This window comes from Mustela lutreola, chromosome 2, assembly GCF_030435805.1.
Source record: "Mustela lutreola isolate mMusLut2 chromosome 2, mMusLut2.pri, whole genome shotgun sequence".
Taxonomy (NCBI): domain Eukaryota; kingdom Metazoa; phylum Chordata; class Mammalia; order Carnivora; family Mustelidae; genus Mustela; species Mustela lutreola.
This window is the reverse complement of record NC_081291.1, coordinates 40,138,877-40,282,602: the sequence shown is the minus strand read 5'-3', so window position 1 is coordinate 40,282,602 and position 143,726 is coordinate 40,138,877. Positions and strand designations below refer to the sequence as shown.

General features: G+C 46.4%; 1 long non-coding RNA gene and 1 other non-coding gene across 4 annotated transcripts; one reads left to right on the top strand and one right to left on the bottom strand.

Moving 5' to 3' along the window:
* Positions 1-14,534: 14,534 nt before the first annotated feature.
* On the bottom strand, positions 14,535-14,642 carry LOC131826126 (U6 spliceosomal RNA). Its single transcript, XR_009351421.1, has one exon. It is a non-coding gene; the product is annotated as a U6 spliceosomal RNA (small nuclear RNA).
* Positions 14,643-24,075: 9,433 nt separating this feature from the next.
* LOC131825788 (uncharacterized) lies at positions 24,076-140,444 on the top strand. Of its 3 annotated transcripts, none has more exons than XR_009351305.1 (6): positions 24,076-24,198; positions 29,342-29,510; positions 70,371-70,502; positions 80,680-80,734; positions 129,171-129,312; positions 140,287-140,444. It is a non-coding gene; the product is annotated as an uncharacterized LOC131825788 (long non-coding RNA). The 3 variants fall into 3 exon arrangements; XR_009351304.1 differs by having other exon boundaries at positions 29,342-29,547; XR_009351306.1 differs by lacking the exons at positions 24,076-24,198; positions 29,342-29,510; positions 70,371-70,502 and adding an exon at positions 79,651-79,739.
* Positions 140,445-143,726: the final 3,282 nt, after the last annotated feature.

The following is a 143,726-nucleotide window of genomic DNA, read 5'->3' as shown; positions in this document are numbered from 1 at the left end:
AGAACAGAGAGGCAGAAGAAGAAAGAGAGACCAAAGGAGTGAGAGAGAGCAGTAGAGAGCTCTGTTGGCAAGCTAAGTACAACGAGGATGTCGTCTGTAGGAAACTATTTACAGAGACGAGTAATGTATGTGAAATATGAAACAAAGAAAGAGAAAGTGAACCAGGGAGAATGTGAAGAAGAAAGGAGCAGAAGATAACAGAAGTACAGGAAGAGGGCACATGAATTCAGCAGGATCTGACCTAAGGACAGCCAAAGCCCGGAAATGGAGTAAATAACAGAATTGATAGGCATACATACCATTTTTCTGTTTCTATGTCTGCGGCAGACATCACTAATCGATCACAGCATTCTTTCAAATGATCTGAAACCCAGCTTCAGCATCCTCACTCAGAGAGCCACTCATCCACTGCAGTCGCTGTTTGCGTTGAAACCTCTTCCTGCCTGGGTTGTAAGCTCTTGCCTCACATTTAGGGGGAAAGCTTAGATTCAAAGAGCAGACCGAGGCACAGAAGACACAAGAGCGGTAGTAGGTAAGAGGTGTTAGAACTGGTGGGTTCCTGACGGAAGGATAGAAGAATGGGCTCTTCACATTCCCAGAGACTGAAGCTCTGTCTCCAACCCTGCTCCACTTGCCAGACAACCCATTTCTCTGGCAGGCAAGTAGAGAGAGAAAGGGGCCACACTGAAACCAGATCCTCAGAGGCGCATATATGAAATCTGTGAAGATTGAACATAGGGAGAAAAATATTTGTTTTAGTCATTTTTGGCAGTGCTTGGAAAACAGTAGGTGCTCAATAAAAAATTATTGGAAGAATTGAACAAGGAATGCTCAGCGGTGGCAAATACAGGGAAAGAACTATCCGTTCACCACTGTGGGGAGTGGTGTACCTTTTCTGGAGGATGCAGTGGTCCTACATAAATCCCTAAAAATGTGTAGAACTTTTGACCTAGAAATTCTATTTCTAGGAGTTTATCCAAAGGAAATAGACCATGGAAATGCATAATATTTCAAGAATGTTCATTTCAGTGTTGTTTTTAATATTGCAAAAATAATGAAAGTAACCAACATGTCCAACAGCAGGGTATCAGTTAAATGAACAGCAGTATATTCAGGAAATGGAAAACTGCACAGAGATTTCATGGGATCTTGTCTAGGGATGACATGTGACTGTATTTATGATATAGCACCAGTAAGTACAGCAACTTACCAGAAAGCAAGTACTTTAGGAAAAAAAGAATTAAATATATTTATATGCACTAAACAGTCCTAGAAGTACATTGGCCAGAATGTTGAAAAATGTTTTTCTGTAGGTCCTTAGATAATAGGTGTGGATATTTTTTCCCTTCTACTATTCTATATTACAATTTCTTCTAGAATAAACAAATTACTCTTACAATAATTCACATGTTTAAGAGTGATGGGCAGGGACATATATACCTGGTCGTTTTACACCTAGATATACACCTGTCCACATAGTGTATGTGACTCCTTAGATGTTTGAACTCTTTGGGCTACTTAATAACAATACGGAAATATCTAATGTTTGATAAAGATTTGATAAAGATGAACAGTAAATAGATAAGTACCAGGTATTATATTAAGCTGTTTTCATATTTGCCTCTTGTAACTTCATAGCAGCCCCAGGAGGGTGGTTCTGCTTTTCTCTCCCTTTCTAGACCTGATTTAACTGAGGATGAACCTGAGTTACCCAGCCCTGAGGGGTGGGGCAGGACGTGAAGGCAGACAGGATGTCTCTAGAACCCCCACGTTCAACCTCCTTGCTACACTGCTTCCAGTAAAACAAAATCTCAGCCAGAAATTTTTGGAATTCTATGATCAAACCAAGGGGTATTAAGAAATCCCATTAACAATAATTTTGAGAGCCCTAAATTAAACTAGATTCACATTTTTGTGTATATGTGTGAGCTCATGTCAGGACCAAAAAAAAATGAGGGAATTAAAGTGTCTTGAAAAGATTCCTTTTTGTAATTAAGCCTTCCTTGCCTGCTTTCTGTTACCCACGCTGACATATTATAGCAATAAACAGCGTCTGAGCGTCACGGAGGCTCCTGTGTTGTGTCAGTGTGTGAAGGATGAGAGATCTCACCCAGGCAGCTCCCTGGATTTGTCAGCAGTTTTCTGGGTCGCACATGCACATCCTTAAAGTGGCCAACGGTGCTAGAGATCCATCTGGATACATGCATTTTTTGTCTCTGGATGGCATCTGTAGTTCTGGAACCTTCCTGAAGCAGCTCGGAGGGATTGGGTTTGAAGGGTGGACAGATGGAGGAAAGTCCTCTCTGCCATCGGAGCTGATCTCTGTGATGACTTCGTCTCCCCTTGAACAAACCAGAGCGGCCATGGAGGGAAGGCCACTCTGTTAACGCCCCGTTCAGGGCAGCCTCTTCTGGAAACCGGGGTTTCTTCAGTCAGAAGTGAAGGGTCAAGGGCTATATTTAGGAACTGGGAAATGTACGGCTGCAGGCTTGCCAGAGGGGAGCATTCATGTGCCCAGAAGAAAGAAAGTGTGAAGAAGGGAAAAAAGGGGTTCTTCAAATCCTGGCTTTCACCTTCATGAGCCTTGTGACCTTGGACAAGACACTTCTTTGACCTTCAGTTTCTTCATCTATAGAATGAAGGAAATGCTTGTATCATAACTTCCCTTCCTGTGGCTTCTTCTGTACTTACCTCTTCCCTGCCTTCCTTCCTCCTCCTCCTTCCTCTCCTCCCCCTCTGCCTCTTCTCCTCCTCTTTGTTCCTCCTCTTCCACCCCCCTCTTTCTTCTCTCCCCTCCCTTCTTCTTCTCCTCTTCCGTCTTCTTTTTCCTCCCCTTCCCCCCCTCCTTCTTCTTCTCCTCCTCCTTCCTCTTTTTCTCTCTTTTAGGAAGTGAGTAAAATGCCACACACAAAGGAAACGGCCAACAATAACCAGTAAAACAGCATATGCTCATGGATATGGCTCAGGGCTCTGGAACCCAACAAAGACAAAAATATGGTAGAAGAAACTCTATGATATTCCTCCCCCTGAGAGGTCACATCTTTGTCCCTGCCCTGCGTCTGACTAGGCTCTCTGACAGGCTTGAAGCAATGCTGTGCCCGCTGTGGGCTCAGGCAGCTTCCATGTGGAGCCCAGAGCTGCCCTGTTAGAGCACTGTTACCCTGAGATGGCTTTGCAGGTGGCAGCACACCTCTTCCCTCCGGTGACAGTCCTCACTGAGCCGCCCAGCCTCCCTCCCTGCCAAGGCACTAGTGCGAGATAAACCATCTCAGAACCCAGCTAGATACCCAAAGTGACCCCAGTCCACACTGCATGGAGCAATGCCCTGCCCGCATGGTGGTTGTTTTAAGCTGTTACATTTTGGGGGTAATTTGTTACACAGAAGCGGATAGCTGGAGCATCGGGGTTCACGTCCCTCCTTCATCATTTGATAACCAGCAGTTTGATCTTCAGCTATCACCTCCCCAAGCTTCCATGCCCTCGACTTCAAATGCGGACAGGAACATCCCTGCCCTGTAGGAGCTTAGCCAATGTTCACTGAGGCAACTCTGGCAAGGGGCTTGGGGCAGGGTCTAGGATTTAGTAAACACTCACAAATGCTTTCTCTGGTACTGTTCCCTTCCCAGACATTGCCAGCGGGACAACACAGCAGTGGCCAAGGGAAAGAGCTCAGCCTACGTGCATTTGAGGGCAGTGGTCCTGGGCAGCTGTCTATTTTTCCCAATAAATAGAACTGTCAAAATCATACTTAATCCTGTTCTCAGGAAGGTATTTAAAATTGGAACTGTCATTTATTTGGTCTCCTCTGAGAGAGTTGCCCTAATGAACCCACGTCATTTGCTAGGGAATGAAGAGACCCTTCTCATATCCTTAGCTCACAGAACTCAGCCCCCTCCCCCACCCCGATGTGTTAGTGCCCATGCTGTCGGGGCCCGTGCTGTGCTGTCGGCACAGTTGCCTTCTTGGTTTTCTTTCTATCTTTCCTCCAGGGACTGTTCTTGGAGGGAAACTGTTGCTGCTGACTTCTGGCTATAGGTGAGGACCTAGGATGTTTGTCTGGCTCTGTGACCTGGGACCCTATCCCCGAGACTGTGCCTGAGTCCTCCTGAGGCAACTCACAACCTGCCTTGGCCTCCTTTTACTACTGACTAAATCTCTAGGAAGGTGTTCTGTCAGGCTGTTTTGCTGGGTAGTTTCAGAGAAGGCAGGGCCTGAGGGAGAGGCAGCAGCAGAATACTGTTGGAAAAAGACCACAAGGGCGCCAGGGCGGCTCAGTCAGTTAAGTGTCTGCCTTTGGCTCAGGTCATGACCTCAGGGTCCTGGGATCCAGCTGAGCCTTTCGTTGGGCTCCCTGTTCAGTGGAGAGCCTGTGTCTCCTTCTCCCTCTGTCCCTGCTTGTACTCGGGCTCACACTCTCCCTTTCTCATAAAAATAAAGAAATAAAATCTTTTTAAAAACTTCTTAAAAAAAATCCACCACTAGCATTTTGGGGTCATTCCTTAATTCAACAGCTATCCCTTCAGCACCCTCCAAGTGCCCAGCTCTAGGCTAGGCATGGTTCTAGACATGTTTGGGTCTGATGCTCTGCCCCTGTCCCTAAAAGTTATCTGACATCCACCCAGCAGAATGTCTAGAACAAAAACGAGAGCCAATCCCCGGTCTCACTGAGGCAGTAAAGTACATTGAACATCCCTACTCGGCGGTGGGAGTGTCAATGGGTCTAGACACTTTGGAAAGCAGAAATGGATACGTGCCCATGCCCATGCACCAGAAGATACACTCCGGAATGTTCCTAGCCGCACCATTTGTAAGAGCTGCCAGCTGGCAACCAGCCAGAGGCTCAGTTCCACAACAGAGAGCCACTCCAGAGTACTATGCTGTGACTAGCCTGAACACACTGGAAACACATGCAGCAACCTGGGCGAATCCTGCAGGTGCAGTGTTGCGGGGCACAAGTTATGGACAGAGCAGTAAGTCCCGCAGGATCCCATTTATGAGCATTTAAGAACAGGCAAAACTAGTTTATGGTGTGAGTCTGAGCCATGGTTGCCTTTGGGGGTTAGTGAGTGGCAGGGACAGGACAGGAGCTCCCGGGGCGCTGATCAGGATGGTCTGTGTCTTGAGATCTGTGGTTGAGCTGTTGGTCCCATGGATGTGTTCATCTGGCGAAATCAATCCAGCGGGTAATGTGTACCTTTATAATGTATGCTTTTTAAAATGTAGACTTTTATAAAAGGTTAGGAACACAATAGCCAACGTTGATCAAACTGTTTTGCCTCTTAATCTCGGTTTCCTTATCTATAAAATATGGATAACACAGCCTTCATCTTAGCTCTACAGAGACTTCATGAAGGTGAAAAGGATAGGAATTACCTAAAAATGAACAATGGCTGTCATTATTGTTATTTTTGTTACTAGCAATCTCTTTATCTTCGATCTCTCTGAATGCCTGTGGTTTTTGTTGTTGTTGTTTTTTGTTGTTTATTGTTTGTTTGTTTTCACAATCTGGGGAAAAATGTCATTGTTCTTCAGCAGAGGAAGAAATTTTTAAAAAACAGCTTTAAACAAGGTCTTTCTGTGGGTTGAAGTTGTTTCATGATAGGTGTCAAGTCCCTGCAGAAAATGAAAAATAGCTCCCTCTTTTGAAAATGCTCATTTTCTTTCTGTGTTCTTCAAATCCCCTTTCCTAAATGTTCTCTGAGGGTAAAACTTTTGGGAGAGAAAGTCATACCACCTGGAAGAAATTTCCTCCCTGCCTTTTCTCCACACTTTTAGAAAACGTGACCCAGAGCAGATTCTCCAATTCCTCAGGAACCAAGAACATGTCGTAATAAAGTTCATCCCTCTCAGCCAGAATTTTCCCTCACTTTCACAGGACCGTGTGTCTTGAAAGGGTTTAGCAATGGAGACCATGCTTACCATGTCCTAAACGCGATCTTCAGCCCCTGGAGAAATGCCCCATGCTTCATTGCTGGGAGCAAGTCTAAAGCTTTTACACCCGTGGATATTACATTTCATCAACTTAGAAAGTGTAATCCTGGAATTAGCCTTTGGCGGCTGAAAAACAGAGCAGCTGGTCCCAGCTGAGGGAGGAAGAAGGCCATGGAAGGAGGCCTGGGCTGCAGCGCCGGGAGACCCGAGGAAGCATCAAGGCTTGACCACAATCCTTGCTCTGTTCCAGATGCCCCGAGAGAGAGAGCCAACCTGGGAGCGGGGGTGGCCTGCAGGGTCCAGGGTAGAGATGCCTGAATATTCCGCTTCTACACTTGGGCAGATGTGACTCCAGTGTCCAGGCAAGGTTAATGTGGCTTGGTCACAGACTGAGAGAGGGTGGAGGCTTTCCTGCCCCCACGGGACACCGGTCATCCAGCTCTTCCTTACAGAGATGAGACTCCAGAGGCCTCACCCTTGTGGCCTCAGGGAATAGCTTTGACAGTTCCAGGCCCTCCCTACCAAAGGCGAGACCGATTAGCTCAGAGAGTGCCTAACTGTGTTTGTGAGGGCCAAGAGAAACCAGAATTCTCCCATCTTGTGGGTGGTATGGCATTTCTGGAGGCCAATGCGATAGTACGAATTAAGTCTTTAAAAAGTGTAGCCCTGGGGCGCCTGGGTGGCTTAGTGCGCTAAGCCGCTGCCTTTGGCTCGGGTCATGATCTCAGGGTCCTGGGATCGAGTCCCGCATCGGGCTCTCTGCTCATCGGGGAGCCTGCTTCCTCCTCTCTCTCTCTCTCTGCCTGCCTCTCCGTCTGCTTGTGATTTCTCTCTGTCAAATAAATAAATAAAATCTTAAAAAAAAAAAAAAAAAAAGTGTAGCCCTTCCGGCCTTAGGAATTTACCCTAAGTTTTTGAATAACGTATAGCAATATTTAGTGACATTTCTGTTCACTAAATATTTTGTAAGTGCCTGGGAAGTGACTGAGCCCTACCAGATGCCAGGCCCCCTGCTGGGACTTCACACATTTCCTCAGACCCTGCTCAGGGTCCCCATTGTACAGACAGAAGACTGAGGCCTTTGGCAGTTAATGAGCTAATGAGGGGGATGTGAAGCCCGTGGAGCGGACTTGGGAGGATAAACTCTGTGCCATTTGGTCTCTGAGATTCAGCCCTGCAGGGGAGGCTGACACAGCCCCCCTCCCTGTGGTCATTGTCACTGAGAGAAAAGCACAGGACCCCACAGAGACGGGCAGCTGGAATCTTCCTATAGCCGTTGATCATCAGCCTGCAAGAAAGGAAATAACCTGAACGTCTGACGATTAGGGCTTGGCTAGATCACATTATGGTTATACTTTGGAACACTGAGTAGCATTAAAATGAATGTTGCAGGGCGATGTTTATTCACATGGCAAGATGCTCCTGTCACATTATTAAAGAGAAAATGGTGATTATGGTAAAAGGGGCAAAAAAGCCCTGTGTGTGTGTGTGTGTGTGTGTGTGTGTGTGTGTGTGTAGGCATAGGAACAACACATTACTAGATTTTCTCTGGGTTTGGAGATTATTTATAGTTTTGTGTGTGTTTTTTTTTTTTTTCTTTCCATCCCCGATCTTTCTGATTTGGGGGGTGGGTAATGAGCATGTTTTACACATCGAATTGGAATACCAAGCTATTTCCATCTGAGGGCCAGATAGCTGCAGCATCTTCGGACACACACATGGCGTGGTGGCACACAAGTGTTTTATTCCTTATTTACCAAATGGAAAGGAGTGGCCTGCAGGTGAGGAAGGCTGGTCCACGTGTTGGTAGATCTCTGGTCCTCTAGCTGTGGCCTGTGGATCTCCTGCTTCAGAATCACTTAGGGCTGCTTGTCTGTCCCCCAGGGCTTCCTGGACTCCACTGTGATATTAATAATAGGTCTCATTGATTGAACACGTATCATGTGCTGGCCACTGTTCTAGGTGCTTGCTTCATACTCACTAACTCATTTCATCCTCACAAACCCTATGGTATGTACACAATTATATCCACTTCCCTGATGAGAAGGCTGAGGCACAGAATTAATGGGTGTGGTCTCAGTTACAAAGCTGCTGGTGGCAGAAGGGACACCAGGCCCTGTTCTTGTCCCCAGGCCCCAACTCAAAGTTACTACCCTAGGAGTGTGGGACTTCAGGAATCTGGATTTTTAATAAGCTACCAAAGGATATGGGTACACACTAAAGTGTGTAACACTGCTCTGAAGTATCTTTTTATGTTAAAGATTTATTTATTTATTTGGGAGAGAGAGAGAATGAGAGTGGGTGGGGCAGAGGGAGAGGGAGGGAATCTTTTTTTTTTTTTTTACATTTTTATTTTTTTTTATTTATTTTTTTTTTGAAATTTTAATATAATTTTTTATTTTTTATAAACATATATTTTTATCCCCAGGGGTACAGGTCTGTGAATCACCAGGTTTACACACTTCACAGCACTCACCAAAGCACATACCCTCCCCAATGTCCATAATACCACCCCCTTCTCCCAAACCCCCTCCCCCCAACAACCCTCAGTTTGTTTTGTGAGATTAAGAGTCACTTATGGTTTGTCTCCCTCCCATCCCATCTTGTTTCATTTATTCTTCTCCTACCCACTTAAGCCCCCGTGTTGCATCACCACTTCCTCATATCAGGGAGATCATATGATAGTTGTCTTTCTCCGCCTGACTTATTTCGCTAAGCATGATACACTCTAGTTCCATCCATGTTGTCGCAAATGGCAAGATTTCATTTCTTTTGATGGCTGCATAGTATTCCATTGTGTATATATACCACATCTTCTTGATCCATTCATCTGTTGATGGACATCTAGGTTCTTTCCATAGTTTGGCTATTGTGGACATTGCTGCTATAAACATTCGAGTACACGTGCCCCTTTGGATCACTACGTTTGTATCTTTAGGGTAAATGCCCAATAGTGCAATTGCTGGGTCATAGGGCAGTTCTATTTTCAACATTTTGAGGAACCTCCATGCTGTTTTCCAGAGAGGTTGCACCAGCTTGCATTTCCACCAACAGTGTAGGAGGGTTCCCCTTTCTCCGCATCCTCGCCAGCATCTGTCATTTCCTGACTTGTTGATTTTAGCCATTCTGACTGGTGTGAGGTGATATCGCATTGTGGTTTTGATTTGTATTTCCCTGATGCCGAGTGATATGGAGCACTTTTTCATGTGTCTGTTGGCCATCTGGATGTCTTCTTTGCAGAAATGTCTGCTCATGTCCTCTGCCCATTTCTTGATTGGATTATTTGTTCTTTGGGTGTTGAGTTTGCTAAGTTCTTTATAGATTCTGGACACTAGTCCTTTATCTGATATGTCGTTTGCAAATATCTTCTCCCATTCTGTCAGTTGTCTTTTGATTTTGTGAACTGTTTCCTTTGCTGTGCAAAAGCTTTTGATCTTGATGAAATCCCAATAGTTCATTTTTGCCCTTGCTTCCCTTGCCTTTGGCGTTGTTCCTAGGAAGATGTTGCTGCAGCTGAGGTCAAAGAGGTTGCTGCCTGTGTTCTCCTCAAGGATTTTGATGGATTCCTTTCTCACATTGAGGTCCTTCATCCATTTTGAGTCTATTTTTGTGTGTGGTGTAAGGAAATGGTCCAATTTCATTTTTCTGCATGTGGCTGTCCAATTTTCCCAGCACCATTTATTGAAGAGGCTGTCTTTTTTCCATTGGACATTCTTTCCTGCTTTGTCGAAGATTAGTTGACCATAGAGTTGAGGGTCTATTTCTGGGCTCTCTATTCTGTTCCATTGATCTATGGGTCTGTTTTTGTGCCAGTACCATGCTGCCTTGATGATGACAGCTTTGTAATAGAGCTTGAAGTCCGGGATTGTGATGCCACCAACGTTGGCTTTCTTTTTCAATATCCCTTTAGCTATTCGAGGTCTTTTCTGGTTCCATATAAATTTTAGAATTATTTGTTCCATTTCTTTGAAAAAGATGGATGGTACTTTGATAGGAATTGCATTAAATGTGTAGATTGCTTTAGGTAGCATAGACATTTTCACAATATTTATTCTTCCAATCCAGGAGCATGGAACATTTTTCCATTTCTTTGTGTCTTCCTCAATTTCTTTCATGAGTACTTTATAGTTTTCTGAGTATAGATTCTGTGTCTCTTTGGTTAGGTTTATTCCTAGGTATCTTATGGTTTTGGGTGCAATTGTAAATGGGATTGACTCCTTAATTTCCCTTTCTTCTGTCTTGCTGTTGGTGTAGAGAAATGCAACTGATTTCTGTGCATTGATTTTATATCCTGACACTTTACTGAATTCCTGTATAAGTTCTAGCAGTTTTGGAGTGGAGTCTTTTGGGTTTTCCACATATAGTATCATATCATCTGCGAAGAGTGATAATTTGACTTCTTCTTTGCCGATTTGGATGCCTTTAATTTCCTTTTGTTGTCTGATTGCTGAGGCTAGGACCTCTAGTACGATGTTGAATAGCAGTGGTGATAATGGACATCCCTGCCGTGTTCCTGACCTTAGTGGAAAAGCTTTCAGTTTTTCTCCATTGAGAATGATATTTGCGGTGGGTTTTTCATAGATGGCTTTGATGATATTGAGGTATGTGCCCTCTATCCCTACACTTTGAAGAGTTTTGATCAGGAAGGGATGCTGTACTTTGTCAAATGCTTTTTCAGCATCTATTGAGAGTATCATATGGTTCTTGTTCTTACTTTTATTGATGTGTTGTATCACATTGACTGATTTGCGGATGTTGAACCAACCTTGCAGCCCTGGAATAAATCCCACTTGGTCGTGGTGAATAATCTTTTTAATGTACTGTTGAATCCTATTGGCTAGTATTTTGTTGAGTATTTTCGCATCTGTGTTCATCAAGGATATCGGTCTATAGCTCTCTTTTTTGGTGGGATCCTTGTCTGGTTTTGGGATCAAGGTGATGCTGGCCTCATAAAATGAGTTTGGAAGTTTTCCTTCCATTTCTATTTTTTGGAACAGTTTTAGGAGAATAGGAATTAGTTCTTCTTTAAATGTTTGGTAGAATTCCCCCGGGAAGCCGTCTGGCCCTGGGCTTTTGTTTGTTTGGAGATTTTTAATGACTGTTTCAATCTCCTTACTGGTTATGGGTCTGTTCAGGCTTTCTATTTCTTCCTGGTTCAGTTGTTGTAGTTTATATGTTTCTAGGAATGCATTCATTTCTTCCAGATTGTCAAATTTATTGCCGTAGAGTTGCTCATAGTATGTTCTTATAATAGTTTGTATTTCTTTGGTGTTAGTTGTGATCTCTCCTCTTTCATTCATGATTTTATTTATTTGGGTCCTTTCTCTTTTCTTTTTGATAAGTCTGGCCAGGGGTTTATCAATTTTATTAATTCTTTCAAAGAACCAGCTCCTACTTTCGTTGATTTGTTCTATTGTTTTTTTGGTTTCTATTTCATTGATTTCTGCTCTGATCTTTATGATTTCTCTTCTCCTGCTAGGCTTAGGGTTTCTTTCTTGTTCTTTCTCCAGCTCCTTTAGGTGTAGGGTTAGATTGTGTACCTGAGACCTTTCTTGTTTCTTGAGAAAGGCTTGTACCGCTATATATTTTCCTCTCAGGACTGCCTTTGTTGTGTCCCACAGGTTTTGAACCGTTGTATTTTCATTATCATTTGTTTCCATGATTTTTTTCAATTCTTCTTTAATTTCCCGGTTGACCCATTCATTCTTTAGAAGGATACTGTTTAGTCTCCATGTATTTTGGTTCTTTTCAAACTTCCTTTTGTGGTTGAGTTCTAGCTTTAGAGCATTGTGGTCTGAAAATATGCAGGGAATGATCCCAATCTTTTGATACCGGTTGAGTCCTGATTTAGGACCCAGGATGTGATCTATTCTGGAGAATGTTCCATGTGCACTAGAAAAGAATGTGTATTTTGTTGCTTTGGGATGAAATGTTCTGAATATATCTGTAATGTCCATCTGGTCCAGTGTGTCGTTTAAGGCCTTTATTTCCTTGCTGATCTTTTGCTTGGATGATCTGTCCATTTCAGTGAGGGGAGTGTTAAAGTCCCCTACTATTATTGTATTATTGTTGATGTGTTTCTTTGATTTTGTTATTAATTGGTTTATATAGTTGGCTGCTCCCACGTTGGGGGCATAGATATTTAAAATTGTTAAATCTTCTTGTTGGACAGAACCTTTGAGTATGATATAGTGTCCTTCCTCATCTCTTATTATAGTCTTTGGCTTAAAATCTAATTGATCTGATATAAGGATTGCTACTCCTGCTTTCTTCTGATGTCCATTAGCATGGTAAATTCTTTTCCACCCCCTCACTTTAAATCTGGAGGTGTCTTCGGGTTTAAAATGAGTTTCTTGGAGGCAACATATGGATGGGTTTTGTTTTTTTATCCATTCTGATACCCTGTGTCTTTTGACAGGGGCATTTAGCCCATTAACATTCAGGGTAACTATTGAGAGATATGAATTTAGTGCCATTGTTTTGCCTGTAAGGTGACTGTTACTGTATATGGTCTCTGTTCCTTTCTGATCTACCACTTGTAGGCTCTCTCTTTGCTTAGAGGACCCCTTTCAAGATTTCCTGTAGAGCTGGTTTGGTGTTTGCAAATTCTTTCAGTTGTTGTTTGTCCTGAAAGCTTTTAATCTCTCCTTCTATTTTCAATGATAGCCTAGCTGGATATAGTATTCTGGGCTGCATGTTTTTCTCATTTAGTGCTCTGAAAATATCATGCCAGCTCTTTCTGGCCTGCCAGGTCTCTGTGGATAAGTCAGCTGCCAATCTAATATTTTTACCATTGTATGTTACAGACTTCTTTTCCCTGGCTGCTTTCAGGATTTTCTCTTTGTCACTGAGACTTGTAAATTTTACTATTAGGTGACGGGGTGTGGGCCTATTCTTATTGATTTTGAGGGGTGTTCTCTGAACCTCCTGAATTTTGATGCTCGTTCCCTTTGCCATATTGGGGAAATTCTCCCCAATAATTCTCTCTAGTATACCTTCTGCTCCCCTCTCTCTTTCTTCTTCTTCTGGAATCCCAATTATTCTAATGTTGTTTCGTCTTATGGTGTCACTTATCTCTCGAATTCTCCCCTCGTGGTCCAGTATCTGTTTGACCCTCTTTTGCTCAGCTTCTTTATTCTCTGTCATTTGGTCTTCTATATCACTAATTCTTTCTTCTGCCTCATTTATCCTAGCAGTGAGAGCCTCCATTTTTGATTGCACCTCATTAATAGCTTTTTTAATTTCAACTTGGTTAGATTTTAGTTCCTTTATATCTCCAGAAAGGGCTTTTATATCTCTCGAGAGGGTTTCTCTAATATCTTCCATGCCTTTTTCGAGCCCGGCTAGAACCTTGAGAATTGTCATTCTGAAATCTAGATCTGACATATTACCAATGTCTGAATTGATTAGGTCCCTAGCCTTCGGTACTGCCTCTTGTTCTTTTTTTTGTGTTGAATTTTTCCGTCTTGTCATTTTGTCCAGAGAAGAGTATATGAGGGGGCAAGTAAAATACTAAAAGGGTGGCAACAACCCCAGGAAAATATGCTTTAACCAAATTAGAAGAGATCCCAAATCGTGAGGGGGGAGAAAGGGGATAAAAAGAGGTTCAAAAAGGATGAAAGAAAAAAAGAAAAAAAAAAAAAAAGAAAAAAGAAAGAAAAAAAAAAGAAAAAAGAAAGAAAAAAAAAAGAAAAGAATTAAAAAAAAAAAAAGAAAACACCTGAAGGCGAGAAAAAAAAAAACAAAAAATGAAAAAGAAAAAAATTAAATTAACTGCAAGACTAAAAAAAATCACAGGGCAAAAGCCATGAGTTCCGTGCTTTGCTTTCTCCTCCGCTAGAATTCTGCTGCTCTCCTTGGTATTGAAACCGCACTCTTTGGTAGGTGAACTTGGTCTCGGCTGGATTTCTTGTTGATCTTCTGGGGGAGGGGCCTGTTGTAGTGATTCTCAAGTGTCTTTGCCCCAGGCGGAATTGCACCGCCTTTACCTGGGGCCGGGGTGAGTAATCCGCTTGGGTTTGCTTTCAGGAGCTTTTGTTCCCTGAGCGCTTTCCGTAGAGTTCCGGAGGACGGGAATACAAATGGCGGCCTCCTGGTCTCCGGCCCGGAGGAGCCAAGAGCCCAGGGCCGCACTCCTCAGTGCGCGCTCAGAGAACCGCGCCCAGTTACTCCCGTCTGCCTGACCTCCGGCCGCGCTCCGAGCTCACCGAGCCTGCGACCGGTTCAAGGTCACCCCGAGCTGCGAGCTTACTGTCGGCTCTGTCTCTGTAGCCGGCTTTCCCGTTCCAATACCCGCAAGCTCTGCGACACTCAGACACCCCCGATCCTTCTGTGACCCTGCGGGACCTGAGGCCACGCTGACCCCGTGTGGGCTTTGCCCCGGGTAGCCTCTGGAGCGATGTCCCTCAGCGGAACAGACTTTTAAAAGTCCTGATTTTGTGCGCGGTTGCTCCGCCGCTTGCCGGGAGCCGGCCCCTCCCCCCGGGGTCTATCTTCCCGTCGCTTTGGATTCACTTCTCCGCCGGTCCTACCTTTCAGAAAGTGGTTGTTTTCTGTTTCCAGAATTGCTGTTCTTCTTCTCTTCGATCTGCCGATGGATTTTCAAAAATATGGAACGCTTCACGAATTTGCGTGTCATCCTTGCGCAGGGGCCATGCTAATCTTCTCTGTATCGTTCCAATTTTTAGTATATGTGCTGCCGAAGCGAGCACAGAGGGAGGGAATCTTAAGCAGACTCCCTGATGAGTACTGAGCGCAAAGCCCAACTCGGGCCTCGACCTCACCATCCTGAGATCACAGCCTGAGCTGAAACCAGGAGTGGGGCGATTAACCACCTGCACCACCCAGGCACCCCACTCTAAAGAGTCTTTTACCTCAGAACCACCTGCATTGTTTAGGATTAAGAAACAGCTGATCCATTTACCCTATGTCAGCTGTGAAAGGACTTTCTCTCCTTGAAGCCATTAGAACAAAAATGCCAGTCACAGGTTCTTGGCTATGGGAGAGTCATCAAACATGAAAGGTAGAGGAGCTTTAACAACCACCCCACTTCCTCTCTTCCAAACACATCCTTATTTAGAATTCCACCTCTTAAATGTTGAGGAGCTAGACTGCCCTCCCTGGAGTTAGGATGTGGAGGGGGCTGGTAGGCAGGGCCCACCTGGATGCCCTCCCTCTCTATGGGGACTCTGACATAACCTTGGAAACGCCATCTGGAAAGCCAGGGATGGCTGGAGAGTGGAGGCCAAGATTGCCCGTGGGCCCTCAGACTTGGTTTCCTGACTCCTACTTTCAAAGACCAACCTAGTGTGGCTCTTTGAGGTTGTCCTGATATGTTAAAATACCCACTGGCTCAAACGGTGGCTGTAAAACGTGGCAGAGTGGCTGTGTTCTAGTATCAGCCCTAAGCCCAATAACACAGTTCCAGAGGCCCCACTCACATCCTGTGAATGGAGCTGGCCTTTGGACGTGGTTCGCATATATTACAAAGTGGCTGGTGAAGCACCAAGGATCTGCCCAAGGCTCCTCCATTTTGGAATCAAGGTGAAGTTGCTCCCAAAGGAACAAATCAGCTTCAAGCAGTGGAAATGATCACCCCGAAAGGCAAGTCTCCCCAACCTGAGGTGGCGAACCACAGCAATGGCCCTTCCGCTTTGCCACATTCACCCGGTGCCTGCGATGGCAGCTGCAGCGCTGGACGCAAGATCAGGGCACAGGCAGTGGGGTCAGCACACAGAGAGCGTGAGGAGAGTCAGTGCCTTTGCTTGGGGCTGGAGAACGGGCCCGAGGGCTACTGTTGAGAAAAGGTGTGCCACCGCAGGTCAGGACTTGATGGAACGTGCCTGTTGACATTTTCGCTGACTGGATCACCTCTGGGTCTCCCCTGAGCCCTCTGAGGTCATTCGCTCAGGCAGACGTTATTAAAATTTGTCAGATTTTATTATTCTCATTTCATAGGTTAGGGAGCTGAGACTCAGAGCCTTGTTTGTGACCACACAGCTAAGAAGAAACAGTACCACTGGGACATTTGAACCTAGAGGTTTTCTTCCTTCTGAGTCAGTGAATGATGCCGGAGAACAAACATTTCTGGGCTGGATCAGAAGACAGCAAAGAGTGGCTTTTTCTCCCTGAGGAGGTGTTAGTTCTACATTTCCTGGAAGGTTTCCCCGACATACAGCATCTCCCCGCTGCACTGATGATCTGTACCAGGCTGAGAATTCTCTATATCCCTCCCCTACCTCAAGACCTGACTCAGCTGCTCCAATTTACACAGGGAGTAAAGGAATTAAAAAGAAAACCCTCTTAAACACGAAAGAAGTCAGTGTTTCTCCAGAACTAAAGGCTTTTACAGGAGTACAGGGGGAAAAAAAAAAGCAAACAACAACAACCAAAAAACCAAAAGACCCTGATTGTTCTTGGCAGCTTTTGAACAAATTAGTGAACTGAAAGAATGGCTGAAAGAGTGAGGGGTGTGTCAGAGGAAAGGAAATCTGCGAGCTCCCCGAGCGAGTGCCCTCTGCCTCTCTGTCTGGGAAGTCGAGGGGTAGTGGAGGAGTCCACTTGGAAAACATAGCCATTTCCTTTCCCATCTCAGTTGGAACCACACCACCCCAGGGGGGCTCCTTTGACTCTAGACCAGACTGGTCCCTCCATCTCATGTGGTCTGCCAGTCCTCTGCACCTGACCTTTTTAACCCAGATTTTACTTGTAATTTTTGTTCAGCACCTGCCTCCCCCATTTGACTTTGAACTCCATGAGGGCAGAGGGTGGGTCTTCCTTGTTCACCACTTTTATCACTTGAGAATCTTTTGGTTGCAGAGGACAGAAGACCCAACCCGTGGGTGCCTGGATGGCTCAGTGGGTAAGCCTCTACCTTGGGCTCAGGTCATGATCTCAGGGTCCTGGGATCAAAGCCCACATTGGGCTCTCTGCTCAGTGGGGAGCCTTCTTCCCCTCTGCCTCTCTGCCTACTTGTGATCTCTCTCTGTCAAATAAATTAATAAAATCTTAAAAAAAAAAAAGTAGAAGAAGAAGACCCAACCTAACCTGGATTAAGCAAAAGATGACATTTTTTTTTTTTCTGCCCAAGTTTAGAGCTGGCTTTGGGAAAGCCTGGATTCACAGATTCTGCCATATTTGATCTCTCAACCTCTCTATTCCACTTCATTTTCCTCTTTAGGATAGTTTTATTTTCAGGCTCCTCATGATGCTAAGACAGCTGTCACAACTCTGGCCTAGGATGTTTTCAGGAGTAAGCACCCCTTCCTGGTAACCAAAGCAGTATTCTTAGGATTAACTCGGATAGGCTTGGCTTGAGTAATATGCCCGCCTGTGAACCAGTCACTGTCGTCCAGAGAGCTTCGTATTGACTGGCTAGCATCACACACACAGCTCATCGTCCACCCCAAAGCCATTCCTTCTTCTTCCTTGCTAACAGAAACTCATCAGTTATCAAGCAGGTGGGAAAGATGCTCAGGAAAAATGACTCCTCCTCAATCCAGATAACCATTTACAGTAATCCTGTCTTCTTGGCAGTGATTGGTTTAGAAGTGTGCACTGATCCACTTCTGGCAAATAGGACATGATGCCAAGTTGGAGGCTTCCAGGAGAAATCTTCCTTCCTCTGACAAGTCACATCTGTAGGGGATGAGTTTCTTTCCCACCTGTTTTGCCTTTGGATATTGTTGAGAGCAGGTGGGAAGTTCGGGGCTGCTACAGCCATTTTGCAACCATGAGGTGAGATATTGCTGTGATGTACTGGGGATGGCAGAGTGGAAAATGTTGCTCTTGGCTTCTGTGATGTTTCCTTTCTACTGGCCTGCACCTGTGACTTCTTCTGAAGGACTGTCCACAGGCTCTTGGAGCCGCTTTGCCTGCACATGTAGAGCACCAGATTCCCTTAGATTTTGGTTCCTAGGGGAGTAACCCATACCAAGAACAGATGCACAGGTGTGAAAGCCCAGCTCCTTGGGTTTGACCTGGAACAAATTCTGAGGTGTACTTTTCACTCCAGAGTTCCCTGCAGGATCAAGCCAAGCCTTGGACTTGTTTGACATCAACCTCACTTGGCATCTTCTTCTTCCCTGTCCCACCCTCCCTCATCTCCCCACCAGATGCCCCCTGGGAGCGGTTCCTTAATCAATCGCTTGCACACAAATCGTTAGCTCCTTCTGGGGGACCTGTAGTATCTCCGGGGCTTGCACATCCCAGCTGCTCTGTAAATATTTGTTGCCTGAGTGAATGAATACATGAATGGATGAACAAGCTGGGGAAATCGCAGGCAGGTGGAATCCGAACAGGTTATTATACTAATTACAGGCTGTCTACTTTTTTTTCCCTTTGCTCTGTGAAACAGGTTGGCCCCTTGGGGAATTTCCCCAACGCTTTTGAAGCAGACAGGGTGTCTTCTAAACCATCTCGTGTGCTTCCTAATTGGGCAGTCCATTAGAAGGTGAGGTCATCTCCCCCAGGGAAGGAGGAGAGGCCTTATCACTCAGGACGAGGGGCCTGGGGCGGGGACAAACCCTGCCCCAACATCTGCAGTGTCTGTCTGTTACGGGAGCGGCTGGAGGGAATGACCATTCTGGAATGAATCAACTAAACCTTTGACCTGAACTCCAGTTTAATTCACTCTTTCCCCTCCATTAGCTAGTGTAAGGGATGAGGGAGGCAGAAGGGGAGGGATAACATATTTTATTTTTATGGCATTTTTATTCCAAATGACCTGCTGGGTCATACCCACTCTTCTTTCATGAATTATACATGAGAGGACTTCTTTTGTTTTTCTAATGGCTTGAGTTGAGTTCACCCTCTAGAAAGATTTTTAAACAAAATCAGGGATTTCAATTAAAGAGTTCACCTCTTGCCGTATCAGTTGACATGGTTTTGATTGGGTCATCCCATAAATGCATCTCCGTTAGTAGAGTTTTCAAGCTTCCTAGGGTGTTAGAAATCCTCCGGCGCCATCCTCTGACTTTATACATGGAAAGACCAAGAGCCCAGAGATGGAAAATGACATGCCCAAGATCACACAGCCAGTGAGAGTCAATAGCTATTAAAAGATAGAAATGGTGGTGTATTTTACCCTCTTTTTATTTCTAGCTCAGTATTCTTTACTGCAAGTAATATAGTTGCCATGGCTGCAGAAAAAATTGCTCTGAAACCTAGTGGCATAAAGCAATCCCTCACTATGCTCCTAGTCTGTGGATTGGGAATTTGATAGAACACAATGAGGATGGCTTCTTTCTGCTCCGTGGTGTCTAGGCACTCAGCTGGAAGCGCCAAAGGCTTGAGACTGTGTTCATCTAAAGTCTTGAGTTCATTCACATGAGCAGAGGTTCTTGCTGTCTGTTGGCTGAGACCTGCTGCTGGCTGGAATGTCCATGTGGGGTCTCTCCATGTGGTCTGGGCTTCTTAACAAGCATGGCGGGCTGGGTTCCAAAGGAAGAGTTGAGAGAGGAAGATGAGGGAATGGGGAGAGAGATCCATAGATTGATGAATTAGTGGAAATTGTATCACTTGTTATAGACTGAAAGTCACACTGTATTACTCGCCCAAAGTTCTGTTGGCCAAAGCTTTTACGAAGTCCAGCTGGTTTGAAGAGGAAGGATGGTAGACCCCATATTTCAATGGAGGAGTGTCAGTTACATCGTGAGAGAACATACTGAATTGTGTATATATATTCGTGCGTCCACCTTTGGAGAATTCACTCTGCTACAAGGGGCTTAGACCTAGTTCCCATTAAGTTTTGCTGAATTGTTTATTTAGTTTCTATCTTTTCTGCCAGATTATAATTTCCTAAAGGGCAAGATATGTGTCTGTCTTGTTTGCTAATAGGCCTTAGTGTCCAGCACAGCTGCAGCTGACTCAGGGTAAGAACTTAGCACATTTTTGTTTGGAAAATACGTGTCAAAAAGAAAGTATTTTTTGGCTAAAAATAGACTCATAGATTTCCTTTATACTTTTGTGACCTTTCCTTGTCATTGAGAACTTGAATACTAGGGACACCTGGGTGGCTTAGTCAGATTGGTGTCTGGCTTCAGCTTGGGTCATCCTGGGATCGAGCCCTGCATCGGGCTGCCTGCTGCGTGGGGAGCCTGCTTCTCCCTATCCCTCTGCCCGCTTCTCCCCATGGTTGTGCTCGCTCTCTCTCTCTCTCTGTCAAATGGATAAAGAAAATCTTAAAAAAAAAAAAAAAAGACCTTGAATACCTCCATCATCTTCTCTAGAGAGTTGATTGATTGATTGATTCATTCATTCATTCATGGTTGACACATGGAAGAGGCATTTAACCAAGTCTTGGAGAGGGCAGAGAAATTGTGCTGGGGGGAGTGATGGTTGTAAGAGGAGAACTAGAGGATGAACAAAAGGAAGCTGAGTGAAGAGGCAGGAGGAAGGGCACTCCAGGCAGAGGGAACAGTCTATGCGAATTGGAGACAATCATTCGGTGTGGCAGGTGTGTAGAGTTTGAGGAAATAATGGCTAGAGGTGAGTGAAGCTAGAGGGGCAAGCAGGGCCTGGGTTGTAACCAAGCCTTCAGGGCCACCCCAAGGAGTCTGACTAATCCATTAAAATCAGTAGGAAGCAGCCCAACAAAATTTGTGCTTAGAAGGGCATGTCTGCACAATGGGTGATGGATTGGAGTGGAACGAGGTGGGAGGCTCGCTGGGGCATGGTTGGCAGAAATCCAGACATGAGATGATGGGGGTCAGAGCTATAGTGGGGATGGTGAGAAATAGGGGTGTTTCTAAGGAGGCCCAAATGATGAAATGGATGTGAGAGAGAGGCTGGGCCAATTCTTGGTCTCTGGGTTAGTCAAGTGTGTTGGCTGGCAGTACTGGGCCCCAAGCCAAGAAACCCTAGGGAAGAAGTAGCTTGGGGTGGGGAGGGCACTGTGAGGAGTTCAGTATTTGGGGCATGATGAGTCCAAGACTCCAGGGTGATTGCCTGAGTGAAGGTTCCAGGAGGCACTTGAATTCACAAAACCAAAACTCAGCAGAGTGGTCTGAGCTCTGTATCTGGCCTGGGGACTGAGGGAGAGATGTAAACCGAAGCCAGCGGAATTGCATGGGCTCTCAGTGGGAGAATGAGCACAACAGAGGGGCAGAGAGCCATGGAGAAAGCAGTTTTCAAAGAGGGAGGCAGTCAGTGGTACCCAGTGATCTGAGAAATGACAGAAGGAAAGGAGCAACATTGTCCACAGGACTGAACAAAAGAAAAGTCATTGGCAGCCCTCACAAGGACAGCTCCCCTGAGAGAGACAGGAAGAAGCCAGATGACAGAGTCGAGGGATAAAGAGGTGAATGTGATGAATTCAAAGCATGAATGAATAGCGTTCTAGTGAAGTCTTGACTTGCCTCCTTCCAGGTCTGGTAATTCTGGAAACACTGGAATAGATTTGTCCAATAAACTCCCCAAGAGCAGCCAGGAGGGACCTTTCCCACTCTGCTCTCTCTGTCCCAGAAAATAACCTATGTGTGGGCTATCTTCTGCATCCCTCCCTAGCAACCAGCATTTGTATTTAAATTCTTGGGGGAGGGGCGTTCTCATTTTTCAGCCATCAACACAGTTCTGTGGTCACATCTGTTGTTTTTGTCTGCACAAGAGCCATTTATCAGCATTTGGCTAATAGCATCCCAGTCTGGGGCGGGCTGAACCCTTTTTGTTGGTTCCACCGGTGGCACCTGTCCCAAGCCCAATCAATAAGACTCAGGACTGAGGATTTTTGGAAACTATTGGGAAGGAGAGGCACTCTTTAGGCAGGGGTGGCTTTCACATAGAGATAGCCTGCCTGCACCTAGGAAACCAAATCAGGGACAGGGAGAAAAACAGTTCTAATGACAATTCTTGAACTCCTGGATCCAGCCTTGCCTGAAGACACTTAATCCTTGGATTTTTCAGTTACCTGAGCCAGCAAATTCTCTCCCTCCTTTCTTCCTCCCTCTCTCCCTCCCTCTCTTCCTTTCTCTAGCTCCCCCTTTCTCTCTTTCTTTTTCTTTCTTTCTTTCTTTCTTTCTTTCTTTCTTTCTCTCTTTCTCTCTTTCTCTCTTTCTCTCTTTCTTTCTCTCTTGTCAGAAAGGCTGTATGAATTCCAGTACTGAATGAGCCATCCCAAGAGGAGCAACTGCCAAGACATGGGGCCTCAGGGTGGGATTGGTGGAGGAAGTTTACTTGATTTTCTCAGGCATTTCACTGGACATTTCACTCACCAAGATGCCCCCACCTTAGGAATCCTCCCCTCCTTTTCACTGTCAGCCCGCTCATTGTTTCAACTTGTATTCTTACCTTTTTGCACACCCATCCTTGCTCAAAAACAGTACCTGGGGTGCACAGATGCTGTGCCAAAGGCAGGCCCTCTCTCACCGCCCAGAGGCAACACACGTGCTTATTATCGTTCATAGGAGAAGCTCTCAGAGCCCACGCTGGGAGACGGGGCGTTTGCAGGGATCCCCGGTGTCCAGTGTCTGTGCCTCCAGTGACTTGCTGACAGCCAGTGCCCGATTCCAGATCCTCCTCCCTCTGGCCCCACCACCCCGCTGTGCGCAACAACCACTCCACCGGTACAAACTCGTGTTCATTTGTTCAGAACATGAATTAGTCATGCTAGCGCGATTCCTGGCCGCTGGACCAGGTTTTGCTGTGTTAGCAATAAACATCCCTTCATCCGGTCACCACCACCTGAAGGGAAAACAGAGGTCCAGAAGTCTCAGAGGCAACGAGGGGACTCCATGGGTCACCCACGGCGAGAGGAAGTGACACATTCTTTGTTTTTCCTCCTCCCTCCCCATATCAGCTGTGATCTCGGTTTCCTTATTTTTTTTTCTTTTTTGCTTCTGAGTAAGCTTCCTACCTAAAGGCTTCAGTTGCGTGGATCACGTTTTCTGTCCAGCCTCCAGTTAGAGGGCTCGCTGTTGGCATGGGCCCGTAGCATGGCATCTCCTGGAGGGCGGGGCTTGCGTGTCACAGCTCAGCGCTTGCCAGAACCACCGGGCATCATTTCCCAGCCCTGCTCATTTGGAATTCTCAGGCTTAGGTGGGTTTCCCGCTCCTCCCTCCTTTCTTGCCTCCCTCTGACTCACTCTACTTACCTCCTCCGGCTCCGTCTCTTTGCCCTCCTGCTTCCTCTCCCTTTCTCCTTCTCCCGCCCACCTCCTCTTACGGCTTTCTCTCTTCCTCCCTCCACCCTCCTTCTCTCTTTCCTTCTTTCCATCCTTCTTGTTCCTTTTCATCCCCTTGCCCCCTCCCCCGACAGCGTTCACCCTGGGGCTTCAGTGAAATGTGAACGAAGGGAATAACACTGAGAAGCAGCCAGGCTCAGCCAATAAATCCTCTAATGCTTGTAATAGTTTCATGTTCTTCGCGTTCATCCTAGTTTAAGAGTTTAATCAACATCTTGGAAATACTCGTGATTTACTCCGTGAGCTCTAATTTGAGGCATGGCGAGTCCCTCCCTGTCTTCCGCCCTCCCTCCTCCTCCTCTTTCTTCCTTCCTCTCTCCCTCCCTCCCTCCCTTCCTTCCTTTCTACCACTTATTTAATGATTATTTTTTGAGGGTCTATCCACATCAAGCCCTGGGCTAAGAGCTGTTTATAGTAAATAGAAAAAAAGGACATTATCCCTGCTCTGATGTGTTTACAGTCTAGTGTGAGAGGCAGATTTTCACCATAGATCACAAATGAATGTATTCTCATAGTTTCAGTGAAAGTTCTGAATTTCCATGGGGATCCAAGTGGATGGAGTGACCCTGATCATGGAGGTGTGGAAGCTTCCTTGAGGAGCTGATTGGAAGGATGAATTCTCTGGGCAGAGATAAAGGAATACAAATGCCGGTAAAGAGAACGGAATATACAAATGTCCTGGGGTGAGAGGAAGCAAGTGAGAGAAAACATTCTATGTCACTTTCACAAAATTTGACAAGAGTTAGTGTGGCTGGGACAGAGAGTGGAATAAATGAGCCAGGGGTCAGCAGTGGTCAGATGTTCACAGCTCTTATCTGAGGTGAGAGTTTGGGTCTTAGCTCCAAAAGCAAGGTGCTGTTATTGAAGAGTTCCATCTGGAGGCAGAGATGTCATAATGGCTTTGGCTGCTGGTGTAGTCAAGCTCGGGACAGATTCTTTGGGTGAGCCTTCTCTAGTCTTAGGTGATCTCAGTAAGCGGGGAAGAAGCAGGTTAGGCCAGACACAACATTAGTGTCCCGGGGCTTGGACTGGAGTCGAATAACTGGTCTGCCTTCCCCAAAGGGAGATTATTCTGCCTGCAGACCTCCTGGTGAGTCACAGGACCCTATCCGATGAGGAAGGTGGAAGGAACACAGCTAAGAACTTTGGACCTGGAGTCAGCCAGATCTGGCTTTGCTGTTTATCAGCTATGAGACCCTGGACAGGTTTACATCTTTATGGAGACTGTTTCCTCTTCTGTAAAACAAGGGTAATAATAGTAATAAATGTGTTGGTTTTGTCTGCCTATCATCCCTTTTTCATGTTAATTAGGAAATTAACATTGCATGTGGTTCTGGTGGCACTGGTAATCACTGTGCCCCATTTACCCTTTGGATACATGATCCATACCCAACCAATCAGGGTGCCCTATCTCCCTGTCCCCAGGCATTGGTCTAAGGGTGTAGCCCAAGTAGGGCCTATCAGAGACCTACCAGGGGATCTGATCTGGGGCTGTTGGGAACAGAGGGTCTCTCTTGGTTTTAGATTATAAGCTATAAGATGAGGTGCCTGGGTGGCTCATTTGGGTAAGCATCCAACTCTAGGTTTGGGCTCAGGTATGATTTCAGGGTTGTGAGATCAAGCCCCACATCCGAGTTCTGCACTGGGTGTGGAGCCTGCTTAAGATTCCCTCTCTCTCTCCCCCTCTCTCTCCAGCCCTGCCTCTCTCTATTTATAAAAACCCCTCCAAATAAAATAAAATAAAATAAAATAAAATAAAATAATGAGCTATAAGAGCATAGGCTTGTCCACTTTTCCTGGAAAGAAAATCAGGGAAATGAGTAGGGGAGGGAGAGGAAGAGAGAGAGAGAGAATAAGTGAGGGAAGAGAATGAGAGAGAGAGAAAGGAAGGACTTTCACACTCTGGATGCCACAGCTCATGAAGCCTGGACACCCTTTGCACTTCCCAGTTAATGAGCCCATCAGTGCCCATTCTGGCTTAAGCCAGTTTGAGTTGGGTTTTGTCATTCACAGTGGATGTGTTATGACCAAGGCGCCGTGTCACTGCGTTTTCGTGAGTGTTAATTTAGCTAAAGAACCTAAAGCAAAACTAAAGGGCCTAGCATGCAGAGTGCTCAGTCATCACTAGCCAGGGGTTTTGTTTGGATAATAATTCATAGCTATAAGATACATAACTAGAGTGTATCCTGCTTCTCCCTCTGGCGTGTGGTTTCATACTGCCCCACAAAATGCTATGTGCCGCTTTAGCAACCCTATGTGAAAGCCTCAGATAATGACCTGAGTTCCTCTTCCCGACCTCCCCTTCTCCCCCAAAATTGCTGACTCCTTTGTGCCTTGGGCTTTCTTAAAGTGACAGTGGCAGCAACAAGAGAACACAATGACCTGGAAGATGTGACTGTGTTTAGACCATTCCCCTTCTACTTCAGACCAGCTGGTTTCCAGTCATCTTTATAATGAAGTGTATTAGTTACCTATCGCTGTGTGATCAACCCAAACTTCCTGGCTAAAAGCAAGCAGAGATTTATTATCTACTGGCTTCTGGGGATGAGGGATGCAGGAACAGCTTTGCTGGGTGCTTCTGCTCATGAAGCAGAAGTGAGAACACTGGCCCCAGGCTGCCGTCATCTGAAGGCTTGAGTGGGGCTAGAGGAGCCTCTTACAAGATGGCATACTCACATGGCTGTTGGAGGAAGACTTTAGCTCCTGGCTACATGAACCTCTGCACAGAGTTGCTTGAGTGTCCTTATGATACAGTCCCCAGCTTCCCCTAGAGTGGGTGGCCCAAGAAGGAGGAAGATGGAAGCAACATTCATTTGACCTCATCTTTGAAACCATGAACATCATTTCTGCAACATTCTGTTGATTATACAGTTCAGCTGTATGCAGTGTGGGAGAGGGCACACGAAGTTGTGAATACTGGAAGGCTGGGGTCATTGGGGGCCATCTCGAAGGCTCTGGTGGTATTTTTAAGTGTCACTAATGTTTCTTCTTAGCCTCATGGGAATTGTCTTCCTCAAGGAGGCCTTTGGATGCACAAGATAACATGGTATCTTCAAGGCACCAAAAACACTCCTTCCAATAACCTGTGTTTGAAAGAGCTTTTTTTTTTTTTTTTTTTTCAGAGCTTGCAAAGAGCTCCTTAAACTAGTGAAATGACTAAACTAATTTGCTGGTCTGTAATTTCCTGGCACGTCTGGAGATTTCCTAATAAATACTGGCTTCAGGTTGGCTATCTGCCAGTGTTATGGCCTTCCCCTGAGTGACAAACAAGGATGTGTAAAGCATCTTGGAGGGTTGGGAAGTTTGGTGCATTGCAGGGATAGAGCACAGGATCCAGAGGCCGGATATTGGGGTCTGAGAGTCAGCGCTGCCCCTTACTCACCATAATACCTGCCAGCTCTACCAATGCCTATCATACTTCAAGCAAAACACTTTCCTTTCTATGCCTCAGTTTCTCCTTCTGGGAAACGTGGTGATGTTTCTCTGTGAGTCACGTGACTATTACAAGGTTTGAATGAGCTGATATAGCATTTCTAAGAGGGAGGTCCCTGGGACACTAGCACCATGGGGCAAAGGGGTTCGGTGCTGAAGTGAGTATGGAAAACTGTGTAAAGTCCAACTGTTTTCCATTTTTCACAACTGCAGGTAGGGACAGCCCCATGGCTGTTGCCCAAGCAGCCACACTGGGCCGCTTGTTAAGAAGGACCTTACGCTTAGGGTTTCATGTCTTGAAATTCTTAATAATTTTGTGTTTGAAGATGTGTTTTGTAAGTGAAATTTGATGGGACAAGAGAGCATGTGCCCGCGGCTTGGTGTCTCAGCTCACAAGAGTGTCTCTCTCCTGCCTTCTTACGGTGAGCTTTTGGTTGCCGGCTTCTCTGCCCTGCCCAGAAACTGTGTCCCCAGGGTACCCAGGTCATGGGGCTCAGGAGAGCAACTGGCTTGCATTGGCAGAGTCCTGGGAGGGAAGCCCTATTCTGCTGCTACCCTCCCTGTCCCAGGGGGACTGGGCCCATGGGAAGGGAGGGTTAGAGTCAGTGCCTGCCCTACGGCATCACAGGGCTGGGCAAGGAGGCGGCTCTCTCAGGGCTGGGCTGGCAGAACCCCGGCACAGTTAGCAGGCCTCTCAGTGGGGGCCTGTCACCGATTTCTGACCTAGGTACCAAGGAGGTTGTAATTCCTCAGGGCTCACCCATCTGCTCTGTGTTGGAGCACCATGGGAAGAGGAGATCCACCCCCCGCCCCCACCAGCCAGGGCTGTGCATTCTCACTTTGCTTTGGGTCCTGCACATTCTGTAGCTGGTCCTGCCTGCAGAACTTGTCAGATCTTTAAGTAGAAGGGAGAATAAATTGTGGTGGGTCAGAGTGCTGACTTTTGAGCTAGACTGTCTGGGTTTGAGTTCTGGTCCCACTCCTTACCAGTATTGTCACCTCATTTTCCTACCCTTTCTGTGTCTCTGTTTCCTCGTCTCTGACACAACGATCATGTTGTTCCTACCTCACAGGTGGCTGTAAGAATTAAATAAGGATGACTAGCCCCCACCATGTAGTGGGTGTTAGCGGATGTATTTGATGCTAGCTTCTCAGGAAGGACCACAGTGCTCCTGGGGCAGGAGTGCCGTCCCTAACATGCTGTAGTCCTGACTGTAGACAGCCAACCCCGTGAACACTTGCTGAATGAACGCATCTCCAAGGGGAGGCTTCCTGCAGAGACACCCGCCCTGTCCCCCTTTTATTCCAGAGAATCAGGAGCGACCAGCAGTCCAGCCTCCAAGGCCATAGAGACACAGCCTCTCGTCCCTCCTCATCCCCGGGTCTCCCGGCGCTGGGGACAGAGCATAGGGACACTCCAGAGACTCTCGCCGGCCTCCTCTCAGGGCCCATCTATCCTGCTGGGAATAGCTTTCCTAGACCCCCCACAGGGCACGCGATAACTCACTCCGCCTCCCTAGCCTCTCCGTCCTTAATTGGACCAATCTGTCTGCCTGACACCCCGCTCTGGTTCGCTTTCTTCCCAAAGCTGTCTCTTGTCAGTTGACAGATTCTCCACTGTCTTGAGCACATATTTCAATGTGTGCTCTTTCGGTGATTTCCCAAGCAGGTTTCTGCTCTTTTTAAAGCTACTTAATTTTATAATTTCCAAATGATGTTCCTCACCTGCCACGATTCTTCTCCACCCCCACTCCTTGGCTTATTTCCCATGACTTGCATTTTCTCAGCCCTAAAACCTTGCAGGTGTGTGTATGTGTGTGTGTGGGGGGAACCCTTGAAGGAAGCCTGATTTTTTTTTTTTTTTTTGTCCAGCTAGAGGGAGGATGACCGTCTTAGTTGGGGTCCCTCCAAAAACTGGTCCTGAGATGAAGGCATGGTTGCAATAGTTTATTTGGGAAGTGATCCAGGAAGCAGGAAGGAGGGGGAATGCGATAGGGAAGGGAGAAGAGAATATGCTTTATTTTCTCGTGACCTACTGGGTACCGCACAGGGGAACTGTAGACGAGGAATGTTCCTTTGCATCGTCCCACAAGAGGGAGGGGAGACTGGCTGCACCCCTCCCAGCCCCCATTGGAGGGTTATCTCTGGAAAAATGTACTTCCCTGAACTTCTTTCTGTGCCTGTGACCTCAACTCCTGGGGTTGGGATTGTCTCTTGAAGTGTGGACTCCTTCATTCCTCCATCTTCCTTGGAAGGCCCTGATCGCCGTGATCAGGGCAGACTCCAGCCAGCTGCTGCCCTCGCAGGGGGATGGCTGGGACCCGGGTAGGGAAGGCCGTTCAGCCAGGCAGTTCTACCAGTGTTTCCATCTCTGGGGATCTCCATTGAATTTGGGGATCTGGCTCTGGAGAGGAAAGTGTTGATGTTTTCAGAGGAGATGAAGGAACCTCTCTCCCCATGAGTCCCAGGGCACCTGACAGCATTTGGGTGGGGGCCAAATTGCAAAATTGATGAAAGGTCCAGTACTCCATGTCCTGCCGAGTCTGAAGATGATGAAGCATAAACATGAATTTGACAATTTTTCTTCAACTGATCTGACTTCTTCCCATGTCCCTTAATGATACCCTGGATGGATCCCATAGGCCTCTGCTCTCTTTGGAAAGGTCCAGCTTAAATTTCTAGTCTCCTTTCCTCCCTGCTGCCCTGCCCTGGTTTGGCTCAGCCTGAGGGTGTCTGAAGGGGAGAGAGAGCTTGGTCTGCCCAAAGGATCCCTTCACCTCCTCCCCCTCCTCTCTCATCAGGCAACTCGGGAGCATCGCTGACACGGTGGCCGGCCCTGCGACAGCCTTCACCCAGAAGACTCTGTGAAAGATACTCCCTGGGGTCTGTGTGCTGGGACAGGGAAAAGGGACTGGAGAAAAGAAACACATTTGTCTTCTCTCAGCCAACACTGGTTCGCCTGCCTGCACGGTGAGCTCCAAATGACTCCATTTGAGACTTTTTTGAGGTGCGTTTGTGTGTTTGTGGGCAGAGTGGGATATGGGGAGCCTCTCATCAATGCGCCGTTCACCAGCATCAGAAAACCACTCTTGGGCGCCTGGGTGGCTCAGTGGGTTAAGCCATTGCCTTCAGCTCAGGTCATGATCTCAGAGTCCTGGGATCGAGCCCCACATTGGGCTCTCTGCTCAGCAGGGAGCCTGCTTCCCTCTCTCTCTCTCTGCCTGCCTCTCTGCCTACTTGTGATCTCTCTCTGTCAAATAAATAAATAAAATCTTTAAAAAGAAAAAAAAAGAAAACCACTCTCGCTTGACCTTCTCCTACTTTCCCTTCAGCAGGAACCCCTCTTCCATCCCTAGCCACTGGCTTCTGGGGTCTTGCTTTGGGCCTCCTTCCTGGTTGAGACTCAAGCCTGTGGGGTCCTCTTCACAGGAGATTCCCTGGCTCATCCCCTTTAGTGGTGGGAGGGTTGGCTGCACCCTTTCTCTGTCTCATTGTCTCTAGTTCTCTCCTGGCCCTACTTGAATAGGTCTGAAATTCCTTCTGTTCATGGCAGTCCAACCAGGAAGTGAGGCCCCCAGCTCCCCTTGCAAGTACCCTCTTAGTCTCTATAAGCTACTCGCCTGGAACGTTCCTCCCTTGACGTGATGGAGACACACTCCCTCCACCCCACCTCCAGAAGTCACAGTCCAGCTTGGATTTCCTATGTCTGTTTGTACTAGGTAGAGAGAAGCCTGGATGCACTCCTGGGCTTGCTCTTTCTGGCTCTGCCTGGGAAAGAGGTTCTTACCTTAGGCGAGAAAAAGCCTTATTTTTTATATTTACTAATCTAGAAATGGAAGTCAGCATTTCTTTCTGTTCAAAATTATATTGGTCATGCCTCTGACTTAGTGATACATTGAAATCAGTGATCTTTCCATATCACATTACAGGTGTCATAGAGATCTGAAAATGACATTTTGTGTTCATTTCTATTTAAAAATTACAGTAGTAATTAGATCTGCTGCTGGATCTTGTTTTTTAATGTGTTAATAAAGTAGCACCAGTATCACTATATCACAGATTTGTTCAATATTTTGATAGCCATATAACTGGTTTTCTCCATAATCCTATGTATTTTATTTTGTGCATTTAAAAACCAGTATTCTGCAAAGGGACCATCATTTCCATGGATGCCAACACAGGAAAGGCCAAAGGCCCTGCTCTGGAATATGTGTTCTTTGTGCCTAATGTCTAGCTCTGGGGCTTTGAATGTTAGAACTCACATATCCTTCTAGATAATTTTCTACCCTGGCTTTCTTTTCTTTCTTTTTTTCTTTTTCTTTTTTTTTTTTTTTAAAGATTTTATTTGTTTATTGGACAGAGAGAGCTCACAAGTAGACAGAGAGGCAGGCAGAGAGGAATGGGGGGAGAAGCAGGCTCCATGCTGAGCAGAGAGCCTGATGTGGGGCTCGATCCCAGGACCCTGGGACCACGACCTGAGCTGAAAGCAGATGCTTTAACCCACTGAGCCACCCAGGCACGCCTCCTGCCCCGGCTTTCTTTTCAACCAGGATCCTGTTGTCCCTAGTCCGAGCCAATAAGAGCTAACAGATTTTAAGTGCTTCTCTGTGCAGGGATATTCCAAAACCCTCTACGTGCATTAGTTCCTTTAATTCCCATCGTTTAAGGAGGAACAGAGAGGTTCAGTGACTTGCCCAAGGTCACACAGCTAGTAAGTAATAGAACTGGGATATGAACCTGGACAGTCTGACTCTAGAACCCACATTCTTAAACCTCTAGATTGTAAACTAGGTAAGAGACAGCTAGTTTTCCAAAAAGCCCATGTTCCTGGCTTTAAATAGTATGGGCCCTCTAGTTCACTGCAGGGTGGCCAAAAAACCTTTTCAGCTCCCCAGCTGAGAAATGAGCATTGAATCACAGCGCCCTCTGGCTTACATAGCAATTCTGATTGCTCTCTCTAGGGTCAAGCTTGTCCACAGAAATTTAAAACAAAACATTGATTAGGCACCCACAGGAAGGCAAGCCCTCTGTTGGGCACTGGGGGATAAAGAGAGAATACCTATAGCTTCCACCTCCCAGGAATTCCTGCAAAGTCAGGAGAGACATACCCAGAAGTTGTGTTGGAATAAAGAGAGCTGAGCTCTGGTGGACGGTGTGTGGACACAGAGCCCCTTGGATGTTATGGGGGAAGGGATTTTCACAGGATTGGGGAAGAGGTTTCAGCTGTCTTCTGGCCCCCTACCCTGATGCCATGTTGGGCCCTCTTTGCCTGGCCCAAGTGCCACAGTTTCCTTTGGCCCTTCCTCCAAACCGTGGTCCTTACAATTCTGGGTCTCCCTGCCTCTTCCCTCAGTATGCTCCCACGTGGCTGCTTAGTTCATCTCAGGGCCTCATTCAAAGTCAGTGGCTAATGACTCCTGAATTTTAACAAGAGTTCTCAGTGCTGTAAACCAGGGATCACAAACATGAACGGCTGAGGGTCGGGCAGATAACGTCAGTGAACTAAGCAGGCCAGTATTTGCATGTAAGGAATATTCTTTACTCTCACAAAAATAGACACTCACCTATGTTTTTCTGAAACACACTGTCTTCCAGAACTATCTTTCCTTTTCTTTTCACTTTTAATAAAGCTCAAATACAGTTAGACATTTCTTTGCCAGAAGAAAAATGATAGTGCATGTTGATAAAGGCTTACTATTGCGTGGAAGACTAAAGGAGCTGGTGACTTCGGCTGCCCCAGATGCAGATTCTGAGAGGAGGAGCTGAGTGCAGGTAGTTTATTGTGAAAGTGATCCTGGGAAATGTTGGGCGGGACCTGGGAACCAGGACAGGGAAGGGAAAGCAGCCTGCTGATAAAAGCTGCATAATGGAGTGAGTTCCACTCTGGACAGCTGGGATGCAAACTCTGGAGGCCAGTGTAACAGGTGTCATCCAGGTATCCGACCTGAGGAATAGGGAGCTGTGATATTTACATATCAATTCCCATCCATTGTTGCTTGGGGCCTTCTGGGGGTGGTAGTGCTTTCACTTTCTAGCCTCTTGGGCTAGGCAGGCTCCAGGAGATCAGAGAAAGGGACAGGCAAAGGGACAAAGGTTCTAGGTCTTGGAAGTCAGGTCATTGGCCCCCAACCTGGCAAGACCCAAGGGCACAACAATGTCTGTGACAGGCATGGACCATGATGAACCGAAGCAGGCTGGCAGCTGGATTTTTCCAAGCAAGAATGTGGCCCAGGGTTGCCAGACCTTCCGATTTCTCAGGAAAAGCTGAATGTTTAGATGTTTAGGCGGAACTTCTCAATTTTAGAAATGTGGACAACAGATCTAAAATTTAAAAAAATACACTATGGGATCAACCAAAGCATACTTGTGGCTGAATCTGGTTTACCAGTGGCCAGATTATGAAGTCTGGTCTGTCCTAGAGGTACATCAGATCTTGGCTCCTGTCGGTTCTTGCTCAAGGCAAGCTGTGAAGATGAATTCTGAGAAGGTAAGGTAGATATATTAGGGGGTAGATTGATATAGTAAGAGACTCCTCCCCACCCCCACTTCCCCCCGTAGGGGGTTTGGAACCAGACAGAAGTGTGTTTCTTTCTCATGCAACAGTCTGGAGGTAGGTGGGTGGTCCAGGTCAGCTGTGTTGCATGTCAGGGACCCAGGTTCCTTCTATCTTGTTGCTCAGCATGTTATCTTCATCTTTGTGGTCAAAAGCCAGTGACCCAGCTCCTTATTCACATTCCAGCTAGAACAGAAGGGAAAAGAGAAGCTCAGTCAGTCTTGGTAAGTGCACAGTTCACTTCCTCTCTTATCCCATTGGTGAGAACTTCGCCACATGGTCATATGGAAGGGATGCTCAGAAATGTTGTCTCTCTCTGTCTTTCTCTCTCATTGGCCATATGTTCAGTTTCAACTTGGCGTGTTTGTGAGAATTTGTGTTATCATAGAATTAGGGAAGGGCTGATATTAGGGAACAGGGAGAAGCCTCTGCCACAATGAGGGAAGGGTCTGGAAAAGAGGATGGGTTTCAAGCCTGAGGTAGGAGCTCCCTGAGAGAAATTTTTTCTCTACAAGAATGAGAAAAGTCTGGCTTTCCTCATGAGCTCTCTTTGTTTTGCCTTGGTCAGTCATGAAACCTTAGTAGAAGAAACCTCTCTGAAACCTTAATAGAAAATTAGCCCTACAAGGAAAAAGTCTATTATAATATAAAAGAAGCAAACATAATCAGCCCCTACCAGATACAAGGGGCTTTCACATATGTGATCTCAAGTAACCTTCACAACTATCCTATGAAATCAGTATTATTATTCCCCCATTTTGCGGATGACAAACTGAGGACCAGAGAAGCAGGTTGACATTCAGGCTCTCTAATGAGGGTCAGAGCAGGGGCGCTGGCCAATCAGAGCCGCCGTACAGGTTTGTCCCCGCCAAGAAGTGAAGGGCCTTGGCCAGGATTTGAAATGAAGCCCGTATGACTGCAAAGCTCACATTCTTTTCTCTGCAATCTGATTTCCTTGCACCAGCTGCTTCCCCAGAGACAGCAACAGCAAATCTACTGGGTTGTTGAGAGGGTAAACAAACCGTGATGAATGAATCTCCTCTCCTAATATGAATGTCTTATTGTTGTTATTCTTCATGCCCCGACAGAGTATTTACAGTCTCTGCTGTTGTGTGGCTTCTATCTGGTGGATTAAGGAAACTCAGAACTCCGGGCCCTAGCAGAAAGTTACAACCAGGATTTGAGTTAATGAAAAGTTGAAGGCTCAGCAAGTGGCACTTGGCTCCACTATTAACCTGGACAAGGCCATGAACTCTCCTGTCATTAACTGGCTTCTTCCATGACATCCTGTTGCCAGGAAAATACCCTGGCATGTATGGGTGTACCCCACATTAAACAAGCCCACCTACGACAACAGACCTGGTGAAAAGAAAAGTGGGAGATCATCATTTAATTAACTACAAGAGACTTGGTTTTGCAGAATGGGATTTCTGTATAGCTATTTTCCAAATAAATACCGAAAATTTGATTCCGGAAGAAAGGGAACATACAAAAATGCATTCGTTCCCTCCTGGTCTGAGAATGTTCTGGAACAGATTAGATTTTGAGAACTTTGTAATGATCTATCAGAGGGAACTTGTGAAATCTGGATTAGGCTGAGGGTGATTTGTGGTGGGTACATTCTGGGAACCTGACATGCCCTGTCTCTCCTCTGAGTATGTAGTTGCTCAACCCCACTGGAAGAAAGGGGGGGGTGTCTAAGCAGCCATGTCTATACCATGTGACTGCCACACCCACCCCTTACCTCTAGTTGGATCCTGGGTAAAGTGAACCAGTATTAATCCATAGACTCAAGCCAGCTTCTGCCCTTTAAACATGTGAACTAGAGACACACAACTCCAGTTAGCTAGTAAGAGATTGTGCAGAGCTGGGTTGAGGGACTCTAAAGCCATGAGCAGTTTCTTAAGAAGGCAGGACGAGAGCACACCAGCCTGTAAAGGCAAAGGGGGAAGAAGCTGACACCCAAGCAGTGGCAGGGCCTGGCTTCCTTCGTTTCTTGTTGTTGGGTTTCTGTCCACAGGACTGCCTATTGCAGTTTTAGCATGAGCATTCAAAGTTCCCACTCAGCAGGGATTCCCAGCTTATCCACCTTGGTCGGGGTGAGACCGATTTTTATGCCCCTGTCTGCTTTCAATGGATGTGGAGGGCTCTGGGGCCCTCTCTGTCCTGGGAGGCTTTTGTCCTGGCCATTGGTTGGGGAAAGGGTGTTGTCCCTGGGACAGATCCTTGCAAACTGGATGATTCATAGGGTTTGGTGGTCTTTGTCAGGTAAGAGAAATGCCTTGATGTCAACTCAAGGAACTCCCAGCTCTTTGGAGCAAAGCTGATGGAGGCTGTGATCTTCATCTTCCCATGGTGCTGCCGTGAGAATAAGGGGTTTCACTTTGCTTTGTTTCCTCCTGGAGTAAGCAACTCAGTTTGGATTTGAGGGGTGGAGGGAGGGAATGAAGTCCTCAGGATGCAGCAGGGAAATCTGTTGCGTACAGAGAAGAGTTGGGTGAACCCACAGTTAATGCCTCGAATGTTATCCCACCCCCTAAGCGTGGGTGGATTTCTGTTACTGGCGACCAAAGGTGGCATGCAGCATACCAGCATAGTAGTCTGTGCTTTGCTTGTCCCTCTCTTCCCTCCTGAATTTCTACGGGAAGCAGAAGCCCTATCTGGCTACCCAGGAACCTTGGGAACATCCTATCCAGATTTACCACCCGGCTCAGTCAAAATCCATCCTGCCTTGGGCGTTAGCAGTTGTCCTTTGTATATTCATAGGTCTTTATAGACACAACTAACTTGCACTTCAATATTGTGAAAGTTTCTTATCAAGGGGGTTGGCTGTCCCCCTGACCGCTTTATCTGCTCCCTTCCTCCTTTTAATCTCTTGGTTGAACAGCTTCTCTCTACCAATCCTTTACCCTTCAGTTAATAGTATTCCTTGTGTGTTTTTGTCCATACTTCCCACATGCCCGCCACTGTGGTAGATGATTTAGAGATACCCTGCTGTTTAACTGTCACAAACCCCTATGGGGTAGCTAGTAACGACCATCCCCATTTTATGGATGGTGAAATTGAGAGGCTAGGTCACTGTTGTGCTGACAAGGCCGGAGAGTTTTACACCCTGCCTGGTTGTCACTCCGGCTTCCCTGCAGTGACAGTGAAATTTCCTCCCATCATTCGCGGTGGCTGAGGGGGAGAAGGCCCAGGTGTCCTGCCTGGCAGCAAGGCCCCCAGAACTTGGCTTTTCTCTTTCCTCCTTCCCAGCCAGCACAGCTGCCAACCTGGAACTTAGCCCTTTCCAAGAAAGCCCAGGAGAGAAGCCAAATGTTGACTCACCTGCCAGACACGGGGACATTGCAGCCAAGATGCCTCAGGCCCTGTGCAGGAGGATTGGCAGGGCAAGCCCATGGTGGGGCTCTGGGACACGGCTCTGTGGGGCCCTCCAAAGAGCCAGGCCTTCTTTCCCGAGGGCTTCAAGTTCCAGAGGCTAAAGAGATCCAGATGGGCTCATCCCCTCCCCGTCCTGCTCTATCCTGCGGCCTTGGAAGTTTCTGGAGGAGACTGTCTCCTCATTTCCATTTGGATGGCAGGCAAGATTCTAGAAAAGCCCCCATGATCTTCTTCCCCCACCCCCACTGGTGTGCACTCCTCACAGGATCCCTGGGACTGTAACGGACCGCACCACCATGATTAGACGGTGGCGCACAATACAGTTGGCCTAGAGAAAAGGAGATGATCCTGGCGGTCTGATCCTGGCTCTCTGGTGAGAGCCCTTTAAAGGCAGAGTTTTCTCTGGCTCAGAAGAGCACGTGAGAGGTTCCAGGCTGGAGGGTTTGACCCTCCCTGTCTGGCTTGAAGATGGAGGGAATCCGGTGGCAAGGAATGCCGGCAGCTTCTAGAAGTTAAGAGTGGCCATCAGCCCACATTCAGCAAAGAGCCAGGGACTTCAGGCCCATGATGGCAAGGAGTTGAATTCTCCCAACGACGAACATGAGCTTGCAGGTGGATTCTTCCTCAGAGCCTCAGACAAAGGCTCAGTCCTGTGGGCACCCTGACTTCAGCTTTCCGACAGGCTGAGCAGCAAACCCAGCGAGTGCCCCTGGACCGTGACCTACAGAACTGTCCGCTGATGGGGTTGTTCCAAGCTGCTCAGTTTGTGGTAATTTGTTATACAGCAATAGAAAACCAGTACACCTGGGATCCTTAACAGGCTTCTCAAACCCCACAGGTCTACCCATTCCCACCTGCTCTTCTCCATCTTCCTCATCTGGTTGACAACAACTGGCTTCTTCTTGGCTCAGGCTCCAAATCTTAAAGTCTGTTTCGACTCCTCTCTTCTCGGAGACCCTGTGTGGATCCATCAGCAAATTCTTTCAACTCTCTTTGTATGAAGGCTCCAGCCTTGGACCGTGCCTCACCACTCCCAGTGTGCTGTCTTAACTCAGCCCTGGCGGCTCCCAGATTTATTATAGCTGCTGGCAGGGAGGGTGCCCCTGGGCTGTGCCTGGCTCCCCTCCCACTCAGCGTCAGGGCCCCACCCCTGCGGCACCTGTATTCAAACAGACAGTAAGAGGAGGGCAGCAGAAGAGGAGGCTTCCATGCTGAGGCCTACCAGGAAAAGGCCAGGGGTGGGATTCAAACTCTGGCCACCCTTGGCCTTGGGAGCTGTCAGGGCCGGCTGCCCTGCACATTTCTGGGTAGAACACAGTTATCACCCCAGAGGAGTTCCCAAGCCTGCTTCAGAACCAATTATGCTCGGAAGTCATGCTGTGGAGTATTTCCCAGGGATTGGGATTTTATTTATTGTTCAATATTTTGAGCCAAGAATGAAAAATTATTGTTGATGATGACTGAAGAATTCCCAGGAGGCCTGGAAGAACTTACAGGCAACCAGTCTCCTGGAGTGGTTAAGATTTATAGCTGTCAAGTGAGCCAGAGTGTAAGTCCGGCTCATCCTTTCTAGTTGGGTTTCCTGGGGCCTCAATTTCCTCAGTGATGATTACATGAGATCAGTTTTCTCTCTGGTCAAACATTTAGCACAGTACCTGGCATACAGTGAGTTCTTATTCAGTGGTGGTTATTAGGCTGATCTGTTGTCCATGATTTATTTCTAAAGCCGAAGCATAGATAATATGTTACCTGTGCTCGAGTGTGCACGCACATGCATGTATATATATGTGTGTCCATGTGCGTGTTAGCTTCCATTCACACTGTAGGGGCAGTTAGCTAACATTTGAAAGATCACAGTCCCACACTCCAGAGGAAGTTACCTTAAGTGCTCCAATTATTTGTCTTAGCTCTGCACCCACGGGTGTGTTAATTAGCATAATGGATTTCTAAAATGGTCTTTCATTGATGAAAATAATGGTATGCTGGAAAGGTAGATGGCTGGAAATGTTCCACGGTGCGTCTGCTCTGCCTGAGCTTTGCAAATGAATCTAGCAAGACCAGTTGCTTGTTCTCTTGGAAAAGTACCGAGTTCAGATGTCCAACCAGTCCAGTGTCTGGATGTTAAAAGGTTGATTTTATCACATGCCTGAGTAGGTTAGCTAAATGCTGCACTGACAGTATTGTCACATCTGCCTCAAATGAACTTTTCATGTAGGAGGCTGTTGAAGTGTCTCAAAGGACAGCTCCCTGAGATGTCCCCAGGCTCACAGAATGGCTCAAAGGGCTGTGTATGTGTCTGCTTGTTAATCACTGTTCCCTTTTTGGTGGAATTTGGGCTGAGATGGGCTCTGCTTGCTTCACCCCATTTAATTAGGAAGTCGGGAGGAAATCTGTAGCCTCTGTGGACTTCTGACTAGTGGAGGATGGGGACATCACCATCAAACACCTCTAACTTGAACAGCCAAATTGCTTAGGATGGTTTGCAAAGATTGCTCTCAAAATAAGTAAGAGAATTATAATGGAATCAAGGAACACTGGTTTCCTGTAGCTTAGGAAAGACATGTTATAACAAGAAGTTGGAGAATTGTGAGAATAAACCTCTGTATAGATTGTCCTGGGGGTAGAATTCTGGTACTGTTTTAGACGCAGGTAAAACTTAAGAGAGGGTATGTGTGTGTGTATGTGTGTGTGTGTGTGTGCCTGCGCACATGCATGCATGTGTAGACCAATGGAGGAGCAGGTAGAGGATAGGAGATGAGGAAGTTGAGTGGGGAATTCTGGTGCCATTTTCCTCCCAGGACAAGGAAGAAAAAGCTGTGGAACTTTCTAGAAGTGGCTTAGCTGATTGAGATGAGCTAGCATTTGGGCCTCAGACCAGGATTGCAATGCTGCCTCTCTTCCTTTCTAAATGATCTTGGGCAAGAAGCTTCTTAACCCCACTGAATCTGCTTCCTCATTGACAAAACGGATAGAAGTATACTTTGGGTTGGTTGTACTTAAGGTAAATGGACTTGAAACCTCTTAGCAAAATGTTAGGCACAGAGTGAGCTTTTGATAAATGTTGCTTCCCTGGATGGTTAGAGAATCAGGGGTCGTGCATACAGAGAAGAGGTTATAGCAGCAAACAGGCATACAAGTTTCCTAGAACACACAACCTAGCTGTGATGATGAACTTCATGGAGGCATCCCATGAGAATCCCTTGGTGTGTCTTAAAAATGCAGGTCCTAAGTATGGTTCAGGAGATACGAGGAGATCTGTGGGTGGGGCCAGGAGCCCTATTCTTTTGAGCGGGGAGAGGCAGAGGGAGAGGGAGAGAATCCCTAGCACGCTCCACACTCAGCACAGAGCCCAGCCCCGGGCTTGATCTACCAACCCAGAGACCATGAGTGGAAATTGAGAGTTGGTGTTTAACCCACTGAACCACCCAGGTGCCCCAGGAACCCAATTTTTTAAAAAAGATTTTATTTCTTTATTTGAGATAGAGAGCATGTGCAGTGGGGAGGGACAGAAGGAGAGGAAGAGAGAAGCAGACGCCCCACTGAGCAGAGAGCCTGATAGGGGGCTCCATCCCACGACCCTGAGACCATGACCTGAGCCAAAGCAGATGCTTAACTTGACTGAGCCACCCAGGTGCCCCCCCACCCCCAGGAACCCAATTTTATGAAGCTTCCTGGGTGACTCTGATGGGCAGCCAGGTGGGGAAATACACACTTAACCATTAATTCTCTACTATAACCTCAGGTTTGGCAAAGTTTCAGTCTCCTTTCAAAGGCTCCTTGGCCATGTGTCTGACTTGACTGCACCTGCATTTGTGGGAGGCCTTGCCTACTTCACAGCTTGAACCATTCTATTGCAATGGGACAGGAGAAGTTACCCCTTGTTTTGCTTATTTTATAGGTAGTGCTCATGTATCATTATCAGAAACTTCAAAGACTTTGCTGAGCATGGAATTGACAGGCCATAACTTGCATTATTTAGTCTTCACTGGCTAAACCCTCTAACCCGGAATAAGGCCCTGCTCTTCAGATCAGTGTCTAAGAATAATGAAAATCTAGTCCAATGCTCCCCTTGTCTGCCTGTGACTTTGGAATCGTATTTTCTACTTTCCTCCCCTCCTTAAAACCATGTGTTGTGCCTCCATTTGCCTAAAAAATAATTCCTACGCACTGTGGAAAATGGAGGTAATATAGCATTGGCACAGGATAAAACGTGAAAAGATCCTGGGGATCCAGTCCCTGGAAGATGAATCCCCATGGATATCTTTGGTGTACATCCTTCCAGTCTTTTCTAAATGTATATGAATACAGGTGTTATTTTCCCCCCCACAAACTCAAGGTCGCCTGTGTGTGCTGTTTTTTGATCTGCCTTTCTCATATTATAACATGTTTTTTTTAAAAAAATTATTATTATTGTTTAAATTTTAGAGAGAGAAAGAGAGCTAGTGGGGAAAGGGACAGAGGGAGAGAATCTTCAAGCAGATTCTCGCTGACAGAATCCCACTGAGCACAGAGCCCAATGCAGGGTTCCGATCTCATGACCCTCGAGATCCACCTGAGCTGAAACCAAAAGTCGGATGCTTGAATGACTGAGCCACCCGGGCGCCCCTTATGTTATAACATGTTTTAAAGTAAAAAGCTAGTGATATTTTGTCATGCCATTAAATAATCCCCTACGATAGTGGTTTTCACTGTCTGGGGTCCAACAAAAACCTCAGGGTTCTTAGGAAGTGCTTAGTGGTTACATGAGGTGGGGGAGGTGTTGGGGGACCAGAGGGAGCAACTGAGCAGGGCTCTAGCACCAGAGCCCTGTGTTAGTCCCCACAGCTCCACTTGTGTCTGGTTGTAACTGGAGGAGCCTTATAGGATTGCATCACAAAAAGATCTGGGGGCTTAAAAAATGTGAAAACCACTGCCCTAAGTCATCATAAAACACTCTTTAAAAATCTGGGTTTTTTTCCTTCTTTGAAAAAACTTAAATGAAAATGACTCCTTAAAAATAAGACAGGGGCACCTGGGTGGCTCAGTGGGTTAAGCCACTGCCTTCAGCTCGGGTCATGATCTCAGGGTCCTGGGATCGAACCCCACATCGGGCTCTCTGCTCAGCGAGGCGCCTGCTTCCCCCTGCCTCTCTGCCTACTTGTGATCTCTCTCTCTCTCTGTCAAATAAATAAATTAAATTAAACAAAATTCTAAGGCAAACATTTGCTAATTATTTTTTAAAAAGCAAGTTTTTATTATGTATTTTTAAAAATGTAGACAAATGATATGTGTTCTTTGTAAAAACACCAAATACAGGTTTGGTGAAAAACCCAATGTCAAAAATCCCCCCCACCCCCATATCTAAGGAACTCAGCACTGCCCAGCCCTGGAGGGCTCTATTCACAAAGAACACCCAGATAAGAGGCACACCATTCCAGACTCTTCTGTCTGTATGGATTGCTTTGGGTTCAGGTACTCCCAAAGCCAGCCCTGGGACTAGGATTTGAGTGCAAATGGTTTTTGGTGGGGCGGGGGTGGGGGTGGGGGGTTGGTTAACATATCCAACTGTCCTGGTTTATCTGGGACTAGGGGGGGTTCCCAGGATGAAAGAACTGGTCACCCTATAGTGGGAGGTAATGCCAGCAAGCATGGATGGACGATGGAGGAAACGGGATGGGCCAGGAAGAGCAGCTGGTAATGAATAGGTTAGCTCTGTGGACAGCTGGGGCTCCGGCCTGTTTGGGACCTCTGGGGAGTACAGCCCTCAGAGTTATCGCACCTGGGGGGCTTTTCTCCACTGATATGTGTCCCTCACTGGTTGATCCTGGGGGTGCACTCTGACTCCAGGCCTGCCCACCTCCCATAGCCCTGCAAAGAGCTGAAGACACAGAAGCAGGAATGCCTGGAAATGGGCAGAGCTTCTGTTATGAGGCGATTTCCATATATATATATATATATATATATATATATATATATATATATATTTTTTTTTTTTTAAGATTTCATTTATTCATTTGACAGAGAGGGAAAGATCATAAGTAGGCAGAGAGGCAGGCAGGGGGTGGGAGGGTGGGGGAAGCAGGCTCCCTGCTGAGCAGAGAGCCTGATGTGGGGCTCAATCCCAGAACCCTGGGATCATGACCTGAGCCAAAGGCAGAGGCTTAACTCACTGAGCCATCCAGGTGCCCCTCCATGCATATATTTAAAGATTTTATTTATTTATTTGACAGAGAGAAATCACAAGTAGATGGAGAGGCAGGCAGAGAGAGAGAGGGAAGCAGGCTCCCTGCTGAGCAGAGAGCCTGATGTGGGGCTCGATCCCAGAACCCTGGGATCATGACCTGAGCAGAAGGCAGCGGCTTAACCCACTGAGCCACCCAGGTGCCCCATCCATGCATATATTTAAAAAAAATAATAATAATAGGATCACTTCATTCTTGATTTACTGGCCCCTTGATTTATATAAGGGGTCTAAAGAAAAACCATTATAGGCCACACACCTAACAATGCAGTCACTTCGAGGGACCAGGCTTGGAACTACCCTTAGGTGAGTATTACAAGGCTTAACATGGAACTAACCAGCATTGAAACCAGATGAAATATAATAATAATAATAATAATAATACCTCAGATGAGTTCTCTGCTGGATTCTGCTGAACCACTGGAAGAAACTAACAAGGAAAATCTGGAGAATCTAATTCTTCCAGAGCTGTGGTGTGCCCAACTCCCCCAGGAGTGCGTTAGTCCCCAGTACTGACAGGGGCTAGATGAGGCCTTGCGGGTGCTCCTGACCTGCCCCCGCCCCGGGGGGCGGCCTAGCAGCACACTGTTAGGTGCATGCTGCCACAGGCAGCGTTTGCCCCCTCCCTCCATGCTCAGCAGCTTCTAGATTGCTCTGTCTGAACAAGGGAGCAAGGAATAAGTGTTCCTTTTGTAACCGTGTCTCCATGGTTATTCGACACGTGATCGCCTTTTTGGAGTTCTTGGCAAAACCGGCTGTGGGTTTGGCTATGACGTTCCTGTCTGTGAAGAAGAGGGAGGGAGGGAATTATTCATCCGGACAGGCTCAGGCTGTTTCCTAAAACAATTTGCAAGGTGCAAATACCATACCATCCCTGATGTATCAAACTGGATGCTGCTAGGAAAAAAAAAAAAAAAAAAATTGAACACTGATTGGCTTTTTGATGATATTAAGGAATCATTACTTTTTCCCAAAGTTGCAATAACAGTCCTATGTTACCCATTTTGAGAAATGCAGTGATATGTACAGATGAAATGATAGGATCACTGAGGCTTGCTCGGCCGTGAGTTGAGAAACACGAGTGCCTGGGCATTGGTGGTCCTGTTGGGTCCACTTTCATATATGTTTGAAGTTTTCCATAATGCAAAAAAGATTTTTTTAGCAGATTTTATTACAGGGGCAATATGTTTACATGTTAGACATATGGCTAAGAGATATACATGGCAGAACTCCATTCTAATCTATTTCCACGCCTCTGTGGAATGGAAAACCCAAGTGTCACAATTATGAACGAATTTGTGAGTATACACAATTTTGTTAGAAGGCAGAGGGTGGTAGCTGAGAGCTGGTTCTGCTTCGTTTTTATTTTTTCCAAAGATAATGACAAAGATCCTACGCATGGGTGTGACTGCAAGATAAACTGTGTCAGTTGTTGTACGGGAGTGATAGGCCAGAGAATTCTACCCTATAGACAGTGAAGGTGGTGGTAGTGAGGGGCGTGGGGGGTGGTGAGACGTGGCGGGGGGAGGCGGTGGAAATTGTGGGGTGAGGACAGGACAGCTCAGAGGATCTTAAACAGAACTGTCCACCTATGACTGGGCAGCATGGACTTTTGAGATGTTAAACTACACCCCACCCCCCAAACTCCCCAATCTGTGAAGCCAGACCATTCAGTTTTATTGTCTCAGGAAAGAAAGGACCTACAGAATCCAGGGAATGAAAGGGTTAAAGTTTCAGCATGTTGAATTTTACTGTCCAGGGATAAAGTTATCTTAAAGTTACTGTGCAGGGATAAGACAAAGATCGCTCAGTGAGAGTCACTGTTTTCTTCCCTCCTACCTCAATGACAGTTAACTTCAGTCGCGCGTTTGCGATGTGTCAGCCACTATTCTAAGCATCCTACAAATGTCTTCTTTTCTAATCCTCTAACATTCCTGTGAGACCATTAACTTGACAGTTAGGGAAACTGAGGCACAAAGCAGAGTCACATAACTAATCTGACTCCAGAGGTTGGTTGCTAGCCATTCCCTGGACAGATGAAGGAAGACCCCAGGATTCCATGCCCAACTTAGTGTGGACATCAGTTAGGTAGAGACGGCCCATGGGGGAGTTTAGGTAGAAAGAAGCTGAGAGAGACTCAGGGTACCAGGGAGAGCAGGGAAAGAGGTATTTAAGCCTCGAGGAGGTTGTAACCACACCTGCCTCTCATGCCTTGGTTCTCCTGAGGGCCTCCAGCCCTGGTGGTCAGCTGGGGCAGAGTAGAGAAATTCCTAAAAAGAGGGCTCTTGTTTCTGCCACCTCCAGGATGGGGGGCCTGACAAAGAAATTAATTTTAGTGGTCAAAAAAAAAAAAAAAGGAAAAATAGTCTTTCGATGGCAGCCTACAATTTCACATGCATCACTGTGCTCTGGTTTCCGCTATTGTGATTAAGTAAGGCATCCTGAAGGAAGCAGGGTTAAAATAGGAGATTTCCAAGTCACACTACCCTAGGTTTGAGCCTTAACTCTGTCATTTGGTTGCTATGTGGCCGTGGTGTGAGCCTCAATTTCTCAACAACAGAACAGAGATGAGAGCAATAATGGCTCTGACCATGCCCACCCGACAGGGTGGTGTGAGGACGAGGCTCAGGTCAGTACCTGACATAGGGCCACTCCTCACTACTGTGTAACCTATGTTTTCAAGTGTCTCCATTCAATGGCGGGAGAGATGAGAAATGACTTTATTGTTTCTAATCATTGCCCCTAACCCGGCTACCTGACATTTTCTGACAGGAAACACATCCTTAGAAGTTCAGCTGAATTCTATAATTTACCGGTTCCTTTACTAAAACCATCACTTTAGTTTTTTTGGGCACTGTCCTGTACATTTTAAAACATCAATCTCCTTTTGGATTGAATGCCTTTTTCCTGATCTGGCCCTGGGTCAGGCTTGAACTGTGATTCTGAGGGTCTGGAGGGAAAGGGAGGATGTTTACCTTTGCCCTCACCACCCCCACCCTGATTGGCTTGTATAGGGGGAGGGGCAGCAGGAAGGAGAGGAAGCACCGTCTATGCCTCTTCCCTGGACCTGGTGAACTTACAGACTTCTCCCCAGTTGCCCAGTGCTGCCATTCCCCCAGCTCTGTGGGCTTTGTCCAGTGGGCCTGGCAAGGAACCTATTTCCCAGTCTCCCCTACATGCTGTTGGTCCCTTCCTGGATCTGGCCACAGCTTCTAGCTGACCCCACCATCATACTCTGCATGGGGACCTCTTGTTCTCCATGGTAAAGAATCCTTTCTCCTCTGTCTTCCTTGGCAAACTTCAGGGCCTCTGGGGGGTGTATGATATCCAACCTCTGTACTTCTCAAGAACTAGGGACTTAGAGCAGCATGTTCCTGACCCCCTTCTTTTCTGGTGGTTTCCGCTATGCCATCTTACTCCAATTCTATCATCCTCTTTCTGGTCACACAAAGGAATGCCAGCAGACCCGCCAGTTAGCAAATGGAATTCTAATCTCTTTTGCCTGCAGATACCTGCAGTCACCAGGAGATCTTCTCTCTGGACCTCCCTTTCCTGGCTCTGGAGGTGGGAACACAACTCTTCACTAAGGAGAAGAAAAGAAAAGGAAAGGGCCTCTCTTCAAAAATCCTGTACTGTCCCAAAAAATGACTTCCTCTCTCCACGGCAGTGGTAGTGGTAATGGTGGTGGCATTGACAGAGGTGACGAAGGTGATGGTGATGGAGGTTCTAAAGGTAGTGATGGAGGTGTTGGAGGTGATAAAGATGATGGTGGAGGTGATGGTGATGAAGGTGATGAAGGTCATGATAGAGATGATGAAGGTGATGGTGATAGAAGTGATGAGGTTGGTGATGGAGGTTATGAAGATGGTGATGGAGGTGTTAGAGGTGATGAATGTTATGGTGGAGGTGTTGGTGGAGGTGATGGGGATGGAGGTGATGAAGGTGATATTGGAGGTGATGGTGATGAAGGTGATGTAGATGGAGGTGATGAAGGTGGCAATGAAGGTGGTGATGAAGGTGTTGAAGGTGATAAAGATGATGGTGAAAGTGATGGAGGAGATGGGGTTGGAGTTGATGAAGATGATGTTGGAGGTGATGGTGATGAAGATGATATTGGAGGTGATGGTGATGAAGGTGATGGAGATGGAGGTGATGAAAGTGGCGACAAAGGTGGTGATGAAAGTGTTGGAGGTGATGAAGGTGATGGTGAAAGTGATGGAGGTGATGGGGATGGAGGTGATGAAGGGGGTGATTAAGGTGGTGGTGTTGGAGGTGATGATGATAGAAGTGATGGAGGTGATGGTGGAGCTGACAATAGTAGAGGTAATGGTGGTGGTGGTGGAGATTTTCCTGAGAATTACTCCAAGGACAGCTCTGAGGTGGCTGTTCATTTTGACTCTCAAAGATCAGATCTCAGCACTTAGAAGATGGGCATTAATATCCTTTGTCCTTAGCAGACATTTCAGAACAACAGGAAAAATTCCACTAACCATGAATACGATCTTGTTACATGACAGGTAGTGCTACCAATAAAAATAGTTCTTTCTCAATCATTTTTAAAGTGGTACTGGAAATATGGTCTCAGCCTCTTCTTGTGTTGGATGAGACGTCTGTTTTTGTGGTATGGGCTGTGGTCCCAAAGGAAACACACGTTAATGACCAGAAAGAGGCTGAACCAACACCCGTGGCCTCCTTAACTCCACAGTCTGGTCAACAGGGTGAAGCAGGGTGGAGGTGGTTAGCTGGATGAGGAGGGAATTCCAACTCCTGGTGCCTTATGATAGGTTACTTTCTTTCTCTACAATTGGGACCACCTATAAGCCAGGGTTTCTACACATTGGTACTATTGACATTTAGAGCCAGATGATTCTGTGTTGTGGAGTGTGTCCTGTGTACTGTAGGATGGTTAGCAGTTTCCCTGACCTCTACTCACTGGAGGCCAGTAGCACTTCCCAGTTGTAAGCCCAGATGTCTCTAGATAGTGGAGAGGAATCACCCACTCCTGGTCGAGCACCATTGCCATAGACCCAACTAAAGCCAAGGCTGATCTTTTTTCCAGGAGAGTCTGGATACTGATGTAGCAGGTACACTATTTTTGAACCATGTATTAAAGATGCACATAAAATCTAACTTACTTTGTATTTTTGTTCCACATTCTTTTTTTTTTGTTTTTTTTTTTTTTTGTTCCACATTCTTGTAACTCATTTCTGTATACTCCATTTTGAGCCTTCATTCTTCTTGATGACATCTGTGGGAAAATTCCCTCTTTTCAAGTTTAAAGTCAGTCAATTTAGAATTCTTGTATTCTCTTTCCATCCCTGGGTTGACCAAAGAAGATTTAAGGGGTTAAATATTATCATGGCACTGGTTAGGGAAGTGTGAGGACAAATTGCTATTCTTATGAAATGTATAATCCTTCTGGATGTTTCCTTCCTGGGATACCAGTGACTTAATGGGTCACCAGAAAACTTCATGGAACCAACAATCATCTCTCTCCTTATCTGCTTTGACTTCATTTGATTCCCTCTTGTCCTTAACAACAGTATTCCCCTGGTCTCTATGACCCTTACAGACTCTGGGTTTTCTTCCCACCTCACTGGCTTGTCCTTTGCCTCTGGAATCCCCTCCCTCCTCATTGCTAAATGTCAGCGCCCCTGGAAGCACACTTGGAGAACTGTGTACCATCAGCCGAGTTCTTCAAACCAAAGATCGCAGAGTTATTCCCAGCCAGCCAGTCCCACCACGCTCCATCTAGCACCATGTCCTTTTGACTCTATCGCCAAAGCATGACATGAATCAGTTCACTGAATTTCCACTGCTACCACCTGGGTTCAGTCTGCCTGCATTCCCACAGTAGCCACCTACCTGATGTCTCCTCACTTCTTCTCTTACTCTCTCGATCCCAAGATTCACCAACCACACAATGGTCAGGATAGGCTTTAAAAATATGTAAATCATCAGATCATGATATGCCCCTTAAGCCTTCCAGTGGCTCCCGATCACATGAGTGACATCCCACCTGCTCACCCTGACTCACGGGTCCCCCCCAGATCTAACTTTTGGTGAGAACGCTGTCCAGCTTCACACTCTAACCACTGCCCTTTGCTCTACTTAACTCCAGCCACACTGGCTTCTTTAATGATCTGTTTCTGCCCAATAAAGCATCCTGAAGTATGGGGACTTGCAAAAGCACCCATGGGTTTCTCATGGTTTTGTGGCTTAGCTGGGGGTTCATCTGGGAGGCCCATCCCTGTCCTACTGAAACATCATTTGCGGTTGCTTATGTAGCTGCATTTGGCTGGGAGCTCTGCTGGGGCTGCAGACCTTCTCTCACAGGACTGGCTACTTAGCTGGGGGCCAGCCTCGTGCCTATTTCTCTCTGCATGGTCTCTCTGGCAATGTAGCTGTGTCCCTTTACATGTTGGGTCAGAGGTCCAGGAGGTGAAAGAGGAAATTGCCAGAATCTTGGGCTCAGAACCAGAACACTGTCTCTACACCACATTCTTCTGGTCAAAGTGAGTCACAAGGTGCCCAGAGATAAGGGGGGAGGAAAATAAAGGACTTGTGGAGGCAGCTGTGGGGGTCCTATTAATTCTTTGGGGTCTCTGCACCCATTTTTCCTCTTGGCACTGAGTGTCCTTAAATTCAGGAGAGTGGGCGCCTTCTTCCTGTTCAAATCTCAGCTCATAGGCACTCTTGTAAGGGTTGCCCTTGCAATGAAAGATGCCACCAGTCACTCTCATAGTACACTTTGAACACTGCACAACCTTATGTCTCTTACTCTATCAGTTTATTTATTCGCTTTTCAATAGACTCTGCCCTGGACTTTTTGGGAGCCTGGCTGTTTGGGTTTCCCTTGAGCTTTAGCCTTGCAACAGTTGGTGCAGATGAGGCAAAGGCCCCCCGTCGATACGTGTCGAATAAGTGAATGCCAGAGGCCTCGTCATCCTGCAGGCGTGAAGAACCCATCTTTCTGAATGACCCGGACTTGGATTCTTCCCCTTCCTTGCTGTGTGACTGTGGGAGAAGTTACCTAACTTTTCTGGGCTTCAGTGTCTAATACAGTGAGCATTAAGGGAACCCCTCCTTCTCCTCATGGGAATTGTTGGGATAAATGAGAATGATCAAATTTATCAAGGGACCTGGAAGTCCTCATTATTTTAGTGGAAAATCTTATTGAGTCCCTTCTCTTTACTTCCTGTCCCTAAGCTCCAAAACCAGGAGAGAAAAATTCCAAGTAACTCTAGAAGGTAGGAATCACATTACGTTGTGATCCTTAAAATGCTTTCACGTGGCTGCCTGCTGGCTCCAGGCAAGAGGAGGGCCTTATCTCGCTTCCAGTGGTGCAGGGCAGCCCAGCGAAGGTCAGGGAAGAACCAGAAGGTTCTTCTGCTTTTCCAAGGAGCTCTGTGCTCCTGCTGCAAGGGCCCCCAGACCACTGAGGAGTTGTTTTCAGATCCTCATTCTACCACAGGCTGCACTTGACCCTGGCTTCCTTATTTTTATTAAACTGTTCGGCCCATCTCAATTAGAACCTTTGGAAACCACTGTACTCAATTTACCACCTAATTACTCTTACCTTGTTTGTTTAATGAAGCTTACCTAATGATTCTGGTGATTTTTATGAAATGTTAGGTGGAGGTTTTACTTTTCACTTTATATTTGTGATTTTTATATTAATGTTTTATAACCTTGGGCTCTTAATCATAAAGTCATAAGGAGCTTAATTGATTTGAAACTAACCATGCCCTGAAGTGTGTACATGTCAAATTGATTCAGATTGATCCAGTGAGTTTAAATAAAGCTTAGGCCAGAGAACATGATGACACCTGATAGAAATTTTCCTGAAGTGCTTAACTTGGGTAACTCAATTACGCTGCCATCTCAACACAGTAAATTATTGGAGAGATACCTTTTTTTTTTTTTGCGTTTATCACAGACTGAGAAGATAGGACAGTTAAAAAAAAAAAGCCTAGGAAAAGTTAGACAAGTGTAAAATGTTCTATTCATAGTTCTCCCTTCTGGAAAGCTGTGGGGAACTCACATTTTGAGGGCATGATGATCTGAAATACACGTATGTATGTTTGTATGTGTGTGTGTGTATATATACATATATATATGTATGTGTGTGTGTATATATATATATATATATATATATATATATATATATATATATGTATATATATATATATATATTTGCATGTTTTGTTTTAAAGCCTGACAGTCAACATCACCATCTAAAGTTGAAAATGGTTAGAAATTTAGAAATTGAGGACTGATACTAGAAGCCTCGGAAAAACACAAAAGTCATTTGGGATGGAAAAATAAAAAATTTCCCTAAGAGATGATCGATACCAGCACTTTTCTATAGAAAACTTACAGTGAGCCAATGAAGTCACAGGAGAAATCCTCAGTTATCCAGAACAGGGTGAGTTCTATTTTGCGTCGCTGCCCAAGACAGACAGGTCAATCTAGTCCTAAGTGGCCCTAATTGGCACCGCTTCCCTCTAGAGCCTGCGTTCTTTTACCTGCCTCCCAGCAGCCCTTGCAAAGGTGTGAAACGCTTTTTGGGCTTTGGAAAATATCAGTCATAATTTCCCAGTGGATCCTATAAAGCAAGGGAAACTGATTGCTGGGTACAGAGCGATGAGCTTGACTCCCGGAGAGATGCAGTTCCCAGGGCTCAGGGCTCCCAGAGGTCCCAGCGGTGAACCATCACACCGAATTTTTCTGTATCTGATCTCTCCAAAACTATTTTTCTTTGCAAGCAGTTCCAATGGTTCCTGACTTGCTTTTATATCTACCCTTCTACTTCTTGCAAAGTCTATCATTTTGCTTTACTCTCTCTTTTCAAGAGTTTTTGGCAAAATGCTTCTTCGACTTGACCATCCATAGACAGGCTTGTGAGCCCTAGGCTCACCTCAGTGGAGACACTGCGGGGCTGCTGTTCCAGACCATGCTTCCCGCTGTGTGCCCTTCGGGGGCAGGATCCCTGTCTGCTCTAGTCACCTCCGTGTGCCCGTGTGCCCAGGGGTGAGCCTAGCATTTGATACCATTTGCTCAGTACAAACTTATTATTTTTTCTACAAAGTGCACAACCTTAGGAGGTATCTTAAAAGGTCTTCACTCCACAATCACCATCCCTCATCAAGACAGTGAACATTTCTAGCCAGCCCAGAAGACTTCCTCATGCCCTTTCTCTCATAGTCCCAACCCTACTCATTCTGGAAGTAACCACTGTTCTTTTATCACTGAACATGGATTTCCCTTGTTCTGTCAGGAAAATGCATCTGTCAGAACTTTGACTGTGGGCATTGACCTACAGCCAATTCTGCTGGGCTCTGAAATATCTCACCTCCTCTGTGGGAGAACACACTTCTTGCTGGCTGCTCCTTCCTCTGATTGGGTATGGTAGAAACAGTTGGGCATGGTGGTTTCTGGGAGATGGGGAAATCCTCTGACCGGCAGTTTGGGCTCAAAGACTCCCCACCAGCCTGGCTGAGTTTCCTTAGAACCACATGGTCCCTTCCTCACCCTCTTCCTTCCTTCTTTCTTCTCCCTTACAAGGAGCAGACCTTCATCACAGTCTAATGGTTCCCAACCTTTCCCAGGACCTCCCTATTTTCTCTCAGGAATGTTTGCCTTAATCATCTCTTGGACATTTACCCTTGGCATCTCCTTGGAGGACTCAGACTAACACAACTGTTTATTCTCTTCTGTAGACTTCTTTTGCCCATCATTGGGGGTCTGATTTTTCATGTGGTTGTGTGTGGTAACAATTCATTCTTCTTCTTTACTGCTAAGTAGTTTTCCATTGCATGAGGATGCCAGCAAATCAGGTCTTCTCGCCTGCTTGGGCATTTGGGTTGTTCCCTGCTTCTGGCTATTATGGGTAAAGCTGTTATGGACATACTTGGAGTGATCCTCTGGTGGGTATGTGCCTTCATTCCTCTTGGATATGTACTTAGCTGTGGGATAGCTGGGGTGTAGAGTAGCAGTATTTAGTTTCAGGAGATATTCAAAATAATTTTCCAAAGTGGTTCTACCATTTTACTTTCCCATGCTTATAAAGTATTTACTGAATGAATGAACTCAGACCAGAAGGGTCTTATTTATTTATTTATTTATTTTCAGAAGGGTGTTTTTGGAACATGACTTTATCTTAGCTGCCCACACACGCAAGGCTCTCCATGATGCCCCATTGTTATGGATAATGTCCAAAGTCTAAACTTACAATCTGTAAAAGGCCCAGCATGTGTAGTAGCCCTTGTGTGATTCCCCAGAGTCATTCTCACCACAGCCAGCACTCAGTCCTCAGCATTCAACACCCAGCACCAACAACATATACTTCATTTACATTGAACCTCTCATCTTCAAATATGCTATCGTCTTCCTCTCCTCCAAGTTTTTGCACACACTAGACCCTCCACCTTGAACACTTCATCATTTTTGGAATTATTTTTCTACTTTGTCTAGTAGATGAGTTAGAAATGGTTTTAATTGTAAGCAGTGAAAAAAATTAGACTTAGAGGGTTTCAAATAGTGGCTCATATTTGGGTCACATAAGAGGAAACGTGGAGGTAGGCAGTCCCTAGCATGCTGCAGCAGCCTGATGATGGCAGGGCTGGCTCTATGCCATTTACTTTCCCTTTATCTCCACCCTGTTGCCTCATGGTCATAAGGTGGCTACTGCAGCTCCAGGCATTACACCCACATTCAAGGCAGGAAGAATGGGAAAGGGCTAAACCAGCCTTTTCTGTCTCACTCATGAGAAAACTAAAACTTCTTTTCCCCAGAAGAACCTCCAGCAGACCTCTGTTAGAGATGCATTGGCTGAATTTGTCATGTAGACCCTTCTGGCTTCAAGGGAGGCCAGGAAGCTTCTAGCTCTTCAAGCCTCCATTGTGGAGGACAGGAGGAAGAAGGATTTGAAAATGAATACTGAATGAACCTTTCCATGGGGTGTTCCTCATGAAGCCAACTCTGACTCACCCTCCTAGTCTCAGCCTTTCTGTCCCTTCCTCTTGGAAGCCTTCCTTGATCCCCTACCTTTTTAGGACTAATTTAGATGTTTCACCATCATACTGATCCCTCAAGTTTTCTCCAGTCTTGAATTTCTTTGCTAAACCTCACCTTGATGTATGTGTCAAATCAAGTCTTTCAAACAAACAAACAAACAAATAACAACAACAACAAAAAACCATGAAATGAGGTAAAGCTTGATAAAATATATACATGGATCCCACCTGTATCTTCTCCTCAGCCAAAGTTTTATCTGTTTTGTTATCCAGTCTCTGCAACCACAAAGCCCACGTGGCTTTACACCCACCAGTTGAATTCCCAGCAAAATGTTGGTAAACTCGTACCCAACATTTGTGCCTGTTCAATACCCACCAATCAAGACTGGATACTTCCAGCCTTTCTGTTTAATTGCCATTTGAAAGCTATAAAATTCCCTCTTTAGGGGCAACCTAGTTTAGCTGGTAAGTCCTTAGACTCTGGACTCAGAAGACTGGGATTCAAATCCTGACTCTGCATTACCAAATCCATGGCTCTGGGCAAGTCCCTGAATCCCCTGGGGCCTCTGTTGCCTCATCTGTAAAATGAGGATAATAACAGTACTGACTTCCCAGGGTGGTTGTGGGGAGGAAATGAGTTGGTTCTGGAAACCCTGGCACAGGACAAGGGCTCAGTCTGCATCGGCTCCCTTATTCCCTCTGAGCCATCTTTCTGTCTGCTGATCCCACCTGCCCCTCTCTCCTCTCTTCTTCTTGAAACTCAAGTTAGTGAAATGCCTAATGCAATCACTGCCTAAATCAGTGACTATTACATTTCCTTGGAGAAATTTGCAGTCAGGTGGGAGACCTCCAACAGGCAGCAGAGGAACTAGAACACAGCAGCTGACATGAATCGCAGGCTTGCGCTGTGCCCTGCATCGATGACCACGTGGCTTGCTCCCACCAGCTCACTGCCTTTTTCCTCAGACGAGGAATCTTCATGTTGGAGTGGTTCATCCATTCAAGTGTCCCAGCAGAGGAGCAAGGGCAGGTGTGTCTCATCGTCTAAAGCCAAAGTGCCTGACCATCACGCCCGGCTGAATTTGTGACGCAGAATGGGCTGGCCAGCTCCAGAGGGCACCAAGTGTCCTGGAGGTCAGAGGTGGGAGAAGTCCCAAGCAATCTGGGAGTTTCCCAAAGGACTCCATGGATACAGGAGCCATAGCGTGGAGGGTGGGGTAGATTTTTGCCAGGTTGCCAGGAGAAAGGGTAGGAAGAGCAAGAGAGGCTTTTTTAGATAAATGGAACAACGAAAGCAAGGGCACAAATTGCAAAAGTGCAGGGTATTTGGAGGGAAATGACGGTCAGGGATGCAGGCTCTGGCATGGGCAGACCCTAGATTCCAGTCCCAGCTCTGCCGATTACGTGGGAGCTGTGTGACCTCAGGTCCATTGCTTCCCCTCTCTGCCCTGTCTCCTCTCTTTGTAAAATGACAACAAGAGTAGCGCGTCTCTAGATGTGGCCAGAGAGGAGGAAGTCAGAAGAATGCTGTGTAAATGCTCCACCAGTGCGTTGCCCAGCATGGTGGTCAGCAGCATTACCTGCTTTCAGGAGATTAGGAGAAGAACAGAGGAAACTGCTTTTGAGGTTTCTCAACGATTAAAGTAAAAATGTTGGAAAGCGCTTGCCCCTCTTGATTTGCTCTCCCAGCAAATGACAGTGTGAATCATGCTGTGTGCCGGCTCTTAGCCTGGCTTCTGCAACTTGCCCAGATCAGCAAAATGCAGATAGAAATACAACCATTAAAAAAAGAAAAGAAAAGAAAAAAAGGAACGACACTCATCTAAGTACCTGATTACAAATATTTGGCTTCAACAGCTATTTCTGACTCTTGCCTCAGGGAAAGACTGAGAGGTTGGTTTCTGGGAGAAATTATACAAACTTCGTGTCCAGCCACTACTCTTTCCTGGTCACTGACAAGACCCTAACATCAGCTCCATTGTGGGGCCAGGGGAGGGGCGTGGATATCAGAAGAAAAGAAACAGGAGTATTGAAAAAAAAAACTTTTATATTTCCTTCTCTTCCAAGTCAGCTGGCATGTGGTCAACAAACCGCTTTGAAGGACATCTCAGACCATCCTTCATGAACCAGCTCTGTGTTCAGAAAAATCGATGCTGAATTTCCCAGCCATCCCTACCCTTACCCTGCTCCTGGCCCCCATCCTCCCCTAGGAGATCTAAGGAGAATTTAATCCATATGGTTTTGATTCCCTCACTCATCAAAATGCAGTTTTCCAAGAGCCATTTGATCTCCAAGATGTTATGTGAGTGTCTTTTTGTATTTTATTTTTTCCCTGAGAAAAGAAAAGGCGACAGTTTGCCAAAAGAAAATGAACTCCAAACCCCGGGGGTCTGAACTAGGTTCAAGCATTAGTTCCAGGGAAGCCAAAGGGGGTTGTTGCTTAGTCAGAGGGCTCGAATACTCTCTTCAGAAGCCAGGTGAATCCAGGGAAAGTGAGGAGACTTCTTTTGATTTCTTTTCCCATGTGTGTGTGTGTGTGTGTGTGTGTGTGCGCGTGCTAAGGGGTTTATGAGAATTTTCTAATTGGGTCTTTATAATCACGCTTTGCAGGATTATAAGAGGGATGTTCCCTTTCTCCCTCTTTCCTCCCGTCCCCTCTTCTTTCCTTCCTTCTTTTATCTATCAAATATTTATTGAACACTTTTTATGTGTCAGGCTCTATTCTAGGGTCTGGAGACACATCTGTGATTAAGACAATTATATCCCTGCATTCGTGGTGCATACATTCTAGTTTACGCGCAGTAAACTAGGTAGTATCAGCGTCATGAAGAAAATCAAACTCAGGTGAGAAAATGACACCAGTGCTGTCATTCCCTTCCCTTCCCTTAAGGGAAGGCTTCACTGAGCTGAGAGCTGAGGGACACCGGGGATCAAGCTGCAAGATACAGAGGGAAGAACAAGAGTTTAGTTCCAAAGTGTGAACCCGTTTGCACCCCTAGGGAGCAGACTGAGGGCCAGCATGCGGGAGTCATGAAATGCTCGGGCAGAGACTGGGGGTGAGAGGGAGATGGGCCAGGCACTGAAGGCTTCCTGGGCCATGGTGGAAGCCTCTGGAGCTTGCGCAGCAGAAGCCAGGCCTTATTCTGTGTTATACCATCACCCTGGGTTCTGGATGAAGAAGACATTGGGAGGGCCAAGACAGGGCTAAGGAAGCAAGGAAGCTACGGCAGATCTCACGGTGTGTGTCTCCCTCCCCTCCCAAATGCAGGTGCCAACAGAAAACTGTTTGCACCTGGGCTCCACTGCTCACTAAAGTCACCTCAGCAACTGGATCCCAAGGGCACTTGTCATAGTTAATGGTGGCTCAGACCAAAGTGACAGCAGGGAGAGATGTGCTTGGATTCTGGAAATCTTTCACTGGTAGGCTTGCTGATGGATTGCACGTGGAGGAAAGGGAGGAGTCAGAGACAGCAAGGAGGTTAAGGCTTGAGCCACCTAGACAGCTCAGGGGGTAATCATCCCCAATTTACAGGTGAGAATATGGAGGCCCCGATAGTTGAATCACCTGACAGATTCCATTGTAAGGGGCAGAGTTAAGACTGAAGCCCTGGGCTTTCTGTCTTTTCAAGTTCTTCTCTCAGTTGCCCTTTCACAACTCAAGGTTATGCCCTTGGGCAGTGCTGGGCATTTGTGTTCAAGGGAGTGAACCCAGCACATATTTTTCCAGACATTGCTGTGGCTTCCTAGCCCTTCTGGGTGTGCTTTTCCCTAACTGACGGTGTTACTTCCTCATGAGAATCCATAAACTATGCCTGTTGTATTATGTCAAACTTCTTCTATTTTAAAACAAGCATAATATACATATGATTGCTTCTCCCTTTACTAATTTAATTTTATTTTCAACAATTTGTTTGTGTCTGCTGTATAACAATAGGAGTTTGCTAAATGCTATTGTGGACTAAATGTCCACATGAGTGCTGGTACTTGTATTTGATGGTCAAGAGCTATAGAAGCCTTTCATCTATTCATTTACCCATCCATCCATCCATCCATCCATCCATCCATCCAAACATCCATCCAACCATCCATCCATCTAACATTTCGGAATGCCATTCCACATGTTAAACAGTATGTTAGGGACTCAAAATGAACAAAACAAGTATCTGCTCTCAGCTTCTGATCTGGTTAGGTGTAAGTGCGTGTACATGTGTAAATGTACAATATGAGGGACTGTTGTGTAAATAAATAGCCTTGAAACATGAAAAAACCCTTTAATGGAGATAATGCATGTACAAAGTACTGTGAGTCCACAGAGGATGAGAATTTTATTCATGGGGTAGCTGGGGGAGTGGGGATTTCATTAGAGATGGGTGGCTTCATGGAGAAGGTGACATTCCAACTCAAACTGAAGACATGGAAAGGCATTCTCCAGGAATTGAGGGACAATCTGAAGGTGATTGTGTTGAGAGGCATGCATTCTACATTTGCACCCCTTCCCCAAGTTAGAAGGAAGGCTGGGGTGGGAGGAGACTGCTGGGGGAGGTGGAGGGAGCAGGTTACATACATGTCCCAAAATGCCTATGTTAATCTTTCTGGCGATGGTATTGATGACTATGGTGGACAGAGGCTGTTCTTCCCTGTGTCCTAACCCCCTTCTTTGAGCAGCAGTCCTGATATTTCTGTGGGTCTTTTCTTTTATCCAGCCTCTGTCCACATGTTGTAGGAGGGGCCAACCCACCCTGGCTGATTGGAACACTACATTCCCTTGGTCATAGTGATCATAGGATCCTTGGCATGCCAGTCAGGGCCCATGAGACTCGATTCTAGAATATTCAGTAGAATTACTGAAGTGGAATTCTGCTTTTCTGCTGGATTTGCTGTGGGAAGGGTGTCATCCAGGTGGTTGCTGATAGTCACTTTGCAGTCAAATGGAGCTTAAAATGGGGCCCACAAGGAGTAGAGTCAAGATAGAGGGAAGCTGGTTCCTTGTGACATCCTCTGGGCCCTGAATCAATTAATACCTGAAGCCAGCCTTAGAATAGGTCATGAGCCAATAGATTTCCTTTTTAACTTCAGCCACTTTGAGTTGCATTTCTTCTAGTTTGTTCCAACAGAATTCCAACTAATACAGTGGCCAACAATACTTGAAAAGTCATGGTTTCAGGGAAGGCTTTTGTTTTTTCCCACCGAAAAAGTTTTGGGTTACAGAGAAGGGATGAAAAAAGGAATGTGGGGCATGATGGCCAGGAGTGCAATTGGGAAAGTACAATATGGTGACCTCTGATTTTAGATTATCTGTGCTCTTCTCCCTAATTTTAAACCACTTCAGTGTCTCCAAATGGAAAAACTTACTGCAGGAGTACATTTCATTGGAAAGAGTTTCATAAATTCAGCACAGATTTCTGTTGTTGATGGTGAAGACTTCCTTTTTTTAAAATATAACTACAGTATAACATCAATACCAGGAAACTGACATTGGTGCAATGGGTATGTACACTTCTAAGCCATTTTCTCATGTGCAGATTCCAGTAAAACTGTTCCATCAGAGATCGTTCTGCTACCATATACTACCTTTTTAGTCACATATTCCCTCCTCCCTGCTATCCCTTCCTGGCAAACCATTAATCTATCTTCATCTCTACAATTTCATCATTTCAAGAATGTTATATATCAATGGAAGTATATTTTATATAACCTTTTGAAACTGCCTCTATTCACTTAACACAGTGCCCTTGAGATCCATCCAAATTGTTTAATGTGTCAGTAGTTTGTTCTGTTTTGTTGCTGAGTAGAATTCCAAGGTATGGATATCACACAATTTGTTTCACTGCTCACCTATTAGCAGAGATTTTAATTGTTTCCAGTTTTGGTTATTAGGAATAAAGCTGCTATAATTATGAATGGAACTTCTACAGGCTTTTCTGTGGACATAAATTTTTATTTCTCTTGAGATCAGCCACAAAGAGCATAATTGTTGGATTGTGTGGTAGTTACACACTCAATTTTAGAAGAAACCACCAAACATTTCAAGAGTGTCTCTGCTATTTTATATTCCCAACAGCACTGTATGCAAGTTCTGGTTTCTTTACAACCTTGTCAACAACTGGTGTCATTCTATTTTTATTTTAGCCATCCTGATAGGTGTGTAGTGATGTCTTACTGTGGTCTTAATTTTCATTTCCCTAATGGCTACTTATATTGAACATCCTTTCATGTGTTTATTTGACATCCATATATCCTCTCCAGTGAAATTTCTCTTCATGTCCTTGGCCCATTTTTTAATTGGCTTATTTATTCTTTTATTGTTGATTTTTGAAAATTCTTTAATATATTCTAGATAGAAGTTTTTTTTTTTGTTTAAAATGTGGCTTATATTTCCCTCTAGTCTGTGGTTTGTTTTTTTCATCCTCTTCACAATGTCTTTCCCAAACCAAAAGTTTTGAAATTTGTGAAGCCCAGTTCATTGATTTTTCTTTTATGAATTGTGCTTTTTTTTTTTTTTCTTAATTTGAGAGAGATTTATTGAGAGAGATCACAAGCAGGCAGAGAGGCAGGCAGAGAAGCAGTCTCTCCGCTGAGCAGAGAGCCCGACGCGGGGCTCGATCCCAGGACTCTGAGTTCATGACCTGAGCCGAAGGCAGCGGCTTAACCCGCTGAGCCACCCAGGTGCCCCTGAATTGTGCTTTTTATCTCAAGTTTAAGAACTCTTCTCTAAGCCTTAAGTCCTGAAGATTTTCTCCTGTGTTTTTTCCTAATAGTTTCAGAGTTTTACTTGATCATTTATGAGTTCATGAAAGGTGTGAGATACAGGTTATAGGTCAAGGTCTTTTTTTTTTTTTTTTTCCGCCTATTGGTATGCAATTACCCCAGCTCCATTTGTAAAGACTTCTTTCTCCAGTGAATTGCTCTAGTACCTCTGTGAAAAATCAGTTAGCCATACCTGTGTCGGTCTATTTCTGAATTCTGTTTTATTCCATTGATCTATGGGTATGTCCCTCCAATGAAGCACATAGTATTGATTACTGTAACTATATAATGAGTCATACAACCAAGTGATTCCTCCCACTGTATTCTTTTTCCAAATTGATGTAGCTTTCTAGTTTCTTTGCCTTTCCATATCAATTTTAAAATAAGCTTGCTCTTGTCTTTAAAAAGTCTTGCTGAGATTTTGATAGAGGTTGCATTAACCCTGTGTATCCTTTTGGAGAGAATTGATATTTTTGCTCTGTTGAGTCATCCCATCCATGAACATGGTATGTCTCTCCATTTATGTAAATGTTCTTTGATTTCTTTCTTCAGTGTTTCATAGTTTTCACACACAAGTTCTATGCATGGGGATGCCTAGGTGGCTCAGTGAGGTAAGCATCTGCCTTTGGCTCAGGTTATGATCTCAAAGTCCTGAGATCAAGTCCCACTTCGGGCTCTCTGCTCAACAGGGAGTCTGCTTCTCTCTTTGCCTTACCCAGCTTGTACTCTCAATCTTTCTCTCTCGCAAATAAATAAATAAAATCTTTTTTTAAAAAAAGTTTTGTATCTTTGGTTAGATCTATACGTATTCCTTTTTTTTTTTTAGTGATTACAAATTATATTGTATTTTTTATTTTGGTTTACATGTGCTCATTGCTGGTATATAGAAATATAATTGATTTTGTATGTTTATCTTTTATCCTGCAAAGTTGCTGAACTCATTTATTAGTTGTAGGAGGTTTTTCTAGATTCCTTAAGATTTTCTATGTAGCCCATCATGTCTTCTGAAAATAGGGACAATTTTATTTCTTCCTTTTTGATCTGTAAGTGGGGACTTCTTATACTTTTCTGAGTCAAAAGCAATGCTTTAAAATCACTGAATTAAAGACTATTTTGATTTCAGAGGATCTTAGAGGTTATCTGATTTAATTAGCCTCATTAAGCCTCTGCTTCTTCAAAGTAAAATAGAAATAATCATGGTATGCATCTCATAAGGGTGTGGGCTATTAGGTTCTGATGTAGAGTTGTGTACATTTAATAGAAATACCTTATTTTGAGTAGCTTCAGTAATAGGAGTTTTCTGTCTCATTCTAGGGAATCCAAGTTGTACATCTTTATAAAATTACATGTTTTAACTACATAAATGGTTTCAATATCTCCCTCTCTCTTTCTCGGTCTCAGTTTCCTCTTCTGTAAAATGGAGGTATTGATAATGTCTACCTCATAAGGTGGTTGTGGAAGATGAAAAGAATAAGGCCATGGCCCCCCTAGATTCACTCTCCACCTTTTTCCATTCTGCTGTGTCTGAGAGGCTGACCTGAATGGTCATGGGTGACACTGCTTTCGAGTTTCTGAAAGGTTTCAGCCCATGAAAAACATGAAGTTGGAGCAGGAGAGGACAGAGATCAGGTTCATTTCTGTAGGGTCATTGTGAGCTGGCTTTATCCTGCCATTAAAGGCCCTGGCCTTTGGCTGTTTGCCCTCTCTATGGGATCTGGTAACTGCTCTGTGTCTTTATGGCTTTAGGCTTGGGGGTGGGGGTGACAGCCACATTGTTACTGACATCCAGGTGCTGCACTCTCTCTGTGGTTGCTCTACATCTTGTCCACAGCTTTGCAAATGGCCTCTCTATTGAGCTCTCAAAATTCCCATTTTGAATGTGCACTCTGTTTTTGTTGGCCCTGACTGACTCACTGTAAGGCAAGACCTATAACAGAGCCTGGCACAAGGCAAGTACTCCTTAAGGTCTCCTCCTATTGCTTTGGTCATCTATGAAGCAAAGAGGGAAACACAAGATGGATGTGTGGTTTGACCATTGATTTCATTATTTGAGTTCTTCTTTCTTTAATCAGATGATGTGGTTTTACTCTCATGAATTAGTAGTGGCTTTGATGAATGGTGGGCCCTCCCATCTATCTAAGTGCTACTAGGAAGAATGACTTATGGATACAATCTCGAATCCCCAGTCATCACACTGAACTTTTATTTACCCAGGATCCTGACTTCCTTTTATCATAACCTCAGGATTCTTAGCTATAATCCAATAAGTTTCCTATTCATGCTAATCTAATTTAAGCAAAACAAGTATAATTAAAGCTTCTGCTAGGAATCATGTGTGTTATGAACTTATGTCCATATGTGTTATGAATGATGTCCAAGGGATTAATAAGCCCCAATGTGATGGTATTGGACATGAGGTCTTTAGAAGATCATTAGTTTTAGATGATGCCATGAGAGTGGGGCCCTCATGAGAGGATTGGTGTCCTTTTAAGAAGAGGAGCAGAGACCAGAACTCTCTCCTTTTCTCTACCATGTGAAGCCACAGCAAGAAGTTAGCCATCTGCAAGCAGGAAGAAGACTTTTTCCAGAAATCAAATTGCTCAGTACCTTGAACTTGGAATTTTCAGGCACCGGCACCATAAAAAAATTAATGCTGTTGTATAAATCACCCAGTCTAGTATTTTGTTATAGCAACCTGAGCTAACCAAGACGATATAAATATTTCTTAAGTGTATAATGACAGTGTGAACTCTTCACTGTGAACTCTTCTGAGTTCACTGTGGGTGAGACACTGGGCTCACCGCTCTACACGAATGGTTTCATTCAATTCCCATTATAACACTCATAGCTACTTGTATTAGAGATTGCCTTCAGTTTCTTAGTAAGAGACCAGAAATAACAGTTATTTTAAAAGACACAATTTTTCTCTCACACACAAAAAGCCTGTAATTTGGCAGCCATAGGCTTAATAGTAGTTACATGATCATCAGAGTCTCAAGCTGCTTCTGTTTTTCTCCACGGGTTTCATCTTCAAGATTGCCTCATGATCCAGTATGGTTGCTGTATCTCCTGCCATTATGTCTATATTCCTGACATAGAAAAAAATGAAGAAATTCAACAGATTTTTTTTAAGTGCCAGCTTACTGTATAAACATGCTTTGCAGCCAGTGCCTTCCCAGAAATTCCACCCCTTTGTATCTCATGGTCCAGAGATTACTCTCCTGGCCACACCTAGCTACAAGGGAAGCTGGTCAACATAGTCTTTAAGCTGGGTTCACTGTGGCCCTCAGTAATTCCAAGACTCTGTTATTAAGAAAGAAGGGAAGAATGACATAAGGTAGGCATTCTCTGCTATGGTACTGCTTTTGTCTTCATTTTACCAATGAGGAAACAGGTTTGAGAGTCAGGCATCTTGCCCAAGATCACACCAATGTCAGACTGAGCCAATAGCCAGAGGTCTGCCTGAATCCAGTGCCCACATTCATCGCCTCTACATGCTGATGGTAAAGTTTGCCTAAGAAGAAAGGCAGGAGCCAAAGGAGGCAGCCCTGTGTGTACTCAGAAGTCTCCGCTGCCACTGCGTGGATACCTGCTGAATGGGTCCAGAGTTATGAACGATTCTGGCTGATGTCCAAAACTGACTCACAGAAGGTTTTCCAGAGGGAGCCCTTATGTAAATGGAGAACCGTCTTAACTTGTTTGCCTGTCTCTCCTTCCTGGTAGACAGCAGGTTTTGAGGGGGGTTATCTCATTCAGTTGTATGTCTAGTAGCCAAAACCGTCCCCTGTACCCCTCGGGGACCCAATAAGCATTTACAGAATAAACGAAGGGAGTGAGGGAGCGAGCTAATGAAACTGTATGTGGCTAACAATCTTGAAAGCACGTCAACTTGTTTTTTTCTTTATGGTATTTACCACCAGCTGATCAACTCTGTCGAAACCACCCTGTAAGAGGTAAAATCTCCCAGAGAAAACTGCCCATTGTGAACTGTGAGTCCCAAGAGTGTTGATCTGTGAGAATTAACATGTGTGGCCCCCATGAGACCTTTTTTTCTTTTTCCTGGCAGACTTCTGAATATCCTTTTTTTCCTGATTGACCTATAAAGTGCCCTAAGAAATTATGCTAATGCTGGTATCTCTCCAGCCACACCCTACTGAGGATTGAATCTATTTTTCAAAGACAAAACTGAGTTTTAATTTAGTGTCCCCGTGACATTTTCCCTTTTAAGCACATGAAGGATGCTCTGCAAAGGGAGAGGTCTTGGGAGATCTTTCACGGATGGCTACACTTCATGCCTGGGTGGCAAAACCCTCAGCACGCCAGCTTTCAATTAGAAGTAAATAAATGGAGACAGCTTTGCAGTGTGCCCGACAGCCTGAAAGATCAACCTGGGGCCTTGGGCTTGGAACTCTCCCACTGTGGCTGAAAATTTTCATTTACTTTTTTTTTTTTTTTTTTTGGCATTTTCTGAGCAACTTTAATGTGCTAGATTTAACCTTTAAGACTTTCTCTCCTTCTCTCTGCCACTTATTCCCCCGCCCCAGGCTTTGAGAATGCCATGAGCCTGGAGGCACCTTTGGGGAACAGGAACATTCTCTTTTCCACACAGGTGAATTCTGAACAGAATTCTCTAGATGGAAGTTTAGCCCTGCTGGGGCCAAGTAATGGAGTGGTTTTTGGTTTTTGTTTTTTTGTTTTTCCTCTCCGTGATTATAATTCTGTTTGAAGTTAGGGCAGTTGGGGACATTCATCTCCTCAGCCTACCACATCCAAAGGCACAGGTAGACTGGTGCAGCTAGGGCATGCTCTGGGGAGGGACTCCTTACTATGCCATTTCACTATGTTTTGAGACCTGAGAGGAAGGTCATGGTATCATTTTGACATTTTTCTATAGGGAACTGTATCAGTTAGTTGTTCTTGCCCAACAAACCACTCCAAAATTTAGGAGCTTAAAACAAGACCATTTATTTAGCTCACAGATTTGTAAGTCAGCATTTCGGGCTTACCTCAACTGCTTGGTCCCCTGGGCTGGGGTGGGCTTGGCTGCTCTCAGGTGGGAATGGTCAGCTGGTCAGCTGGCTTGATTGGGATGACTATGATGGCTTTGGCTGGGTTGACTGAGGCCAATGCGCTCTTTCTTCCAGCAGGCCAGTCTGAACTTGCTTGCACGGTAGTAGGACTCCAAGAATGAGTACAGGAGAGTATAAAGTCTCTTGAGGCCTGGACTTAGATGACATTACTTCTACAGCATTCCACTGCTGAAAGCAAGTCTAGCTCCAATGCTAGGAGTGGAGAAATGGACTCCACCTCTTGATGGAAAGCGCTACAAAGAGTTTTGGCCACTTTCGCAATCTATAGCAGGAAGTGATTTTCAAAACGTGCTTTTCAAGTTGTCAGCCTTCCGTAGAAGAGCCGCAGGAGCCAACGGAAGGTCAAGACTCAAGTTTGGGCTGTTCCTCCCAACTTCAACCAGAGTAACTCACTTTTATCTGCAGGTTATATTGGATGTCCAAGTAACATTTCACTTGAACAAAAGCTGTCATGGTGAAAAGACATTTAAATACCAGGTAGTTAGAAGTAACTGTCAGGATCTCTGCTGTATCCCCGTGCCCTCTATGACTCATAGAATTGTACTTCCTGCTTTCTGATGAAAGAGAAGTTGTGCCAAGAAGGAGGGAGAGTCTGGACTTGGCCATTCACTCATCATTCTTCTCACCTCCAATCCCATACAATCTCAGTTTGAAGAGTAGGTGGAAGACAGTAATGCGTAAGAGTCTAGAGCCTGAAGCCAGACTTTCAGGGTTCAGCTTCCTTAGTTGCACTATAGCCTTAAGAAAATTACTTACCTCTCCAATTTCTTCATTTGTTAAATGGGAATGAGAATCACCACATGTGCTTCCCAAGATCTTTGTATGCATTGAATCAGATAACATAATTGGTACAGCATAAAATTTACTCAATACATGTTTACTATTGTTATTGTGATGATGATGATGATGATGATGATGATGATGATGTAGTCTCCGAATTTCCTTAAAGTTCCAGTAGGCTATGCATCTGTGAGATTCTGGTTGGCAGTGTTTCTTTTTACTTTGAGAACCCAGTTCCCCATTGCTAAGTGATCTAGTTTGGGATTTTTTTTTTTTTTCCTAGGGAGGCATTAAACAAAACAAAACAAATCTCTGCTTACTGACCTGCTACCTAATGGTAAAACTTAGCTGTTGAGGATTTGTTCCCTTGGCCTAATAAATTAGGTGTTCTTACTCATTAATACTCAGTATGACTTGGTTGATTAGATCTTTATCTTCTGTGACTATGAGGCTGAATCTAGGCACTGAGAAAAGGTGCACTTTGATGGAAAGTTTTGAAGAGGAGGGAGATATAATATATATGTGTGAGAAGTAGGGGATGGGTGGGACTGGCCACTTGAGGAGGGGAGGGGGAATCAAGGAGCAAGGAGGTTGGTGCCTGGATGAAGGAAGAGACCCATTAGGTAGGTGGGAGAAGGGCCAAGAGGCACCGGGCCTGCTTTCCTGCTATGTCTGGAGTTCAGGGTCTTTGTGTCTGGAGCTCACAGAAGGGTAACGCATCCCCCAACCTCACCTCACCCATCATGATCCTCAGATGATTCGAGCCCCCCCACCCCAGACTGTACAGGAATATTCAAAACCACCATGGCCACCATCCAACAGGAAGGCACTCAATGGCCCCAGATGGTGGGATTTTCCCACACTCCCATGGGGCATGTAACTTTGTAATTTTCTCAGGGAGAAGAGTCTGTCCCACGGTGACACTGAGCAGGCTGCCCGTCAGGCTGGCCCTGCCCGATAAGATCTGTCACAATCACTCAGCTTCCACTCAATTAGGCCTTGGTGAGACATACTCCAGCTTGCCATGCCAGGCCCTGGACTGCAGTCCTGATGGAAAAGGTAGGGCAAGACGGACACCAGACTGACTCTTTGGAGGCCACACCTAGACTAGGGGGTGCACAGAGTGGTAGTGCCCCATCTTGAGATGACGCAGGTAGCCAGGAGAACAGCTTGGACTCAGGAGTTGTGTGACTGTCAAACCCAGCAATTTTCTGGCTTTCTCAGGTAACAGAGAGAGGTGGCGCTGCCTGGAAGCCAACTACCTGAATGGAAATATCCCACCCTTCCTCAAGCTGTGTTTCTGTACCACACATAAACTGGGAAACTGTGCTGACCTTACTGGAGGGAGCTTTTTGTTTTTCAGGAGGATTTGCCTTAGAATTCTTTTATCTGGCAAATTCTCCTCTAACTTTTAGGAGCTGCGCTTTTTCCTTCCCCGGGAGTGTCCATCATTTTTGTTCAGCAAGTAACCTGTTTGCATTCTGGAAAAATCTGAGAAAGAGCAGACAAGTAAGAGTTTTGTTTGGTGTGAAAAATTACTTGTAAATAATCACTTTTAAATTCTCTCTCTCTTTCTCCATGGCTTTCTGTTGAAAGCATAGCCTGTCATTTGTTTATATAATCCCCTTTTGTTGGGCTTCTAGGAGTGTGGTTTTGTAGGCCTCTAGCACCTGCAAAAATGCCTATGGGATTAAGCTTCAGTTGCCTCCCGTGGTTGCTGACGGATAACTCACCCTTTGTTAACTGCCTGTCCTGCCTGTCTCATATCTCCACATCCTTGCTCATTTCCCCTTCAGCTCCCAATAAACCACTTGCACTTAAATCCTCGTCTTGGAGCTGCTTCTCAGAGAACCCACACCAATGAAGTGATTCACTCCCTTCGGGTTTGTAACATGCCTCCCTTTGCCAGTGTTTGACTTGCATACCACTTTTCAGGAACAAGTCTCTTGTCTGACGTGGGGTAACCAGAGGTCAGGCTCTGTGGATTCTCTGAGGCTAGTTTGGCTGTGGCTTCTGGCTTTGGCAACTCAACCTTTGGCCCCCATGTTTCTCATTCTTTTGCTGCCCAATTTTCTTGAGACTTCCGCCAAGGCCCACTTGTCACTGATGCGTAATCCTTGTTTTTTCTCTTGTTACTTTGTCCTGAGTTAATCCTCTCTTAACAAGTCTGCGATCTCCTCTCTAGGCTTCTCTTATCAATAAATCTTAGCAGCCTCTGCCCCTCAGCCTTCGTCTGGAAGCAGGAGGCCCTGTCTGAACTCTGACCATAGCCAAAGAGTTTGGGGATTCTCTTTACCCTGCTCCAAGAGCTCTACCTTTTCTTTTAAGCCTCCCTGGGAAGAATGTTTTGTTATTGGGCTGTCCCCTGAGGTGCTACCCCATCTAAGCAGAGAGCTTAGGGCTTCTTCTCCACCACCCCTTAACCCCCCAACCCCACCGCAAAGCATTGTTCATAATCTTAACTTTGATCAAGGGATGGATGTTTTCCCTTCCATCTCCCCATACTTGCCATTTTGATGGTCCAAAGTCTCAGAACACTGCCAGGGTGCAAAGTAGAATGTACTCACTTACACAAGAGCTTGCCATGTCTTTTTTTTTTAAGATTTTATTTCTTTATTTGTCAGAGAGAGTGAGCACAGGCAGACAGAGTGGCAGGCAGAGGCAGAGGGAGAAGCAGGCTCCCCGCCAAGCAAGGAGCCCAATGTGGGACTCGATCCCAGGATGCTGGATCATGACCTGAGCCAAAGGCAGCCGCTTAACCAACTGCCATGTCTTGATGCTATCTTTGTTGAAGTTTACTTATAATCTAGGGAACTTAATCCAAAGACAGAATGTAAAAAGCGGGAATTTCAGGCACTGTGGTAGGAAGTTTTGAGTGATATTCCAAATAACAACATTCGCATTTCATTAGGGCAGTGCCTTGATCTGGCATAAAAATTATATTCCCGTCTTTCCGTCTCTCCTACCACTCCCTCCCTCCCTCCTTGTTTTGCTACCTTTTGTCAAGAAGCGTGCTATGGTTGACTCTACCAGTTACTAGCTCTGTGATTTTGGACAAATATTCTTGATGTCTATTTTCCCACCTGTAAAATGGAGATTATTCTGATCCTGCTTTACGGCGTTTTTGTGAGGATTAAAGGAGCCCATACTTATAAAGCATTTAGGACATTACCTGGCACAGAGCAGCCCTTCAAAACCCATTTGCTCTTTTTATCAATATACTCGTAAAATAAGTAAAGCGCCCACTTCCTGGCAGGTCCTGAGGCAACAGGGTGAGTAAGTAAGACCCAAAGAGTCTAGTGAGGAAAAAAAGTTTAGAACACATTTATTCAACTTGCCCTCAGGAAACCACAACTTTATGTTCTTCTTTTTCTTTACTACAAATTCTTTAGAAAAATTTGGCCTGTTTAGCCATCCTTCAGGAGTCTACTCATGACCGAGTGCAGGCAAGGATGTCACCTCAATTCCAGAGTGGTGTAAGGAGGGAGAGCAGGGGCAGCTTTCTGGTAACTAAGGATTTTGGCACTGGTTTTAATGGCTCCCAAGATCTACTGGGAACAAAACAGGATTAGGATGTGCAAAAAAGGGAGGTGTTAGAACGGACTGGATGTCCATGAAAAGGGTTTGAATAGGACTGGGTAGATAAGAGATGGAGCTCTGGTCCCATACTCAGTGCTCTGTGAGCCTGCTCTCCTCTCCAGCCAACTGCTCCCCTTCTCTGGAGCAAGTGTAGCCGGTTGGTTATAAGCATGAACTCCGGAGCCTGACTATTAAGTCACATCTCAGCTTTATCCCTTACTATGTCAGACTATATCTTCCAAAAATGGCAGCAACCCCCACTCCCCGCCAATGCCTCGGGCTCTTCCCACAATGTGACTGTCACTTTTACTGAGAAGGGTGGTTCTACTCCCTCTCCTTGGACACAGACAGAGACTTGTGACTGCCCTGACCAAAGTAGTAGGCAGAGGGAATGCTGTGTGACTTCTAAGGATAAATCATAAGAAGGGTCTAAGTTCCACCTGGTAATCTCTCTCTCTCTAGGGACACTTGCCCTTGGAACCCAGCCACCATGTTATAAGGAGGTTGAGGACATGTGCAGAGGCTGCATCCGGACATTCCATCTGACAACTCTCACCAGGCTCCAGGCAGCCGCTAGCATTAATTGCCAGACACGTACGTGAACAAGCCTTTAAATTATTCCAGGCCACGGCGTTCTACGCTTACGTCTGAGGTCCCAGACAGCATGGAGCAGAGACACCTATCCCTACCAGGCCCTGTTTGTACTCCCAACCCACAGAAACTGTAAGAAATAATACACATTTATTGTTGCGTTAAGCCGCAGGTTTGGGGACAATTTGTCATGCAGCAGTAGACAGCGAACATACCATGTGACCTCCAGGAAGGTAAATGATTTTTCTATGCCTTAGTTTCCTCATTTATAAAATGGGGTTAATAACAATATCCAGTGTGCTGGTCAATCAGCTCTCCTCCCCTCCACATCCCCCTCATCAAAGCCATAATTTTTAGCATTTGCTGATTTCTGTGGGATAAATACTCCCACAGTGGTCAATTGCAAGCGATCAATGGTTTAAACACCAGATGGTGAAATTCATAAATATTTAACAATTGGCTCTAGTGAACCAGTGCAAGTCACCTCTAGCACATTACCAAAATATCTACCTCCTAGCAGTAAATGATTTATTATCGGTAAATAATTTAGACATAGCACAGAGTAAGTGCTACATGCCTGCTATTAAAACTCCTGCTCTTATTTTTGTCATTATTACATATACCCCAGTTGATGCGCCATTATCTGCAGCATTGTTCCAACCTACAGACGGCTTCCCCAGTACTGGCTGGCCAGGCCCCTCTGACAGAACCAAGAGAGCTCTGTCTGAGCATGTGCCAGGTTAACCCCGAGTCAAAGAGGAGCCCTCGGCATAAAGTGGGTGATACGGTGGTGAAGAGCTAGTGTGCAAAGCTTTCATGCCCGTACTTGTTAGGGGGCGCCTGACCTGGGCAGATGGGAAAGTCCCGACTAGGGTGGTGGTCAGTGATTCCTCATCACACACAGCACAGTACAGTTTGGTAGATGATCAGAAGAGCTACACCTGGGGGGCTATGGGAGCCCATGGAGGGAGCTTCTGTCCATGCCTTAGGGGGCATTAGGAGAGGTCTCGAGAAGGTTGAATGGGGATTTCCCATGAGAAAGAGAAAAAAGAAAGGGTCTTCCAGGTGGAAGGGCTAGCTCAGATGAAAGCCTGGTAGAAAGAAAACATCATTTCTGGGGAGATGTGCAAATCTGAGTGTGGCAAGAAGAGTAGAGGGATAAGTCCAAGGGCATTCTCTGGATGTGCAAGTCTGAGTGTGGCAAGAGTGCAGTCTGATAAGTTGAAGGGCATTCTCTAGATGTGCAAGTCAGGGTGGCAAGAGAGTAGAGTGACAAGTCCAAGGGTATTCTGTGGAACTAGTGGTCTGCAGTCTTCAAAATGACACTACTATGAAAGAAAAAGAAAGGCTCAAACAGTTTCTGATGAAAACAGACTATACAACAATGACAGCTAAATGCAACCCATGAGCCCAAACCAGCCCTGAGTGGGGAGAAGCAGGAACGCTACAACAGACTATTCAGACAATTGGTGAAATTTGAATGGGGGCTGTACATGAAATAATAGTGTTTCATTGATATTAGATAAAATCCCATTTTCTCTTAATTGGCGCTGAAGTGTTAGGAGTAATGGCACTTGGTGTCTACAATGAAAAAAAATGGCAAAATATTAACCATGGAACCTAGGAAAACAGGGTAAAGGAGTGTCTTCTATTCTTGCAATTCTTTTGTAGGGTTAAAATGATCTCAAAATAAAAAGATTCTCTAAATGAGTGGGAAAAAAGAAAGTATTGGCTCAGAGGGAGGGGAAAGAGAGGTCTGGAGGTTGGGCTGCTCATTTTATTAGAAAGGGCACTGAGGCATGGACAGGCTAAATGGCTGGTTGAGGTTCAGCGAACAATTAGCATGGACTTTGTACCCCGAGCCCTTATTTCTGAGACCCAAGTGTTGGCTCTTTCTAGTAAACTGGAGGATCCCAGAGGGGAAGTGTGTGTGTTAATATATGGCCTCTGATGTGGAGAAGACCTCAGGGGTGTAGTTTCTGCTTGCCGTGCAGGAGTTATCTACGTAGCTGCTATTATTTCAGGTTATCATTAATGTGAGTTGTGACCTGAATTCCCCATATACTGCCCTGAAATTTGCCCCATATGTTTGTAAAGGTTGATTATATCTATGGGACCTTTTTCTAATGTGAGCAGAAGCTATAAAGTTTCAATTGTCGCAGCTTGTTGGGATCAAGTGTCTTTTCTTGTGTGCCATAAAAAGGCTTGCCTCTGATATCTGACGTCAGACAAACACGCATGAGCAATCTATTGATTTTGGATGATGTGGAAGGCCATCATCTCTTAGATAGGAAATTAGGAGCAAATCTCTCCTTCCCTTTTTCAAAAGAGAACAACTCAGTACAGAATAATGGAATCCTGGCTAGCTATGCGCCTAGAACTAAAGAGAAGTCCTCACTCTCCCTTGCTTTTTGGTGGAAGTAAAAACTGGTACAGCCACTTTGGACAACTATTTGACAGCAACTAATAAAGCCTACTGTATGCTGAATAAAGCAATTCAATGCTTGTGCATTTATCTCAGAGAATATGAGTGCATGTGTCCACCTGAACACATGTACAAAAATGGTCACAGCATCTTTAATAATAGTAAAAAACAAAAAACAATCATATGTTCATTAACCCTAGGACACACAAACTGGTATCTAGTACTGAGCAATCACAAGGAACGAAATGTTGAGATAACACAATAACCTCAGCCACAAAAGAAAACATTCTGCATCATTCTATTTATTTGAAGTGCAAAGTTAGGTGAAGTGAATTTAGGAGGATAGTCTTCAGAAGAGTGAATATTAAGGAAGGTGTTGATTGGAAAGGGAGCTGTCTAGGGTCCTGGAAATGTTGGCTATCTTCATCTGGGTGGTGGTTACATAACTAAGATTTGAGCACTTTGCTGCATGTAAATTATATATTATTAGAAAAATAATTGAAAAGAAAAACAAAGGGAGTTTCTTTCTACGTTATCTTTTTTTTTTCTTTCTACGTTATCTTGAGAGGATACAGAAAGAGCCATCCCAATAACAATGGCTGATAGTAGTAACCTGGGGTTTGTTGTATTTTCAGGCCCCATTTGGAGATAGCTGGTCACATCTGCTTTTGCTAACATGTGCTGGGTAACAGGCACTACCCAGTCGAGGCTCAGCTGATGCTGGTATGCCAAAACAATGGTCTCAGGACTGCTACCTTCTGCAGGTCAGAGGTTGAGACCACTCAAACTCCAATGTGAAAGAATCACCTGGTCATGTTCAAAGGCAAATTCTGATCCATGACGTACATGGAGCCTGAGAATTGGCATTTCCAGTAAGTTCTCAGGTGATGTTGATACTGTCAGACCAATTTTTGAGCTTCAAGGCTTCGGAGGCAGACAGACCAGCAAAAGAAATTGGTTCTGCCACTTACAAGCCTTTGATCTCTGCTCAATTCCTCCATCTCTCTGAAGATCTCTTAATTTCTTGTGTACATTTGAGGAGGGGGGAAGGGAGGGATAGGTGAGACAACAATCTCCCAGAAGGGGAGTGGATTCGAAGGGGTAAGATGCAAAAAGTGCTTAGCACAGTGCCTGGCCTATAGTAAACACTGCTGATTAACAGCTCCTGTTGTATTTGTTATTGTTAGCAAAGAAGAAGATTGGGCCATGATTTGGAGAAAGGTGAGTGAGTATGGTTTCTAAGGGCAGGAGCTAGCTAGCATTTCCCTAATAGCCTGTTGAAGGGAGACATTTTTTTTTCCTCACTTCTCTTCTCTCCTAATTCATCCCATAATCCTTCCCTTGGTCTCCACTATCAAGATAGACTTTCTCTTCACTCTTCTTCCCACACCAGTCTACCCCAGATCCAGTAAAGACGGAAGAACTTAAGCCGAACTGAAGCTTGAAACCAGGCAGGTTGTCAAATTATTGGATTGTGCCAGAAGGTGATTTTTTGAGGAAATATCCTCCCCACATAGCTCTTCCTATAGGGGCAGGATTGTTCCCCAGGAGGTGAAGTCCGCAGCCGGGTATCCATGCGTGCCCACACTCAACTAGCATCTTCAGAATCTGCCCATGTTTCTTGGTGCACAGGGGCCCCTCTGGAGGAAGACATATGTTCCTCAGTTTGCGGGGCTGCCAGTTGGTGTCTTTTTCAGGAACTGAACTAATTTGTTGTCAAAGAAGGAAAAAAGGAAATGCTTGGTTCTGTGTTGTCTGGACAGCAACTGGACTGGACTGGGGCTGGATTTCAGGGGAGCCGTCTTCAGTTGGGAGCTGAGAGCACCATTTGATTGGAGCCTGGAGAAGACTGGAGGCAGGCGGAGCTCCAGATCACAGCACTGTTCATGGATGAATCTGTGTTCCATGAGAGCCAGCGACTAAACCAGGCACCAAAGGCTCAAAACCAACCAACCAGAGGTACTCATAGTGGAGTGGAGAAACAAAAAAAGAAAGCATGCATAGTGCCACGACACAGGTGCTGAGCTAGGGGGCATACGTGGATCCCAGGGAGCACAGAGAAGGGGGGAGACAGGAAAGTGGTAGCCAGTTTTCAAGATGGCTTCCTAGTGACCCTCATGGATCAGCAAACACACCCTTGCATAGGCCTTCTGTGTATTAAATTTGGGCTTCCCGGTGTAAGCACTAAAAGTTAGTGGAAGTGACCCTGTGTGACTTCTGAGGCTTGGACATAAAAAACCTAACTTCTGCCTTGTTCTCATGAACACATACTCTGGGAGAGACCAGCTATCATGTAAGAAGTCTGAGTATGCTGAGACCATGTGCTATGAGGGATCCCAACCAACCCTGTGAAGGCCTCACAAGAAAACAGAAAGATACCCACCAAGCAGCCGTCTCAGCCAAGCAATGGGAAGGTGCATGAAGGAGCCATCTTGGGTGCTCAGCACAGCTGAACCTTCAGAGAGCCCCAGCCCTGGTCATCTGGCTGCCACCGGATAAAGGACCCCAATCGAGACCACTCGGCTGAGCTCGGGTAACCCACAGCACCTTGTGTAACCATGAACAATAATACTAAATTGTTGCCTTGAACTGCTAAGTTTGAGAGTGGTTTATTATGCAACCACGGATTTCTGGAAGAGAAGAGTATCTGGTAGAAAGGGCACCTGAGAGCAGGGCGTTGAAAAGCAGATGGCTAGCTGGGGAGGAGGACCATCCCACAGAGAGGTGTGTCTGGAAAACCAGAATGGAAAAACGGAATGGTCTACTGAGGAATTAGGAGCAGCTAAATATCAACAGAGAACGAGAGAGAGCTGGGGGCTGAGCTGTGAGGGGTGGGTGGGGGCTGGACTCAGAGATCCAGGGCAAGGGCTTCTAAATGCTACCCCACATGCTTTGCAGGAAGTTTTGAGAGGTGGAGATGTGAACATCCTATAGAAATCTCTCCACGGCTGCTGCTCTTATCCTTGGCAGCTGTGGCAAAAACCACTCCAAAAGCTGGGTGAAAGTGAGCACTCATTGGCCCCATTGGCTCACAGAAAGAGGGGAAAGGGTTAAGCTCTGTTCACAGCTCTGCAGCCGCTGTTGCCAAGTCTGAGAAATGTGATGCGCCCAGGAAGTCCTAGATTCTATTTTAGCAGCAGCTGGGAACCACTCTCCTTGGATTGGTGATGCATCCACAAAGTACCTACCCACAGAGTTGGGAAATGTGTGAATTAATTTAACACCAAGCCGGGTTTTCCCTGAGGTCCAGGCTGTCTCTCACGTATGTCCACTTCCACCTCCCCCTCCAGCTAGAAAGAGAAGAGCCAAAGGGAGGACAGTCCCCACAGCTGCTTTTTCCCCTCTGCCGTCACATCTGCTGTGAAATGGGACCAGTAATGTCTACCTCACCGTTGGTTGGGAGAATGAAACGAAATAGCATGAGTCAGGTAGGCAGCCCAGGACCTATCTACAGGATACACTCCGGAAAGGCAGGCTCTTGTGAATGTCGTCCTTGTCGTGGTCTGCTGGTTTCACCCCGAGCCTGCTCTTGGGGTAGCAGATACAGAATAAATAAGCTGTCATTGGCTGACATGGCTAACGGACCAGGTCACTCCTTGCCCTCGTGTGCAGATAGCCTCTCGGTCTCTGGCAGCCACTAATCGTAATGAATAGCTAATATTTCTTGAGATCTCACTATGCTACAAATGAGTTTTTCCTTTTAATCCTCATAAAAATCCTGCACTCTGGGAGCATTTTACATTCATAGAAGTTGAGGTGGAGTGAGGGTAGCTTGCCCAAAGCTTCGCGACTAGGAAGGACCCAGGCTGGAGTCCGAACACTCCAGGGGCTGCTGTCTAACCAGAGCCTTGCACTGCCTCCCAAAGGGACCTGTCCGAAAAGGGAGCCCTGAGACGTGTACCACCTCTCGTTGTTCTCAGAAACTGAAATAAGCTGAGTTTGGTCTTTGCGTAGGCATAGCCCTTTCAACTAGCATGTCCGGTGCCTCTGTCTTCTCCTCCCAAGTCCTGGTGTAAAAGGAACAAAGAAAGAATCCTTTTAATCCTGGTTCCCTGAAATTACTGGAGGGAAGATCCTCAGAAATTTCCATTGCTTTTTTGAGGAATGATGTGGTGCTTGTGCTAGACAATTAGCCCAGTGACGGGACTCTATTTATGTAGTGGGTGCAAGGTCGACCTCTCCATTAGGCCCCGTAGATGCAGTACCTAGGGCCTCGAAACTGTTAGGGGCCCGTGATAATGCTGCAACTTTCATGTTTTTTTTTTTTTTTTTTTTTGTGCAAAAATAGAACAGAATAATAAATAATATTAAATATATAATAATGAATCCAGCTCAGATTTTATTCATCTTTATACCAATGCAGTTATAAAGTACAACTTTTAGCATTTTTAATTAATTAATTAATTTTTTAAAGATTTTTTTTTATTTGACAGAAAGAGAACAAGCAGGGAAAACAGCATAGGGAGAGGGAGAAGCAGCCTCCCCCGCACCCCTCCGCCAAGTAGGGAACCCGATGCAGGGCCTGATCCCAAGACCCTGGGATCACAACCTGAGCCAAAGTCAGATGCTTAACCAACTGAGCCACCCAGGTGCCCCTTAGCATTTTTTTAAATGGAGGAATGGCCCCCAGGCCCCCATCCCTGAATGGGTGAGGGTTATGTGTAAATGCACAGAATCTGGTATAGGATAGAGCTTAGACAGGGTTCCTTTCCTCCCATCTATGCTTTAGGAAGTAGAAGTGCAGAGGGGACATGTGACACCACGCATACATAGGGGCTCAATCTATGCCCACATACTCCTTCCCCATCCTCTCCACCCTGGAAAGGGGCAGTGCAGTGCATGTACCATAGGCCCCTCTCCTGTGTGCCATGGCTGATTGGTCCAGAGGTCACTCTTGACCAAGGACAGCCAATAGGAGCTGCTTAGGGGGGAGGAAATGCTGTCCAAGAGGTGCTACCATGAGCAGTGGCTGAGCCAAAAGATTTGAAGCAGGAATATAAGGAAGGAATCAACAGGTAGACAGAGGAGAACCTAGAGAAGACACAGAGAAATGGAGATGGAGTCAATAAGTAGTGGAAATGGTGATAAGGAATAAGGATTCATCAACTCACACTGTGGGTAGGGCTCGGTGATCTGGTTCCCAGATGAACTTCAAACACAAAACCCACCTGCCTTCACTGAGCACCTCCCATTTTCCAGGCACCAGGCTAAATGCAATGATATATATATATATATATATATATATATATATATATATATATATATCATTGCATTTAGCCTTCCAATAACCCTATAGATTCTGTTTTATCTTTATCCTATCTCCCAAATGTGGAAAGGAAGCTTAATCCATTTGCTCAAGCTCAGGCAACTTGTAAGTGAAGAACCAGATCTCAAATCCAAACTGCTGGACTTCAGAATCCACAGTTGAACCAATAAACCATCCTGCTTGGCCAAATCTCAAAGTCCATTCCAATGACCGTGAAGCTCAACAATTTACCTTTCCTGGGTTCTCTTAGGATCCCAGGCCCCCACTGTGCTGTGTCTTTGCAATCCACTGCCCAGCACCCATGACTTGACATAGTCATGTTGTCTTCAAAAGACAACAGCACAGGGGAAGGTCAAGAGGGAGAAAGCTGGTGGGGTGAATAATAGGGACTAGATAGGAAAAGAGAAGCCAGGGAGAAGCAGCGTGTTGGTGAAGAGAAATAGCCCGTTTGCCAGATCGTGGTGAGAATGAGCTTCAGTGGGTTAGAAAATGCCGGACCAGGAAGAGACTGCAGGGCCCTCAAGATCGAAGAGGTTGTTTCCCCCCCAGAGTCAGTGTCTTAAATGGGAAGAAAAGTGTACAGAGTGGTGTTTAAGCAACTTCATCTGGTCGCTTAATGAGGATGAATTTGTTACAGAAGGGATGAGGCAAGAGACCATTTTTACAACAGGAATGAAATAGAACCTTTGAACTTGGGTAGTAGCACGGGGAATGGGGAAGAAGGGGCTCTGAAAAGAAAGACTGCCCCGGAGGATTTAGATGTAGGCAGAGTGGGAAGCAGAAGGCGGAGTCTTCTGTGGTTAGGTCCAGACTAGTGCCCTCAACGTTTGGAAGCACCAGATAACAAAGGCCGAGATTCCTAGCTGTCCGCACCGTCTCTAGGATAAAAACGCAAGGTTTCAAGCCGGGTTGAAGGAGGTTGCGCGGGAGACACGCAGCATTCTTCATCCTCCCTAGCACGGTGACGTGGCAATGGGCCTCTCACAGAAACGGGCCTGTTCTAGTGCCGAGACACGCCAGCCATCGGCGGAGAGCAGCCACCTCAGCCATCGGAAGAGAGGCGATGGCAGATTCCGACTGCAATGGCTGGGCCACCAGTCCACTGTCCTCGTCCCAGCAGAGCTGAGGAGGGCCTTTTCATAGGTGCTACATGCTTTTCCTTCGTTTTTTGTTGTTGTTGTCGTTTTTTGTTTTGTTTTTGTTTCTTTCATTTTGCTGCTTCTGTGCAGGCTTCCTGACCGGAAGAGGGCTGCCATAGTTCCTGTATCACACCTCACCCCACAAGCCAATGGGAAAGAGCATTTGCCATTTCCCAGCAGGCCTAGCAGAACCCTTATTGTGTATCATTGGGTCTAACTGTGTCACGTGCCCGCCTCTGACCCAATCACTATTACCAGGGAAATATGCCTTGCTGATTGGCTGAGGCCCAGGCCACAAGCTCCATTTTGGAAGGAGGAATGACCGTCTAGGCAGGCTCTTTGGTCGGTCTCCAGGCAGCAATGGAAAAGCGGAGAACCAGCGTGGGAGAGACGACCACGAAACGTTCTCGGTAATAGCGTTTAACGTCTTCGCACTTATTTCATCCTAGAACCCCGTTTTCAGAAAGCATTTTGCAGAGTTACGTCTGCAGAGCGCGAAGTGAGAAATGCTGCATCTAAGAAATCTAGGGAGTGTATTATATCTGCGTCGTTACATCTTCTGGATATTCTTCGGAAATGGGTCATTTGAGTGAGGGATGTGAGCAAAGAGAAAAAGAATCTCCAGACTAAATGAGGTCACACGGTTGGTTGAAACATTCAGTTGTCCTTTCTTGATAGAGTCTCTTCTCTTAGAGATTGTATTACAAAACAGATGCCAGATTTGCCAGATGTTACGTGTTTTTAGGAGAAAGGCCAATTTGACCCCATACATCTCCTCCACGGTGTCCTTAATCACTTTTCCATTGCATCCTGAAGCCTCCAAAGTAGGAATCAATTAGAGGTCTTCATTCTGCTCTTATCACAGATGACACCTATGGGAAAAAAGGGTCATGCCCTTCCCCTCCCTGTTTCCTCCAGGGAGTAATGCCCAGATGAGTTCCTAATAGAAAGAAATTCAGGTCCAGCAGATGTGAGCCAGTAGGGCTAGGTGGCCAGTATTTCGACGTGCTGTGTCCCAGGCATGTGTGAAATTTTATCTTCATTAGCTCTGAAGAGTTGCGTGAGAATAAAACCATGTCCAAAATATCCATCTCAGAGAACTGTATTTAGCAGAATCCATTCTGAAGTTTATAAAAGACAAATAGTACCATTCTCCGTGTTCTGTAGTTTCTCATTAGAAGAAATGATAAGATTATCTATAATAAGAAAAAAGATACAAGCAACAGCTATTATTTAGGGAGTCTTTTTATATGTGTCGGACACGCCACTGAGTACTTTGTATGCACAATCTTGTTTAATATTCACAGCCATCCGATGGGGTAAATAATGTTATTGTTTCCCATTTTCCAGATGAAGAAATTGAGACCTAAGAAAATTAAGAGCCAAGTTCAAGACCACATAACTAGTAAGTAATAGAGTCATAATTTGAACGCAGGTCTGTAGAGTTTCAGTATATGTGTTCTTTAAATTAACATGCTACCCTGCCACTTAATGAAGGGACCTTGTCTCCACCTTGCATAGCTGTCTCCCAGCTGAATCAAATGCATCAAATTAATATGCATGAAAACATTAGATACCTCCTTACCCGCAGGGATTGGCCCATTGGAAGCTGTGGGTTTTGTTGGGACTAAACGTTTTTTTTTTTGTTATCTTTATCTTTTAACTTATGTGGAATGGCATTGCCAAAGATCTCTGATGCTCATGTCTGCCTTGAGCTGCCAGACCAGCACTAGTGACAGGTACCAGGGTTCTGTTAGCTCTGTCCCCCACTTATAAGGCGGGACCCTGACTTCTTACAGAATCTCCTCCTGATGAGCATTCATAGAAATCACCATATGCCTGTGTGCGTGAATATGGCCAGTCAGTACTTCATAGCATAAGCCATTCTGTGTCCTCTGCTCTGGGCTTCTTTTCCTGGTCACCTTTGGAAGACAAGGTACCATTACGTTGTCCTCCTGGTGAATAGAGGACGTTCTCACTCCCTCTGTCTGGTTTGCTGATGTTCTCCCAAGAACCGAAGCTCCTGTGTTTTCCACTGTCCTCAAACGGCCGAAAGGAAGTGGGAGTGTGAAGAGAACGTTTTTGGGGTAATCTTTAATGAAATGTTGTATGCATATAGCAAGGTACACAAATCATAAGTGTTCGGCTCCAGAACTTTTAATAAAATGACCCTGCCATGTAACCAGGACTGAGATCAAGAACCAGAACCTTTCTGGAGTCACAGACTTCCCTTGTGAGTAAGGTTATCCTCTGCCCATGTACAACCCCTCTCCAGAATTCTGACACTAGACATTCATGTTGCCAGTTTATGAACTTGATCTGAATAGAAACCATAGAGTATAGACTTTTAAAAGTCAAATTTCTTTTACTCACAAATTACGTTTGTGGTATATGTTTATAGTAATGAGTATAGTTATAGTTTATTATTCTCATTTCTGTATTGTATGCTGTCGTATGAATAACACAGTTTAGCTTCCAGTCTTATGTAGATGGATATTTTGATAGATTCCAATTATGCAATAATTCAGAAGAGAAAATCCAGTTGTCTGAGCTGACACAGTGGGCCTCTTCTCTGGCCACACTAGAATAGGGAGAGGGAAGTCTGTCCCTTTGACTTTTGTAGTGGGACTTGGTTGTCAGGAATTTCCCTACATCAAGGAGCCAATAATCTCTTCCAGAGAAATCCTGGTGTGGCTGGAATGAAAAATGGATACAAGGCAGCCAGAAATTGATGGCTCTTCATGCTCTAAGAGAGATATTTGTGCAAAGAATAATGGCCAATGGGAAGCAAAGTCATGCTTTTTGGTAGCTGGGGCTAGCATCCTAAACTATAACACCGACAATTCTAGCAGCTCATGTGTCCTAGAACCACGTGGAACACTTTTTTCGAAACCAGTGTAGTAGTTTCTTAGAGCTGCTATTTAAAAAAAAAAAAAAAAAAAAAAAAAAAAAGACCACACACTAAGTGGCTTAAAACAACAGAAATTTTGTTCTATCTGAGTTCTGGAGACCTCATAGGAATAGGAAATCAAGGTTTCAGCGGGGCCACACCTTCTCGGAAGGCTCTAGGGGACAATACTTCCCTGTGTCCTTGTCTCCTCCCAGTTTCTGGAGTTTCCAGCAGTCCTTGGCATTCCTTGGCTTATAACCACACCACTCCCATCCCTCTCTGTCTTGGTCTTCTCGCCTGTGCATACCGCTGAGTAAGTCTTCTCCTCTCTTACAGGCCCACCGGTTACTGTATGTCCCGCCCACCCCAATCCAGTGTGAGCTCACGTTAACTAATTATATCTGCAGAGACCCCATTTCCAAGTAACTTCACAGTCTGAGGTTTTGGTGGACATGAATGGGGGGCGGGAAACACTGTTTGGGTTTCAAACCAGAACAACTGGTGGGTTCCCACCCCTTTTAATTTCCTCACTACTTGCTGGGACCAAGACTGATAGATTTTATTTATTTATTTATTTTTTTAAAGAAAGATCAATTTGTTTATTTTAAAGAGCAGGAGCGGGGAGGGGCAGAGGGAAAGGGATAGAGAGAATCCTCAAACATCCTCCTGGCTGAGCATGGAGCCTGACATGGTGTTTAATCCCAGGACCCCGAGATCATGACTTGAGCAGAAATCAGGAGCCAGCCACTTCACTGACTGAGCCACCCAGGCACCCCTCCCCCCAGGTCTGATATTTTTTGCATCCTTGCTACGTGAAAGGAAACAAAGATAGGAATTATAATCATGACCTGCTCTAGTGATCTCCTGTAAACCCCCTGGACTGTAAACTTGATCTGATCAGATCTAAGAGCTGACAAGTCAGATCTGTAGGGCTCAGCGGCTAAGGGCCAGAGGCTGTAGCCAGACTGCCCAGGTTCAAACCCTGGTTTGACCTTTCTCCTAACTGGGTGACACTCTTTGTGCCTTGGTTTCCTCCTCCGTAAAATGTCGCTGACGAAAGAAGTACTGTTTCGTAAGGCTGGAGTAGTAAAAGTTAACTGAGGAAATGGGACTGCTTCTCAGTTGAGTGCCTGATACAGTGTCAGCACCAACTAAATGTTCTTCATTTGTGTCTTCCTAGGGAAGTAGGTTTGAGAAGAGTCTTAAAAATACTTTCGCCTCCGAAACGCCTTACGCCAACAACCTTTTCCCCCTCCTCCCTCCTGTCCCAGGACTGACCCAAGCCCATGGGACCTTGGGCTGGAATGTGAAACCTACAAGACCTCCTGGTCTCCATGCCCTTCTGAACAATCAAAGCTTTGTTCTGAGACCCGACTTAAGGCTCCCAGCTCTGTTGTCCCTTCTGATGGGCCATCTCCCCGAGGCTCTCAGAGCTCAAAAGCAACTAGACTTGTAGAGGCCCAAGCCATCAATTTACCAAGCACGCTCAGACAGGGCTCCAGCTCAAGCGGGGGGCATGGCTACACCCACTAACAGCTAAACACATACTGCTGTTTCTCGGTTATCCCTACCTTGGGCGGGAGACCCAGCCCTACGGGGGCACCTGAGGCCCGAGCAACTCCTGAAGTTGTAAATCAGGCCCTGCCAGTATCATGCAGGGAAAGGATTTGGGGCTGCCTCCTGTCTGAAGGCTCCCGCCCTCTGCCTTCATTTGATGAATGGCAAATAAGACTGGCTTCTCCCGAGTAAATAGGAGGCTGGCCAGGGGCCAAATTGCTATTGATTTTTCCTGCTAGGGTCTAGGCTGAGACAAGAGACTGCTTTTTGCATCAGCTGCATGGGCCAGCTCGGGAAGGCCGGGGGCGGGGGTTGTGTGGGAAACTCCTTTGCAAAAGCCTGGGCCCCTGGCTGATGTCAGTGGAGGAGAGGGCACAGGGCACGTGTCAGAAGCAAAAAAATGACTCTGTAGCCCTCATGTGTCGGGCAGTGCGGGATGGCTGGGAGGACGCCGGCCTGCTGCACTCCAGCCAAGGGGCCAGTGGCTTTTTTGTATTTTGCAAAAATACCCTTCCGTATCTGGTCTTGCTGTAGGAAAGGGATTGACACTTGCAACGGCTCTTCCTTCTCCTGCCAGGATGATAGTGGCTAAGCAGAGGAGAACAGAACCAGAAGCTCTGCATTCAGGGTGTGGGCCCCTCATACTGTGGATCCTGGAGCAAGAGTAGGAAGAGGGGCCTGCATACATTATCTTTGAGCATTCTAAAATTGTAAATCTCACCAGCAAAATGTTATGTAAAATACATGCTATCCTCCAACCTTGACAATTAATACCTTCCCGATCTCTGTAGCACCAGGACTGAATTTAGATTTCTCAGGATCCTTGGTGTTTTGTGGCAGAATATGGAATCTGGGGAGAACCATTCCCTACCACCCTGCCCACTGGCCTTCTCTCACCCCTGGCCCCATCCTGGGTGGTTGAAGAGACTCTCCCACCCTCGCTTGCTTGCTTGCACTCTTGCAGCTCACTCCCAGTTGCCCCAAAGTCAACTCAGGCTTGGGGAATCCTTGTTGCTTGGCAGGTTTGGTCTTCCAATAAGGAAGAAGGGAAGGGATGTGCTCTCATCCTGGAAAGAGGGTCGGGGCCACGGGGCAGGACATTTTGGAATCCTGGATACCCAGAGTGGGGACGAGAAGGAGCAGGGCCATGGGACCCAGATGGGCATATCCCCTCGTTCCCGGGTACTCTGGGGAGGGAGGCAGCAGGCCAGAGACGCCCTTTAACATTGGGGCCAGGGCAAAACACTCTTGCCTAACTTTAAATGCTGTTCTGTCCATGCTAACAGCACTGTGAAATTCCAGTCCCATGCCAGTGTGCAGACAAGGCTCATACGGCAGGGAGCGGTGCTTTCTGAAGTTTGGGGGACACGAGTCCTTGACTTGCCCTACCCCAGAAGGAAAATGTTCACTGGGACAATAGGGGCCAACTCAGAATCAGGGAAACCAGAGGTCTGCATGGCAGCCACAGGGAGGGAAGCACCCCCGAGAATGGGGCCTGTGCCTTCCTTCTTGCCTGCTCTGGTCGGATGATCCCGGGCAGTGCTTCCCACCACCATCCATGTGTTTTCTGTTGTTTCCTAATCCTCGGTTGGCAGGCCCTGAGGGCTGCATCCATAGTTTCGTCTGCTCTTTTGTCTGATGGGTTTCTTCCTACTTGCCTGAGCCGGCTGCAGTGAGCTCCTCTCTTTCACAAAAAGATTCATCAAGTTCTTCTCTGAAAAGGCCTTTCTATCCTTCATTTTTCTCCCCCTGGCCTGTCATTTCCCTTTTCTCTGGGTCCTATTATATATTTTTTTTAGCAGCCGTGGTGTTCCTGCATTTTCTGCTACGAAGTTGATGGTTACCTAACAGTCTCATGGACCCGCCTCCTAGAAGCTGAATGTCTGTTGCTATAACTACAATGCTCATAAATTCAGCCTCACTTAAAATTATGCATTTTCCAAACTCCCCCAGTGAAGACTCAGAAGGGTTGGGCTAGCTGGATTTTTAACCGTAAAGTTCATGTCTAGACCCCCAGATCTCTACCATTTAAAGGGACCTGGGTTTCTTTTCATTCCCGCAGAGGCCTTCCAGGCTAAGTTTCATTTCCGCATCTGGAATCACAGACATTCAGTGCTGTCCAGGAAATAGATGTCACTTTGCCACCGGATCCTCCAAGAGAGGAGATGGAGAGGGTGGGAAAAGAGGAAATGTGGGATTTTTGAACGAGCCAGTGGCTTTGTGTCCCCAGTCTATTTCTCTTTTACACCTGTGTTTCTGATTTAAGCTCCTGTTCAGGAGCTCTGTGTGAGAACCAGGTCATGTCTGAGGGGCTGAGGGGATCTTGCCAGTTGGTATGAAGCAGTTGCTCCTGAGAGCCAGTTCTAAAAGAAGTAAGGGGTCAGGAATCCATTTCCTGCCTGTCATTGCTTCAGTCACAGCCCTGATCCAAGACTTCAGCTTATCCTCTCAGGAATACTTCCATGGCTTCTAGAAGACAATGCTACTTGGCCAAAAACATGCTTCCTCCTCCTCCTTTACAGATAACCCCAATCCATTGGTAATGGCAAGATACCACACTAAATACTACTGTTGCAGCCTCCCTGGGTAATTAGGGAATTCATGAGCTATCTGTTGCTGTGTAACAAATCACCCCAGACTTGGCCTAAAACAACACACCATTGTTACCGTAGGGTTTCAATGGATCGGGGATCTGGGCATGTTCTCCCTGGGTCCTTTGCCTCATGCTCCTTTACCCGGCTGTAGGCAAGGTGTCAGCCAGAGCTGGGGTCAATGGAAGGTTCCACTGGGACAGGCTGTGCTTCCAAGCTCACACAGCTATTGGCAGAACTCCGTTCCCTTGAGGGCTGTTTGATGAGGGACTCAGTTCCTTGCTTACTGTTGGCCAAAGGCTGCCCTCAGTTTCTTGCCACATGAAGAAGGAAATATGCTCTCCCATAGGGTAGTCTGCATCATCAGAGTGTGCAAGGAAAAAGACAGTAGCATCTACTAGCAGGACAGAGGGTAGAGTCTCTTGTAACCTAATCATGGAAGTGACATCCTATCGCCTTTGCTGTGTTCCGGTGTTTAGAAACAAGTCACTTCTAGCCACCATAGCATGCTGCTGTTGTTTGAGCTTCTGGGCTCAGCTCTGCTTATGTTACAATCCTTGGACTTTCCAGCTGTAGGAGATAATAATCCTCTCCCCTCCTCCCTTTTTGGCTTAAGCCCACCTGAGCTGAATTTTCCATCACTCACAACCAAAAGAGAATATTCTCATACTGTAGGCTTTAATAAATATTGGATGAGTGAATTTAAAGGAAGTGCTGAAGAATTGATAAGCAATTTTAGAACTCTGAAGGCTGGAGATCCTAGAAATAACACCCAGGGGTTGGCAGACTTTTTCTGTAAACAGCCAGCTAGTAAATATTTTAGGCTTTGCGGGCCACTCAGTCACTGTCACGACTGATCAAGCCTGCCACTGCAGGATAGAAGCTGCCTTAGATGATACAAAGGTGAGCATGGAGCTTTGTTCCAATAAAACTTTATTTACAAAATCAGACAGCAGGCAAGATTCATCCCACAGGCTGGAGGTTATTAACCCTTGGCTTAGGGCACTGGCGCATGTGACCAGAACTGTTAATGGTGTCAGATTAAAAAAAAAAAAATCTGAGTAGACTCGTGACCTTGGGGAATGGCACTGCAAGGTTAGGTTATGTTTCTTTGCAATCTCTTCCTGTCCATCAACCCTCTCTTTCTTTCTTGGTATGATCAGAACCTGGAGTGATCTGGCAGAAGAGAGAGGGTAGCCAGTCCTTTTCAGCCCCATGTCCAGTTTCCATCGGGAAGTTGGCCACAAGAGCCATCATCCTGAGACTTTCCCTCTCCCTTCCCTTCCTTTCACATGCAACTATTTGTCTTTCTTCCTCTTTCTCTGCATGCGCATTGTATGCCTTCCCCTCTCCTCCTGCTTCTTCCAGCAGGACAGCAGGACAGGGGGCCTTCCCAGGGCCTGACCAAACCTTGCATGCTTCCCCAAAGTGCCAGGGGAGTGAAGAGGCATCTGAGCTATTCTCCAGGGGAGAGCAGGGCAGAGGATCCACACCCCGAGGAGACACATAACAGGAAGTTGGGATTCCTGACAGAGCGGGCACTTTCCCCTAGAACGTAAGCTGCAGGAGGGGAGCGGCCACGTTCCTAGTCTATCCCCAGGCCCGGCGCAGCACGCGCACTGGGGAGATGTGCATCAAATAGCTGGTGAATGAATCAGTGAACTGAACCCTTGCAGCTGGTATCCTGAGTGATTTCTCAAATGAAGGCTCACTTTATTTTCAGGCTACTAAAGACTCGGCTTCCTTAGCTTAGCTCCAGGCCAGCTGCAAAGTCTCCCTAAGCTGCAGGCGGGAGGGGCAATCCTGTCCTCTGTAATCTTTTTAAGTGACTTCTTTGGAAAAGGCTTTGCATGCATTAAACACTGGGTTGGCAGAGTCTTAAGCATCTTTCAGAGACAGTGTCAGGCAGCTGCTGCCAATAGGGACCGCAGGAGGCTGGGTAAAGGATGGATGAGGGATTATCTCCTCTCTGTGGAGCCAAGGAGGGGCAGAGCCAAGGGCTGCTCAGAGCGCTGTCCAGAGTGATCAGGCCACTTGCGGTTTCCATAAAGCACCGAGCAGCCCTCTTTCTTCTGTATCAGGCACAGCGTGGCCCTGCCATCAGGAACGGAGTCTTGGTACCCCAGTTCACAATCTTCCCCGATGAGCTGTGTAACCCTGAGCGGGTTGTCTCCCCTCTCTGAGCCGAGGCTCTCTTGTCTTTGCAATGAGATACTGACTATGTCACGGACCTACCCTTTAACACAGGGTTGGATTCTGCAGTCAGCTGGAATTGATGTATAGTCCAAAATACCCTTGCAAAATGACTTAAATCGCCATAAAATTTAGCCTATGTGATTTTGTGTATCTACAATGCTGTACAGAATTTTCCAGGCCCATTAAAGGACCGATGGAAAATCTGAGTGCAAGTTTTTGGGAAGTCAGATCATTCTGCCTTCCAGATAATTATCAAAGCCCTGGCAGTGAGTGGAGGTCTGTAGGGTGGGTGGGGTGAAGATTTCTCAAGGGCTCTGGCTCGCCTGAAGACTGTTCTCCATTCTGGTTTCCTCATAAGCTTCTATGGTCGTCATACATGTTAATTGTTTTGTTTACAGTTGGAAAGATCATAGGTACAGTGGCAGTTGTGTGGGCTGGGGGTGGGGTGGGAGTTAGGAGAGTTGAGAAGCCCCCAGAGAGTTGTCCCATCAACGACATGAGGTACTGTGTAGTTACTGGGTAGGGTAGGACTTGGCACAAAGCAAGCACTTAATAAAGGGAACATTTCAGCCTCACATTATTACCGTTATTATCTCCTAAGAACCTCAGTTCAGCCTGGCCTGTACTTATTTACAGAGTGGAGTGGCTCTGGTCAATGATTTCTTTGCGGTTCTCCTGCACCCCAAGTCCCATGGCCTCATTGCCCTGCAGCCTGCCCCAGAGCCCTTGTGGAACTCACGGGCTGTCCTCAGGCTGCTGGAGCCCGCTTTGGCTGAAAGTGCCTGGAAGCTTCTGGCCCACCTTGCTCCCTAGCCCTGGCCATCCCCACCAGGACTGAGCTGCTCCTTGCAGGATGGAGCTTCTTTGTCCCCAGTCCCAGCTCCCACCCCCCACTTCCTCGTAAGTCCCATTCACAGGAATCTTCATTTTCGCTGGCTGCTTCTGGGAACGTGGTCTAAGACAGCTAGGGCTGGAGGATTTTCTCTGCTGGAGAGAAGGCAACCAGAGAGAAGAGGAGCGGAGGAGGGGTGAGGAGGAAAGAGGGAAGTACCGGGATAGCAAGGGAGTGGGGAACGGAAATGTTTGCCGTGGAGGCGACTTGAGGTAAGAAGACACAATGATCTGGACTTGACACATGGAGAAAGTGAGGGCCGAAAGGGGAGGCGACATGCCGAGAGCTAACACCATTCCTAGGCAGAGCTTGGCATGGCGTTTGGCCCATAAAAGTTCCTCCAAAATGCCTGTGGAATAAAAGAGTGGGCGGGTGAAAGGCCAAGACTGTACCTCAGTCCCCTAAGCCAACAGGCTCAAACGCAGCTTCAGAGAACATTCTGTCCTGAACATTCTGGCCCTTAAACAGCTACCCTCCGGTGCCTCTGAGGCTCTGCTCCCCTCACTCCTGGTTCTGCGAGCATGCCCCAGCCAGAGACCTGGCACAATGCTCTTGTCAATGGCCCAAGCATGCAGGGAGGTCATCCCTCCTTCCTTCCTTACTTGGCCAGAAGTGCATGTCACAGAGATCATAGATCATCATCAGTCCTGAGCACCTCAGACCCATGTGCACCTGCCCCTCCTCGTTGTTCAAAGGGTTCTAGGTGGCCCCAAGAGTCTGCATTTCAAACAAGCTCCCAGGGGATGCTTGTTCCTGAACCCTACTTTGAGGAGCAAGGTTCTAAGATTATGGCTTTGTTTGCCCCTTCCCCTCCTCCCAAAATGACCCTTTCTCCTTCCTGTCCTTTGAGATTCAGCTCAAATGTCACTCCCAATTCCCTTGTCTTCCTTCTTTCAATGGGAAGAAATCTCTTGCCATGCCAGTTCTTCTGTGCTTCTTATAACATTAATGCCCTCTCCTTTATGGCATAGTTATTTGTGTCCTAAACCGGGAGCTCCTCAAAAAGCTCTGTGATTTTGTTTTGAAATTCCCGTAGCACGCACTTTACTCCCTGGCACACTGTCTTAGCTGCTCCCTTGTATATGTCCGGCACCAGGCTAGGTCCCTGGTGGGCATGATCTCAGTAATCCTCAAATAGTCTTGGGAGGTTGGCATTAATATCCAAAGTCTCACAGAGGTTGGGTGAATTGCCTGAGGTCATAGCTAGTAAGTGACCAAACCCAGTGAAGGCATCTGTCAATGGCCAAAGCCCAAGCTTTTATGCATTTTGTATGTGCTGAGTGAAGAGTGGGTGGGTGGATGGATGGATGGGCATTTCAGATGCAAGGACTGATTCCTTGCATCTGAAATGTTCCACGTGATGTTGGGAAATTCACATGCTCTGGCTTGGGGCAGGGCTGAGTCTCCCTGATCCCTCCTTCCTTCCAGTGCTGAGATTCCCAGGAAATTCTGATTCATAATCCAGACCCGCCCACAAAGAAAAGGAAACTGACATACCCAGCCCCTATTGCACTTTCCTACACCCTCAGGTTCAGTCCTCAGTATGTCATCTGTCACCAGATAGGGTCTTCCTCCTCCCAAAGTGTGCAAGAGTGCTCCACTCCCTGCCTCCTGGGGGTGGGGTGGGTGGGAGTGGGTGTCAAGCACAGAGCAGCCTTTGAGAAAAGCACAGCGGCTGGTTGACGTGAAAGCAGGCAGCTGTAGGCCTTTATTTCACTGGAGCAGCTTATCTCAGATCATCTCCTCAATCACAGGCCCTTAAACAGCTTCTGACAATCAATTCATATCCCCACTGCTGTGGCTGGGAGGTGGAAAGAATTACCGTATTTACCTGTGTATCAGCTGCAGCCTTCCTGTGGCCAATGGCTCCCTGAGAGGACCCACCTGCTGCTCCTGAAAGTTGGTAGGGAAGCCAGGTTCTTCCTGTTAGTCCTCTTAGGTCCTGCTATCGCCTCATGATGGGCATGGAACAGGTACTCTTACAGAAACAGGTTGTAGTTGAGGACCGTGTGAGATCAAGCTTGGGGGCCCATGTTTCCCATGCCTGCAGGTGGAAGGTACTCAGTAAAGGGTGGGGGTGTGTGTGCTTGAGACTGATTTCCTCGGAATCACAGTGTATCAGGGCAACTTCCTTGAGTTCATTCCCGGGCTTCCTACTCATCCTTCAGGAATCTTCCTCCAGGGAGCTCCTCAAGTTGGGGTCAAGTGACTCCCATGGCTGAGTTTCGTTGTCATCTCCTATTCCAACCCCATGTGGGATACGTTGTGGGATTGCTGTAAATACTTGTGTAAAATGTATCAGATGGAGGAAAGCTGCCTTCCGATGAGGGCAGAGGGGCATGGAGAAGCACTCGCATCAGGAAAGCATGTTGAGTGGGAGCAGGGATGGGGTGGGAGGGCCTAAGCCTGGAAAAAGTTCGTTTCAACCAGATCCCAAGGGGGGGGGGGTTAAAACCTGTATGGAGTTTGGATTTGCCACTGGGGAGAATGAAAGGAGGCCTGTGAGAAGCTCAACTCAGGGTTTAGGATGCTCTTTGGCAGCTATGTGAAGGATGGACTATGGGGTATGAGGGACAGAGTGGAAAGAGGGAGAACAGATAGGACACTATCGCTAGAATCAGGATGAAATATTTAACTCTTGGCCCCAGAGCAATGGGACAGCTGATAGGTTATGAGATCAGCTAATCAGAAGGGGCTGGAATAATGTCTTGGTGCCCCTCCTGTGCTGCTGTGTTCATCATTAACTCTTGATTGGCTAGACAGCCGCAGTCTGGGGATTCCAGGAGGGGGGCCTGGGTGACCTGGGTTGGGAAGAGTCAGGCCAGTGGATACTTACTAGCAGATTCAGCAATAATGCGATATTTAACAATGATAGTGGTCAGTGGCTATGCGGTAGAGGTCAGCACTGTCTGGTCCCTAGGGCTTGGAGAGGCAGAGGCAGATTTCAGAGAGATTGCTCAGATAAAACTGACAGGAGGGCTCGGTGACTGCTTTGGTTCTCACATCATCATAAGGAAACTTCTCAGAGCTCTCAGGAGTAGGCAGAAGGCTTGGCATCACCCTCATGGCCATGTTGGTTTTTAACTTTTGCCTCTTCATATCCACACTTCCTTCCTCCATATCCACACCATCTTTCATATCCACACTTCCTTCTTCTGATGCCAGTTACCTCCGGGGAAACATCCTTCTCCCACTTTTAATCTTTTTGGTCCCAGAGTTCTCATGTTACTAGGTCTGGCCAGCCATTTGCTGGCCAGTGACTGGTTTCATGATGAAATTATGATCTTGGCTGGCTCCAGGAGAGTCAATCCTAGGAATCTGATTGGAACTTCTGGCAGAAAGAAGTCCTCTTTCTACTGAGACTGCCAAACTGGAGGATCTAAACTTAGAGGGAGCTTGTTTGAGTATGAAACCCACACAAAACAAAATAGGGCTAAAAGTCAAGAGTTCCCAATGAAAGAGCTTGAGCCCTTGGACCAAACTATGCCTGAAACCTATATCTACCTTTATACCAGAGCCCACAAATTTGGTTTTGTCCTAAAGCCAATTTGAGTTGGGTCTTCTATTATTTACCAATCGGATTACTCTCTTCTGAGAATTAGGAATTGAGACAAAGACTGAAGGCCATTTATATTGGCTTAAACTAAAGCCAATGATGCCAGGTCAGAGTGGCCTTGTGCTCACCTAAACAGAAATCCCAGAGAGAGAGAAGAAAGGAATAAGACCAAGAGAGAGACAGAACAGATGGATAGAGAGAAGAAAAGGCAAGAGACCACGGGGCCTCAGAGAAAAATGAGAAAAGCCTTCTTTGTCCTCCTGGAGGCTCTTCACAGTCCCTGCTTCTGAACTGGCAGGGAGGCTGACTGCATTTCCTGCCCTTGGTTCCTTCCCCAGCTCTCTTCCTTCCAATAATTTAGCCTCTGGACTTGAGTTTGTCTGAATGGATTTCTTTTCCTTGCCCTGAATGAATTCATAAACAACAGAGCAGCTGATTTGATGGGGCTTGAGAAATTGGACAGGGAAGAGAAATGGACCAAGGATGATGTCGGGGATGATATCCTGGGGAGAGGAGAGAGGAGGCATGAGATTGGGGCTGGGGGAATGACCCAGAATTAAAGCTGGTTCAGAATAGCCCATTAAGCTTCTTCGTGAGCCTGCTACAAATAATACAACCTTCCCTCCTGGAAACCCAAGGGTCCAGGGAGCTTGAACAACCAGAATTCCCTGATTCTGCCCTGCATGGACACTTCGAGGGGTGTTGGTGGGCCCCTGCCTGCAGCTGTGCTGCTCTTATTCTGAGTTTTAAGCTTCCCTTCTAATGGCTCATGCTCTCCACCAGCATCTGGGAGGTTATTTCCTTTGCTCCCTTTGCCTCCTCATCACCATCCCCACCCATCATCCCACACTCACCAGCCTCTCCCAGGAGTCATTGGCTTCAATCTTTTGTTCCCTAACTCTGTGGGTAAAGGCCTCCTCACAGCTCTGTGGCAGCTCTCCCCGGTTCTGTTGGCACTCAGTGTTCTCACATGCACGGATGGCTTCCTATAGCTTGCACCTGGCACTCTCTGCCAGGGAGCTTTCTTTGGCCGGAACATTCTTGAGAGCAGGGACAGGGCAAGCCGGAATGCTGGTGAGCTAACGCCCAGAGGAGCAGCCTCAGACCAATGCCAGGAGTTAGTGGCATATACCCCAGCTTCTTTGGTCCTTAGGTGGGGCAACTCTGACACCTTCCCACACCGTCTCTCCAGGTCTGCTCCCTACCTAAGTTGGACCAATACCCCCCTAGTTCCAGCCACGGTTATTTCTCATCTGGATTCCAGTCTGGCTGCCCTCCAACCCAGTCTATAGCCACGGAGCTTTCTAAAATGTAAAGCTAAGAATTTTCCTTCTGTGCTCCCCATTGACCTTGTGCAAGTTCTAACCCCTTAAGTGATGACGGACCCTTCCAGTCCCTGGGCACTGACCCTCCAGCTTAGTCTCCCCCATCCCCTATGGCTTCTCTCCCCCAAAACTCCAGCTACGTGAAATTCCTAGAAAGTCTACTGGCGATTCTCATCTTCAGTCTGGGCATTTACCCGAGCTGTTCCCGTCTCCTAGAATATTCTTCCCCTTTCTCTTTTCCTAACATCTTTGCCTGGCCCATACTAACTTGTTTTTAGTCTCAGTTCCTCCCGAGAGCTTTCCTCACTCCAGTCATAGTTAGACCCTTGTATACACAACCCCCTGCTCCTGCCCTCTTCACCCTGGGGCATAGCTGTTTGCTGTATGCCCTTCCCTGGAGAGCCCTGGTGCTCAGCCCTGATCAAGCATCGGAAAGAATGCAGACCAATTAAATTGGAATCACTGGGGGCGGGCCCAGCATCAGCTTTTCTTAAAAGCTCTCTTGGTGATTCCAGTGTGTTGGCTGGGTAGAAAACCACATTCTAAGAGCATGATTTCCGTGAAGGTAGGGGCTAGGTCTCATTTATTTGTCTCCAGTTCCTGGCACACAGTAGGAGCCCCTGGTAAATGTTGGCATGAATACGAATGACATGTAGGGACGTCTGTCCTTGTGTGCCAGGCACTGTTCTAAGAAGATAGGAGAATGCATAAAAGGCCCACCACAAGTATATGGGAACTGTAGGCTCCAAAGAAATGTCTGTCGCTAAAAGAAATGTCTGCCTGTCCAACAGGCAGCAACAAGCCTCTTGCCAAAGCAGAGCTAAAGGAGTCATCTAGCTCGGGGGCATGCCCATGGTGGTCACTGCTGAGCTGCTCACCAGCAGGTCCCTCTGGTAGCAGACACAGGACTGGAAACAAGCTGGGAGGTAGGGGCCGGGGAGTGGGTTTCTGATTTACAAGTGAGTTTTGGGGGTAGGAGACTTTCCGATGTTTCATTTCTGGAGCTGCAATGGAGTGGGATCACGGTGTGGGGAAGGGGGCGGGGGGAGGGCAGCACTCCTGTCAGTAAAAATGCACCAGAGAGAACACCAGAGAGCCTCCAAAGTCCTCTCCCAGCTTCGCTGGCAAGAATGAAAATATATGGTTTAATAAAAACGGCTGATTCAATTTCAAACAAGTGGCTCATACCCACCTCTAAGTAGCTGCTGTTAAAAATCCAGGCTCTGGGCTTGTTTTAAATGAAGCCTGAGAAAGGAAAAAAAAAAGAGAGAGAGAAAAGGCTGATGGGGGTGGTGGGCGTAGGTCATGGATCTTCGTTGAAGCCTGTTTTAGCTTGAGTTTTTAAAATGGAGTCAAAGCCAGGGTTCATGTTATTATTTTTCCTGCTGCACAAAGCAGGCTCTAAACGGTATTAGCTGTAATGAGGCGGCCCCCTGTGCTGCCAGGTGGGGGGCCTGGCAGGGAAGTGGTTACAGGCCAGGGTCCTTACAGGGCTGGTTGCCGTCCTTGGGGGCGGGGCTCTGAAGTGCTGGGCGGGGGCAGGGGGAGCACTGCTTCCCTTTGTTCCAGCTCCCAGGCCAGACGGAGACTGGATGGCGCGGGGTGGCATTGGGGGCGCTCCTCTAGCCCCAGCTGCCAGTTCCCTGGTTATCTGAATTGAAGAGGTCAGAGGTTAAGTGAGAGATCAGAGTCCTCGGGTCAGGGAAAGAAAAACAAATCCCCAGAGCCTTTGACTGTGCTCTTGAAGCGTGTAAGCCGTGCCCTCCAGTACAGATGGGGGAATATTTTATACATGACCCTGTCCTTTTCTGTTACCATGTAAATTGATTGATTTTTTTTTTTTTTTCTTTAATCGAGTTAGGGGAATTTCATGGAGGGAAAACAAGGATTGGTGGGGCATTTGGATTTTGACGGAGGCCAGGATGGGCAACCTTGGCTTTGGCTCTCACTTCATGAAAGGGAGCCATCCACAGTAGCATCCCTCAGTTTCCCCTTTTGCAGACGACAGAGTGGAAGAGATGATGGGACAAAAAAGGATCTGAGAAGCACGTGAGCTGATTCAGAAACCGGGGACAAAACCAGCCTTTATGAAGCAGAGAGGCACATTTAAGAGCTTGTTGCTCTGTGGTTCTAATAAGCTGCTCATCGCTAAGGCTCATCAGCCAGGAAGTGGTTGGGGAATCGCCAGTGGGTTCTTAGCCTTGTGCAAAGGACTAGAAGGGGTACTGAAGGATAAGATGAGATAATGCCTCTCAAGGGGCCTGGTATGTTGCTTTAGAGCCAGAAGGACTCCGAAAATCACGGCACGACATCTCCTAGCCGTGTGCCCTTGGACCAGTTTCCCCAGGCCTCACTCTTCTTGTCTGTAATATGGGAGCAATGAACCCACCTCATGCCCCCACTGCTTGTGTTTCTTCATCTGAGGGCTTCCTCTGGCTGCTCATGCCTATATCATCTGCCCTGCAGAGGCCAGAAGTGCCCAGGAATTAATGCTGACCCCACCTTCACACCCACCTCTCAACCAGCCCACGTCTGATGGGAACTGGGGAGCAAGTACACTGACTCCCTGCCCCCATGGGTATGACGACTCCGAGGTGTGTGCATTCCACACCATTGCCCAGAATGTCCCCAGCAGGATTAAGCTCCGGTTTCCCAGGAGGTTAACTTGCTTGATACCGCTCCTTTTACGGACTGCCTTTCCCACCAACCTGCCCTGATTTCTTTCAGTTCCCAAATAAACTACTTATACCTGATCCCTGCTCAGGATCGGCTGAGACGGGGCGGGGTGGGGGGGCGGCAATAATGAGAAGAAACAAGGTTATCATGGGGGGTGTTGTAATTAGTGAGCAGCGCGCTCATGCATATGGTGAACTTGAGACAGACTGAGCCCTCAGATAAATAACTATTGTTAACAAGCCTCTTCCAATTGATCTGGGAGAGATGATGGTTTGTAGGAAGAATGCTGGGAGGAGGACATGGAGGACCCAAAAGGCAGGAATGCTTAGGTAGAGCCCCACGAAGAAAGTGGGGTATGAAGACAGAGGGCCGTTGATATCAGCACTCCTATCCATGGCCTTCCAAGGGTCGCCAGCTCCTGGAGGGAGCTCAGTACTGTTCTCATGGATGTTTTTTAAGCTTTCAAAATGCCTGGAGTCTCCTTCTTAGCACTGGGAAAAGTTTTGTCAAATATTTGAATAATGTCTGTGTTTTTCCTTAGAGTCTGAGGCTCCAAAGGGACAGACAGGTCAGGTCTGGTCAGCACTGTGTCCCCAGCACCTAGCACACAGCCTCACATATATTAAGTCTGTAGCAAACGAGCAGATGAATAAGTGGAAGAAGGAAGAATGAATAGATAGGCTTAGTCAGGCGGCTCAGCTGAGCAAGTCTAGAAACAGGCTGGGGCAGGCTAGGTTAAGGCACAAGCAAAGGGAGCCTTTGGCAGGAGTGAAGGAAGCATTGTGAAAAAGGAGACTCGGGGCAAGTAGTGCAGGGCTGGATGCTGGCTTAGGACACTGGGCTTTTATTCTGACCATAAGTGGGAGCTGTCAGAGGTGTTTGATCCAGGAGGTGACATGGCAGAAACAATTCTTGTAGGAAGACTTCTGGCATTTTTCTTGGCGATAAGATGAGGTTTAAATATCGCTGAAAAGGGGCACCTGGGTGGCTCAGTGGGTTAAAGCCTCTGCCTTCGGCTCAGGTCATGATCCCAGGGTCTTGGGATCAAGCCCCACATTGGGCTCTCTGCTCAGAAGGGAGCTTGCTTCCCCCACTCTCTCTCTGCCTGCCTCTCTGCCTACTTCTGATCTGTCAAATAAATAAATAGATAATTTAAAAAAAAATATCGCTGAAAACATTGGGTTTCAGAGAACTTAAATGGGATCATACATGGGCAGTAGTGAGCACAGCGCCTATTATCTAGGATAGCAAGCACCCAATAAATGTTAGCTAGTGTTCTTGGTTGGTTCTCCTTGGTAGTGATTTACAAAAAGGTGCTTGGCTGGGCACCTGGGTGGCTCAGTTGGTTAAGTGACTGCTTTCGGATCAGGTCCTAATGCCGGGGTCCTGGGATCAGGGATCAGGGATCAAGTCCCATGTAGGGCTCCCTGCTCAGTGGGAAACCTGCTTCTCCCTCTCCCTCTGCTGCTCCCCCTATTCAGGCTTGCTTGCTCTTTCTCTCTCAAGTGAATAAATAAAATCTTAAAAAAAACAAATAAAACAGGGGCGCCTGGGTGGCTCAGTGGGTTAAGCTGCTGCCTTCGGCTCGGGTCATGATCTCAGGGTCCTGGGATCGAGTCCCGCATCGGGCTTTCTGCTCAGCAGGGAGCCTGCTTCCCTTTCTCTCTCTCTGCCTGCCTCTCCGTCTATTTGTGGTTTCTCTCTGTCAAATAAATAAATAAAATCTTAAAAAACAAAAACAAAACAACTAAAAGGGATTTGGCAACAGAGAAGAGCAGGAGGCCATAGGCCGGGAGTAAGGGGTCAACCATGACCAGGAAGCAGCAGTCAGAGAGAAGATAGGTACAGGGAAAGCTGTTCTGTATCACCCACAACCCCCTGCCCCCCCCCCCCCACCTCCTGGTAGAGAAGACTTGGTTCTCCCACTGCTGGGATTGCTGTCAGAATGGCTTCTGGCTAAAGAACACTGCTCACCCGAGCCCTCGCCTGCTGCCAGGGGCCGCCCCCATCCAGTGGTTGATCTACAGAGACCCTAAGGATCTGGCTCTTCTGCTCCAATTTGAGGCTCTGAAGGTCTGTGCCCCCCAGCTCCCTGTGGGGCTGGCTGAGGTCTTTGCGGAGACTGAACTGCACCTTCACTTCTCTGTTGGCCTAATCCTGCTTCCTTCTCCTCCGTTCCAGGAGTGCTGCTGCAGAGAGAGAGCACTCCCCCAACCTCTCCACCTCAGAGTCTGGCTTCCCAGCGCGTGGGCTTGTGCTTCTGGAGCCCCATGGGAGGATTGAGGCCTGCAGGCCTTGGAGAGACAGAAAGCCAGGAAGGGCTGGGTGGCAGGACCGAATGTGGCTCCGAGCCCAGGAGAAGCAGACCCGAGAAAGGCTATCTGACTGAACCACTAACAAGCCGGCAAGGACCCCAGAGCCAGCGATTCCAGTTAAGGGGAGAGGCAGGGAAGAATGACTGCAGGGTGCAGAGGGTCTGGAAGGTGGGCCAGGAAGGGGGGCGGCATGAGAAGAGAGTCTGTCGAGTCACCTCTTTATTTGGCTTATTTTGTGTTACATCCCGTCATGGCTTCCCATCAGATAACCCACTGGTTACATGCTCTAGAGACCTCAAATACCTCTTTAACTATGAGACTTAAAAGACAGCAATATGTTTGGCAGGATTGCGAATGCAAGCCTTGGGGATGTCATTTTCCCAGCATTGAAAGGCACCGCCCTCCCGATTCGAGGCACTTTGTAAAATGACAGTGAGTGGCAGCCTTGCATACACTCCTCTCTCTCACGGGCTCTTTGGTCTCTGTCTTCAGAACTCGAGCCCTGTGCCTCTTTCCCATTCACCTCCCCTGACATGCATTTATTCATTCCACAAATATTTATTGACACCAGCAAAACTGCATTGTCACTGCATTGTCACAGCCACTCGTTAGAATTCTCGTGCCCCTCGGCTTCCACGATGGCTCACAGGCTGGGCTCCCGGGTGCATGGCCTGGACGCGGGCCCACTGCTGTCTGGTCAGACAGGCCCTCCCCACTTCCCTGTGGACCTCTGCTGGTTCTGCCCTCGTCATTGTATCCCTTGTATTTACCTAGCTCTGCTCTTCAGATGCTTACGTCTAAGGCAGTCCTCCTAAGGACTTCCACCTGGGTTCAAAATGAAGTCAGAACCCCACCCCCTGCAATTTGGCAGTTTCTTAAGAAGTTAAACACACTGCCTGACCCAGCCATCCCTAGATGTTCACCCATGGGAAAGGACAGTGTATGTCCATACAGAGACCAGCACTTGAATGTTCATAGCAGCTTTGCTGCTTTTTAAAAAAATTTTGAGAGAGAAAGAAAGAGAGAGAGAGAACACCCACACTTGTGAGTGGGGGAAAGAGCAGAGGGCGAGAATCTAAAGCAGACACCCTGCTAAGTGCAGAGCCCGATGGGGGGCTTGATCTCACAACCCTGAGATCACGACCTGAGCCGGAATCGAGTCAGATGTTAAACAGACTGAGCCCCCCAGGTGCCCCTAGCAGCTTTGCATCTAATAGGCCCAAACAGGAAATAATCCATGTGTCCATCAGCCAGTGCATGCATAAATAAAATGTGATCCATCCCCACAATGGAATACTACTCAGCAATCAAAAGGAATGAATCGCTGACAGTGGCAAGAGCATAGAATTCTAGAGAAAGCAAACTAATCTATAGTGATGAGGAACAGATGTGGTTGCCTGAAAGGGTGGAAAGGAGAGAATAAAAGGGCATAAGCAGGGGCACCTGGGTGGCTCTGTGGGTTAAAGCCTCTGCCTTCAGCTCAGGTCATGGTCTCAGGGTCCTGAGATTGAGTCCTGCGTCGGGCTCTTTGCTTAGGGCGGAGCCTGCTTCCTCCCTCTCTCTGCCTGCCTCTCTGACTACTTGTGATCTCTGTCTGTCAAATAAATATATAAAGTCTTTTTTAAAGGGCATAAGCAAACTTTTGGAGGGAGCAGGTCTGTTCTTTGTCTTGACTGTAGTTAGAGTTGCACAGAATACCAAAATATCAGAACTCATCTGATGTGTAGTTTACTGTATGTCTGTTACACCTCAATAAAGCTATTTGAAACAATGTTTATAAGACAAAGTCCAAGAGGAGAAGGGCCTCATGGCCTCTTTGGAGAGGAAATCTTTCTTCTGGAGAAAGCACTTTATTGCTGGGTTGACGGAAGTTGACGCTTCAGCCTCTTCTTCCTGCAGACTTGACTGGGTGGTATGTCCTTGGAGTTGCCCTTACCCTTTTGCCACTAAGTGGATTTGCTTTCCCCTTGATACTTAGGTTCTGCAATAAGCAGCCTAAGAGGAAATATTCGGTTTGATGAGCTGAATACAGTAGAAACCTTTTTTTAAGAAACCTTTTTTAAGAGAAGAGAGTATCTATCCCTTTTGGTCAAAGTCCTGCAGTTGGCTGCATGGTCAACTATGTTGAACCTACTTATACCTGTAATTCTTTCCTTAATGTTTACAAAGATTCATTTCCTCCTTTCAAGATCAGTGGGTATTTATGCTGCTTTAAATGCACACGTGGCACTCATTCTGACAAGCCATGATTTATGTAGCGTTCTTGATTCCCCTTCTGGTCGGACGTTTCAGGTTATCTCGGATATTTTCCCGTTACACATCAGAGCAGACAATTTGGTCGGAAGCAATTTGGCCCAAAGTAAATTCATTAAGCTGCCAGCACAGTTAGGATGTTGAATTCATTGATAATGAAAAGTTTTAGTCATTCTGTTTATGCAAAGAAGAGATTTTTGTGTGCCAAGGGGAAATTTTGCCTGGAATGATTTTGCAGATTTTCATGCATCTTTCAGCAATTTCTCTCTTTACTTTTTCTTTTAATGTGAAGTTTTTGTTTGTTTCATACTTTTCTACTTTTAAATGTCTCCATATTTCCAATCAGGGATGCTCTGTTTGGGATGAGATTAAGAAGGAAACAACATAAGCGACCATCACCTGCATGCTGGAGACAATTTAAGTGTTTGTCATTGCATGCCTTGTAGAGAGCCTTCAAGGTTTATGACGTGTACACCAGTGATCGAAAAATTAGCCTTGGCTCACTTTGCTAAATAAAAACTTTCAGGAAAACATGGTTAAACAAACAGAGAAAGAATCAGTTGCTAAAAATAAAGCACCTTTCAAATAAATGCAAATAAAGCTCCTACTCTCTTCCCTATCTGGGTTGAGAAAGGAAAAAATGCAACTTCTGACATCCAGGAACATTCACAGCTAGGCTACATTGTTCTCCTTTTGGACACACAGAACACCGACATCAGACAGGGTCACTCTATGACCATAATAAAGTCGACCAGAAAACATGGTCACTGTGCAACACACAAAATGCCGAACATCCCCCTCTCTCATCCGACAGGAGTGACTGCTGATGCTTTATCCATTATAGCTTTACTTTGCCTTTCATATAGGTAGGATTTACTGTCATGCCCCATTGTAGAATTCTCCCACTCTCTTCGTGAGCCTGCTTCCTTCACAACTTCCTCCAAATTACCCATCTGAAGTCCAGACCCCACACTAGTTTCTTTCTAACACACATGGTGAATGTTTTTCCTCACTGCAAGGGTAAACCCAGTTTCTTCAACAACAGGTGTATTTCTGGTGGGCTTTGGCTATAAGGCATTAGCAAGATTTATTAATTCAGTGTTTCTTTTATGTACTTGTCCTTCAATAGCAGAGCCTTCTCTTTACAGGCAAAACAAACAAACAAACAAAAAAAAAAAACAGACAAGGAAAAAAGAGACCAGCAATTATCCAACCCTCCTCGAGACAACCGTTGTTAACACATTTGTGTATACCTTTCCTGATTTCTTTTCTGTATACATATGTTATTCTTTTTTTCTAAAAGTATGCCTAAATTATTCTATTTTGTAACTTGAATTTTTTTTTCCACTTACCCCATGACAGTGATGGTTATTATGCTTGATATGATGACTTGGTTAGGGTATGAAGCCCTGGTGTTTGGTCAAACATTAGTCTAGATGCTTCTGGGAAGGTGTGAAGGTATTCTGTAGCTGTGATTCGTATCTATAAGGAGTTGACTTTAAGGAGTTGGGTGGGCCTTATCCAATCAGTTGAAAGCTGTAAGAGCAAAAACTGGGTATTCCTGGAAGGGAAGGAATGCTGCCTTGAGACTAACAAAGAAGCTTTGCTTCAGTTCCGCCAGTCTGCTCTACAGATTTCAGACTTGGCAGCCCCCTCAAAACATGTGAACCGACCCCTTAAAACCCTCTCTCTCCCCCTGTCTCCTTTCCCCCTCTTCTGTTTCTCTGGAGAACCCTGACCATTTCTGATGTAAACAGAGGCATGGATCTACCATATCGCTACCATATTACATACAATGACAAACATTCCTTTTATGCTTGTGTAGCCATTTAACTCATAACTGAGCGACACAGAACTTGTTTTCTCCTTCGTCTTATTAGCAGCCTGGAAGCATGATTAATTGGCTGAAAGGAAATGTGAAGTTTTAAAAAGTAGAAAAAAAATAAAACCCTAATATTTCTGAAAAATATTAAAATATTATGTGTCTAAAGATACAATGAGGTCATAAAGCCACCTTACTGTGAATCAAAGTTATCCAGACCTGTGATTGGGTGATATTCTTTCCAGTCAAATTGTCAGAGATGGAACCACAATTGCAACCGATGTGTTTTCATCCAAATCAAATGAAACTACTGTAAACAAGGCTATGATGGGACATTTTTGTGATTAAATTTTTGCACACGTTGGAAAATATTTCCTTAAATTCTCCGAAGTGTAACTGCTGAGTCAAGCACTATGTGCTTTTAAAGTTTGAGGTCTATAATTCTCCCCCTGGGATTTACTCCAAGTCATGTATTTATAAGACAAAGTCTTTGAGTACATCCTATAAGCCAGACTACATTAGGCCCAAGATACTGAGACAAACTACATCCTTCGTTTCAAAGGGCTCATGGCCGAAGCTCACTTGCCTTTGTGGCCAACACAGTGACCCCATAGGAGGCGCTCAACAAGTATTTGTTAACTGAACAGATGGACAAATGAATGAATGAATGAATGAGTGAGCGAGTCTCAGTTAGCTGTTGCTATGTAACAAAGTACCTTACTGGCTTAAAACAACAAAGAGCTGTTATCTTGTATGATTCTGTGAGTCAGTTGGGTGGTTCGTCTTGTCTGCGCTCCCTGACAAATGCTGGGGCTAGCATGGCCTCACTTGCTTAGATGGCAGAACTCAGACGAGTTGGCCTTGAAGGACCTTGGGCTGGAATGGGTCATCTCTGCTCTCCAAGGCCTCATATCCTCCCATGGGCTAGCCTGGGTTTGTTCACATGGGGCTAGCCTCGGGGTTCCAAAGAGCAGCAGAAGAGAGCAAGTGCCAAGTCACATGCACTTTTCAGATCTTCAGCTAGGTCACACTTGCTCCTGTCCCATTGGTCAAATCAGGTCTCATGGCTACACCCAGACTTGGACAGACCCTGTGTGGATATAGGACTGGGAACAGCAGCCAGTAGGGAATAAAATTTCTTCCAATTCTAAGCTCACGGTCTGGGTCCTTTTACCTAAATGCCTGAGTTGGAAACTTGGTTTGGAGTTTCTGAAATTACACTTCAGGCCCTGAACTTTTCTACTAACATGTGTTTAACCCAATGTGTCTGATTCTGGAGGCCATGGCTAAGTAAAGCGTTTCTGGGGAGACTGAATGTGAGCCTCGAATGCGTGATGACTACCCTGCGTTCTGACCTTTTTCTTAACAAGCGTGGAGAATGATAACTCCGTGGCGCTGGGGCCACCGGTGACTCATTCCCTCTCTCCTCACGAACACAGATAAAGTTCATCCGTTACCTGGGTCCCCAATCACGTAGCCCCTTGGCTCCACGGACATCATTTTTCTACTTGCTCAGCACTTGGAAGGTAATTTAATGTGAAATTCCTTAGCATCCATTAAATGCTGGCCTCCGGATGGCACCGTGAGGGGCCACTTGGGGAGCAAAGCAGTGCCTCTCATTACAGAAACTTTGTGCAGATTTTCAAAGAACAGTTACCGAAATGATGCCTTCACTACCACTTTTGTCCTGGAAATCTCTGTCTCCTTTTAAATGCACATGGCGTGTTCAAAAGAGGAGAAAGTAGTTGGTGGAGATCTCCTGCATTCTTTACTTGTGAGGGCACAGAGGTTAATTTGCAAAATAGTTCTCTAATGGAAGCCAGATTTGGGGAAAGTGAGGAAACAAATGTAAAAATCATGACTGGGAGTGGGGGGAGGGACACAATTGGATGGTGTGAGTCCCCTGACATGGGGCTGTCTGGGTCAGTTAGGCAAATAGGATGATCTTAATAGCTGCAATTTATTTTCCCTTTTGGGGCTCAGGGTTCAGTCGACTATTCTATGAGCTGTTTATTGTCTGAGCTGTTGAATTCTGAGAAACTTTCTTTGATGGTATCATATGGGAAAGTGTTCCCCGCAAACTCATATTCAGGCAGGTTTATCTTCTAGTCCTTACCATTTCTATTGTTCCCCCATCCCACAAGCAACACCCACACACTCACACCCCACAGTACTTGCCCCCTTCCCCACTTCCCAAGTTGTCATCCCAGGAAAGGTGTAGAACAACACTTCTCAAAATATTTGTGTAAAGGACGAATTTTTTTTAATTTCTAATCCGTTTCAGACCAATACTTTCATAAAATAGGAAAAACTGTATATAGGAATATACATATTAAAGGCATACAAAATACATGCCTGACTGTTTTATTATCTGACTGGGCAGGCATGAGAATGGTCAAATTGTTGTAAAGGTTTCTGAACATTTACTCTCCATTTCTATACTGAATTTGTTGCGAACTTGTGACCACGGGGCCGAGCGCCCTCCGCATAGCGTTGGTGTGGAGCCCCATTTCAGCGGCGGACTGAACGCATAGTGTCTGTTTCTTCACTCACCCTGTTACCCTGCACGCTTTATCTAGCCTGCGTTCCCCACCAGGAGCTCTGTGAAACAGTACCGGTTAAAAATAAGACAGAGAGCCTGTCGAGTCGAGGGTGGACAGAGGAACAGGCTTGCCCTACTTGCCCTACTTGTGGGGCAAGGTTGTGATCAGGTAGCTGGTGTCGGTGAGGGGAGCATCTCACCCAAGCCTAAGGGCTCTGGGAAGGCTGGCGGGAGGAAGCAGCATCTAAGCCAAGTCTCGAAAGAAGAGGAAAAATGGGTTCAATGGAAAGAGGGATTTAGAGTGGTGAGAGAGACTGGAAGGGAGAAGTCCTTTCCCCAGGAGAGGGGAGGGCGTTTGCGGATGTCGCGGTGTCTTCTGGGCAGAGCAGGGAGTTGGGTTTGCCTGAGTGCAGAGGTGGAGAAAGGGAGAGATGAGGCTGGGAGCTAGAGCTTGGGGACTGGGGTGGGGGTGGGGGTTCGTGCCTGAGGCTGTGCCAGGGAGTAAGGGCTTCATCCCAGGAGCACAGGAAATGCTGGAGGCTTTGGGCCGGGAAGCCCCCAGGAGCATATATGCATTTCCGGAGGCTCCCAAGTCTGCTGTGCTTAGAGGTTGCAGGGAGGTGAGGGACAGCTGGGGGCTGCTGCTGGCAGCCGGTTCAGGTGACAGGTCCTGGCCCCGCTTTGTCCAGTGGCCCTGAGGATCGGTGCCCAGCCTGCACAGATAGATGTAGAGCCCGCAGAACTCAAGGCAAATCATTTGCAAAAGGAAGGGAAAAGAAGCTTCCAGACCATTGAGCCCAAAACAATGTTGGGTGTGGGCTGTGCTGAGCTGGCCCGGTAAAGGGTGGGGCTGAGCTGACAGCCCACCGCTGCTCCTCTGGCCACCACCCCCCACTCCCCACCCCCCACCTGGCACAGGCAGAGCCCACCGCTTGACCCAGAGGGATGGCTTTCCCGGAGACTCTTTTTAAAATTGCTAGATCTCGCCCACCCCCAATCCGAATTGCAGGAACGCAATGAAGGCATGACCAAAAGAAAGGGATTTACTCCTCATCACGTTGGGGAAAAAGCCAGCCTGGATTAAGTAGGTTTGCAATCCTCAATGCTGTACCTTCTGCCACTCTCTTTGTTTTTGTTGTTGCTGTTTTCTAATAACAGCCCAAAGCCCAGGGTTTGATGTCTGCAATGTGTACCACAAGGGTGTCTGCCTTTGTTTCCTGATGGACAGATGCTGTGACCGAAAACCAGCGTTTGATGCTGAGATCACACAACATTCTGCCAACATCAGTTAAATGATGAATCTCGTACAAATAATCCGTTTGGTGTTAAGGAGGGCGTTGAGCCAGATTGTAGTGATATCTCCTTATTTTTATTTATTTATTTATTTTTTGCATGCTAAGGAGGCAACGTTTCAGAGTGCCTGAAGTGGCTGGGCAGAAATGGAGGGAGGGGTTCCTGCAGGTGGACCCGGGTACCCTCCTCCCTCTGTGGCCTTGAGGGTTCTGCAGGTGCCTCGCCCCCCCCCGGGGGCGGTCTCAGGAATGGAGCCAGAGTGTGTCCTTCTGCTGTGTTTCTTTCCAGGGCCTGCGGTTTAGTGAAGGTCATTCCTCAGGGTCAGTACAGACTGAGTTAATACCCTGGGCGCAGGGAGTGTTAGGGGACAGGGCTTCTCTAACCAAATGTAAATCGTGGGCTCATTCATTAAGTGTGCCTGCAGCTAGATTTCAATGCCTCATCATCCATCTGGAGCAGGAAGGACTTTTTTCCTTAATAATAATGATTTAAAAATTCCTAAAAACAACAACAAAAAAGAATTGTTTGAGGGCTCATAATTTTTACTTCATCCCCATATTAAGAATTAGGACCACCATACGGTAGGTGCTTAGTAAAAATTTGAGAACTAGATGAATGGGTGAATTGTCATTTCCCCACTCTTGTCAATTTCTGTAGACTCAGTTTTTATTTGTCTCCCCCACTTCTCCTGTGGGAGCCAGGATTATACCTGTCTTAATGAAGATTCTTTCCCCAGTGCCTAGCACAGGGCCCGGCCCTGAGGTTGAATGACCGAGTGTTGGATGGTGGAAGAGGAGAAGCCAGGGCTTCCCCTGCAGGGCCATGCCCAGCCCAAATGCTGACTCCTGGGGGGAGCCTTTCGTGGGCTGCCACAGCCTTCCCTGCCCACACCCACGGGGCCGCCCACAGCCTGGGACCTGCCCTACTGTAGATAGACCCCAGTGCTCTTCTGGGACATTCTGCATAGCTCCAGTGTTCCCCGGTAATGTTTGACACACTGATGTTCTTTTTATTGGCCTCCTCCCCTCATCTTGCTTCCCCCATGATCACCCCCAACTGAACAATTTGCACTTGAAACTTCATCTCAGGATCTACTTTTGGGAAAACCCAAAGTAAGACACAGGGACCACGTCGTGCCTCCCTGGGGTGATAACCTCACCAGGAGAGAGCCACGTCCCCTCCCAACGTTTCATTTCGGAAAACCAGCAAACCATGTGGCAGATGTGAGAGTGTTTCCCGCCCTAACCTTGCTGGCTTATACACTCTTCGGACAGATGTTCTGCTACATACCTTTGCTCCCCTCTTCCATCGGGGCTGGTGTGACACAAGCCCCCCCGCCTTGCCCCCCACCCCGGCACTGTTCCTCGGGCAAGCTGCATCCTGTTCCCTTCCCCGACTTCCGACTCTTCCGCTGTCTGTTGCATTGAATATTCCAGAAGCAGCCTCAGTGGTGTTGGGAAAGAGGAAGGGTTCTGTCTCCCTGGTTCCATTCTGCACTGATACAATTTCCCAGGGCAGGAGACCGCAGAGTCTGTGTCCGTAGAGTAACACACCCCTCAGTTTTGTTAAAGAAAGGCACATCTGTCCTTGGAGCTGTTTTCCCTCCAAGGGCTCAAAAGGACAGAGCTGCTGCTACTACTTCAGGCTGAAGCCAGGACCCTGGGAGCCTGGCGGGGGACCTGGCAGGGCTGGGAGCAGAGAGCCCTGGGAGGAAGGGGAGTCCAGAGCAAGAAAGGCTTCCAAGTGTCTGTTTTTATGCACCAGGGGATGGTCTGCTGGGGAAAAGAATGTTTTATTCTGGATGCTACCCCTGATTGTAAGAATGTCTGCCTTTTTGTGATAGTCTCGATGTAAACCTGTCCCCACCTCCCCCCGCCCCCAACTTGCTGGTTATAACCGAGAGGCTGAAGCTGAGACCCTCAGCAGCAACCAAAATCGATGTCATCCCTTGATCGGAATCTGTAGAGGGTGGGGGCCTAGCTCCCTCACACAGGCTTGTGGTCAAAAAGCAGCTGTGAGTTCCTGTCACCAGTCCCTGTCCTCAGCAGGGAGCCATACAAAGCAGAGATTTTTAACAGAAGCCTGGAAAAAGTAAACACTGCCAGCGGGAGAAACTTCTTCTAGTCAACAGGAAACGTTTCTCTTTGGGTCTGTCAGAAGCAGTCTGTGGAGCCCTAATTTTTCTTGTCTTGGGATGTAATAAAAATAGCCTCTCTCTGGGTGTCAATGAATGAGTCCTCCTCCCTGCATCACCACCACTATTTACATCAATAATGAGGACTGGATGCTGCTCTGAGCTGAAATTTTGCAAAATCGTGTTGCCGTTTTCGATTGCGGGGAGATTTCCAATGTGTTGTCCTTCTCCCTGGGACTGGAAAGAAATTGTGTCTGGAAGAGAGAAGAGGAAGGCTCCAGGGACTCAGAATGGAGAGAGACCTGGGGACAGACAGATGTTATCACTGGATCTATAGCAAGACCTTCCCAGGCTTCTAGACTCTTCCTTTCGGAGCCTCTACCCCCCCAGTGTTGTTTCCTGGCCGCTGGCACACCTCCACGACACCTGAGAGCCCCTCTGCCTCTGAAAGCCAGGTGACTTCAGGAAAGGTGAGCCACGAAGCCGAGGGGAGTGAGAGCGCAGACAAGTTCCTAGCTGATGTGTGAATGACAGCCAAGGTTATGATGGGAGAGACAACGTCAGCCACTGCAGAAAGATAAACACATCCTATGAAAGGAGAGGCATGTTCACCATCTGAACTCCAGCACTGAGAAACCCAACAGCCGTCAGAAGACCCAGAGGCTACAGAAGACAGGGGTGCAAGCAGAGAGGGAAACTGCTGGGGAGCAGGAGAAGGCAGGGATGCCACGAGAAGATCACATGCACAGTCACTAGCTCCATGATTTCTGCATATGTAATGGCTATGTTAGCCAGAGTCCTGTGTTTCTCAGGCACCTGACAGTGTTCTAAGGGAGACTCCGAGAAGCAAGGTAGAATCCTTGCCCTCGAGGTACTTACTCTCTGGGAGAGGGTAGGGAAGTAAACCTCAAATGAAAGCTGTGCCCCACCAGTCAGTCTTCTGGTTATCCCAAATTTACGGACACCCACTATGTGATGTCCTGAGGAGGGTAGGAATGGAGGGTGTGGGAACAGATAATCAAGATTTTTAAATATTTTAGAATAATGAATATTTTAGAGAGTAAATATTTAAAACAATATTTAACATTTAAAAAGATGACTGTAGGGGTGCCTGGATGGCTCAGTTGGCTAAGCATCTGCCTTCTGCTCAGGTCATAGTTCCAGGGTCCTGGGATGGAGCCCTGCAACAGGCTCCCTGTTCAGTGGGGGATCTGCTTCTCCCTCTGCCTGCTGCTCCCCCTGCTTGTGCTTTCTCTGTCTCTGTGTCAAATAAATAGAAATCTTAAAAAAAAAAATTAAGATGATTATATCCCAGTCTCACTTGGATAGAAAGGAGGTGGCCTGTTAGCATACTGGGGCAGGCAGGTCCTGGCACAGTGCGGAAACGGAAGCAGAGCTCCTTGGGAGTGGACTTGTGCAGTGGCCTGTGTCCTGGGAATCTGCTTCTGTTCCCAGAGGACACGCTCTGTGCCTGGATCCTGGGGATGGGCAGGTGCCCGGCTGCGAGAGACTGAGGACAAGACCCTGCACTTCATTCAATTAATCACAGTTTTGTTCTGCTTTGACTTTGTGATGAAGTCCCAGAACCTAAGGTTCGGTGGGGTGAGGAGGTTCGGAGCCGACGACTAAAGAAAGAATTCTTAAGACGTCGTTGGTGCAAAAGGTGATTTATTAGAGCATGGGGACAGGGCCCGTGGGCAGGCGGAGATGCGGCTGCCCCAGGTTGTGAGGGTAGGCCTGTTATATACCCTGCGGTTGGGGGAAGGTGAGGGGAAGGGAGGTGTCAGTGGAGTTTTCATATGCTAAGGAGGGCCTACAAGGTGCCAGGAAGGCCTTGCCCTTGCTGCTGGATCAATGTTGTCTCTAGACCAGCTATTAACATTAAGATAGTTGGGAGACTTTTTGGTGGGGTGTCACAATCCTGCTATCAGTCGTCTTTGTTAGTGAGATTTAGGACATTTGTAAGCCAAGGGAGACTCCTGTCTCGCAGGATTGTGAGCTCTGCAAGTTAACTATTTGCTTATTGTTCATGGCAGTCAGGGCTGCCTGAGGGATGCTACACATATGGAGGGGAAAGGGTGAAGAGGGGGTGCAAGGCGCCAGCTTTTGCTTTGTCCTCAGCCAGCCTCCTGCTCCCTCATCATTTGAACTAGCCACGTGTGTACCACCAAAGTCTCTTCTGTTTCTCACTTGTCTTTGCAAGTAACCACGTGGATGCAGATTCCAGATGATGATGTTTGTGCTCATTGAAACCTAGGAGTCTGGGGGCCCCTAAGGGGCTCAGTGGGCTAAGTGTCTGACTTGTGGGTTTCCACTCAGGTCATGATATCCTTGCTCAGTAGGGAGTCTGCATGAAGATTCTCTTTCTTCCTCTCTCTCTGCCCCTACCCTCCCCCGTTCTCATGCACTCTCTTTAAAATAAGTAAGCAAGCAAACAAACAAATAAATAAAAATATTTAAAATTAAAAACAAGAACAGAAAAGCAAGGAGTCCGAAGGCCCCAGGCCCTTTCTCCACCTGGCTCCAGAACTTGGTGGGGGGGCATGGAGGTTTAGCCTCATTTACCGAAAGATGGTGAGAAGACCGAGAGCAGGAGCGCTGATGGAAGTGTGTTAGAAATGCAGAGCATCGACCCCAGCCCCCAGACCTGCACAGTCACAATCAGCCTTGTTAACAAGATCCCTACGTGATCTTGAACTCCGAGACAGGCTGGTTAGAGCACAGGCTTGCCAATCAAAAGGTCATGCCCTATATGACTGTGGACAGTCCATGCAAGCTCTCTCAGCCTTCAGTTTCCACATCTGAAAAGTGGGAATCGAATAATAGAATCTGTCAGATAGCGTTGTCTTCTGTGAAATAAATGACCCATATCCAGGGTCCCCAGGATAAGTGTTTAAAATATTATCATTATTAACCAGAGGATGACATCGTCTGGCCATGCAACTGACCTTGGACCAGTATCTTTTTCTAGGGTCCAGCTAAGGGCACTGTTTGCTCAGTCCTTATACTAAGTTCTTGCTTAGACAAAGCCCTTTCTCCTTAACTTAATAATTGGTAGAATTACAAAGGGCTGGAGCTGGAGAGAAAGGAAGTTCGAGTTTCTAGTAAGTGTGCCCTCTTTCCTTCCCACCTGAGGAAGCTGGGGCCCAAGACTTGAATCATAGGACAAAGGGCTGGCCTAGCCTGGGAGCCTGTTTCTGAATTCCCTGTTCAAATCTCTCACCATAACAAAAACAAGAGCTTCTGGGCTTTGGCACCTGCTTGGTGCCAGACACCAGACTGAGGGGTTTATCAAAAGAAGCATCTCATTTAATCTACATAACAATCTTCCACTTCAAAGACCAGAAACCGAAACTCTCAGAATTAAGTAATGTGCCCAAGGCCTCAGAACCTCAAACAGCAAGCAGGGGCAGAATGGCATTCAGGGTGGGATCTGGTTTGCTGACTTCACTGTTCCCAGTGGACCCACCCCTTCTGCTCCACCCTCTTCTGGAAAGCTCCCTGCAGGAAAGACAGGCATGTGTGGGGGTGCTTCTGGGTATCGAATGTTCTGTTTCTTGGTCTGGGTGGTAGATAAAGGGCTATTCATTTTACTATTCCTCTGTAAACTGTGCAACTAAGTTTTCACACACACACACACACACACACACATTGTATACATCAAAATATTGCACCGTCCTCACATAAAAACAAATAGAAAAGAATAGGGACATCTGGGTGGCTCAGTGGGTTGTGCCTCTGACTCTTGATTTTGGCTCAGGCTTTTATCTCAGGGTTGTGGGATTGAACCCTGTGTTGGGCTCTACGCTTGGCAGGGAGTCTGTTTGGGTTTCTCTCTTCCCTCTGCACCTCCGCCTGCCTGCTCATGCTGTTTCTCTCTCATATAAATAAATTGATAAAATCTTAAAAAAAGAAAAAAAAAGAAGAGGAATCTCTCAGGTGTTTGAATACAACCCTGGGGTATCTCAAGGTAGGAAGAAGGAGCCTTAGGCTTGACATAAAAGCAGGGAAAAGGTATCCTGGGTTTACTAGGAGCCTGGAGTTAGCACCTTGACTAGGGACCAGATCTGTCACGCCCTGAAGGGGTACAACAATAGGTTTTAGAAATGTTTCTAAAACCAGGCCAGGAAAAGAAGGATGTGCAGCTTCCTGGTTAGGACAGATGGCTTAGCATATTCTCTTTCACTGGTTTCCCAAGACTAATGGCAGGGTCATTTACGCTCTTGCAAATTAGGAAACCACCTAAAAGTCCACCAATAGGGACAAATTTAATAATGTACGGTGTCTCCATGTGAAGGACGGCCACTACAAGCCATTTAAAAACCAGGACATAGTGGACGTAATAAAGGATTTTACCTACAGCTCTGGCCCCGCGGGGGGGTGGGGGGCGGGGGGACAGGGGGCACAGGCGTCTCTTCTGGTAACTCATTCTCAACAGCACGTCCCCATTCTACCAATGAAATGGAGGTTAGGGGGTAGAATATTTTGGTCAATATCCCACAGCTGTGATGCGCAAAGACGTTTGTGACATCTTAAATTTAAAAACCAACTTCTGTCTCGGGCTGTGTGGGATCATTGCAGTTTTGTATATGATGGGGGATGGGTAATATAGATTATGTCACCTGTGAGCCAGCTCAAGCCCTGCCCACTGTTGCAGATATTGCTGTGGATTTCTTAACAGTTGATATGGAAGGAGTTCATGGCATAGTCAAAAAAGGAAGAAGAAAAAGCAGAATTTGCAATCATTGCAGTGTGTGTGTGTATGTAATCAGTGATTTTACACTGAGGGTGACATGTGCCTCGGGGGGACATCTGGCAATGTCTGGAGATATGTTTGGTTATCTACAGTGTAGAGACCAGGGAGACTGCTAAGCACCCTATAATGCACAGCATTGAGCCCACAACAAAGAATTATCTGACACAAAATGTCAGTAGCGTTGCTGACACACATACACATACCCATACATGCAGAGAGAAAGAAAGTCTACAAGGAATATTTCAGAATAACAATTGTTATCTTTGGATGTAAGATGAATTTTTTTCCATAGCTCTATTTTCTCATATTTTTTTTTCTAAACAAGGAACATGATTAAGTGTGTGTGTCGGGGGCGGGTGGGGCGGGAATCACCTAGTTAAAATTGCCTTAGGAACAGTTTAGCAGAGGGGAGCAAGGTTTGGGGGAAGTTTCCCGGGTTCAAGCTAACGCCATGTCAAGCCTCACCTCCAAGCGTTGGTGGATCCGAAGCTTGGGTAAAAACCCAGCCCGCAAGGCCACCTGTGGGGGAACGCCTCTGAGGGCCTGTGTCCCAGCGGTGGAGGCCACGCCCACCCTCGGGGAGGTCAGCGAGGCGCGGTGGAGGTGAACTTGCTGGATTGCAGGAGGCGCTGTGAGAGCAGGAGGGCGCAACGCCCCGGCTTTGTTGCCGGTACTAATGATGGGGCGGCAGTCCCCTCACCTGCTTCTCATGCTGTGTGATGGCTCCGTCTGCTCTTTGCCCTGTTCCGCGCTGAGCTGCGCTTCTGTAGCCACCTGGGTCACGGCTCCTTATGGGAACTAAAGAGAGAGACAATAGTGTCCCAGCTTAAAACAGAAAGGCCCGACAGCTGCTGAGCAGCGCTTGTGTAGGCTCCCTCCCAGGGCTGAGGAGCAGACATAAACCATCCCATATAAAGAGGGCAAGAGGGGCCCAGACAATGGCTGGAAGCTCGAGGGGCTCCTGGCAAGTTTCCTGAAAGCACGGGTGAAGAAGCAGACAGTGCTGAACAAAGGGCCACCCCCAGGGCCACCTCCTCAACCCCGCTCCTCATCAAGGGGGAAGCAGCATGTGCCTCTGTGCGGAGCCCCTTACTGAAGAGTTCCAACCTTTGAATCAGACCACAGGTTCCCAGGGCCAAGTGCTGGTCAAGTGCCTCTCCCGCCCTGCCCCCTCCCATCCCCCCTCCCATCCCATCATCCCGGTTCAATTATGGACTAGATAATAGCTGGGCTCAGCGCTTTCTCTGAGCATGCTGGAGAAATCTTTTTCTTGCCAAGATTTTCCAAATCAGTGTTATGCGTCTGAACTAAGCAGATTCCCGGACCTGTGGCTGTAGATCAAGTATGGCAAATAGGCTTCTAGTCTTGGAATGATGGGAGGTGGCTGTCTGCAGTGCTGGGTCAAGAAGCTTCCCGGGACTCCATCCAAGAGAGTGAGGCACGAGCTGCGATTGCTGAACTCTGCCTGTCACGGGTATATGTCTCAGGAGCTGTGCCTGAGTGCACCTCCCTGCCTGCTTTTAGCCCTTGACCAGACTATTCACGTGGTTATTCCCAATTGTATTGGAATTTCTGATCCTGCCATTCCAGTAGGCAGTTATTACCAATTCCAGTGGCAGGATATGACACCTCACCAGCATCTGAATAACTTTAGGGACTTGTCAAATGCAGATTCCTGGACCTCAGTAACCTCTGTTAGAGTATCCTGTAGGACTTACCTAAAAATGCCAGTTTCTGGGCTCACTCTGGACCTCCTAATATGGAGTATCTTGGAGGTGAATACAGAAATCTTTACTTTTAGCAAGCACCTCCAGATGATCTGTAAGCACATCAGAATCTGAGAACCATTTATCTAGAGATATTGTTTCTACCTGGAACAACTAGAAACATTCTTAAAAATTGCTATTCAGTTATGGTGATTTTAAAATATGTATGAGTTTTTTTTTTTAAAGATTTATTTATTAGAGAGAGAGAGCGAGCACACAAGAGTTGGGGGGAGGGACAGAGGGAGAGAGAGAGAGATAACCTCTAGTGGACTCCCCACTGAGCGTGGAGCCTGACACAGAGCTCAGTCCCATGACCCTGAGATCATGTATCGAGTCAGACGCTTAACCAACTGAACCACCCAAGCGCCCTTATGTCCAGTATTCTTTAATATTCCTCCCTTGCAAAGTTGGAGCCTAATCCCCACCCCCTAAGTGTGAGCCAGACTTAGAGACTGACTTATCATAAATAGAACGTGAAGCAATGTGCAAGGACATGACATCTAAGATGAGGGGATAATGGCATACGGCCTCCTCCTTACTCTCTTGCCTCGCTGCTTTGAAGGGAGCCAGCTGCCAGGTCATAAGAACAGCCTGACAGAGAGGCCCCCGTGGAGAGAAACTGAGGCTTGCTGCCCGAAGCCATGTGAGTGAGCCATCAGGAGGCCCCAGTCTAGCCTTCAGATGACAGCAGCCCCAGCTGACGCTTTGAATGTGACCTCATCAGAGACCTGAGCTGGGGCACTTAGCTAAGCTGCTCTCAGGGTCCTGACCCACGGAGACTGAGCTAACAAGGGTGTTATGTTTGAATCCTCCAAGTTTGGGGATTATCTGTGATGCAACAACACAGGATGATCATGTGAGTAAAAAGATGTTCTCCACTGATTTTTCCCAGGGCTCCGTCTTTCACTTAGTGAGGTGAACACCAGGATCACCAGCCAATGCTCCAGTCAGAGCCAGCCAGACTCTGTGGGCAGCCATCTGAGACTCAGGAAGGCCGAGGTCCTTGCGGGAGGCCCCGAACTGTGTTTGCCCAGAGGAGTTCTGTTTGATGTCCTACCTGTGTGTACATAACCTTTGCCCTGCCTCCCTGCAGGTTTAAGCCCTTATTGATGCTCACAAAACCTGAAATACTCAGCCCCAGTCCTTTCCCCCAGCTCATATCTTCCAGCATTTTGCTTCTTTACACACCAGATGTTTCCCTGTCCCCCCAGTCCCTCAAAATCCATGCCTGCATGCATTTGCTCATACTCCCCTCTGCCAAGGGTGTCCTTCCATGCCCTTGTATCCCCTGCTCTACAACTCTTCTCAGCTTCCCCACATCCCCTCCATGAGTGTGGGGGCTTGGGCTCTGTTCCCCCAGCACTTTGGATACCCCCGGAATGATACAAACCTTATTTTACGGTGTTCTAAGTTTTGTTTTGGGGGGTCTAGGTAATAGTTCTTTTGAAGGACAGTCATTTGAGCACCCAAATGTCAGCATGGAGAATTTCTCTTTGTTTCTACTTCAAGTCTACCTCCATGGTTCTCCATGTCAGTGTGTTAAGAATTCTTATATATGGGGATATATGCAATCTGAATTTAAATACAACTATGAACTTTTTATGCAATTGAAAAAAAAATCACCTTCCCTGTAATCAATCCCAACTCCCCATGTCCTTAACACCTTGACTTATATGATTTACACAGTATGTACTTGGGCAGGACTGCAGTCCTGCACTGTAGTAACTCATCTAGAATCACAGACTGCCAGCAATGGAAAAAAACCTTTAAGATGATCTAGGCCTGTAGTTCTTAAATTTGGTGTTCTATACTCCTTTAAGAGTATAATGAAAGCAACAGAAATCCCCAAGAGAAAACTCTGCCCCCCCACCCCGAGATTCCTACATGGATCTAGTTTAAACCCATTTTATAGATAAGGAAAAAGAGGCTTAGAAAAGGTAAGCAAACTGGCTGAGATCTCACCAGCCAGTGAGGTGGCTGGACTAGAACCCAGATTTCTTTATTCTTCCATCCCTGGTTTGTTCCCTAGATGAGGATGGTTCCCATAAGCAGCCCAAGTCTGATCCAGCCTACTCTCTGCCTGTGATGAACAGAGAGGCAGAACCCTCACTTCATGTCTCTAGCCTGTGACACTTCACCTTAGTTGGGACAGTTGAGCAGGATCCTCTAACCTGGGGCTGTTTCATCACTCAGAAGTTTGGAGAATGTCAGGACTTTCCCTTCCTCCTTTAAGGGATGGGTTGGACCCAGAGGTGCTGACCACCAATATGTGGGTTCTAGGCAGAGGTTTTGATCTGAGTCAATATTGGCCAGTTAGACCAGCTGGGATTCATGATGAAGAAACCCAAGACAAAAATAGACTTCAGCGGTAGAACAGAGAGGAAAGAAATATGTGCTGATATAAAGTAGGAAAATTGTCTCCAAAATGAGCTAAGTAGGTTCAAACCAGATGTTAAGGACAAGGGAAGCTGGTGTTGATTAAAGGGAAGGTGAGAGGTATGAGGACAGAGATGCCCAAGAGCCAAATGTCTCCCCCAGGTAGCTAATTGGTATCATTGCTGCTTTTTTACATAGGTATATTAGAAGGGACTGATTGGTGTCTGTCAAGATGGTTTTGCTTATAACACCAAAACTATGTTAAAACCATAAAGGGTGGGGGGCCTGGGTGGCTCAGTTGGTTAAGCCTTCCACTCTTGATTTCTGCCCAGGTCATGATCTCAAGGTCATGAGATCCAACCCCCACCTCCCCACCCCATTCTCCACCACTTGGCTCTGCACTGGGTGTGGAGCCTGCTTAAGAATTTCCCTCTCTCTCTGCCCCTCCCCCCACCCCCCCTTTCTTTAAAAAAAAAAAAAAAAAGCAAAACCATATAAAGAGTTTGTCAGGTTTTGTAACTTCAAAGTCCAGAGGCGGGTTAGACTTTAGGAATAGTTCGATCAAAGATCTGGCTCAGTTTCTCAGTAACTTTGTCAGCTCTGCCCTTCTTTAGCTGCTAGCTTTGTCCTCAGACTGGGTTCCTCATTGTAGCGAAGTGCATGCAGCAGTCTCAGGTCCCATACCCATATACCATGCTCTTGAGAACAAATGCAAAACAGGTAGCCTTTCTTTCTCCAATCACTGAACAAAAGTCCCGGGTATCACTCTAATCAGTACTTGAATCAATCATTGTGGCAGGAGAGCTGAGATTACACAGAAGGGTTGGGCCAGTCCCGGCCCATCTAGGGGCCGGGACTGGCTCAATTCTCTTCAAGCAGAGCTGCCACACCGCAGAGCTGGGGGGATAGGAGGAAGGGAGGTGGCTACAATGCTCGCTCCATGGATTTCAGGGGCTATGGCAGGATCTACTAGCTTTGTGACAATCTTGTATTTCTCAGAAGTCCTAGTTTGATCTGGTCCACACCCGTATTTCCAGAGTTTTCTCCCAACTCCTTCTCTAGGCATGATTGAACCCCTTTGAGTCCTGCCTGGTCCTTTTGTGAGCTGTGAATATGACACTGAAATATGCCAATTCAATGTTTTAGAATCATAGAAAAATCTGAACAAGAAGGGGGTGGTTTGAAGGCATCTCATCTTCATTTTTAGAGAGGTGTTTCCCATCCGGATTCCATATTCAGTGCTCTTTCTCTGACCCACTGGGAGGTTCCACAGGGTAAATTTTGGAAGAACAGGTTTGATGGAGTTCTGTGACTTAAGAGCAGGGCAAATCACTTAAACTCTCTGAGTCTTGTTTCCCTCATCTGTCAAGTGGAAATGGTGACCGTAGAGCTTACTTTATAAGGGATGGTGAGGATTAAGTCTGTATGCATCTCCTAGTCCTGCTGTAACAAACAGCCATGCATTGAGTGACTTAAAACAAATACACACCTTTATCGTCTCCGAGATCTGAAGGAATGAAGTTTGAGACCAATGTATCTGCACACTGTTCTGGCAGCTCCTGGAGAGAATCCGTCTTCTTGCCTTTTCTAGCTTCTAGAGGCCCCTCCTCCATCCCAAGAGGGTTTCATTCCACCCTCTGGCTCCATAGTCCAATCTCCTTTCTCTGACCTTAACCCTCTTGCCTCCCTCAGTCAAGGCCCTTGAGATGACATTAGACTCAGCCAGATAATACAGGATAATATCTCCATTTCAGGATCCATAACTCAATCATATCTTGCAAAGTTTCTTCTGCCACCTATGGTCATGTATCTACCGGTTCTGGCAATGAGGATATAAACTTTCTTTTTCTTTTCCTTTTTTTTTTTTTTTTTTTTTTTTTGGCAGTGGGAGGGACATTTTCTTTTTATCACAAAATAATACAATGAACACAAAACCATGTCGCAAAGTGACAAGTACACAGTAAGCATTCACTAAATGCCATTATAATGATGTAGGTGTCACCTACTGTGTGCCCAGCACTGTGCTAGATGTGGAGCCACAGCAGTGGTCCAGACAGATGTGGCACCTACCACTGTGGGGTTTGGCCAGTCTCATCGGTATAACCTTTGAATTCTCAGATTCTAATGTACAATGATATACTTAAATCTATTTCAAATATGCTCAGGGACTGTCATCAGTCAGCTTTTGCTGTATAACTACTCCAAAGCTTATCAACTCAAAACTACCCAGTGTGCTCTCAATTTTGTAAGTCATGAATTCTAGTTCTTTTCTTCTGGTCTGGGCTGGACGTAGTTGGGTATCAACGGGCTCAGCCGTGGTCATTGGGGGCTGCTGGTTCATAGTGGTCTTGGGTGGGAGGCATGGGGCCTCTCTCCGTATGGTTTTCATCACCCAGCAGGCTGTCTGGGCTTGTCCATGTGTTGGCGGAAGGAAGCAGCAAGAGTAGAGGTTGCAAAGCCTCTTAAGTCCTAGACTCAGAACTGATGCACTGTAACATCTGTCCCTTCCATCGCTCCAAGCAGATCCCAAGCCCCAATTTAAGGGGTAAGGAGAAAGACTTCAGCGCTCGATGGGAGCAGCACTAAACCATTTTGCCGTCTACCATCCTGACATGGCAGGGAAGAGGAAGGGAGAACAGAGGTTGCATCCCTGTGGAACAGTTCCTGGAGGAGAATGTTCCCCAGGAAAGGAGGCAGCAAGGCCACAACCTGTTCAGGAGTGGCCTTGGGGTGGCTCATTATTCTTGTGCTTTCTGTGAAGCACAACAAATTAGCATATTTCTTTCTCTGTGCTCAAATGCCAGGCCTCAAGATCTCTATTATAAATGATACAATTAAGTTGTTGGCAAGAAAAAGTCAAGTTCACCAACCTTTCTTCCCTTTTTCAAGGAAGCTAGTGAGGACAAGTAGAGCAAGCATACGAAAGTCTGCACAAGCAACAAAAGACATATAAGTCTGGAGACATTAAGAGAGGTCATTGGAACACTAAGTCTCCTTAAAACAAAGGCTTCTGTTTGTCATTGGCAAATGAGAGTGGAAAAAGCAGGATATGAAACAGTTGATTCAGCCTTACCGTATCCCAACTTTTTTTTTTTTAATTTTTAATTAATTTTTTATTTTTTATAAACATATATTTTTATCCCCCGGGGTACAGGTCTGTGAATCACCAGGTTTACACACTTCACAGCACTCACCAAAGCACATACCCTCCCCAATGTCCATAATCCCACCCCTTTCTCCCAACCCCCCTCCCCCCAGCAACCCTCAGTTTGTTTTGTGAGATTAAGAGTCACTTATGGTTTTTAAAGAGAAAAATATTTCCTTATATATAGGCCTCCAGAAACAACTGAAAAGCCAAATACACCACAGTATTAACAGCAGTTGGTCATCTTTGCTGGGATTAAAGGTGATTTTAATTGTTTTTTCTACTTCTCTGAACTTCCCAGATTTTCTCTAGTAAACTGGGTTACTTTAGTACCGGGGGGAAAAAAGTAATTAAAAATATCCACAATAAGTTGGTTCTAATTTTTTCAACATTTATTATTTTTTTAAAATCTTTTTTGTTTTTTAAGATTTTATTTATTTATTTATTTGTCAGAGAGAGAGATAGAGCACAAGCAGGCAGAGTGGCAGAGAGAGGCAGAGAGAGAAGCAGGCTCCCCACTGAGCAAGGACCCCGATGCAGGGCTTGACCCCAGAATCCTGGGATCATGGCCTGAACCAAAGGCAGCGGCTTAGCCCACTGAGCCACACAGGTATTCCAAATTTTTTCAACATTTAAAAACAAAGCTCTGAGTTATATGATTGTGTTGTTAATGGTACTTGCTGGAATTGGGGCTTCCATATTGTTTCCTTTTAAAATGATCCTGGGGCATTAATTTGTACACTAAGGCCATGGACTATTAATTTTAAGTTTATAAAATAAAATGTGTTTGTACGTTCATTCCATTTGTTATCAGTCTCTCACTTCTCTAAATGCCAGGAACTCAAAGATCTTTAGCAAGTGAGATAGCCGGAGGACATTACACTGTCTTCACACAGTGACTCTATACAGGTGTGACTTAATGTCCGATCTCAAGGGCACCTGGGTGGCTCAGTCAATTTAGTGTCTGACTCTTGATTTCAGCTCAGGTCATGATCTCAGGGTTGTGAGATCAAGCCTCATGTTGGGTTCCACGCTGGGCTTGAGACTGACTAATGTTCTCTCTCTTCCTCTATCCCTCCATGCTCCCACCAAAATAATAATAATAATAATAATAATAAAGAATAATGATATCTGACTCTTATCAGTGTCAATATATACACAAAACAGGCCTGCAAAGAATATTTCTGCATCTTTTGTACAGATCTTATCTGTATTTGCCTCATGGTGCTTTCCATGGAGATCCCTTTGGTAGATTCCCCTTATAAAGCTTATGGAGAAGTTTGGTTTCCATGATGTATGGCTGTGCTTCCTGTTAGGAAACAATAAAATGAGGTTATTTATCTTGGTTTCTCTTTGCCTTTGCTGCTGGGAAGCTTAGAATCAAATTTTGTGCTCAATTAAGGGGACTTCCTTTAGCCAAGTTTTTCTATCTTATTAAATAGTACTGCCATCGATCTAACCGGCTGTAGCCAGAAATCCAGACAACATTCTAGAATTTTCTGTCTCATTGTGGCAGTTACCCATCTGGGAGCTTTTTCCTTTGAAATCTCTCTCTCTGATCCGTCCATCCACCATTTTGTGTTGCTCAAATAGCCTAACTGGACTTCCCAAATCTTAACCGTACCCTGCTCCTCTACCCACTGCCTTAGCCCAAACCAGAAGTCTGTCTTGTGCACTGACAGGCCAGTTTCTAACACTCCAGCCTAATCCTGTAAACTTGTCATTAAAAATCTTTACATGCAAAGTCTCGACTCCTTAGTTTCTCTTGCGTAAGTCTCCGTCTGTCTCTCAGCTGCCATCTTTCTTCAGTCTAGCCACACTCAATCAGCAAGGCACACCCTGTCTGGTCTCTGGGATTCTGCACATCCTGTTCCCCTGCCTCAAATGTTCTTCTCGCTTCCCCACCCCTCTTTGGCTCAGTCACTGCCATGAATCTTCCTCGAAGTTTCTTTCCTGAGGCCATCCCTGGTTCCTTCCCCTGATCCCGGACTGGTCAGGTGCCTCTCCTGTGAGTTTCCACGCTTCCCCACCGTTCTCCTGCCTCAGCTTCAGTCATGGTGAATTGAAGGATGACTGACGGTCTTTGTCTCTCTGTCTCTTGCTCTGACATGTCATTCTGAGAGGGACTGCTCCCAGGTCTGTCTGTTGCGGCATTCCCTGCCTGACCTGCAGCTGATGCTTGCTGAATATTTTTAAAGGAATGAATAAACTAGTTTTCTGGCATAAACATCTTCCTTCCCACCCCCTCTGCTCCCCCTCTTTATTTATGTATTGCTTGGCCCTATTGCTCTATATAGTGCCTTTCAGTTACCTAAGCCAGCCTATAATAGATTGTTTTTCAGAAATTGTCACAATGTCCCTTGCCTTGCAGAACATCCTGTGGAGGACCCATTTGCACACCCCTTGAACTTGTGCAGCCGCCTGATTAATAACATGCCGCTGATGGAATGGGGCTGGCTTTGCTTTAGTTCAGGCGGCCTTGAACGCTTCTATTCCTCTCTTGGAACTGACCCGCTGCCGTGTGCACTAGCCCAAGCTGGCCTGATGCCGGATGGCAGACCCAGCTCCAGAGCCCCTCCACTGCACCATCAGGCCCCCAGATGCATGAGACCATCACAGACTCTGCCTCGGGCAGCCCCACACAGACTGCCTGAGTGAGCCCAGAGGAGATCGACTGACCTTGGCCCAGATCACTGGGCATGCCTAGTTTGGACAAACAGGCTGAGGAGCATAGTAACAAAGGCTTGTTGTCATAAACCCCCATGTGTGGAGGTGGTTTGTTACAGTATGTCTTGGTATTGTTCCTGGTCACTGACCTTAAGGGACATACTCTCCTTCCAACCACAGGTTGCTACATCAACGTCTCTAGAGGCTTAGGGTAGTCTTGTCTTCTTTCTGTCTAGCACCATAGGGTACATAATCCAGACCTGTTTTTAAGGGCAGAATTATAAAGCATATCCCAACTATTAGGTCGCCAAAACCTTCTTACACAATTCTTCTTCCAACATCTCCCACCTCTACCCCTAAAAACAAAGCAGATTTTAATTTAATTCCTCCTCCCTGGACTCTATCCAAGGTATCTGTATGTTGCTTGTACTGCGATCCTTTGAACTAGTCCAGGGACTGGCTCTGAAGCCTATGTGACCTGGTGCTAGTAACTGAGTCCTCCATGACCTCCAGTGAGTCACTTCTCTTCTCTGGGTTTCAGTTTTCCTATCTGTGAAATGGGTGAAATGGGTGCTATAATTCCACCTACATCCAGGGCCTTTGAATATTTATCCATTCCATAAGTATTTCCTGAGGGCCTCCTATATGCCAGACATTGTTCTGGGCACTGGGGACATACCAGTGAGCAAATGCAGGGGAAATAGGCTTTGTCCTACGAAGCCTACCTTCTACTGGAGGGAGACAGACAATAAAGAATGAATAGAAGAAAATGATGTAGTGTGATTGAAAGTAAGTACAATTACAACACATAAATATGGGTAAGGAGGATCAGGAGGGCGAGAGGGGGCTGGCTGTGTGGGTGCTGGTTCCATTTCAAACATCATATTGTTAGAGTAAGTCTTACTGAAATGATATTTGAAGCAAGGCTTGAAAGAGGGGGCAGTTGGCTTTGCAGGTATGTAAGGGAAGAGAGTGCAGGGCAGGATGGCCAAGGCCAAGGCCCTGAGTTGGGAACGTGCCTGGTGTGTTTAAGACGACAAGAAGCATGTGTGTCTTGAAAGGAGCACGAGGCAAGAGCAGCAGAAGCAGGCAGAGAGAAAAGGGGCCAGGGAGCTTGTGGTGAGAACACTTTTGAGGCTTAACTAGTAAGTGCTCTATCCATGGCAATGGTACCAACTGAGGTCAGCTCCCAGGAAAGGTAGCAAGGAACACCCCCCCACCCCGCCCCGCGTAGAGGACATCACCTTGGGGCAAAAGGAAGCGTCAGGTGCTTTTTGAGTTCAAGATTCCACACTATAAACCTGGAATTTTCCCCTCTCCCCTAGGGCTCTCTGGCCAGGGGTCACTGCATAGAAATGTGATATTCCCTCTCAAGAATCAGGGAGGCTGGTGTGGGCACCCGGATACCAAGAGCTTTTTCCAGCAGCAGCCAAAGACACAACACATCAGGCGGAACCAATTTTCTAAATCAAACCCACAAGAGAAAACCATTCCACCTGGGCTGTGCGTAGACCTGTCAGTTTCTCCATCCTCCCTGCCCTGGGCTGACAAGAGTGGTTTTAGGCATGGGTTTGATCGCTCTGGAGTGATAAGGGCCAGGGGTTCTTGAAAACGGGGCACAGAGAGGACAAAGGAGGGAATGAGGTAATGGGCATGCTGCTAATCAGACAGGAAAAGCTTGGAAACAATAATGTGAGCTTTAAGAACTGATGTGTCCTTATTCATATCTTAAGCTGCTGGAAATGGTCAGGTCCACTGATCACTGACGCTCTTGCTCTCACACATTCTGGGGGGTGAGTTACCGTGTTACCCCTTCATTACCCCTAACCCCTCCCTTCCAGCCTACATCACAGTGCAGACTCCTGCCCTCACCATTAACCAGGCTGGGAACCACAGGGACCTGCTGAGATAGCACTGGGCCTGGGAGCCGTGGCCCCAGGTAAGGCTCCAGCTGCCGAGCACTACTGGCCCAGTCATTTAAAGGCAGTTTCGGGCCCAGCACTCAGTCTGCTGCGTTGCTCAAAGTGAGCATGCGTGAGAATGCCCAGGGGGAGGCTGTGGCGACGCAGGCGGTGGGTCTCCGGTGGGACCCGAGCTTCTGCGTGGGGACTCCCTGGTGCTGCCGATGCAGGGTAAGCTCATCCCACTGGGGTTGCAACTCTAGTAGCACGTTAGAACATCCCCACCCTCCCACCCCTGCCACCCCCCAGGTGAGCTGGAACTGAATACGATTTCAGGCTCCATCCTGACAAATATTCTGATATAATTGGCTTAGGGCAAATTCTGGACAGAATCCCAGTGATTCTGTCAGGCAACCAGGATTGAAAACCACTGGTAAGGCCCATGCTCCTCACCTTCCAGGGCTTTAGGTAGAGAACTATGTATTTTATCTTCCAAACTGGAACACAGTTTTTAGAAAGATTTATTTATTTGAGCAGAGAGAGACCTCTCAAAGAGCACGCACGTGAGGGGGAAGGGGCTGAGGGAGAGAGAGAGTGACTCTCCAGCAGACCTGAGTGTGGAGCCGGTTGCCAAGCTCAGCCCCATGACCCTGATCATGACCTGAGCCGAAATCAGAAGTTGGACGCTTAACCCATTGAGCCACCCAGGTGCTCCTGGAGCACATTCTAGAGTGCAGGGGGTTGGGAATCACACAGGCTCAGCATACAGGCTCTCAGTATAAACCAGGGTTATCCTGAGAAAATCCCCATGTGTAGTCAGTTCCACTGTAGCCCAGTGGGGCCTAAGCCATGCCCAAGGTCACGCTAGTGATAATGATAGAACCCAGACTTGGAACTCAAGCTCCTGACTCTTGAGTTGTCATTTCACTTTCTCAGAACGTTAATTACTCAGTCTGTAAAATGGGAATAAGAAGGCCTATCCTGTCAACTCTAGAGTGACTGTAAAAGAAGGCCATAATCCATGAAAATGTGCTTTAAAAGCTTGAACCGCTCTGTGGAATGGGAAGGCATTTCTATTATTGTGAGTCTGTGGCCACGAGAGCCAGGCTGGGATCTACCCGTCCTGAGTTAGAACAACCACAGCTCTTTGAATAATAAATAATAAATAGGGCGTATTAGGTAAAATAACCTTGACGAAGTAGAAAAGTGGGGAGATGAGAATCAGAGAGGCATTTGATAGAGAGGAGTGTCATTCCCTAAATCCAGATTGAGCAGAGGCAGGCTGGGTGAGGGAAGATAAGAATCTCAGAGTGGCCCACAAGCTCAATGGGAATCAATAATGTCTCCAAAAATAATGAAAATATATAATAGTATTATATTACATATACATATATGTTATAATCCTATAATAATAATAATAATTATTATTTTTATGACACATAAATAGAAGCATGTTTAGTTTAAACCATGAGCTCATCCTACTGGGCGTCTCAGACCTGAGGCTGGTGTCAGCATGAAGAGGGTAGATATGACATTAGAGCTGAAATTGTTGAGGTTGGGGTGGGGGGGTTCTGCAGAGGAAATCCCGTCTAATCTATACATTTTACAGATGAAAACACTGAGGCCCAACAACCAGCAGTTTATTGTTGAAGCTCAGACTGGGCTCAAGGTCTTGAAACAGTCACTCCAAAATTTATCTCTATGTGTTTATGTCAAAAGAAATACCAGTTAGGGCTTAATCAGTATACTGACCACATGCCATTTTAATATCCCCCCAAAGTAATGGCAATCCTCTATTATCAGCGAATACCCAGTTTCTGTTCAGTTGCCCCCAGTCGTCTCAAAAGCATAGCTTTATGATTGGCTCCTTCAAATCAAGAACTGAATTCTTCTCTTCATCCCAGCACTGCATTTGCTTGAGTTTGTTTTAATCTTTAACAGTTTCCCTCTCTTTTTTAATGCTATTCATTAGGTGAAAAAAGAAACCGTAGGGGTGGAGGGGTGCCTAGCTGGCTCTGTCAGTGGAGCAAGCAACTCTTGATCTCAGGGTCATAAGTTCAATCCCCACATGGAGCATAGAGCCTACTTTTAAAATTTTTTAAAATAAAAATACATAAATAAAGAAAAAAAGAACTCCTGGGTTGTTTGTCCCATAGAATGTGCCACGTTAGAGATGTAACTGAGTGTATCCAGTGGTGACCTTGAACACACCTCTCTATTCCCTGTAGCTCCTGTGAACTCTAGAGCTTCTTTTGGGCTCTGTGTCTGTGGTAACACTTCCTTACAGGTGGTGCCTGGTGCTTTCTGTCACATCATCTGTCCTATCAGATGTTTGCAATGTAATAGGGCGCTGTCTCTGTCAGAAATACTGAAGTATTTAAGAGAGAAATAGGGACCCCTAGGTGGCTTAGTCGGTCAAGTGTCTGCCTTCGGCACAGTCATGATCCCAGGGTCCTGGGTTTGAGCCCTGTGTCGGGCTCCCAGCCCCAAGCAGAAAGCCTGCTTTTCCCTCTCCCTCTGTTCTTCCCCCCTGACTAGTGCTCACACTGTCACAAATAAATAAATAAAATCTCAAAAAAAAAAAAAAAAAAGAAAAGAAACAATTACATGCCGGTATGCATTTATCCAAACCCGTAGAATGTACATCAGGACTGAATCCTTACCTGAACTCTGGACTCTGGGTGATAACAATGTGTCATGGAAGGCTCAGCAATTGTGATAGTTGTGACTGTATGTGGGGGGAGGGTTGTTGGTAGTCGGGGAGGCTGTTACGGTGGGCAGGAATTATACGGGAAATCTCCGTACCTTCCCCTGAATTTCGGGGTGAAACTAAAACTACTCTAAAAAAACAAAGTCTATTAAAACACACACAGACACACACACACACAGTGAAGCAGTGCCTTTAGAACACTCTGGTGGGGACAGCAAGGAGGTGACTAGCAAGGAAGGACAATGGGCCAGGAATGGTAAGAGCTGGTTGTTGCCGCAGGGCAAGGGGATGCGGGGGGGGGGGGGGGGGGGGCTTGTTGGACATCCTCTCTCCTGTTGTGTATTTGAGAATTTCTATGACAAAAATTACACACAATGAGATGCTGCTGGAAATGCCCCTAAGAAGATATAGCAGACACCATGGGTCAGCTTCTAAGCCAGTATTCATTCCTTGTCCCCCTGTTCTCTCTCTTCCGCAGAGAATCTCAGTTCTGCTCAAGTGAGCGTGCTCTCTACCTGGCTAACTCCGGCCCTAGCAGAGAAGGCGATCTTTTGCGCTGGCTGCTCTCCGACATGGCCCACATGATGCATTCAACAGAGGACGTGCTCTAAAGATGTACTGTATGTTCATTACAGTCTTTTGTCTTCACAAAAAAACCAATGAGAATATTATCGTCCCCCCTTCACAGGTGAACATGAGACTTTGAGAAGTCGTGTGCCTTGGGTCACTGGCCTGTGATCTTAGGTCCATGCAGCAACAACAAAGCCCACATTATTTATTTATGTGAGAGAGAGAGCGAGATGGGGTGGGGAGGTTGGGGGTTGGGGCAGAGGGAGAGGGAGAACCTCAAGCAGACTGTGTGTTGAACACTGAGCCTGACTCTGAGATCAGGACCTGAGCCCAAATCAGGAGTTAGCAGTAAAGCCCACACACACTTTTAGCCACGCCATGTCCCACTTCGAGGTCTGGCATTAAGTGTTGCCGCCACGTTTTCTCTCTAGGTTGGGTGAATGTCACAGGAATGTGTTAACTGGGGAGCGGATTTGCTGGGAACAATGGGTCAGACTATTTGACATTGGAAAGACACTGTGCTCTATGGTTCTATTTCCCACAATTTTCTGTCTGTAAGAATCTCCTGGAGTATTTGTTAAAATGCAGAATCTAGAGAGGGGCCTGGTAATCTATATTCTTATCAAAACACTGTCCTTCCCCGTATGATGCTCACAGTCAAGCAAGTTTGGAAAACTATGCCTCATGGCATTCAATACAAGCCCAGATAGAGCGGATTTATTAAATCTAAGCAGAGAAAGGAATCTTAAAGCATTTTTGGATGCCCCATGACCTGCCGCCAGTGGGCAGTGAGTCCTGATGACACGTGCACAGTGGACCCAGTGACTGGCAGGTGCTCTGGCTAACGGCCCAGTGACTAATACCTGACAACCAGCCTGGCCCCTGGGCTCACGGCTAATTGGACACCTGATCAGGCTGACCCAGTCAAAACTTTCCTCCCAAGGATTTTAAATGAAAAATTCTAGACCAGTTGTTGCTGTGCACCTGATCTATCAATTCATCACAAGCTAAGTGATGGAGAAGCACTGGAGAGAAGCCTTATTTTATTTTATTTAAGACTTATTTATTTATTTATCTGAGAGAGAGCGAGAGAGAGCATGAGAAGGGGGAGGGTCAGAGGGAGAAGCAGACTCCCTGCCGAGCAGGGAGCCCGATTCGGGACTCGATCCCAGGGCTCCAGGATCATGACCTGAGCTGCAGGCAGTTGCTTAACTAACTGAGCCACCCAGTTGCCCAAGAAGCCTTATTTTAAAAAGACAATGGAGAGGGGCTCCTGGGTGGTGCAGTGTGTTAGAAGACTGACACTTAGGTTTAGGCTTCGGCTGTGATCTCAGGGTTGTGAGATTCAACAGCACGTCAAGCCCGGCACTCAGAAGGGTGTCCGCTTAAGACTCACTCTCGCCGCCCCTTCCCCACCCCTTCCCCAAAGAAATCAGTAAATCTTTTAAGAATAATTTAAAAAGTAAAAAGGCAATGGAGAGAGAGAAGGCGAAGGGGAGACAAAGGAAGGAGACGAGGGCAGAGGTGTGCGGACAGATAAGGTAGAGTGGGTATACAAAAATGGGAGGGGGAGAAAGAGTTCAGTGGCTTATACAGCGGCCTCAAAAGATACCTAGTCACCCAGGACCTCAGAATAGGACTTTATTTGGAAAAAGGGTCTTTGAAGATGTAACTAAGTTAAATATCTAAAGATGAGGTGGCCATGGGTTTAGGGGGACCAGTGTCCTCAGAGATGAAAGGAGAGGGACTTTGACACAGAGACAGGGGTGGGGGTTGTATGTGAAGAGGGAGGCAGAGGTAGGAGTGACGTGTCCACAGGCCAAGGCGTAGGGAATGACCTCTAGAAGTTACGAGAAAGACAAGGGACTAGTTCTCCTTCAGAATGTCCAGAAGGAACGGACTCTGGACACACCTTGATTTCAGACTTCTAGTTCCAGAACTGTAAGAGAATCACTTTCTGTTGTCTCAATCCACCAAGTTTGTAGTGTGTGGTTAACGGCATCCTGGAGAATCTAGCTCATTCTAGGAGATATGAACTCTTGGCCTGGAAATGGAGAAAGGATGGGGAAAGAGAAGGAAGGAAGGGCAAGGGAAAGGGAAGCAGAATGAAAGTGGGAACGAAGAAGGAGAGAGCCAGAGCTGTGGGATGGGAGGAGCCAGGGAGCGGATATGCCTGCCCTCTCCAGCCCCTCCCCCTCAGGTTCATGCCCCTTGACCTTGGTTCATCTGAGGACTCCCCTTTAGGTTCCCGAGGACTCTCTGCATCCTGACATGACACTGCCACCATGAGAATTCCTCCCATGCCTCTAGAATACTCCAGAACAAAGGCAGTGGGACATACACTTGAGGGTTTTACAAAAGAACAAGGTCCCTTCTTGCTTTCTGTCTCATGGAGTGTTATTTTTTTATTTTTTATTTTGAGAGAGAGTGTGTGCATGTGCAAGCAGCGGCCAGAGAGGGGCTGAGCAGAGGGGGCGGGGGAGAGAGAATCTTAAACAAGCCTCCACGTCCAGTGCAGAGCTTCGCTCGGGGCTCCAACTCACCACCCTGAGATCTGCACTTGAGCTGAAATCAAGAGTCAGACCCTTCACCCACTGAGCCACCCAGGCTCCCCCGGAGTGTTATTTTTTCTTACGGATAGCAGATAACCCTTCTAAAACCCTTCCCACTTGCCAGGCACTGAGTTAAACGCCCTACAGGAATCATCTCAGTGGGTTTTCCCAACCACTCCGTGAGTAGATAGTGCTGTGATCCCACATTAGAGGGAGCAACTGAGGCGGAACAGGGAAGTAATGACTCTGCCCAAGGCCATCAGCAATGGAGGGACATTCCTGGGATTCAAACTCCAAGGCTGAGGGTTAACCATGGGATTCTGTAGCTTCTCTCTGTGCATACTTTGAATGAGGATAACCAGGAATTCCAAACGTGTTTTCACACTCTTTTGCTAGGTATGGAAACCATAATAGATTGGTATTTCAGTTGGGAGAATGAGCACCTGAGTAGTTCTTACCTGGGCTTCTAGCCCTGGGAGCCCCCGCTGCGTTCCTGGGGTCTGCATGGGGAGGGCTGTGAGGGCCAAGGGAAATGAGTGGGAAGAGGGAGCCTGAAGTTTTTACTTGACTCTGATGTGAAAGTCTGGAACACTAAGCCCAAATATAAGCTTCTTTCTTCACTTGCCCTCTGCTCTTCCCCCAGACTTTGTCACCCCAGTCACCCCAGTCTTCCTGCCAGCCCAGAACTCTCCCAGCCTGGCCATTACCAGGGCCATTACAGTCTCACCTGTGGTTTCCCAGCTGGGGGTTTGGAGTGGGGTGGGGGAAGCAGGGACAGGGCCAGAGCCCTGCAGGCAAACCCACCCTCCTGGGTGTGGGACCCTGAAAGAGCTGGCCTTCCCTTTCACTGTCCTCATCTGACAAATCAAGACAACAATGATACCAGCTCAAAAACTGCCCTGGAAACATGCGCTGTTTGTTGTGTGGCAATCCGATTTCAAAAGAGATTTTCAGAAGCACAATTGTCCATTGTTTAGGGAGGCGTACCCAGGTGGACAGGACACGTTAGGAGAAAGGAAGACATTGGTCTGGACTAGTTTGTCAGTGTGGAAATCGGGGCAGTCTCCTGCCTCCTCCTGATACCTAAAGCTTTCAGTGCACTTTCCCTAAAAGGGAAAACAGTAAAAGCGGTCTCCTCTTGGAGCTTTCTAGGATCTGAGTGTTCCCCAGTTGAGCATTTAGTCTTAGATCTTTCTGCCACCGTCCAGCTTTGTTTTCTACTAAATAACACACATAAGCCTGGCTTCAAAAAAAAAAATCATGCATGTAAATGGGCACATGCCTGCGTTTACATGTTCCCCCTGCCTGGGTAGTTATTTGCATTTGGACCAGGCTGTTTTCATGACACTGAGTCCATTGAATGATGAGAATTTCAGGCATCTTAGCCAATTATAATAAGTGGTAATATTAGGGTCCCTATTTTCCAGTAACCTCCCTGGGTAGATCTCCCATCTCTCTGCTCCCTCGTGCTTTTGTATGGCACTGCCAGCTGACATTATAATGGTCTATTCAGGTCCACCTCCCTTGCTGGATGATGAGGTCCTTGAGGGCAGAAGCTTTGAGCTCTTCTTTCTATCCCCTGCACGCAAAAAATGTTTGATGAATGAATGCATGTTTGTGTCTTATTATTGCAACCTACTTTAGAAGCATTTGAAAAAAATCTGCATTTTTCCCCTTATATCCTGGCAACTCTTCCTGACTTCTTAGAACTCCGCAGGCCACCAAGCACATATGCAAGTAAGGCACTGAAATGTGGCTATTCTGAATTGACATGTAAAGCACTAAACATCAAGCATGGAATTTCTTTGACTTTCTTTAAAAAAAAAAGAAGTGAAATATCTCATTGTATCAAAAATGTCTCACTAATATCTCACTTATAATTTTATTCTGACTTAGGTTAAAATGATACTTTCGTTATATTTAATAAACAAGTAGTAAAATTCAATTATTTAATGTTTAGTCATTAAGGTGATTAAAGCTTATGTCCTCTTATCTTGTTTAAGGCAGCTACCAGAAAACTTCAAATTATACCATATGGCTTGCATTATATTTCTACTGGACAGCTTTGCCTTTGCTCCTTAATCACGTGTGCAAGTTTTCACTTCCCTAGGGAGTAATTCATGTGAGTCTGGAAGCAGAGACTTATTTCCAGGAGCAAAGGAGCACCCAACTGTAGCTTTTCCTCTCTCGGCCTTTGATTCCCTCCAACATGGCCCTTTTTTTTTTTTTTTCCTCTTCCAATTTCTCCAGTGGGGAGAATGCCATCAGCCTGTAAATGCCAGTGGCTCAGTCCTGCTTGAGCCAAAGCATCATTTCTATCAGCGCTGGGTCTGTAGCAGAGGTTCTTTCCAGTCCTGGTTGGTTGAGCAGGTCTTGTTCCTAAGCCTAAAAATCCCTATTCTGGGATAACTTAATAAGTGGGGTCGACAGGCATGAAAAAGTTAGCAGAGGAGGAGAGGGTAGCCTGCCAGGAGAGCGGGCACCCCTGGAGGCGGGGCTCTCAGGGACTGCCAGGAAGCGTGAGGAGGCTTCCAAGGCCATGATTGTGCTGATTTCTTTTTTTTTAATTAATTATTTTATTAACATATATTGTATTACTAGCCCCAGGGGTGCAGTCTTGTGAATCGTCAGGCTTACACATTTCGCAGTGAATGTGCTGCTTCCTGATCCACATACCGGTTATGTGGGTGCTGTCACATTATGAAAAGTCTTTTTTTTTTTTTTTTTAAGATTTTATTTATTTATTTGACAAAGAGATAGCAAGAGCACAAGTAAGCAGAGCGGCGGAGAGAGGGAGAAGTGGGCTCTCCATTGAGCAGGAGCCGGATGAGGGGCTTGATCCCAGGACTGTGGGATCATGACCTGAGTCAAAGGCAGATGCTTAACTGACTGAGCTACCCAGGGGCCCCTGAAAAATCTTTTTCTTTTCTATTTTTTCAAAGATTTTTATTTTTGAGTAATATCTCTATGTAACCTGGGGCTTAACTCCCCCAACCCTGAGATCAAGAGTCACATACTCCACTGACTGAGTCAGCTAGGTGCCCCTATGAAAGTAAATATACATCTTCAAACTGTATACATCTATGATTTGTTCCCTTTCCTGTCGATGTATTTCACTAAAAATTTTACATAGTAATGTCAATAGAATGTGAGTGAAAATCTCAAAAAATACAATAAGGAAAGAATTAAAGGCCTTGGAAAATAATTGCATAGGACAGAATATGAAAAATCTTCCACTGTTTTTTTTTTTTTTTTTAAAGATTTTATTTATTTACTTGACAGACAGGGATCACAAGTAGGCAGAGACACAGGCAGAGAGGAGGAAGCAGGCCCCCTGCCGAGCAGAGAGCCTAATGCGGGGCTCGATCCCAGGACCTGAGATCATGACCCTAGCCGAAGGCAGAGGATTAACCCACTGAGCCACCCAGGCGCCCCTCCACTGTTTTAAATAAATCAAACGTGCTAAAATTAGATACAGCATTTGTGACAGATGCTTAAGATGGCCCCATGATCCACCTGTGGCTGTGCCCTTGTGGGTCCCTGCCCCTGTGAAGTTGGGCAGAACCAGTAACTCGCTTCTGAACAACAGAACGTATGATTACATGACACAGTCACTGTAACAGATGCAGCTATTGTCTCTGCATCCCTTCCTGGGAGGAAGCAAGCATCCATGCTGGGGGACTTCTGGTGGCAAGGACACATCACGTGGTGTTCTCCAGCAGCTGAGGGTGGCTTCTGATCAACAGTCAGCGAGATTCTGAAATTGTAGTTCTAAAGCATGAGAAACTGACTGCTGCCAGCAACATGAAGGAGGTTGAAAGCAGGTCCTTCCCCTGTTGAGCCTCGAATGAGAATGTAGCTCCAGCTGACTCCTGGACTGCACCAGGTGTGACTCTAAACACAGGGCAGCTGAGCCATGCCAGGATTCCTGACACACCGGAACTAGTAGAAAACAAATGTGTGTTGTTTTAAGCTGCTGAGTTTGTGATAATATTGTTACACAATAATAGAAAACTTACAGCAGTAAGGAAAGCAAAAATATAGCTCAGTGCCTGACTCACACTAGGCTGTTGGTTGAAGCATGTTGAATGAAAGAATTCCAAGATACGGGTTTTCAGATCCAGTCTCCCTCTCCATATCTTTCTTTCTGTCATGCACACACACGCACACACACACACACACACACACACACAGGAGCCTCAGGCATCCCTTATGGATGGTTTACTGTGTATGGGAAAGATCTATTTGAAAATAACTTTTTAAAAAATGAATGGATATATATGTATTGAAGAAATGTTAGAAAGTACAGATTAGCAAAAAGTACGTAAAACCTCCAATTTCTTCAGCGAGCATGTATTAATTCTGTAATACCCATAAGTAACCATCACCAATATACATAAAGATGGTGTTTTGTGCATTTATAAAAATAATATATGTCCACTGTAACAAAGTTTAGAAAGCATAGAAAAATAAAATGAAGAAATGGAAAGTCACCAGTAATTCCACTCAAAGAGATAATTCCTGTTAACGTGATGACCTTCCATTTATATACATGCATGTATTAGTCGCTCAGTCTGCCAGAACAAAATGTCATATCCTGGGGGGCTTAAACAACAGACACTCATTTCTTACAGTTCTGAAGGCTGGAAGTCCAAGATCATGGTGATTGGGTTCTGGTGAGAGCTCCCTTCCTGGCTTGTAGATGGCTACCTTCTCCCTGTGTCTTCATGTGGCAGAGAGAGAGAGAGAACATGAGCTTTCTGATGTTTCCTCTTCTTCTTCCTTTTTTTAGAGAGAAAGAGAGGGCAGGGGGAGGGACAGAGGGAGAGGGAAAGAGACAATCCCAAGCAGGCTCCAGGCCCAGCATGGAATCCCACACGGGACTTCATCCCATGATCCCAAGATCATGACCTGAGCCGAAATCAAGAGTTGGGCACCTAACCGACTGAGCCAGGCACCCCTGGTGTTTCTTCTTATAAGGAACTAATCCTGTTGTATTAAGGCCCCACTCTTATGACCTCACTGAACCTTAATTACCTTCCTGCAGACTCAGTCTCCAAATACAGTCCACACTGGGGTTGGGGCTTCAACTTGTGATTTTGGGGAGAGACACAATTCAGTCTATAGCAATGTCTTTTTTATTTAAATTTAATTTTTAGAACAGTTTTTAAAAATTAAAAGTTGGACTTTGTTCAGTATTCACTAGGCAGCATATCCTATTTCCTCACATCATTTGATATTCTTCTACAATATTTTTATTGGTTGTATAGCATTCCTCTGTGATAGCTGCAGAAAAGTGGTCTGAACGTACCAGTAGTTGTTTGATGATCCCTGTAAAGCTGGATATTTAAATGGTCTCCAACTCTGCTCCGTTATAAGTGATAGAGGAATTAATATGCTTGTAATTTAATATCTTTGTGTATATGCATGATTAATTCCATTATCTTGAAGAATTTATCAAAAAGGAGTCCCCATAACTTTGCCTTTGTTCTTAGCTATGTTACAGCCGCAAAGAGAAAGGCAGACATTATTTGGAATTTAGATCTTAGATTTCCCCTGTAGCTTTACAGTCCTCCAGCTGTGGCTCAAGGAAAAAAGGTTATCAGGAATCTGAGGAGTTACCCAGGAGACAGTGGGTAAGGAGGAGATTCCAGGGGCCCTCAGCACATGTGCTTTGTGCCCTGAGACTATGTGCGGGGGGACAGTCTTCAGTCCCTTTGGAGAGATGTCAGGGAGGTGGAGTGTCATCTTACAAATTAGAGATGGAACTGGCAAGGGTATGTTAGAGCCTTATACTTGTGTTCTAGATTATAGAAAGAAGCAAGGCTAGAAGAGAATCCATGCCAGCAAACCCATGGCCAGGCTCGCAGGAACTATCAGTGTTGGGTGGTATTAAGAAGATGGTTTTTGGGGGCGCCTGGGTGGCTCAGTGGGTTAAGCCGCTGCCTTCGGCTCAGGTCATGATCTCAGGGTCCTGGGTCCTGGTCTCTGCTCAGCAGGGAGCCTGCTTCTCTCTCTCTCTCTCTCTCTCTCTCTCTGCCTGCCTCTCCATCTACTGTCAAATAAATAAATAAAATCTTTAAAAAAAAATAAAAAAGATGGTTTTTGGCCAAGATATCAACCTATCCAAATCCTGCTTTGGACTGCCTTTTCTTGGGAAAGATAAAGATGGAGAGAACAAAACTTCAGGAATATACTGTAGAAAGCATTTGTTGGTTTTGCTTTCCCAACATTCACTCTCCTTTCTTCTGATAACAGGCCCCCAATGTTCATTTGGGGACCAGCCCTTGCCAACTCTCTGTCCAGAGGTGGACACAAAACCCAGGCCTGATCAGTCCATCAACAGATGCAGTCATAGACTTGTGAGCAGGCCTGGTCCATGGAGGTCTGACAGGCCTCCTGCCTGATCTAAGAGAAAAGAAGGGCTCCATTTTTTTCCACTGGTAGAATGTAAGCCTTGAGTTGATGGTGGTGCTTACCACTCAAGAATGAAGGGAAGTAGAGGTGGTGACAAATGGGGAAATACTGAGTCTTGTTGAGAGTGCTGGTGTTCCTGCATGCGGCTGTCCTGGAAGCTTTGGAAGGGAATGTCCCCTCCTCCCTTCCTTTCTCCCCTCCCCTTATGTGCCTCACCTCACAGCTGCCCTTTGTTTTTTACGCCAATTTGAATTGGATTTCTTTTTCACTGGCAACTGAAAGGCTTGTGAATGAAATATCTTCATATTTAACTGGGACTCCCCATCCATCTCAGTGCAGAGCTCTGGGGAGCTATGCTATAGAACATTTTTACCTGAGTTCATGGGGCACCTGGGACATAGCACCAAAACGGCTCATAGAATTTCCAATCTTACCCCCACAATGACAGGAGAGAGAGGGAGGGAGAGAACAATTGTCCAAAGGTAGAGTGAGGGTAGTTCCCCAGAGGAGAACAAACTTGTGAAGAGGCAGAAATGGCTGGGGTTGTCCTTGCTCTTCTTGCTTAGCCGCATGGAAGGGGGAAACAAAGAGAGAACACACCTATGGGTGTGCGACTTTTGGAGCTCAGTCAGTGCTCTGTTATACCTTTGGGGACTGTGGCCCATCAGAGTCTTTGAATTAAACCCAAACCTCCATCTTTGCTCTGTGGGGTGGGGAGAGAGGAGGTCATTAGCTCTACTTAGCCAACAAACTTCATGGGCCAGAGATCAGTATGGCTGAGAACATGGGCAGTACTAGTGACCTAGCTACCTTGTCATCCCCTCATAAGGGCTGCCTACTCTGAAGGCTCTGTCCTCCTGGCAACCCAACTTCTCAGCCATCCTCCTATTTTTGTCTCACCTCCTAACCACTGGTGCTTCCTTACCCTGACCCTGTGTATCCCCCAGAGAGTAGACTCTAACTTGGACAGTTAGCCACTGCCCAACTTGTCATCCCCTCATATTGGCCAGAATTCTTGCACCGGACCTCCTCATTGGCTGCTGGTCTCCCTTAGGTCTACAGATGGCATTTTGGGGCCAGTAGGTCCAATTAGACTGTGGTCAGGGTGGAGGTGGTGGGAGGTGGCACATAATGCAATGTATGGCTTCAAATGGGACAGTGTCTGGTTTTGTCCCTCAGAACAGAAAATCCCAAGAAGGTTCTAGAACATTCCCATCTTTTCTAACCCAGGTAGAAAGAATATAGAGAATGTTATTACGTGTATCTGTATGAGAGCCTGTACGAGCATTCACATGTTCAGAACACTCGACACCAGAGTTTTTCCATTATAAATTTTCATTTCCTTTCCCACACCTACCCCTCTCTTCTTTAAGTCATCTCTGATCATATGAGCTAAGCTGTGTCACTTAGGCTAGGGGTGTTTTCTTTCAGGCTTTGTCTCCCTTCAGCCATCAAATGCAGGACTCTGTCTTGGAAGGTCAGCCACTGGTGAGCACACTTCCTTGGTGGTGCACCTAATGAAATGTAGTCTGGTCACTAGACCCTTCCCCCTGTCCTGGCAGACCCTTGGAAGAGCCCCAGAGTGGCCATTTCACCCAGAATGATGGAAAAGAGCTTGCCTTCTTGAGTGTCACCTTCCCTTAATTTGCAGAGCTGGTTCTCAAAGTATGATCCCCAGAATAGCAGCATCAAGAAAAGCAATTTGTCTGAAAGGCACATTCTCCGTTCCCAGCCCAGACCTTCTAGGTCAGAAGCTGTGGGTGTGAGACCCAGTAATCTGTATTAACAAGCCTTCTAAGGGATTCTAATGATCCGTAGAGTCTGAGAACACATGGTTGACAACATTGTGCCACAGGGTTTGAGTTTGTGTGATGGAAGTGTTCCCAGCAGCTGACATTAGCCGTAACTACTGTGCATGCTGCTCTGAGGGAAGCCCCTTCTGTGTACCATCTAGAGTAGGGGCTTGAACCCTGAGGGAGCATTAGAATCAATGAGAATCTTTTGAAAAATACCGTAGCTCCCCCTTACCTGAGATTTTGCTTTCTGTGGCTTCAGGTACCCCAGAGTCAACTGTGGTCTGCAAGCAGAAGGTTTGTGAGTAACTGACTATCAGAAGGTCAGTGAGTAATTTGAAGCTATGTCACAAAGCCTCCATCATTCATGTCACTGCATCTCCTCACCCAGGCACCTCATCATCTCATGTCATCACCAGAGGAAGGGTGAGTTCGGTACCATAAGGTACTCTGAGAGAGAGACCACATGCACATAAATATTATTATAGCTTACTGTTATAATTGTTCTATTTTACTAATAGTTGTTAATGTGTAAATTAGGCACAGTGAGACAGTAAACTCTGCCATAGGTTTGTATGTACAGGGAAACCATAGTAGATATGGGGCTTGGTACTGTCTGTGGTTTTGGACATCCCCTGGGGTGTTGGAACATAACTCAAAGGATAACGGGAGCTACTGTTCTTATGCTCCGGTCGACTGCAGATGAACAGAAGCAGATTGCTGGTGGAGATCCAGCCAGTGTGTCCTCTTTAAACTCCTAGGTGCTTCTGAATCACAGAGATGGTTGAGAAGCACACCTGTGGCCCCTCTCTGACCCCTTGCAGCTGTGCCACTCTGGGAACATTCCAATGGCCACCTCCCTGACCTTGATTTCTGAGTCTTTAGAAAAGGAGTGATGATTCCTAGCCTCTTGCCCTCCAAGATTGTCGTGTGTAATAAATAAAATAACAGATGTGAGATCTTGTAACTGCTCTTAAAATTATAAACAATATGAGCTGGAAGGCCCGGTTCAAGAATAGTGAGAGACCCAGAATTTCTTTCAGGAGCATGGGGCAGGTGCAGTGTCAGAGGGGAACTCCCCTCCCCTAACCTCCTGAGGCTCTGACTTTCCATTTAGATTTACTTCTCCATCTTTGCCTATCACACATGCTCTGTCCTAGCCCAATTCTCCTCTAGTCAAACTTGCACCAATTCAGGCTCAAGGGCGTGGGTATGACAGACTCTCCTGAAGGTCAGGACCACGTCAAAGGCCTATAGCAAACCATAGCAAACACCTTTCAATTGCTAGTAAGTCTTTATATCATTCTCACTTCCAGGGGCTAGTTGCTGTTCTTCTTCTCTATTTGTGCCCCAATAGTCTCCCCTCTCCTCCCTGCCTCCCCAGATTCACCTTGCAGTCTGCCTATCCCTCCCACCCCAGTGTTCTTTGGCTCTTCAAAGTCTCCTCTCTACCCCATCCCTGTCTGGTCTGGCAGGATAGCTTTCTACAGCCTAAATGTCTCATCAAGGAGTTTTGCTAAATTCCTTGAGAACAAATTCTGTCCCAGTTTTTCTCCTCCCCCTCCTCTTTCTCCCTTCCCCTTCCTCCGCCTCCCTTCTGTCCTCGCTCTCCTCTTATGCCTCCCCTCCTCTTCTTCCTCCTCCTCTTTCCTCCCCCCAGTTCTCCTTCTTCCTCCTCTTTCTTTTCCCCTCCCCTTCCTCCCCCCTTCTGCTTCTTGTTCTTCTTCTTCTCCTCCTCCTTGTCACCGTCTAAGTGGGATCTCTTAAGAGCACCAGCTTTGGTGGTCCCTGCTTGGAGTTCATAGCCAAGATTTGACCTTGCAGGGGTTATGTCACTGCTCGCTACTCCAAGCATGGTCCACAAGCCAACACTATCGGCATCAACTGGGAGCTTGTTACAAGGTGCACACTCTCAGGCCAGCGCATAAGGGTGTGCATTTTAACAAGATGCCCCCCCGCCAGGTGAATCATTTGCATATTAAAGTCTTAGAAGCCCCATTCTAATTTCTTGGGGGCCTCGGTTTCCTCATTTGTAAAATGGAAATCATGCTGGGTTGGGGGTTGGGAAAATTGCATGAGACGATGCATAGGAACATAAAGTATGGTGTCTGGGAGAGCCTTGGATAACAGGTAGTGAATACTTTTAGCTCTTGAGCTGTAGCAATGCTATGCCTGCATTAGAGATAGTTTTCGTAGCCCATATACAACCTGTCAGGATGCCAGGAACCTTAGTGTATAGTAATTGTTTTGTGCTGGGGCCAGGCGTGGGAGGTGAGGGCAAAGCAAGGTCTGAGGTTTCAGAACTTTGGAGTGAGGAAAGTGAGAGGTCAGCCTGGACACTCACCAGAAGACAAAGGTGGGGAGTTTTGGCTCTGCTGATTTGCATCTGCGCATTCAGGTGTGCTGGGCGAGATGCATAGCCGTGGGGTCCATGCATGGTGTCTTCTTGGCGGGACGTGTTTATGCATGGCACATAATTGAAAATATCATTTACATGTTAAAAATGGGTAGGGAGAGGGGCGCCTGCGTGGCTCAGAGGGTTAGGCCTCTGCCTCGGGCTCAGGTCACAATCTCAGGGTCCTGGGATCAAGCCCCGCATCATGCTCTCTGCTCAGCAGGGAGCCTGCTTCTCCCTCTCTCTGCATACTTGTGATTTCTGTCAAATAAATAAGTAAAATCTTTAAAAAAAAAAAAATGGGTAGGGAGTACATAGTGTGGTTTTATTTCTAGCAAGTTCTAGAACAAACTAAACTAGGGTGAGAGAAATCAAAATATTGGTAGTTTATTGAAGGGTAGGGAAAAGGGTTTGAGGCACATTTCTAGAGAACTTTCAAGGGGGTTAGATCCTTATTGGGGTAGCCGTGACCTTTGTCACAGTTCATTGAAGTGTGCACTGCAATGAATCAGCCAAACTTTACTTCATTTTAATTTCTTTAAAACAAAAACTGGGACTAGAAGGGAGAGACCACAGATACTCCCTCCCATTTTTTCCATCTAGAATTAACCTGACCTCTGATAACAAAGGCCCTCTGTCCTAAGCCCAACTTCAGCTAATTACCTACAAGCTGGGGCCAATATGGACAAGGCCCAGGGCCAGTGTGGACCGCAGTGAAGGTGAAAGTCCTTGGTAAGACTTCCCCCAAGGACTTGGGCCAGATTTCCAGCAGCACAGGACTCTGGCTCATGCATCTCAGTGGAAAGGAGCATGAGAGGTCTCTGAATGTCCCATGCCATGCAGCCTATGACTTCTCTTTGTCCCCAGATTATTTGTTTGTTTGTGTGGGTTTTTAAAAAGATTTTATTTATGTATTTATGTATTTATTTGAGAGAGAGTGTGCAAGAGTGAGCATAACAGGGGTTATGGCTGAGGGAGGAGCAGAGGGAGAGGGACCAGCAGACTCCATGCTGAGATGCTGATTTGGGGCTCAATCCTAGGATCTTGAGGTCATGACCTGAGCCAAAGGCAGAAGCTTACTGATGAAGCCAACCAGGTGCCTCTGTTCATTTTTTTTTTTTTTTAATAAACTCTGTGTTCAAACTCAGGACCCAAAGATCAAGAGCCATATACTCTACCAGCTGAGCCAGACAGGCACCCTTGCTTGTCCCTAAACTCTTACGGCATAGCCCACACAGACTTGATTCTGGGAAATTTGCTCTTCTCAGTGTCCCTGTGGATTGTGAACATTTGGCAAGGTACCACTT